Source organism: Phyllopteryx taeniolatus, chromosome 7 (assembly GCF_024500385.1).
Source record: "Phyllopteryx taeniolatus isolate TA_2022b chromosome 7, UOR_Ptae_1.2, whole genome shotgun sequence".
NCBI classification, from domain to species: Eukaryota; Metazoa; Chordata; class Actinopteri; order Syngnathiformes; family Syngnathidae; genus Phyllopteryx; species Phyllopteryx taeniolatus.
Window position 1 is genome coordinate 9,498,457 of NC_084508.1, and position 140,722 is coordinate 9,639,178.

A 140,722-nucleotide genomic window follows, 5' to 3' on the forward strand; every position below is an offset into this window, starting at 1 on the left:
GTTTCCTGCCACAGCGTCACCCTCCACTCCTCCAAAGTCCCCCTAACTCTCCCTGCTTTAGACCCTTGTTGTTTCAAAAAAACAAAAAAACATGCCGATACACAGGAGAATCAAACTCAGTTTTCTATTATATAAATGTGCAATCAAATTCTCAACCTTTTATTATTGTTTGTCAACACATTCCTGCCATATTGCCATGATCAGCAAGGCTGGGTGGAGATCAAGAGCCATTTTCAAGAAATGGTTCGGAGTCTGGGAACAATGTATCTGAAGCACTGTCAGGGCGAAAAAGACAAAAAGGCAAGCAGAGCTGCATTGAGTTTTTTTGGGATGCACAGATTAGTGTTGATCGGGGCACATGGATGTTCGGTAAAGTTGTTGATGCTGTAGTGGTGTGAGGAAAGGCGGTTGGCAGGGTTATTTGTGTTAGGCCATGGATGGATGGATGGATAAATAGATAAAGAACCCTGAATGTTTTTAAGCCAATGCTGATATGCGTCAAAATACTAATAATTGGTCTCTCTCTATTATTAAGACCCCTCGGATCTATTTCAAATTGTGAAAAATAGCTCAATATGTCACAGGCTTTGACTTTTGAGTACTTTTTCCAATTAAAATTGTTTGGGTTTAAAATTTTTTGTGTACTTAGTTGATATGCTTGTTTAACCTCCACCTCATGTTTAGACAAGTTGAGCATTTTGAATATGCACATATGAGAGATTAAATACATCATTCATTCTTAAGTGTTCAATCATCAAGTTCAATCTAAAAAACATTTATACATAGCTTCCATTTTATTATCTTAATCCCTGTAGACCTAATTACAGTTAGGGTGTTTGTGGTGCAATGTGTTGCCACCAACAAAAGTGCTTGATCATATCCTGAAAAGGAAAACGCAGCTTTTCCCCCACACCCTGCAGATATTTAGTTTGGCTGACACATTTTCAATTCCTCATTAACAACCTTTCTTAACTGAGCTCATGTGACAGAGTGCCGAAATATTGTTTTCAAAAGTGTGCACCGATGTGTCAAATTAAGTAGGTTTGGGTACATATTGAAGTAACGCTACTGCTATATAAGGGGTATAGTGGTGATAAGATACAACCCCAATTCCAATTAAATTGGGACATTGTGTTGAACAAATAAAAACAGAATACAGTGTTATGCAAATCATGTCCAACCTATATTTGATTGAATACACTCCAAAGACAAGATATTTAATATTCAATCTGATGAACTTTATTGTTTTTAGCAAATAATCATTAACTTGGAATTTCATGGCTGTAACACGTTCCAAAAATAGGTGGGAAAGGTGGCAAAAAAGACAGTTGAGGAATGCTCATCAAACACCTGTTTGGAACATCCCACAGGTTAACAGGCTAATTAGGAACAGGTGGGTGCCATGATTGGGTATAAAAGGAGCTTCCCTGAGTTGCGCAGTCATTCACAAGCAAAGATGGGACGAGGTTCACCTCTCGGTGAACAAGTGCGTGAGAAAATAGTCGAAGAGTTTAAGGACAATGTTTCTCAACGTATAATTGCAAGGAATTTAGGGATTTCATCATCTACGGTCCATATCATCATTAAAAGGTTCAGAGAATCTGGAAAAAATTAAAATAAATAATAAATCACTGCACGTAAGCGGCAAGGCCGAAAACCAACACTGAATGCCCGTGCCCTTCGATCCTTCAGAAAACCAATGTCAGTAAATACAATTCGGTACTACATCCCTAAGTGCAACTTGAAACTCTACTATGCAAAGCAAAAGCCATTTATCAACAACACCCAGAAACGCCGCCGGGTTCTCTGGGCCGGAGCTCATCTAAGATGGACTGATACAAAGTGGAAAAGTATTCTGTGGTCCGACGAGTCCACGTTTCAAATAGTTTTGGGAAATTGTGGATGTCGTGTCCTCCGGGCCAAAGAGGAAAAGAACTATCCGGACTGTTATGGACGGGAAGTTCAAAAGCCAGCATCTGTGATGGTATGGGGCTGTGTTAGTGCCAATGGCATGGGTAACTTACACGTCTGTGAAGGCACTATTAATGCTGAAACGTGCATACAGGTTTTGGAGAAACATATGCTGCCATCCAAGCAATGTCTTTTTCATGGACGCCTCTGCTTATTTCAGCAAGACAATGCCAAACCACATTCTGCACGTGTTACAACAGCGTGGCTTCGTAGTAAAAGAGTGCAGGTACTAGACTGGCCTGCCTGCAGTCCAGACCCGTCTCCCATTGGAAATGTGTGGTGCATTATGAAGCGTAAAATAAGACAACAGAGAGCCCGGACTGTTGAACAGCTGAAGCTGTACATCAAACAAGAATGGGAAAGAATTACACCTACAAAGCTTCAACAATTAGTGTCCTCAGTTCCAAAATGTTTATTGAATATTGTTAAAAGAAAAGGTGATGTAACACAGTGGTAAACATGACCCTGTCCCAGCTTTTTTGCAACGTGTTGTAGCCATAAAATTCAAAGTTAATGATTATTTACTAAAAACAATAAAGTTGATCAGTTTGAACACTAAATATCTTGTCTTTGTAGTGTATTCAATTAAACATGACATTAAACATTTCGAACATGATTTGCAAATCATTGTATTCTGTTTTTATTTATATGTTTAACACAACGTCCCAACTTGGGCTTGTACAAACTACTTCCAAATCCCCACAATATTCTGGTACTCATATGGTTAAGGCTTCATTAAGGGTTGGCACCTCGCTCAGTGGCCAACTTCAAAATAAAGGCATTGATGTCCAGTGTAGTAATAGATGAAGCTGTTCTTGGCACATTGGCAGAGACTGAGTGTGTCACAGTAAAGCTGCCTTGACTTCAACTTTTCAGCTGGCCTGCCAAGCATAACTAAATCCTATAAAACCTTTAATATTTGCATTACATATATTATTGTTTACTTGCTGTTGATGCCTGTGGAGTTGCTTGCCTGCAATTTGGGTATCTGCACATACAGATTGTTGTTCACCAAATGTAAACCCAGCAATTTCCAATGAGTGACTTTAAATGTACATGAAAAAAATTTAAATATAGCCATTAAATTGGAATGGGGCACTTGGACCTGCACTGTAAATCCACACCTGCCAAGACTAACAAAACGGGTTGTACAAGTCGCACAAACCTGAATGGAGTTTTTGGATGACACGGAGATTTGCCTAATGTAAGTGATCTGGACGAGCGGGACTGGAAGACGACGAGGAGTTAGTGTGGGATAAAAGCTTGGCTGGGTAGAGCCTTGTCTTACACAGTTTACTTAAGGCCCAAAAGGAATAAAAGTGGCCCAGACGTTGCGTTAAACTGGTGTTTGTCTCAAACGGGTCTATTGTCTTCGGTGGGAGCCAGGTCACAAGTTTCCATGACATAGGCCGAGCTGCTGCGCTCTCGCTTTAGCTCAACTCAAGATTTCAGATAGTTGAAGCTGCGTGTTACCAGCACCTGATACTACATCTGGGGTAGTGGAAGGGAGCAGCGTTTGTCTGTTTATCTACAGTAGGGCGAGTCAGTGGGCTTTACTTGTGAATGTGAGCTTGAAATTTCACCTCCAAAATTAGAGATAAAAATGGCATGAACATTTTATCATAACCCAAATTATCACCACTATTTGCCATTATATAGCTGTTTCAAAATTTTTCATCCCTCCGGCTCCAAGTCAGGGGTGGACGAAGTATGGCCAGTGGGCCACGTATGACCCACCCCGTTCTTTAATCCATCCCACCGAGCATTTACATTAAGATCCCTATAACATCTGTTGTATTAATTTGGACATTTATGCCAAAAAGTGGTTAATTAAGATGCATTTCTTTTTTATTTTATTATTATTATTTGTTTTAATCCTCAACCAAGTAGCCGAAACGTCTCCCATATGGCTGACCTAAATGAGCTTGGACGGTCCACAATTTCAGGCTTATTTGTTGTATTAGCCATGCTTCCTCCTCTCCGCTGCACCACTTTGCGTAGTTGAACTAGCATTAGCAGTAGGCACAGATTTACTCAATCTGGTCAGATGTCTATCACAGGAAAAAGTAGTGGCATCATCGCATGACATGCAGGTGGAGAAGACTTGTTCAATAGTTTTATCTTCAAACCAGGCTGACGTTTTTAAATTATCTTTAAAAAAAATTACGTTGGTGGCACTGGGAGCTCATTTTGCTATACCTGGATTGGAGGCTCAAACTCTCAGAGTTGGCATGGGCATGTCACAATTCTGTAACACCTGTTTTGTGTTTCAAGATTACTCAAGTTTTGATACCACATATGGTTTTGACACAGGCTCAAATAAAATGTAAACCATTTTTTAACATAAATTTTTTTTTTGCTTTATCCATGAATGGCGTGGCCCTTTAAACATCAAATTTAGCCATTGAGCACAAAGTTTTCCCACACATTTCAACTCATGAATATGAGTTTAGCTACATAAAAACTTTTAAAAAGGACTTTATGTCAACTCAAGCACTTCCTCCAGGTTTTAGTCATTCTAAATGCTATTCAAGGGCTGAAGTCAGGGATAACTGGGCTTCAGGGATTAGTCTCCATTTTCTCTGCACTGGTTGTGGTTTTCCTCATGGATCAAAATTCTTTGTTTACAGGTACAGACATAGCTATCGTAAAACCAGCCAGTCCCAGCTTCGTACAGGCGCCATTCACTTGCAGTCTGGACACGGAAGGGGTGAACATCTCCCGCTGTAACCTAACACCGAAAAAGTCTATAGATTTGTTACTTTTTTGTGAAAGAGTTATTCAAGTGGTCTGAAGCATCATCACTCTCCCTTGCTTCCCTTAAAAGGGTCATACACATTATGCTGAACACTCTAGTAAAATTAATACAAATTGGAAACCATAAGGTTAATTATTTGAATTGTTATCACGGTTTACCGGTAATCTGTTCCATCCCCAGCTCAAACACAATCTCCACATACATGCTGAGCAGAGATAAAACTTCCGTCTCTCCAATCATTCCAGATACGCCACATTGCTCAGCAGCTCAGAGGTGTCAAGTGGAATGGAACGCTCATAGCTGACATTCTGCTTGCCGTAAAAGGCTTACCGGGCAGAGCCCTGAATTCACCGTTCACCCTATGATCAGGACACCAAAAGCCTGTCCAACCAACAGGGAAGTTTATTTCCCTTTGCTTTTTATAACAGTGTAACGGCAATTGTTCCCGGATTTTCCGTTACAGAACAGGTACCACACATAGCATACTGTGTAAGGGACAAGGAGTGGGACTGCCCTGCGTTCTAGCTAGGCTTGCGAACGATAAACCGATGCGGCCAGATATCCGCTCGTAAAGGCGAGAGGTATGACTATATCGATACCAGACTCCGCCAGGAATTCTTAGATACATCGGTTGTAGGGCTGTGGACCGGTTATCGTGAGGCTAGGAATCGGTTGCCTAAGGCTTTATGATTTTCAACGCGCGCTGTGCTCCCCAGGTAACGTCATGTTTACAACCAAACACAGCAGTGGTGGATACTAGCGACACTACTAGTTTAACTACATTTCTCAGTAGAGTCACTATTATTTCAACATCAAATAGCTTTTCAGTAGTTAAGCTACTTTCGTGGTCACAGCGATAGCAAAGTAACATTCCCCCAGTGGCTGTAAACATTGAATGCAACGTCATGTTACGTACCTTCTCAAGTCTGCTGTCGACACCGGGGGTGAAATGTGCGCCACAGATGCAAACATACAGACAATATGTCTAGGCTATTCCCATTGATTACAACTCAGCAGACTAATGCTTCTCGAGTCCTCGCAGTCAACTTATACGTTCCAGTGTTGGTACTGTACGACCCTAAAAAGAAACTTCCGGGAGGACACGCAGCCAGGTATGTCCCAAAGCTGTCACCAGTTGAACTAAGCTAGTCATCACTACTTAAAAGTTCAAAAAGTCAGTCAGCACTCAGCAAGCAGAAAAAAGCAGTGTGTGTGTGCAGTGGTGGTCCTAGCTTGAATGGCTAGGACTGGCTGGAAGGCTTTGCGGTTAGCAACATGCTTTTGGCAAAGCCAATCTTGTTAACTCGTTTGAAATGGCACGCCAATAGTGGGTCAAACTGTTTCTGTTGCACTTGTCTGCACTCTGTTTTCTAAAAAGAAGAAAAAAATACTTACCCAAATAGAAAATGTCTAAGAAATTTTATTTTAAAGATAAGTCAGTTTAAGGTATTAATATATAATATATTCAAAATGATTTCAAACATTTAAGATGCAAAAGTTGCTGGGCTTTGCTAGATTCACATGAACCTTATGCAATAACTCAACGCAGTTGTCAATTGCCGTTGTGTCCAGACTTAAGGGATATCCTGTGTATGATTGTGTTTTTTTATTTCACAAAATACATAACTATGACTATTTGGGAAGCTTTCATTTGTTGGAGTACTTAAAGCTACAGTAGCTGTTTGCATTTTGTTTCATTTAAATGTCATTAAATGTGTTTCCTATTTACAGAAAAGCACAAAGATAAACACTGATGTTCCCCATGTTGTTCCCTTACTGTACCCAATGTGAACCTAACCATGAACGTAAAACAAAGGTATGTACAGAACCCTGATTTTTTTCTGTACCCTTAGACCGTTACAACACACTAAATTACCTGTGAAATTATTCTGCCTCGTGTCGCCGAGTTACCTTACACACATGGGCTCAAGAAAAATGTGCGAGGGAGGAAAGAGGAAAAAGACAAATGTACAGCATGCCGCACTTCATATACAACCAACTCAACTAAATTTGGCACAAGAAAAAGAAACGCTGCAGCGGATACCACATGAAAAATGCACGGCGGCGTCTTATGCGAGCAAAAAGATAGATGGTGAAACAGTGCCAGTCTCTGAGAGTCCCCTCAAGTGAAAGCTAGAGTGTACATGCTTTACATCTGACCTCCTTCCCACACATACGCAAAAAATAAAACTAAGTGTCCACGACACTAGCTTCCGGCAACAGCCTGCAAAACCTCACGTACAACCCCAATTCCAGTGAAGTTGGGACGTTGTGTTAAACATAAATAAAAACAGAATACAATGATTTGCAAATCATGTTCGACCTATATTTAATTGAATACACTACAAAGACAAGATATTTAATGTTCAAACTGATAAACTTTATTGCTTTAGCAAATAATCATTAACTTAGAATTTTATGGCTGCAACACGTTCCAAAAAAGCTGGGACAGGGTCATGTTTACCACTGTGTTACATTACCTTTTCTTTTAACAACTTTCAATAAACGTTTGGGAACTGAAGACACTAATTGTTGAAGCTTTATAGGTGGGATTCTTTCCCATTCTTGCTTGATGTACAGCTTCAGCTGTTCAACAGTCTGGGGTCTCTGTTGTCATTGTCATTTATACCCAATCATGGCACCCACTTGTTCCCAATTAGCCTGTTCACCTGTGGGATGTTCCAAACAGGTGTTTGATGAGCATTCCTCAACTTTCTCAGTCTTTTTTGCCACCTGTCCCAGCTTTTTTGGAACGTGTTGCAGCCATAAAATTCTAAGTTAATCATTATTTGCTAAAAACAATAAAGTTGATCAGTTTGAACATTAAATATATTGTCTTTGTAGTGTATCAATTAAATATAGTTCGAACATGATTTGCAAATCATTGTACTCTGTTTTTATTTATGTTTAACACAACGTCCCAACTTCATTGGAATTGGGGTTGTAAGAAAGTCATGCTCGCTTAATAGGAATATTGATACAAATACGCTGTGTGACTTTGCACCTCCGTTTATGCAGAACTGAGGTGCCAGACGCATGTTGAACGTTACCCTGGCAACTGAGCAGCCGTATTATCAGTCTGGATTGGGGGTGCAGGTAATAGGGGGTCATAATGCGGAACCAAAAACGCCTTTGGGATACGCATTGAATGGCCTCCTGAAGGATGCTCAAAGCAATCGAAGAGAACGCAAACCAGCCAGCTGCATTAAGATATGATCGTATTCTGGTCCACTTTAAGGACATTTTGTTTTGTACAACCAAAAAGGACACTCTCTGGTCTGGTCCATTTTGGAAACATTCTAACCCATTTTGAGGACATTTGTCTATTACACGTCATTCCTCAAAGAGGACTAGTGGAGCATCTCACATTTTGTTTTACTTTGCAGGAATTCTGGTCGACCTGTGGGATTGGTACACTTTGCGGATCGTCCTGTTCCATTAAAAAGGACATTCGGGTCCACTTTAAAAATATTTTAATCCACGAGGAATTAGAATGTTAGAAAGGAGTCCCTTTAAGTCACACCAGTGTTGTATATTCCATCAATACCGCGAACGCATAAAACGTATAAAAATTGTATTTATTATCACTGAAAGGAAATAAAGAAAGTCGAAATTTATGGACATTCTTGTTCACTTTCTGCTTTATTTTTATGTCATTCTGATCCACTTAGCGGACATTAGTGAAAAAGTATTTTCGCTAAGTGGACCAGAATGTCCCATTTTGTTCCAATTTTGGGGGATTCTGATCAATTTGGGGGAATGTTCCACTCTGAGGAACATTTTGGTACAGTCTGGGGACATTCTAGTTCACTTAATGAACACACTTGTCCACTTGGCGGACATTGTGATGCACATGCTAACTCAACATCACAATGCTCTCAAAGTGGTCAATATGACATTTTGTTCCACTTTGAGGACATTCTGGTCCACTGTTTCCCTGAAAGTGAACCAAATGATCCTCAAAATGTACCAGGATGTCACATTTTGCCATTTATCTTTTACTTTGGGAACATTCGGGTCCACTTTCAGGACGCTGATTCACTTTTTTTTTTTTTTCTTCTAAAAGTGAACCAAAAGGTCGTAAAAGTGGGCCAGAATGCCACAATTTGTTCACTACGACATTCTGGCACACTTTGGGAAAACCCCACTATATTCTTGTAGGACATTTAACATGAGTCAAGGCGTGTAATGATGCAATGCAGGGAATACTGTAGATAAGCTCAAGTTGAGAAACCGCAGAGGTTGAACTTGATGACGTCAAAATCCCTACTGTGTTTGATCCTTTCCTCTCATATACATACACAAGGCTCTGGTGCTGAGTTTCATTTCACACACACACACACACACACACGTAATCTCCTACTAATCACAGTTGCAGGCCTTGGGCTGAGCAGCTACGACAGCGCACAACAGATGGACCTACACGCGGCAGGCATGGCGAGGATTAGTGGAGTCCAGAAGGTGCGGGAACTTAAGGTTTGTAAAGTCGCAGGGATACCATCTTGTCTCGGTTAACCCAAGCAGGTGCAATGACAAGATGGCGGGGAAGGAGAAATCAAGGGGGATGAACTTGGTGGCTTGTAGAGTACATCTGGAACATATACATAGCGCTTCAATTTTTGCTAATTTTGTTATGTTACAGCCTTATTCCAAAATTGAATGCAGTGGTATCTGGATTTAAGTTCATTTTCGATCTGTGGTCAAGCTTGTGACTCAGTTTGTACATCAAATCAAATTCCCAGCTGAAACAGATTGAAACTCCCATTAATCCCTTCCAGCCCCGCAAAACACACCACATTTAGTTGTGTTTTTAATTTGAAAAAAAAACAGCGCTGTATTATATTACAAAAGAAATCATGATAATATAAAGAAATAAGTCTTATAACAATTACTGTACATACTGTAGGATCCGTGTATTGCAGAGCTGCCAACCTATAAAAATTCACTTCCAGAACAATTTGTCGCAATTAGTCTAAATTTCCATTGCTTCAAAATTTTGTCAAGAACATTTCCGTGCGACTGTCATAAGCATAATCGTTAATAAACGATGGCTTCAACATTTGTCATTTTAATGTTTTTATGACATCAACCTTGTAATGGTGGATGGACGGAGTTGCAGCCTGAATCAAAGTACCATTATATGAGATCTCGACGTTCCATCATCAAAAATATCTGCGCCTATGGATTAATTCACCTTTGCCAATTCGGTTTTCAACCGGGTAACAAAAAAAACCAAAAAAACCAAAAAAAGTCTATTAAAGCAGATTAATCCGACCTCAAATGTCAAAATTAAAACTCAGCAGTATTTAGCGAACAAACAAATAAACATTGCTTGTAGACTCCATTGGATAGTTTATGTATGGACAATAGTTTTGCATTCTATTTTGTGCAATGTACTTCAGAAATCTAATTACATTTTCTCTTGCATGGTTTTTATATTTACATATTTATATTTCCTATATCCACCGTTACTGCTGAAACAATGCCAATTTCCCCATTGTGGGACTAATAAAGGTTATCTTATATTACAATTATTTATTATTATATTACAATTATTAATAATTAATACTTTTAACCTGCCCACGTTCTTAAGTGGTGTGCAGTGACGTACCAATTAATTTCCAGTTAGACGCGGCGTCCTGTGTGAATGGGTATTTTATATTTATATCTCTAAACACAGAATAATTGGCCTGTTATTTTGTTGTTTAAAGTCAGTTACTCTCTGCGAAAACTCAGTTTCAGACAGACCTGTGTGACAAGTGTATTGTTTCACCAAATCACTTATTTCGATGTTTTGCAACACGTTAGGCTATCAATTAGCATGGCGTTGACGTCATCTTTACCCATCCACTGCTCGTCCTCCCTTCGTGACACTTGTAAGAAGCATCGTAAGAAGTGTAGCTTCTTCGCTACCATGGAGGCAATGATCACGGACTTAAAATGCGTTGACACCGGATGCAAAGAGAACTTTCGCATTCGCGGCTTGGAAGCATCCGCGACTAAGCCTCTCCTAGCAGTCAATGCAAGGACATTACAGTACCTTATACTTACATTTTCTTTTTATCTGAACCTTTGCTTGTACCTCGAATTTTGGCTTGTGGGCCACGGCACCACTGTAAATTCATTTTTGGCCTCAAAATTCTACACACAAGCCAGATTCTAGACTTCAACTCAATTGAACATCTCAGGAGATACCTGAAAATGGCAGTGCACAGATGCTCTCGATCCAACCTGATGGCGCTTGAGAGGTACCGGAAAGAAGATTACGCAAAACTACCCAAAGATAGGTGTGCCAAACTTGTGACAACATATTCAAAAAAACTTGAAACTGTAATTGCCGTCAAATGTGCATCAACAAAGTACCATAGTAGGCTACCTGAGATGTTGTGAGGTCCGCTGCTACCATAATCATTTGACAGCAGTTCGACTTTGGAACTCATTACTTCCGTTTTAATTATTCGCTATGGTATGAATCGTTTTGAAATTAGAACACGCAAAACTTCACCAGAAGGGACTGTAATGTTCCATTTTGAAGGACGTGCCACTGTATTACAGTATCTAAACGCTGAATCAATCAAATAGCGCCTTTTGGAAGCTGCCATGACAGAGCATCGCGCCATGAATAAATTATTATTACTCCTGTGTGGGGGTGGAGGAGGAGGAGGACGACGAGGAGGAGGACGAGGTGTGCGTGCTTAAGCTAAATAAGATTGATTTTGCCCTTTCGGCATTGCTGTGACTCACGGCAGCAACAAGCATTCCGGTCACGAGTCTGAACCCTTGACCACTCATGCCTAGAATGAAGTATACAATTCTATACATGACAACGAACAGTTTGCATATCACATTATTCAACCATGCAAGTGTTTGGCAGCAAATGAATACACCATTAAAAGACAATAACTCTCTACGCTTCCATTATTGATTGACAACGATATGCATTACATTAATGGGTGTTGAGCATTATAAAGCACTCGTACACTCAAAACAGATCGCTGCAAGTCAAGTATGGCCGCTATGCACCAACTTACAAATTTTTCAAGCTGCGTGTCGCTGCTTAGAAAATATTTTTCTTTGCGCCGCGAACCAAAATTTGATGACGAACGAGCTTTAAATAAGCCGCTGCTCGAGTGAAGTGAGGAAAAATTAGAGCAATTAAAGTACTGTAATGCCCTCACATGTGGGCAAGGAGAGCCCTCTATTTTTATGACAAAAAAAAATTATATTTATGTTTGAGTATGATACATTTCCATTAAATTACCCTCAATTCCCTATCTTAACATCATATGGAAAATTGACTGCGACCACAGTCAAAAATTTAATAAAATGGCTAATAGGAAAGAAGTAATTGTTACTTTTAAGAGTTGAAAATGGCAACACTAGCATCCCTGCACTTCCTGTGCATTTTTTCCTCAAATCCTCTTGTATCTCTATTTTTAAGGGTACATTTCGCACTGTTTTGAAATCATGGTTTGGGGGTATATGTTTAGGGTTTAAACTGTTGATATAGCCAATTCTACAAACATTTTAGGGGGTTGTTGTTGTTAGCGGCAGGTCTTGGTCATTAATCCCAGCGAATAGTGAGGGTTCACTATAAATTCACTGCTAGTTATGCCAGCATATACCATACATCAGTGATTCCCAACCACTGTACTGAAATTGTCCAATGTCACTTGAATGTCATAAATTTAAAATGTATTTACAAATAATGTATCTTTGTTCGTGTTTGTGTGTGTATATATATATATATATATATATATATATATATGCCAGTGACGTATAGTGACAGGCAGAACAATGAAATGCTTTTCCATTAGATGCCAGAAGCTACGTAATTGAGATGTGTGCCCACTTTTTGGATGGTGCGTCGTAAGATTTCACTTATGCAAAATCTGGTTGGTGGAAACTGCCTTATGTAAACTACTGATAAAAACAACAACACATTTTAGTCAATTTGCATTTTACACGGTTGAGGTCCCGACCCTCCAGCTGGGGAAACCGCCACAAAAAAAAAAAAAAAAATACAAAGGAGGTTTATATGCCCTCTTTTACACATGGTACCTCTTTTTTAAAGCCCTTTACAACTAGTCGGCCGTGTCTAGCTTAATTATGATGGAGACAATAAACCGCCTACGGCAAGTGGAGGGGGGGGCAAGACATGGGGATAGCTGTGTGTAGGGCACACGCAGCATTGTTTGTGGGTGAACCTCCGCCACACCCAAAGCACTCCCTCGGGGGTTAACCATGCAGGGGGGGTCCTCCTCCTCCTCCTCCACCACCACCACCACCACCACCACCAATCCACCCACTCACCACCGGAACAAACTGCTGTCGCCGCCGGGCTAACAACACCTAGTCTTTGCCTTTAAAGTCCACCAATGCCCTCCCCCCGCTTCCAAACAAAATCAGTCAACCAAGTGGCTCCATGAGCAGAGCACACCGGGGCGTTTTCAGCCATGATTAGCATGTGGCTAACTGGACGAGGGGGAAGCGCGCGATTTATTGTACGCGGTATCCCAAACACACTTCCTCCGTGCCACTTAATGGCGTGTGTGTTCATGTGTATGTGTGGCCTCCGTGTACTGTCTTCACCTGGATTGACATTAAAAATAGCTCCATCCAGTTATCAAAGGATTTTTTTATTTATATATTTTTTTTAAACATTACTTAGCTACAAATCAACGTCACCACACGCTTCACGCACGCTGACCGCTTTGATGGAGGAGGAGGACACCGCACGTCAAAACAAACATACCCCCTAAAAATAAAGCAGCACATAACATTGGGACTGCGCTAGCGCAGCGAAGCAAAGTCGACGGTTAGGAAGTGATTTAGCCAAAGAAGAACAAAATAACACTCACCGGAACAGCGAAGGGCGTTGATAATCTTTCCGTGTGATATTCCAGCGGGTTCATGAGACAGTTTAAGGGGGATTTTGGGCTATGCAGTGGCCGAAGATAGTCAACAGGGGAGCGAGCTGGCGGGCGGTTCGCCCTCAACAGCTGTGTTCTGTTTTGAATGAGGACCAAGGGGATGCGCGGCAGAGGGGCGGTGCTTGTGCCTCTTCTTCTTTGGTATCTATGGAGGCGCTTCTTTTTCTTCTTCTTCGGTCGTGACGTCACTTTATACGTTCTAGCAAGCCGAGAATGTCATATGAAATGGTTAAAATCTAAAAAAATAAATTTAAAAAAACAGTGGTTACATGGGCAAGGACGACTTTATTGACAGTGAACTCATTTCGGGAAAAGCGTACAAATGGCTCTGTCACTTCTTGTACGGTCAAATTAAATAAGGTCAACTCGCTTAACAGAGGATTACAAAAGCCTGCCTTTTACTCTTGCGCCATCTGGTGGTCAAATGGCTAAAACTGCACTCGTCCGCTATCATTTTTGCAGGTATTCAACGAAAACAAATGGATACCTGAATGGAGACAAATGACGAAGTTGTTAGTTTGATAATTTAATACTTTTTTCTCCTACATTACTTTTTCACATTACAGTGCAACTTTTTTCCCCATTTATATATTATTACATTTTTCTCATGTTATTCTATTAACAGTCAGACGTGCAAACACCAAAGGCATGAAAAAGGTGACCAAAAAAAAAAACATTGTGGGGGGGGGGGGGGAGTCTGGTGGGATCCCCGCAAGAGAATTTTTAATTCTTAATTAATTAAATACAATAAGGCAAAATCAAAAAATTTTCTTCACGCAGAAAAACATTTATTTACACCGCTCAAGTACCTGTTGATGTACAAATGTAAGATTAAAATTGGCCTCATTTATTTGCTTTTTTCTTTTGGCCTCCAACACCCATCTCCACCTTCACCTGATGCCAGCTTTAAGCTGTGCCACATGAATAGCATCCTCCTCTTTAAGCAATCTCATTCTGGAAAATAACTGACTCAAATGATTGTCAGCTTCACTTCATTTTTCACTATTACCAACTTGAAAGGCTAATCCCAAATGCATCCTCCAGGAAAATATGAACTACAATATTTTTCTGTTTTTATTGCCATTTTTTAATTTGAAGTTAGTTCATTCTGTGTTGTGACATAATCCTTAACAGGGCTCCATTGCTTAATACATTTAACATTAACTTATGTAAACTAATTAGATCATTGTAGCCGCGTTTCCTAATTAATACAAAATGCATTAGCAGATCAGCTCGTCGACAATGTTATGTGTGCTTCGCGGTTCCGTTAGGATCGCAACCAGGGCCACGACTCGCAACACTGCACGAGTTTCGCCGAAGGGCGACTGATTTGCATTTTTGAACATTACAAATTTGTTCTCATTAAATTGATACATTTGCACGCAATATTACAACCTTTTTCTTCTAAAATTAAAGCTTTTCTTATCGTATTTTTAACAAAATTATTACTACATACTATTTTCTTGTAATATTGTTACGTTTTAGTCATAGTAGAACTTGTCAAGTAATATTACAACTTTTATGAAAAAAATAATTGCTGCAATACTGCGGAATTTTTTTACATAATCAGACGACTTTTTTGTCATATTATTGCACTTTGTACATATTACAGTACCAGTTTTCTTTCAACTTTCCACATAATACTTTTCTTTAATAGAACCTTTTTCTCGTAATTAAAATTTTCAGTTTCCTTGTAACATTCCAACTTTTTGTTCTTCACATATAATTTTTGCGAAAACTTGGTAAAGCAATATATCATCTCTTAATACAACTTCTACAACAAGAAAAATGTGTTCCTCGTTACGTTTTCTTTCTTTGCTACATTTACATACTCTTTTCGTACAATGACTTTCACAACACCCTGAAAAGTGCTGTATAAGAAATTCACCAGATATGTTGGATTTTTTTGACACTTTCAGTTTATGATGGACACACACACACATAAAAGCACACGCATACACGTTTCTTTTGTTTTCACTCCCCAAATTTGAGCTGATTCTCCTTTTGCAAACCGTGCAGTTCCCGTGCCCGATTCTTCAGCTCCTCCGCCTTCTTGTCGTCCTTCTCAGTGCCGTCGCCCAGCCTGTACATACGGCTGGCGTTGGCGCAGCCCCACACGTGTCCGAGCTCGCAGGCCCGCTTGGCGTACTTGAGCGCCGTCGTCATGTCCGGCTTGACCCCTTTGGCGTTGCCCTCAATGTACAAGGTGCTGAGGTTGAAGCAGGATGGGGCGAAGCCACCCGCGCACGCATTCTCGTAGTAGCGGCGGGCGGCGTCCAGGTCGGGGGCGCCGCCCTCAATTGCCCGCCCATCGTGAGCCAGCAGGCCCACATTGTGGCAGGCGTCGATGGACTTCTTCCCGCCGGCATTGCACGCTCGCAGGAAGCACGAGTACGCACTTTTCAGGCACTTGCTCATGCCACCTGGTGGGAACATTTGCCTTACTTAAAAAAGTGAGCAAATTATTTTTTTCATTTATTATGTTAACTACTGTAAACAAATAAAAGTAAAAGAAAACCTCACAATTCACAAGAGTGCAGTTTTTTATTTTTTCGGGACATTATTTAGATATTACGAGAATATGAAATATATATATTTTTTTTTTTTAGAAAAAGTAGTTATAGAAGAGAAAATTTCTCAATTTAGGACTCAAATATTTTTTGGACAAATCTTGAGGAAATAAAATTAAGCAATAAAACTACATGTAAAATGTCACAATTTTTTTAAAAAGGTTAGGCTATTACAAGAATATTTTAAAAAATTGCAATTAATGAAAAAGTTGTCATATTACAAGCAAAAAAAAGCTGACAATTACAAGAATTAATAAAAACCACAATATACTAGAATAACATTTTCTTTTTAAGAATTATTTTTTAAGCACAATACTTGGGAAAAAAAATCTAATTACAAGAAAAATATCTTTTAAAATAAGTAGACAAAAAACTATATTCTTGGTTAATAAAGTTGTAAAAGTATGATACAATTTTGCAATTTAAAAGAAAAAGGTCAATGTCTCAGACATTATTAAGATATGACAATATTTTAAAAATCAGTTTATGATAATGAAGTTGTTTTTTTAATGTTGCAATATTGCAAGAAAAAAATCCCAATTCGCGAGAATACTGCTTTTTTTTTATTAAGTACTTGGGAGGATTTTTTTTTTTTTTACAAGAATAAAGTATTTTATTTTTAGATTAAAAGTTGTAATACTAAAAGAAATCAAAACACGATGTTGGAAACCTTTGTTTTAAAAAAAGTCTTCATTTACAAGAACAAAAAGTTGCATCATAACAATAATTTTATTAAAAATAATAATTATAAAAATCCCACGCACAAGCATATACTGTGTAATATAATGGTACGGCATTTTACACATACATTTTTATAACATAGTGGTTGTTTGCTGTAATATTGTGTTAATGTCCTGTAATAATTTGACTTTGATTTCCTTGGAATATTTTCTGACAGTAGAAACTTTTTGACATTTGCATTTGTATAAATAAACAGACTGATGGATAGATGGATAATTTGTACCTTTGCCTGTGACATGGTAAGCCCCCAGTTTGTAGCAGCTCTCTGCATGCGTATGTTTGTCACAGTTATGTTTGAGCACTTTGGCAGTGGCCTCGTAGTTTCGCTTCACTCCTTCCATGTAGTCTGCTAACCTCTGGCATCCTGACAAAAATATTGACTTAAGAACACATAGATATTTACCACCGGGAACAGTAAATGTATACTTTTTTTTTTTTTTTTTTTTACCTTCAGGGTCGTTATCCTTGTAACACTGGTAGCTGTACTCCACACCCAGATTGTCCAGAAACTGCTCCACTTCTTTCTCATCTTCAAAGTTGATGAGTCCCGCCATTTTGATGTCCACTATTTGTGTTTTTTTTCTTCCAATGATAAATTGAATTTATCTTGGTACTCGCCCACTTGGTCGTTGTGACCTTGCTCTATTACATATGGCCCTTGTTTCAACAGCACCACTTTTTAGCTATCCTTCGCACCAGGAGAGATTTATGTTTGACATCAAACAAATACAATAACGTATAAATACGACAATATTAAATTTTATAATAGTAAAAGGACGGAGACGTAAGTGCGCGTGTCGTTTAGCATGAGCTTTCCTGTCAGTCCCACACAGGCTTCCGTAGACGCGTTTCCGCAATTTCTATTTCCTGGTTTTGTAACAGTCTCTCACCGGCTTCCGTAGATCCTTCGTCACTTTTAACTATCACTTTAAATGACATGGGGTTTCCTCTCAATGGACAATAATAGAAACATCATTCATCAATCTTTTTCTGTAGCTATAATAAAAGTGTATAAAAGAGGACGCAATCGAAAACTAAAATGTCACCACCTCACAGGCTTTATATATATAGATATAGCTACATGAAATGAACAAACTTGAATTTTTTTGTTTGTTTGTTTTGTACTAATTTCATAATTGGAACGGTCATCTCGATTCATCTGCCTACATTTGACGTTCAATGTACTTCTGGTCTGAGTCGCTGTCCCATTGGTTGAAACACTGCTCTCAAAATTCTACTGCCCCTTAGACGGAAAGACACGCTGCGTGGTATTTTACCTTTTGTGCGACAGAAACGAGCTATTTTACCCAACGAACTGTTTTTTTTTTTTTTTTTTCAATCTTACGTATCTATTTGATTTTCATATAGCTATACATTATTATCATGTAATGGCTCCTCGCGATGTGGAGGAGCAGCGGCTCGACTCTGAGATCCTCCCGGATGACCGAGTTTCTCACCCTATCTGTAAGGGAGAGCCCAGACACCCTGCGGAGGAAACTCATTTCGGCCGCTTTTATCCGGGATCTTGTTCTTGTTCCTCCTCTTGTTCTTGATCTTGTTCCTCGTGACCATAGGTGAGTGTAGAGAGCTTCGCCTTTCGGCTTAGCTCCTTCTTTACCCCAACGGACCGATACAAAGTCCACATCACTGGAGACGCTGCACCAATCCGCCTGTCGATCTTTCGTTCCATTCTTCCCTCACTTGTGAACAAGACCCCAAGATACTTGAACTCCGGCACTTGGGGCAGCATCTAGTCCCCGACCTGGAGACGGCAAGCCACCCTTTTCCGACTGAGGACCATGGTCTCAGATTTGGAGGTGCTGATTCCAATCCCAGCCGCTTCACACTCGGTTGCAAACCGCTCCAGTGAGAGTTGGAGATCACGATTTGATGAAGCCAACAGAACCACTTCATCTGCAAAAAGCAGAGATGCAATACTGAGGCCACCAAACCGGACCCCCTCTTCGCCTCGGTTCGCCTTGAATTTCTGTCCATAAAAGTTATGAACAGAATCGGTGACAAAGGGCAGCCTTGGCGGAGTCCAACCCTCACCGGGAACGAGTCCGAATTACTGCCGGTAATGCGGTCCAAACTCTGACGCCGGCCGTACAGGGACCGAACAGCCCGTATCAGGGGATTCCTCACCCCATACTCCCAAAGCACCCCACACGGGACTCCCCGAGGGAAACGGTCGAACACCACAAAATACATGTAGACTGGTTGGGCGAACTCCAGGCTTGGCCAGCCGGTACCCATCAGCTGCCTCAGGAGTCCCACAGGCCAGAAAGGCCCGATAGGACTCCTTCTTCACATTGACGGCATCCCTCACCGTCGGTGTCCACCAACGGGTTCAGGGATTGCCGCCACGACAGGCACCGACCACCTTACGGCCGCAGCTCCGGTCGGCCGCCTTGGCAATAGAGGCGTGGAACATGGTCCACTCGGACTCAATGTCCCCCAGCTCCCCCGAGACGTGGGTGAAGTTCTGCCGGAGGTGTGAGTTGAAACTCCTTCTGACAGGGGATTGTGCCAGACGTTCCCAGCAGACCCTCACAATACGTTTGGGCCTGCCACGTCGGACCGGCATCTTCCCCCACCATCGGAGCCAACTCACCACTAAGTGGTGATCAGTTGACAGCTCCGCCCCTCTCTTCACCCGAGTGTCCAAGACATGCGGCCTCAAATCCGATGACACGACCACAAAGTCGATCATCGAACTGCGACCTGGTGCCAAGTGCACGTGTGGACACCCTTATGCTTGAACATGGTGTTCGTTATGGACAATCCGCGATGAGCACAGAAGTCCGCTCTGGTTCTGATCGGGGGGGGGGGGGGGGGGGGGGGGGGGGGAGGCCGTTACTCCCAATCACACCCTTCCAGGTCATTGCCCACGTGAGCATTGAAGTCCCCCAGCAGAACGCTGGAGTCTCCAGCGGGAGTGCTGTCCAGCACCCCCCTCTAAGGACTCCAGGGTGGGTAATCTGAATTGCTCTTTAGTGCACAGGCAAAAACAACCCGTCCCACCACCCGAAGGCGGAGAGAGGCTACCCTCTCGTCCACCGGGGTGAGCCCCAATGTACAGGCGCCGAGCCAGGGAGCAATAAGTATACCCACACCTGCTAGGCGCCTCTCACTGTGGGCAACTCCAGAGTGGAAGAGAGTCCAACCCCTCTTGAGAGGACTGGTGACAGAGCCCATGCTGTGTGTGTGGAGGCTAACCCGATTATATCGAGTCGGAACTTCTCGACCTCACACACCAGCTGGGGCTCCTTCCCTGCCAGAGAGGTGACATTCCACGTCCCGAGAGTCAGCTTCTGTAGCCAGGGATCGGCTCGCCAAGGTCCCTTCCTTCGGCCACCGCCCAGCTCACACTGAACCCGACCCCTATGGCCCCTCCCACAGGTAGGGAGCCCATGGGAAGGGGGACCCACGTTATCCTTGCGGGCTGTGCAGGCCCGGCCACCTGGCACTCGCCTTCGAGCCCCGCCTGGCTCCAGAGGGGGGCTTTTTTATACCTAATTTAAAACCTCTCAGTATTATTATCCATAAACATATGTAGATTAGATCATTTAGAATTATACATTTTCAAACGACATTGTCAACTGGTCGTAGTTCTATAATTCCTCTCAAGGTGGCGCTACGAAATTGTAACGCTGCTTTTCCGTCTGCCATTAAAACAAAAGAAGAAGCAGCACAACCAGCTTTTATGTATTTTTTGTAAACATGTCGGAGTATGACCATGTCCAGAAAAGTGCACTGAAGATTAAGGGCGTGGGGAGCGTTTCTTCTGGCAAAAAGTAAGTACAACGCACAGATTAATTACTTAACCAGCATTTTCACGTATACCCGGTAGAGCCGGTGCGTTTACGAGCTTTCAGTTCACGTCGCGATAGCTCGTGCGTTAGCCTTCCCTTCGTGCTAACAATAACATTAGCTGGGAGATTTTTGTTATTTGTTCACTATAAACTGCACATTAAAAACCCACTTGGCTTGGCGTATTCCTTAACGGAAAAAACGAGAAAAAAATGTTTTCATTACACCATTAACAACGCCAGTTTTAGCATATTAGCTAGTTCACAACGCTCGGCTCATCACAAAAAGATGATTAAAATCTTATGAATCCCTTGAGGTTTAATGTAAGCTTGAATTGTTGTGTTCAAATACGTTTACGATGTGTATTAAATGTTTTAACAAGATGTGGTAGAGAAATCTATTAAAAAAAAAAATCATATTTTATATATATATATATATATATATATATATAAATTTCTTCCCTGCTTAACTTCTACATTAAATTTTTTTATTCTTTTGTTGTATAATGTTGTAGTTTCAAGACATGGTGAAATTCGAGTTTTTGTTTGCTCGAAGCTATAATCATCCAAAATATTAATTTATATTTGAATATTTAATCATGAAATATTTCACTCTGTGTGGAGTATATCCTTAATGAGTTTCACTTTTTTTGAATTGAACTACCTAACTAAATTAAACTTTTGACACTATAAACATTTTTTATTGAGATGTACCTGTATAAACAAGTGATGCCATAATGCAGAGCATACTAAATGAATACCATCTCCCACGTTGTCAATCACAATTAAGCATTGGTGACTTTGTCTATTGTTCCAGGAAGAAGAAGAAGGACAAGGAGAGCAAGCATCGCATGGAGCAGATGGCCACCAGTCAGAACGATGAGGAGGTGAACGCCAAACGGGCGTATATTGACAAAAGGACACCGGCGCAAATGGCCTTTGACAAGATGCAAGAAAAGAGGGTACGTGTATTTTGTGTCGGTGTATTGTAGCACCTTTACTGCTTAGGGGAGGTGTTTAAAAAAAGAACTTCAACGTGAAATAAAATCGTATTTTTCAAAATAAAATGTTTTGCTTTTATCAGGAAGAGGTGTAATCCTTTTTTTAGGCGTCTGTTTTTACGCAGGCAACAAACTGCCGTTTTGATGTCTAAAAATTACAACTTGATTCTTATATATTTTTTCTTCAGGGTATATGGGTTTGTTCTGGTCGGATTATTACTTTTTTCTTGAAGAAATTATTACAAATAAATAATTAAATGTATTTTTGTCTTGAAATATACCGGTACTTAGTTTCTTTTCTTGAGAAGTGCTACTTATTTCTTTTTAGTGACTTTTCTTTAAAAAATAACTTTATACAAAAACTAACTTTATAAAAAAAATACAACTATTTTGTTTAAATAAAACACATTTGTGTGAAAACAAATTTTTCTTAAAAAAATAGGACCTTAATTCGTAAGTCATTTTGCAGAAATGTCAATCTTTATCTTGAAAGTAGTTTTTTTTCCATTGAAAAATATGACTTGAATAAATGGAAGGGTTTTGAGAAAAAGACGGAAAAGTCCTTTTCTTGAAAGATGGACTTTTTTTGTAAAAATGAAAAAATGTGAATTCTTGAATAAATGGCATGGCATGTCTTTTCTTGAAAAATATTTTTTTCTTCAAAAGTACTTTTTCTTGAGAAAAAAGTAACTTTTGCTTGGAAAAACATCATAAAAAATATTTTTGTTAAATAAAGTTTTTCTTGGCGGCACATCTGCTGGGTTCAAATCCCGCCTCGCTTGTGTGGAGTTTGCATGTTCTCGCCGTGCCTGCGTGGGTTTTCTCCGGATACTCCAGTTTCCTCCCACATCCCAAAAACATGCGTGGTTGGTTGATTGAAGACTCTGAATTATAGCTGATAGCTGGGATAGGCTCCAGCACGCCCGCGACCCTCGTGAGGATAAGCGGTACAGAAGATGAATGAATAATGAACTTTTTTCTTTTATTTCAAATTTTTTTTGTCTTGATTTATTTTTTTGTAAAAATAACTTGTTCTTTAACTAGAACTGTTGTAGGAAAAAAAAATCCAACTTGGAATTATTATTTTTTTTTTTAAAGAAATAAATCTATTTTCTAGAGAAAAATGTTCTAGCTATAAAATGCTCAAATTGTCCCTCACACTGATTTTCATTCTTTCCCGACAGCAAATGGAAAGAATTTTAAACAAAGCCTCCAAGACACACAAGCACCGAGTGGAGGTACCTCCTCACACACATTCATTTTCAAAACAAATTTAATTTATTTTCCTTTAAGCTAAACTTATGTATGTTATGAGGATAAACCAGCACTGAATAATTAACCTTTTTCTGCAGGACTTCAATCGCCACCTGGATAACCTGACAGAACATTATGATATCCCGAAAGTCAGCTGGACCAAATAAACAGCGAGACATTTTCCCACTTTTGTTTTTGGGAGGTTAAGTTATGCCAGTTTTCTGTATTAACAATTAAAGTGAATTATTATGATCACATGCTGTCATTTCCTGTTTAAGTCACAAGTGTCTTGTGTGCATAAGGAGATATGTGATAGTCTTAATTTGTAAAGTCATGCACCTTATACTGAATTAAACTATGAATCAAACTCTTCAGAAATGATTTAGGATTGCATATTTTTATTTAGAAACAAATGTATTCTTCTTGGTTTATGCCTTTTTTTTAAAAATAAAATACTATTTTCTTGGAAAAATCCAACTTTTGCATAAAAAATGACTTCTGGGGAAAATCGACATTTCAGAAAAAAATGAATTTGATTGGGGGGAAAACTATACAGCCTTTTAAAAAAGAAAATTCTCTACAAATGCTACTGTTGTTCTCCAGAAAATTACCATTTTTTTCTCCTGAAATACAAGAACAGGCATCTTTTTTTATTCCAAAAAGTTTGTCTCCAGAATGTTTTTCAGCAAAAATAGTGAAAAAAATTCTCAGGTATATTTATTTTGAAAGATGACTTTATCCCAAAATACTTCTCTCTACAAATAATTTTAAAACCTTAAAATGTCTGTCAAAGAAAAAAATTCTCAAAAAATGATTGTCTTGAAAAATCAAAAATTCAAGTTTTTTTCCCCCCCCAAAATAAAACTTTTGTCAGAGAAAAATATATTTGAAAAGGTTATAAATTAAAACCTCCAAAGACTGGTTTTGCTCTTTTTTTTTTTTCTTTAAAGAAAAACAATACTACTTTTTCCTCCCAAAATACAAATGTCTTGGATAAACTCTTATCCCCTAACTTTTTTTAAAGAAATGATTTTCTCCCCTCCAAAAAACCCACACTGTTTTTTTCCTTTAGAATTACCACTTCTTTTTTTCTGAAAAAAATACAGCTATTTTTGGGGGGGCGGGGGAGAATATATTTTTTTTCTCCTGAAAATGTTTACTTTTTCACTGTTACAAATGTGTGGTGTGTTGTGTTAAAGAAAAAAAAAGCAAAACGTGCTTCAATCTTGCTTGTTTAATTCATACATCGTGTAAACCACAGCCCATTTGGAAACAATTAGGATGGCACATGATATAAAAATCCTTTGCAACATTCGACCCCCCTCAGTCCTGACAGTTAAGCCATGACGCTGCTCCCATGATTAATGTCTATTAAATTATGTGTCTCTGATGAACTTTGACCGGCTTCACTTGGGTCCCAGCATTTCACTGGGCTTGACCCACTGGTCGAACTGATCCTCGGTCAGGTAGCCCAGCTCCACGGCCACCGCCTTGAGTGTGGAGCCCTTCTTGTGCGCCGTTTTGGCGATGGCGGCCGCCTTGTCGTAGCCGATGTGCGGGTTGAGCGCTGTCACCAGCATGAGCGACTCGTTCATCAGCTTGTCGATCCTCTGCGTGTTGGCCCGGATGCCCGCCACGCAATTGGTGCTGAAGGAGACGCTGGCATCGCCCAGCAGGCGTGCGGAGTTCAGCACGTTCTTGGCAATCATGGGCTTGAAGACGTTGAGCTCGAAGTGGCCGTTGCTGCCGCCGACTGTCACCGCCACATGGTTGCCCATCACCTGGGCGGCCACCATGGTCATGGCTTCGCACTGCGTGGGGTTAACCTTCCCGGGCATGATGCTGCTGCCCGGCTCGTTCTCGGGCAGGATGAGCTCGCCCAGGCCGGAGCGCGGGCCCGAGCCCAGGAAGCGCACGTCGTTGGCAATCTTCATCATGCTCACCGCCACTGTGTTGAGGGCGCCGCTCAGCTCCACCAGGGCGTCATGTGCAGCCAGCGCCTCAAACTTGTTGGGCGCCGTCACGAAGGGCAAGCCGGTGAGGGCGGAGACAGAGGACGCCACCTTCTCGGCAAAGCCCACGCGCGTGTTGAGGCCCGTGCCCACAGCGGTGCCCCCGGCCGCCAGCTCGTACACCCGCGGCATCGCGGCTTTCACCCGCTCTATGCTGTACTTGACCTGCTGCACGTACCCGCTGAACTCCTGGCCCAGGGACAGCGGCACAGCGTCCTGCGTGTGTGTGCGACCGATCTTGATGATATCCTTGAATTCTTCAGCCTTGGCGGGAAAAACAACAACACACATTTTATGAATTATTTTTTTTTTTTTAAACTCATTCACTGACAGCCTTCCCAGTTAACATGGATATTTTGACTTCTAAAGCCGTCAATGGCAGTGAATGTGTTTTAAAAATCTAAAATATAATTTTTTTAAATAAAAAATATACAAAACCTTTTGGGTGAAAATATACATTTTTTATCGAAAATATGTTAGCCAAGCTGGTCACTATTGTGGGTCATTGAGTGAAACACTCTTGGTTTTATTTCCGCTTGTCGACGCACACAGTTTTAGCAGTGATTGATATTTGCATTTTGTAAGGATCGTACTTGCTTGACGACCCAGTTGTCATTGTGTCCAGTCCACTGCTAGCTGTCCTGTGAATCTCGGCCACCTATGTCTTAGCGAAGTGACGATTCTGTTGTTGTAATATTGAATTCCAGCGTAGGGGGCGACAGAACTTATTTTTATTTTCCTGTATTTTTTCACAGTGTTAATGTTCAAACTGCACATGATGTTACAATGGCTTACAATAATGTTAAATAAACCTTTTGGGAGTACAACTTCATTTTTGATGAACACACTCCGCTACCGTATTTTAATGTTAGTCATCAAGGTGGTACTTGGATAGACAAGTATTTTTTTTTAAAAAGGTAGGTAAAACGTTTGCGAACCACTGCTGCAGAGTGCTACTTTTTAAAAACGTTGCAATTTAGTTGTTGTTAGTGGTGTTGTTTTATGGGCTTAGAACGGATTAATGGCTTTGTATTCATTTCAATGGAGAAAGATGATTTGATGTACTAGTGTGGTGAGAGAATGACAAACTCGTATGAGAACTTTCCCCTAAAATATACAACTATTTCTAAATATATATACATATATACAGTATATACTTATATACGTGCCTTTGTAGCCAGCGCGTCGTGCAAAGTCTGCAGGCCCGGAATCAGAACCTGGTGGACCTCCGTGGCGGCGGCGATGTGCATGGCCGTGGGGAAGGTGTCGTTGGAGCTTTGGCTCTTGTTGACGTGGTCGTTGGGGTGGACCGGGTCCTTGGAGCCCAGTTGTCCCCCCAGGATCTCGATGGCTCGGTTGCTGATCACCTCGTTGACGTTCATGTTGGTTTGGGTTCCGGAACCGGTCTGCCACACCACCAGAGGGAAATGATCGTCCAATTTCCCGGCCGCCACCTCGTCCGCCGCCTGGCAGATGGCGTCGGCTATCTTGGGGTCGAGTCCGTAGTCTTTATTGACCTCGGCCGCCGCTTTCTTCAGGATTCCGAAGGCATGGATGAGCTGCAGCGGCATTCGCTCGGACGGCCCGCCGATTTTGAAGTTCATGGTGGATCTGACGGTCTGGGCGCCGTAGTACTTGTCGGCCGGGACCTTGAGCTCGCCGAACGTGTCCTGCTCGATCCTGAAGTCCGAGCTGGCCATCCTGCACGGGTTTACGAGGAGTTTGAAGTCGGAGCGGACACTCGGCAAAGTCCGCAAGTTGCACTTTAGCTGCTGGACGCGTCGAAAAGAGCGAAACATGGCTGCGCATTCGAGGTGAATACCGAGGAGGTCACGACGCTGCCTTTCGCATGGGCGGCTGTCATTGGGCGAATGGGAACGTGAGTCCGCGACAGCCAATCGAGAGGCAGCGGAGGCGATATTTCCGGCAACGGTGGCCAATCAGAGGATGTGATCGGAGGCCAGCGGTGAAGCTATTTATAACAGGGAACGGTGATGTCCGGTTTAACGCAGATACGACACAACGTTGAAAGAATAAACGTCACTAGTGTTTTGTCATTTATTTGAACCATCTTTTAGGATTATTTTACCACATATTTGGAGTGGTTTAGGCCCGGAAACACAATAAATATACTTATTCAGGACCTTCCTTTCTGTATTTGAAAAAAGAAGAAGACTGCTCTGGATGATATGTTTAATATATTTAAGATTGTATTGTGCCATATTTAATATTGCTACTATTTTTCATATATTTAATATTATTAGTCATTTGGCATGCCTGTTTTGCCTAATCTTGTTGTCACTGGGGAGACCACTGGAACTGTAAATATCCCTTGTAGATGAATGAAAAATAAAATAAAATAAAAATTATTTAAAAAAATCTATCTATCTATCTATTGATGTTTGTCTGTCTGTTTGTCCTTTTTCTTCAAAACACCACTTTTTAAAAAATATATATTTTGAGGCGAAAATGTATATATTTTCGTGACTTTCGATACTAGTTCTTTTCTCTGAAATACATTTAATTTTTCACAAAATTATAGGGCTTCAACTAATGATTATTTTAATGACCCATTAATCTTTTGATTATTTTTTCGCTGAATTGGATTTGAAAATACATTTTAAAAATTTCATCCCTTTATTGAAACCCCCCCCCCCCCCCCCCAGGATATTATTTCAAATTGACAGTGTAGAAAATGCATAAACATGAACTGATTCTGATTTAGGTATATGTCAGAAAATAGGCCAAAATGTTGGTAATTGTTTTCCAATGTAAAAGACGATGTTTGAAAATACCTCATTTTGATGAAATACAAAGATAATCAGTTTGATTGATTATTAAAATGAATATAACTATGAATATTTGCTGCTTTATCATTAGAATAAATATAATGATTAATATTTACTGTTGAGAGGCTGAAATTCCGAGGATTTTGACAATTTTAAGTTAAGCATGGTCTCTAGAAGATTAATCGATTATCAAAAATCATAACTGATTAATTTGATAATCGATTAATTTTTGCACCTCTACAAAAAACTTTTGGGGAAATATAAAACAAAATTCTTTAAAAACATACAACTTTTTATTTAAAAAAAACTATTTCGTCATTCTAGAAAGAATATGGCTTCCCCTCTCTCAAAACTATACGACTTTTTCCTTAATATATATATATTTTTAAAGTAAAAATAGTGCATTTACCTCTAACAGGAAGTCTTTTATTCTGAAGGCGTGTCAAAAAGCTCTGAGCGGAAGTCGTTGCAGTTATCTCTTGCTTGTATGTTCTCGCGGTAACGCTTAGCTTCGTACACCATTAGCTTCCCTTAGCCAACGCCGTCGTTTTTCAGCTTTTTGTGTCGACCTGGCCACCGCGAACCGGGAGTGACACGCCGAAGGCCGAGCGGCTTTTATTCCTACATTTGTTACCAGGCCGCCGAGGGGAGCGGGACCATGCCGCACAACTTTCAGCCTGGAGACCTGGTCTTCGCCAAAATGAAGGGCTACCCCCATTGGCCAGCCAGGGTAAGTAAGCTAGCAGCAGCAGGAGGAGGAGGAGGAGGAGGAGGAGGAGGAGGAGGGAGGAGGGAGGAGGAGGAGGGAGGGAGGGAGGGGGGGGAGGCGTAGGCATCCTTGCAACCCGACGACACTGGACACACATATAATGTCACCATTATGTAGTTTTGCATTTTCCAGGTGACCTCTTTATGCACGACAGCTGTAAGAAGCCCGGTTTGCATGCTACGTTATCGGCCTCATCTTCATTTATTACGAGCGAAGCTAACGTTATTCCCCCCCCCCCCCCCCCCCCCCCCCAAAGTGACGTGCGACGTATCTTGCACAAATAACGTAACTTTTCGGCCCCAAACTCTCAAGTCCACCTCACCGCCAGAATGACTGAAATCGGCTGCAGTTAACTGTCGGAGCATCTCGCCAGTGATACGGTGTCGATATTGCAATGTTTAATATTATATTGTCGTGTTTATTTTTTTAGATTGAAGACGTGGCTGATGGTGCAGTGAAGCCTCCACCGAATAAAATACCAATTTTCTTCTTTGGGACTCACGAAACGTAAGTACACTTCTGTTGTGCATAAAATGCAGACACTGGTTCGTGTATCAAATATCGATATCGTCCAAATGAGAGAGAAGAAAGAGCATAAGAGGCAAGTGTGGTGGACCAACAAGTGGCAACGATTAGTAAGGGGGAAGTTGGTCCTGATGACATACTTGTGGAGGTGTGGAAGTATCTAGGAGAGGTGGCTGTGGAGTTTTTGACCATGTTGTTCAATAGAGTTCTAGCGGGTGAGAAGATGTCTGAGGAATCGAAGAGAAGTGTGCTGGTGCCCATTTTTAAGAACAAGGGTGATGTGCAGAGCTGTGGAAACTATAGAGGAATAAATTTGGTGAGCCACACAACGTTATGGGAAAGAGTAGTGGAGGCTAGACTCAGGACAGAAGCGAGTATTTGTGAGCAACAGTGTGGTTTCATGCCTTTAAAGAGTACCACAGATGCATTATTTGCCGTGAGGGTGTTGATGGTTGATGAAGGTCAGAATGCGCTACATTGTGTCTTTGTAGATTTAGAAAAGCGTATGACAGAGTAGACAGAGAGTGGTACTGCATGCGGAAGTCTGGATTAGCAGAGAAGTATGTTAGTATAATACAGGACATGTATTGGGGAAGCAGAACAGTGGTGAGGTGTGCTGTAGGTGTGACAGAGGAATTTTAAGGTGGAGGTGGGACTGCGTCAGGGATCAGCCCTGAGCCCCTTCCTGTGATGGATAGGCTGACAGATGAGGTTAGACTGGAATCCCCGTGGACCATGATGTTTGCAGATGACATTGTGATCTGCAGTGATAGCAGGGAGCAGGCGGAGGAACAGTTAGAAAGGTGGAGGCATGCACTGGAAAGAATAGAAATGAAGATGAGCAGAAGTAAAACAATATTTGTGCATAAATGAGAGGGGTGGAGGGGGAAGAGTGAGGCTACAGGGAGAAGAGATAGCAAGGGTGGAGGACTTTAAATACTTGGGGTCAACCGTCCAGAGCAATGGTGAGTGTGGTCAGGACGGGTCCAAGCAGGTTGGAACGGGTGGAGGAAGGTGTCAGGTGTGTTGTGTGGCAGAAGAGTCTCTGCTCGGATGAAGGGCAAAGTTTATAAAAAAGTGGTGAGGCCAGCCATGATTTACGGATTAGAGACAGTGGCACTGAAGAGACAACAGGAAGCAGAGATGGAGGTGGCGGAAATCAAGATGTTGAGGTTCTCTTTAGGAGTGACCAGGTTGGAGAGGGTTAGAAAAGAGCTCATCAGAGGGACAGCCAAGGCTAGATGTTTTGGAGACAAAGAGAGAGAACAGACGTCAAAGGTTTGGAAAGAGAGTGAGTATATTGGTAGAAGGATGATGAGGATGGAGCTGCCAGGCGAGAGCTTGAGGGAGACCAAAGAGAAGGTTGATAAGTGTAGTGAAGACATGAGGGCAGTCCGAGGAGGATGCTTACATGGAAAAGGATGACGCGCTGTGGCGACCCCTAACGGGATAAGCCGAAAGGATTTGAAGAAGAACAGAAGATTGATATCCAATCCATACGAGGGAATCAAGTATCGCTAAATATTTTTACCCTGGTGTATCGTATCAATACTAGTGGGTCAAATGTCTACCGTCGGTTGTCTGTTGTGACAAAGTTTGTGATTGTCGTTTGCCTTTCAACACATCTGTTATCATCATACTGTCTGTGAAACGTGGCTATCTAATCCAATTTCAATTTGCTTCTTTGGGACTCAGAAAACGAAAGTAAACTACTGTTTTACCACATGGTCTGTATATGCAAGAACTATTGATGCTGTGGTGTGTCGTTTTGATACGAGTCAAATCATTGTAATTTGTGTTTGTGTATATAAGGTGAGCATTTCTGGGTTAAATATATTTGGGGCTTTTTATACCTCTAAGGAAATTAATATTAATAATAAAATAAGCTGTTGGAAAAATCTCTGTTTATCAGAAAAATCAGATAGGTAACCTGCGCTATAGTAAGGGATTACTGTTTTATCATAAATGCAGTAAATGATTACACCATGAAAAACAAGCAATCTTCTGTCTCCCATTAGTTTTGTTTAAAACGTTGCTTTTCTTTTGTTTTTGTTTTTTGCATTGTCGCTGTGCAGTGCATTCCTGGCAGCCAAGGACCTTTTCGCCTATGAAAAGTACAGCGATCGCTATGGAAAGCCCAACAAAAGGAAAGGCTTCAATGAAGGCTTATGGGAGATCCAGAACAATCCACATGCCTCCTACAGTGCTCCACCTGTGGTAAGTCACCCGTACCAACCACCTTCAAGCGAGGACTGCAAATATAGGGCCCTGCTGTGAATAAAAACAATAAAAAACAGAGTAATTGACCCCCCCCCCCCTTTTTTTGTAAAAAAAAAAACAAAACAATTCTTATAGTTGCCCATAATAGTTTTAACACACCACCATCTCTTTTGATTTCAATCTCATCTTACATTACCCTTAAAAATAAATGGCTTACAGATGTTTTGATATAAAAAGAATTCACTGGAAGTGTTGTTATTTTTTTTTTTTTTTGCCTTTGTAACCCATAAAAATAGCAATTGTTAAGCAATAATGATACTTTGTCGTTTGTTAACTTGAGCTATTTGATAGAAAACACTTTCTAACTTTCAGGAACAACGCAGGCTGCACTTGGCTCCTCCCTGAGAAAGATCTTAGAACACTCCAGAAGTATCAACTTACTTCTTTGACACCAATTCCTACATTCCTATCATCCAGTGGTTTGGTTCCATCTTGTGACATCTTAAGGCGTTACAGAAAGAACACAAAAATACGAGTGCCATGCATGTGTTTTTCAGCAAATAGCTAAGGATAGGTTGCACAGGACAAATGCAAATAGGCGAATTCGCAAACGGCGTAATAGTTGGAGGTTTACTGTAGTTACATTTGAGGTTTTTACAACATTGCTGACTTTTTGTCTTCAGCCCGCCAGCTCGTCCGACAGCGAGGGCAACAATGCCGGCGGAGGAAGTGACGAAGATGAGGACGAAGATGAAGCTCCCGTACCCAGAAAGGCGGAGTCGGCAAGCGAAGTGGACTCTGATTCCGCCAGTGAAGACCGAGGAAGGGTAAGAGGGGTGAAGAGGAAGCCGCCAGCTAGTAAGGTACATCTGCAAGCTCCTTTTTAAGCCCAACAGCCTGTTCTGTGTTTTCCTTGTTGTAAACACATAAAAAACAATAATTTATTTGAAATTAAGTCTCATCCCTTGTGTCCTTGTTATCGCTTAGCGTCCACCTCCCCCCAAAAAGGCTCGTCCCTCATCCAGCGACAGAGACGAGGAAAGTGGATCTCCGTCAGAGTCAGAAGCCACCCCTTCAGAGTCGGAGTCTGGCAAAAACAGCGACCAGGTCATTAGACATAAACAGACCCCCCCCCCCCCCCCCACACACACACACACACAAAACAATGACATAGCATCATCTCAAGTTTCTTTTGTTTTACAGGATTTTACTCCAGAGAAGAAAGCAACTGGGCGAGGCGGAAAGAAAGCAGCAGCAGGCAGAGTGAAGAAAAAGGTATATGAGCCAATTTTATTTTTTCATCACTTAAGGAAGCACTTTTCACAGAGAGGACTCACAAAGTGTTTTGTGTAGTTTGAGTACTCATGCATATAAAATACAGAAACACAGCATTTCATTAGCATTTCTTAACACAAAGATGAAACAAATGAGATAAAAGAATACAACTATATTACTTTGGTTATTTTAATTTTTAAGTATTTATCCATCCATCCATCTATTTGCTATATCGCTTGTCCTCACAAGGCTTGCAGGTGAGCTGGAGCCTATCCCAGCCTACTCTGGGCGAGAGGCGGGGTACACCGTGGACTGGTTTCTAGCCAATTGCAGGGCACATACGTACAAACAACCATTGACATTCACATTCATACCTATGGACAATCTAGTCTTCAATGAAGCATGTTCTGGGAAAAACCCACACAAGCATGGGGAGAACATGCGAGCGCCACACAGGAGGGGCCCAGATTTGAACCCCGAACCTCTGAACTGTGAGGCACACATGCTTACCACTTAAATGACACAATCAAACATTTTTCATTCACAAACAGGTAAGTGCAATTATAAGAATATGATTTCCAGCTTCAATTTAAGGCTTAAATGCCTTTTTGTCAACTCAAGTGTTTCCAATGTCTTGGAAAAACTTTCCAAAACTGTGGAAACTGTCAAATAGACTTGGCCAAAAGTCAACGAACAGGGAGTTTAATATGAAGTTCTATCTAGAATGGTTAAAAAAAACCAAAAAAAAAACAACATCTTTTGTGCAACTAACTATAAACCCACGCCCTGATTTAACTACCTCTCTTTGGGCCCTTTGCAGAAAGATTCATCCAACTCTGATTCAGACTCAGAATCCGGTTCCGAGAAGAAGGCGTCAGACAGCAACTCGGAGGATGAAAAGCCCCGACCGGCTGTGTCCGGTTCAGAGTCTCAGTCTGGCTCCAAGTCTGACTCGGAATCTGACCCGCCTCCACGGAAGGCTCCACCGGCACGCAAAAAAGCTGCAGGCAAGTTTGAAAGATGTAGTCGAGTTGCTTTTTTTTTTTTTTTTTTTTTTTTTTTTTGATTTTTTTTGATATAATACTAATTTTCTATGTTCCCGTCCACAGAGAAACCCGCGCCTAAGCCTCGTGCACGGAAACCTAAAGCTCCGCCTCCAAAACCAGCAGCATCATCGTCATCAGACAGTGACAGGTCAGACTGCTTCCCAAATACATGCACAGACGTAACCCTATCTATGAACACGTTATGTTCCAGAAATCTGTTAGTATCTTGAATTTTCCATAATTTTGCGCCCTCCATATTTTATATGCAGCAAAAACCCTGTAACACGGCAGTCTGTTCATATGTCTGAAAGTTCGTAACTTCAATGTTCGTACTAAGTAGAATAGTGTCTGTATACGCTTCAGCTGTCTAAGCAGCGTTAGTCCCTCTGTCCCGACAGCGACAGCGAGCCGGACCGCATCAGCGAGTGGAAGAAACGAGATGAGGAGCGGCGGAGGGAGCTAGAGGAGCGACGGAAAAAGGAGGAGGCGGAGGAGCTTCGGCGGCTACGTGAGCGCGAAAAGGAGGAGGATGAGAAGCGGAGAAGAGAGAAAGAGGTAAAAAAGGACAGTGACAGCAGCAGCTCGGATGAAGGCGTCGACGATCACCCGCTGAAGAGGTCCAAGAAACCCCCGCCACCCCCGATCCCGGCGCCATCTGACTCGGACTCTGCATCACCAGCTGAGGTAACAAGAGCCTGATTCTTGGGCCGCACTCCCACAAGGGCAGTGTTTCCCCACCTTCATTGAGCCAAGGAACATATTTTACATTGTAAAAATCTCACCAAACAAAAGTGCCACACAAAATCTATACAGTGATGCCTTGAGTTGCAAGTTAAATATTTCTGTGACCACGTGTTTAACTTAGGTCACATATCTGAAATCATCCATCACCCTAAAAAGAATAGTAATAATAAACAGAATGTAAAGAAATAGTTTTAGCCACTTTTTTTCCCCTTTTTTTTCTTCAGTGGATATTGTGCTGTGTTCCTTCTGTTTTTTGTGTCTTGACCACCTGGGGGCAATTTAAAACATACAGATGTAATTGAAGGAGACAGTCTCAGCTCCTCAGTAAGCAGCAGGAATATTAATTGTTCTTTGCAGAGGATAAAGAATACATGCCGGTGTGTATTGTTAAATTATCTCTCTACGTGTTGCTTCATTTTTTTCCCCTTTTTGTTCAAGTAGCCGTTGTCTAACACCACGACACTTGCTGTTTGGTAGACGGTCTATGGCGCTTTGCATTGTATGTTAGCATTAAGCTAAACAGTTTTATGTTTAGTTTGACTGTCCACTTCAACTGGGGGTGGCAACAAACAGCTTGAAGAAGCCTAATTTTGGAAGACGTGTTCACTACCTGCCAAACTGCTCTGCCCAATTTTTGCTTGCAATTCAAAACAAAAATCGGACGAAAGACGGCTCACACCTTGAAAAACTTTTATCTCAAGGTACCACCGTACTGTGTACTTAAATAATGATGGATAGATACACAGGTTAATTGTACTGATACGATTGGTCATGCGCCTACACACAGGCAACAGAGATGTCATGCAATTTCTGTAATGCAGTAGTTCCTTCCTCTGTTAACAACAGATGTAAACAACAATTAGTTGTAGCTGGCAGTTAAAAACGTCCACAGCATACACTGTATCCAATGGGCATATGCATGCACAATGTACAATCATTTAATTATTGACAATGCGCCTTTGGCCAGTTATTTTTCAGAACTTGCACAATAGAAATAAACAGTATTGATAGAAATAATCCACAGTCATCCTTAACAATCATACATAAAAATCGTGTTAAAGCTGTTTTGTTTCTGTCAAAATGTGAAGAAACCAGCCAAGAAGTCAGACAACCAAAACAAAGGCCGACGAAAGAAGGCAAAGGAAAGGAAGGAGAACGAGCTCAAAGAGAAGAAAGCCAGACGGTACGAGGAGAAGTCCAGAGCCAGGTGAGGCCACGTTTGGTATCACAAGTCACATGCACGTTGGTCATAATATTCCATGTATAAAAATGATTGTTTTCTCTCCTTTTAGGTCCAAGCCAGAAAAGCCCAAACACAAATCAGAGAGGCCTCCGCAGAAGAAAGTAGAAAAGAAAAAAGGTTAGTCATGTCTCATCACTCTCATGTTAAGTTGCAATGGGGCATAATATGGTTGGGGAAGTTTTCAAGAAACTTCAGCTGAGCTGAAGAATTGTGAAAATGGAAATGAATATAAATGCTCATTGTTGTTCTGTGGATCCAATGTCAGAACTGTCACCAGAGGAAAAACTTCAGAAACTCCACACAGACATCAAGTTTGCCCTCAAAGTGGACAACCCCGTAAGTGACCCCTTTAACAAATTTCCATTCAGAAGTGTCAGTTGTGCTGAACATTGCCAAAGACGTGGTGCCCATTTACAGCACATTTAAGGTCCGTGGCAGAATGCAACTGAACTCGACAATCTCAAACTAATTACAGCCGGCTTTTCGCTCACCGGCAATTGACCCTCGCACACCTAGCCAACTCGCTGCAAGCTAGAAACTGCGACCCCTCGTGTTCTTATTGGGTAAACGTTTTGAGGCTCCACAATGCGATACTGTATTATTATTTATTCAACCAAAAACAAAATGGTGTGATTGTCAAGGAAGAAGCAGACTGCCCTGTTATATTATAAGAATACAAAGAGAGGAAGCAGGTGAGAAGAAGGGAGAGTATGCATATTTTAGGGACTTTTGGAAATAATCACTTTTTAGCCACAGGTTCATATGAAATTGCAAATGTAATTAAGTGTTATTGGAAAACACATTAGTAGGTCTTTGTGGCAGCTGGCTGGATCTTGCTTCGTACCTGGAAACTTAATTGGTTGTAAAAGCTCATGGCATTTTTCATTGGCTGTTACATCTGCGGCATTGTGACGCTCTTCACCTTCGATTAAAATTTTAAATTGCAACATAACTAGTTGGCAACTCGTGAAACTAGTTGTAGAAGCCCGCACACTGTACAACCGTTGGGCCGTGTCGCATGGTGTACGCTGAGCCTTAAATGCACATTTATTTAGGACTGTGTTTACATAAGGTTGTTTGAAGACTCTAAATTGTGAATGTGAGTGCGAATGGTTGTTTGTTTATATGTGCCCTGCGATTGGCTGGCGACCGGTTCGGGGTGTACCCCGCATCCCGCCCGAAGATAGCTGGGATAGGCTCCAGCAGCCCGTGACCCTAGTGAGGATAAGCGGTAAAGAAAATGGATGGATGGAGGGATGTGTTTACATAACTTTTTTGGCGTTATCTGTAAAGAAAAACATTTTTTATTTCTTTGAAAGCTGATGCAAGTTAATGATTGGGAAAAAAACAACTTTTGTTTGGTATCAGGAAACAAAGCAAATACCCAAAAGCAAAACTTTTTGGGAATAATGAGATTGTCGTAAGCATTTTCTATGAGAGAAGGGGAAATAATCTATTTAGATCGTAAATCAGATTTTTGTGAAAAAAAATCTGAGATTTTATATTAGGGCCATATCACCCATTGCCACTTACATATTACATTGTCAACAAGGGCAAGCCATTGACAACACTTTAGATTGGTCAATAATTTGTAAAAATAACTGAAGCACATAGGGACTGACCAATAGTATAGATTTGTGTAAAAAAATATGAAGTTGACCAAATTGGGACATAGGAGGTTTTGGCCTGTCAGTGATTGATTATATGTCACATGTATGAAAGTGTCATGCTCCGTATATCATGCAGGACATCGAGCGGTGTCTACAAGCCCTGGGAGAGCTGGAAGCTGTGCCCGTTACCAGCCAGATCCTCCACAAGAACGCAGACGTCATCGCCACGCTTAAAAAGGTGCAGCTCCTCCTCCGACTGTAACTCTTACAAAAGAAATTCAGCTCCAGGATCCTTCAATAAACTGTTGTGCAAGGTGGCAGTTATCGTTAATAACTTGCAAGGATGATCTTACCTCAAAAGTGCTTCGGAATAGGCGTATGAACCCCATGTGTTGCTCTCAGTGTGGTACAACAGCAATGTCTGTATGCCGACCATGCAGATTCGGCGGTATAAAGCCAGTTCCGCAGTCATGGAGAAGGCCAGTGAAGTGTACAACAAGTTAAAACTTCGCTTTGTGGGCAAAGCAGAAACGGCAGCTAAACTGAAAACGGACAAGGAAGGAGAGGACAATGAGAAGGAGACACAAGACATAGGTTAAAAACCAGCACATTCAATTCACAGCATAAAGGAGTATATCTGATCATAAAGCTTTGTGTGTCTCGCCAGACTCTACTGCTGTGAATGGAGAATCGCAAGAGAAAAAAGGTGAAGATGGAGAGGAAAAAACAGCCAAAGCTGACAGCAACGACCACACCAATTCAAGTCCAATCAGGTGAATGGGATTTATCATTTATCTCTCAGTGATACATTACCATCAGGGTCAATTCTCTTATACGCTCAGATGACAACGTACCAGGCAGCAGGAGCTAATAATTCTCGTAAATGCTCGAGTAGAAAAGGGCAAAAATACATATATATTTATACTGAAAACATACGCCCTTACTACTGTAAGATGATTCGTTTTTTTTCTTGTAAAAATACGACTTTACCCTTGTAAGATTCCCAATAATTTTTCTGTAAAAATGTCTTTATCCATTCATCCATCCATCCATTTTCTACCACTTATCCGAGGTCGGGTCGCGGGGGCAGTAGCTTTAGCAGGGACGCCCAGACTTCCCTCTCCCCAGCCACTTCATCCAGCTCTTCCGGGGGGGATCCCGAGGCGTTCCCAGGCCAGCCGAAGGACGTAGTCTCTCTAGCGTGTCCTGGGTCGTCCCCGGGGTCTCCTCCCGGTGGGACGGGCCCAGAACACCTCACCGGGGAGGCATCCGAATCAGATGCCCCAGCCACCTCATCCGGCTCCTCTCGATGTGAAGGAGCAGCGGCTCTACTCTGAGCTCCTTCCGGATGACCGAGCTTCTCACCCTATCTCTAAGGTAGAGCCCGGACACCCTGCGGAGGAAATTTATTTTGGCCGCTTGTATCCGGGATCTTGTTCTTTCGGTCACGACCCACAGCTTGTGACTATAAGTCAGGGTAGGAACGTAGATCGACCGGTAAATAGAGAGCTTCGCCTTTCGGCTTAGCTACTTCTTTACCACAACGGACCGATACAAAGTCCGCATCACTGCAGACGCTGCACCGATCCGCCAGTCAATCTCCCGTTCCATTCTTCCCTCACTCGTGAACAAGACCCCAAGATACTTGAACTCCTCCACTTGGGGCATGATCTCATCCCCGACCCGGAGAGGGCACACCACCCTTTTCCGACTGAGGACCATGGTCTCAGATTTGGAGGTACTGATTCTCGTCCCAGCCGCTTCACACTCTGCTGCAAACCGCTCCAGTGAGAATTGGAGATCACGGCTTGATGAAGCGAACAGAACCACATCATCTGCAAAAAGCAGTGATGCAATTCTGTGGCCACCACACTGGACCCACTCTACTCCTCGGCTGCACCGAGAAATTCTGTCCATAAAAGTTAGGAACAGAATCGGTGACAAAGGGCAGCCTTGGCGTAGTCCAACCCTCACCGGAAACGAGTCCGACTTACTGCCGGCAATGCGGACCAAGCTCTGACACCGGTCGTACAGGGACCGAACAGCCCGTATCAGGGGGTTCGGTCGAGCACCATCTCCAAGTCCACAAAACACACACACTCCTGAATCTGAGATTCGACTTCCCAACGGACCCTCCTCTCCAGCAACCCCTGAATAGACCTTACCACGGAGGCTGAGGAGTGTGATCCCCCTGTAGTTGGAACACACCCTCCGGTCCCCCTTCTTAAAAAGGGGGGCCACCACCCCAGTCTGCCAATCCAGAGGCACTGTCCCCGATGTCCACGCGATGTTGCAGAGGCATATCAACTAGGACAGCCCCACATCATCCAGAGCCTTTAGGAACTCCGGGCGAATGTCATCCACCCCCGGGCCCTTGCCACCAAGGAGCTTTTTGACCACCTCGGTGACCTCAACCCCAGAGATAGGAGAGCCTGCCTCAGAGAACCCAGACTCTGCTTCCTCATGGGAAGGCCTGTCGGTGGAGTTGAGGTGGTCTTAGAAGTATTCTCCCCACCGACTCACAACGTCCCGAGTCGAGGTCAGCAGCGCCCCATCCCCACTATACACAGTGTTGGTGGTGCACTGCTTTCTCCTCCTGAGACGCCGGATGGTGGACCAGAATTTCCTTGAAGCCGTCTGGAAGTCTTTCTCCATGGCCTCACCGAACTCCTCCCATGCCCGAGTTTTTGCCTCAGCGACCACCAAAGCTGCATTCCGCTTGGCCATCCGGTACCCATCAGCTGCCTCAGAAGTCCCACAGGCCAAAAAGGCCCGATAGGACTCCTTCTTCAGCTTGACGGCATCCCTCACCGTTGGTGTCCGTCTCGGCAATAGAGGCGCGGAACATGGTCCACTCGGACTCAATGTCCCCCGCCGGCCCCGAGACGTGGGTGAAGTTCTGCCGGAGGTGGGAGTCGAAACTCCTTCTGACAGGGGATTCTGCCAGACGTTCCCAGCAGACCCTCACAATACGTTTGTGCCTGCCACGTCGGACCGGCAATCTTCCTCCACCATCGGAGCCAACTCACCACCAGGTGGTGATCAGTTGACAGCTCCACCCGAGTGTCCAAGACATGCGGCCGCAAGTCCGATGACACGACCACAAAGTCGATCATCGAACTGCGACCTACGGTGTCCTGGTGCCAAGTGCACGTGTGGACACCCTTATGCTTGAACATAGTGTTCATTAGGGACAATCCGTGATGAGCACAGAAGTCCAATAACAGAACACCGCTCGGGTTCTGATCGGGGGGGGGATCGTTCCTCCCAATCACGCCCTTCCAGTTCTCACTGTCATTGCCCACGTAAGCATTGGAGTTCCCCAGCAGAACGATGGAGTCCCCAGTGGGAGCGCTCTCCAGCCCCCCTTCCAAGGACTCCAATGTATACAATGTATCCAATACTATTTTCTCAAAAACAATATGGCTAAGCTTGTAGGATTACAACTGTTTTCTTGGAAAAATACTACTTAATTCTCGTACGAGTACTTTTTTTGGGGGGGTGGGGGGTATGGGTAGGATTAAAGTCGTTGAGTTACTACTTTCTTGAGATGAAATACCACTTTATTAGTTATACGATTACTACATTTTTTTTCTTGGAAAAATATTACTTTATTTTTGCAAGATAACTACTTTGTTCTTGAAAAATCCCCTAACGTAAAGAAATTTGTCAGTTGATACAAAGAGCTAGAGTAACATTGAAAAAGTAGTCATAAAGTTACAGTAATGAAGTCTTGAAATTATGGGAGATAAGTCATTCAATTTGGAGGGAAAATGTTGCCCATTTAATAGCTGATATAAAACGGATGCATAGTGTAAAAAAAAAAGATAGAATTTTATTATACTTTCTGTACAGGCGGAGCCCAGACAGCCCAGAGCAGACCGATGAATACACCCAAGCAAACAACAACAATATTTCTGCAGAGATGGAGGCATCCCCTGCTGAAAGTTAAGCAAAATACCACCCTTAACAACCACTGCAGTGGACCAAGTGCTAAAGATGGAGGACAGCCAGGAGCCAACAACACTGCAACACAATCACCACCGCCTGTTATACGTTAGTGTCCATAATCTGGACATTTTCAACTATTCACACTGTCAATAGATACTTTTTTTTTTTTTTTTCCCCCCCCAGGTTTTGTAAGTGCAGAAAATAAATATTACTATTGTGATAGATTGTGCTGCACACGCCATATCTTTAAAGGGGAAATAATCCAACAATTGTTTTGGGCAGTAATACATATGTGCCACCACAAATCAAAAAATGGTATTCTGGTTTATATTGCATTCGTGGAATAAGAATTAAATAGAATATTTCATCAATCTCCAGGAACCTCAGGGTGTTGCCATTTTAGGCAATATCACCCTCTGCTGGCGACCTAAATTAGCGTCACAATTACCCCCTCGAACATTGCATACGTCACGTGACCAAACCGATAAAACAGGTTCGCAGATTCTGCGTGTATGCTGCGAGTAGCTGACATGATAGTTTGACCCTGAACTTGCTACAATGTTTTCAAACTATTATGTCAGCAACCTCCAGCATACACAGGGAATCTGCTAACAACTGGTTCGCAGACTCCCTATGTATGCTTCCGTCACTTAACGTGTGCAACCATCGCCATCGCGAGGAAATTGACCGCACACCTACCCCCTCATGTGACCAAACCCGGAATTATACACAGGGAGTCTGCAAATCTATTTTCCAGGTTTGGTCAAATGAGGTATGTAACCATCGCGGGTGTAGTTGTGATGTTAGTTTTCGGTCGCTAGCAAAGGGTGATATTTCCTAAAATGGCTACGCCCTGAGATAGCTGGAAATTGCTGAATTATTCTGTTTAATTCTTATTCCATGAACGCAATATCAAAACGAATGCCGTGTTTTGATTAGTGGTATTCTTTCGAAAAAAGAATTGTGTGTTTACTTCCCCTTTAAGTTGCAGAAATGTCTTCTCTTATATGACTTGGTCCTGTTTTGTTATTGTTCTTTTTTTACCTCTGTCATACTGTACACACATAGGATTAATACATGCACTTGTGAACTCAGAATGGGCTGCCGAAGATATGCTTTATGAATTTTGAATCTTGATGAATTTTTCACTTTGACGCCCGGATGTCTGTCGGCTTCCTTCCTTCTTTTTTTTTTTTTTTTTTTTTTTAATAATATATATATATAAATGCTACAAAACATCACAACGAGCACCTGTTGTTTGTATTTGACATTTTGAGAGTGGTGAACTTGTCTTAAGTTTCTTTTTTTTTTTTTTTTTTTTTTAAATGTGTAAGGCAAATAAATTAGTGAACAGGTCCACTGACTTCTAGCTTTGTTTTCACATATATGCTAAAAAGAATTCTGTGGCATTACACACACACGCATTGTCTCGCTGTAATGTCTGCTTCTGATAACCTGCGTGATGATGTCATAATTGCCCGCCAAAAAGTGTGGAGATCTCATGTAGCTGCCTACTGAAATTAAATCATTCAACAATAAACAGTAAACACGGCAGGTGGTATATGTAAGCATTGGATCTCCTCCTTAGTTGAGACTTTAATAAAAAGCCTCTGCATGGTTTTGCTCTTTGCTCTGTCATCATTTGTGTGAATTTGCATCACCTCTGTGTTAACGACGGGGATGCAAAGACATTCTGTTGTGATTTTTATTTATTTATTTTTTTTAAAAAGATTACATAAATATGAAGTTATAGATCGGGGTGGCCCAGGCACCACCTTTGACCTGCTTCCGCTCAGTTCTTTAATTCAGCCCACTGAGCACAAAACCAAAATTATATACAACTAGTTAAAAAGTGTCCAACTTTTGACTAGTAAGTTATATAATTACACATATAAGTAATATTAGTCAAATAACGTTTATTTAACATGTTCTAATTGGTAGTAATTTTAATTTTGTAGTTTATATAATTACACATAAGTAATATTAGTCAAATAACGTATATTTAACATGTTCTAATTGGTAGTCATTTTAATTTTAAATTATTCAAAAAGTACATTATATGATGAATAAAATAAGTAATAGTGAAATGACTTAGCATTGAAAAATATTAATTCATAAAATAAGGAAAATTATACATAATAGTAAAATTAACAATTTTACAAATACAGTTAAAAATAATTGGTTAATTCTTGTTAAGATTATTATAAAAAATAAAATTATGTATAATGTGTATATCTCACTATTGGTATTGGTACATATAAATTGGAGCATATACATTGAACGTTTTATTCTAATTAAATTGATTATAAATAAAAAGCCTTATGTTATATTAATGAAACAGAATATTTTATTAAATTAGTTAAATACGTATAATTTAATTATAACAAAATGCATGAATTGTTATTAAAATTAACTGCTTCAAAATACAAATCGAATAAACAAATTTACATTTTTTATTTTTTTTAAATAATTGGCAAATTGGTTGATTTGAATACTAGAAAATGAGTTATAAATAATAAAATGAAAAGCGCTTTTATTGTTAAAACAAGCTACATAAAATTTACAAATATTCGTAAACATATTTACAGTATATTCGTTGACTAAACTGGTGAATCATTTTTGAATAACAAACTAATTTGCATGAATTGTTAATTAAACTAAAATAATAATACAATAAACTTACGTTTCCAAAATTATATTATTTATAACTATAATTCTAATCTTAATATATTCTAAATAAAATAAAGATGAGCATTTTTCGATAAAATTTTTTTTCATCAAATACAAGCATAATAGTGAAATGTTATTTTATATGTTATTATCAAATAATTGGTGATTTATATTATTTGTAATTATAGATGATAAAATAGAAAATGAGCATGTTTATTAATGTTATTTATTTATTTATATTTGTTTTACTTTTAGCAATTACCTGTCCGGTCTTGATTTTAAACATTTGAGGTCAGCCCCTTGAGCACAAAAGTTTGCCCACTCCTGTACTAGATAGTGACCGTGTGTGTGCGTGTGCGTGTGTGTGCGTGTGTGTGTGTGTGTGTGTGTAGACCTTTAATTCCCACATCTCGCATAATACTCCAGTCAGCTGACTTGAGGACGCCATTTTGTCAGCCATTTCCTCCATTGAGCCCCTGCCAGCCAGGCGTTTGTGCGCACACAGTAGCCCAGGAGGCTCCGACTCTCTCCGGCCTTCAAGCAGCTTCATCGGCCGGCCCCCCTCCCGCCCCGGTGCTCACGAACAACCCCGGCAGCAGCAGCAGCAACAGCAGCAACAGCAGCAGCAAGAAGCTCCGGCTGGATGAGACACAGTCTCCGGGGTCGGTCGACACCCACCGGTACCAGTGACACTGTTACCGCCACCACAAAGCACCGAGCATGGCTTTGAAGATTGTCAAAGGGAGCATCGATCGGATGTTCGATAAAAACCTTCAGGATTTAGTACGTGGCATCAGGAACCACAAGGAAGATGAGGTAACTAAAACCAAATTAAAAAAAAAAAAAAAAAACCGTACCACCGTTACATCTCACACGTCATGTGTCCCCCCCCCCCCCCCTCATGGAAATGAGCGTTACGTTTGTGGACTCGAGTCGGCTAAATTATCATTAAGGCAGCCTGGATAAAATGCTAGCGTCACCGCTAACTGTCATATTAGCCGCCTAGCTCCTCTGAGTCCCCAAACAAATCCTTTTGCTTCTAGCTAAATGCTTATCACATAAGAGTACGTCATATGTATATTGAGTTACCCTCGGAGCCTGACGTTTACCCAAAGAACGTTTTTTAAAATAAAAAAATAAAAAAATAAAAAAATATATATATAATTTTTTTAATGTTTATAAAACAAAAAAAGATGCTTAAGGACTGTAACGGTAAAGTTAGCTTGCTAATTGACAGCTAGCTCGATGACGGATGATCACAGTGACTCATTGGGGCTAAACTACTCATTTAGCATTCGGATACTCTTTTGCTTGGGACAAATACTTCTCATTTCCATATTTCGCCATTGCAGCACGAAAGTTGTTTCAATGTACGATTGTCTGGATGAAAACGACAACAGGTTATAGCGTTTTACAACCTTTATTGAGCCAATGCACATATTTTACATTAGGACAACTCTCCCTGTACACCACTCAACAAAAATATCACAAAAAGTAGATGCACATTAGTTATGTACCCTCTGCAAAGTGTAAGAGTATTTTATTGTTCTGCCTGTCCCTAAATGTCGCTGTCAGTAATAGTTGATAAATTGTGTTGTTAATGAATAATTTCTCCACCAATTAAGTGAAGTTGGATAATTCCATCATGTCATTAGCCTGTGCTGCTATCAAATGCTACTTAAACTTCCCTTTAAGGTCAGAGGACAAAGATGTTAAAGATTTTCTTGATAACTCTAGAACCCCTTTACAAACCACATCTGCCATTTCGAAGTGATTATATAGCAGATATACAGCAATTGATAAAAATGAAATCGATAAATATGATGCAGAATGCACCTTCTGCTTTTTGCATCTAGCGCCTTCCAGTCTTCGGCTCGATCCAGCGCTGTGACGTCACACGAGCCAAACAGCCTGTTCATTCGGCGTTGTGTGCTGTTGTTCCACGCTGTTGTTCCCGTCGTTGTATATTTGTTGTGGTATGATTTAGTGATGTCACGATGGTTTATTGTGTGGCATTTGTAGAAATCGTTCAGGCAGTGGCAAAAGTTTTTTTTTTTGGCTTTTCAATTGAAAAAGTAATACATGGCCAGAGGCTAGGGAAATTCAATCAACAGGGGAAGAAACGTGGTCAGCTATGGGTGGCTAACAAGCATTCCAAACTGTGCTGATCACTTCGAACCGGCGTGTTTTGAGAAAGAATTATCAGAAAGCATTGGATACAGAGGTAGAGGCTGAAACCAGCTGCAGTGCCAACTATTTTTCCTACGACCATCGGGACCCCAACCGCCAGCAAGAGAACTAGATCTCACAGGTGCCGTGGCGAAGCGTCGCAGACGAGGTGAGAATTTCCTTGTATATACCTCCGACTCTATTATGGTTACTATGCACTGGGCAGTAGGGAAAAAAAGACCCACGCAGTACTTTTCATTACTATGGTCTGTACTTTTGCCTATATGACAAAGCCAACAGACACAGCAAAGTCTTTCTGTGCAGCGTGTTATAACGCTACTCGTGCCGCTGTAACATATATGAATATATAATGCATATAGTCGTGCAAAAAAATATTGGCACCCCTGGGGTGCCATTATTTCGAGCCATGACTGTATAAAAAGACACGCTTTTGGCATACCGTCACATGGACCCAGTGGCCACTCTCTTTTTCTGTTGTACAGCTGCTACTTGGCTGCTCATCGTCGTCACTGTCAGGTTCTCCTGATCGGCTCAAACTTGTAAGGTTTGGCGATCCCAAGTTCAGTTGGGTGCTCATGTACGTCAAAATCCTCCTCTTACTCCAACACGTTGCTCGCTATTGTGTATAATGTGTAGCGCGCTATGTTTGTCAATTGCAACATCACTTCCAGTAGCCCTTGCGGTGGATGGAGTCACCACACCCTGCCGTCTCGAGCTTCGGGTATGTTCGGGGAGTGCTCAATACGTGTGTGTGTGTGTATAGAAAAGAAATAAATAAATCAATTTTTTTCGCTGAACTATAGTTGAAAACTTGCTGGAAGTTACGTGCATGTATTTCACAATATATAAACAATTCAAATATGAATTTTAACAGACCCCATAATGTCTTTGTCATCTGACGTTTTAGCACTTGGAGTTGACTTCATCAGTGGTCGTCATAGCTAACTGAATACATGGTTGAGATGGGACCGTCAAATTTCATTGCATTACTAGTGAGGAGAAGCGGTACAGAAAATGGATGAATGGATTGGACTACTCATTTTGCATTCTAGACAGTTTTACAGCATATTTCATGGTCTGGAGATAATTGGCTCGTCTTAGGGGCGGATCTGTCTCATGCAGTCAAAAACAACCCCCTTGCATCCCACCCGTCTAACACGAAGCAATCAAGTGTCGTTTATAAAGCTAACACTGTTATCTCAATGAAATCGAGCGACATGAGAGTCAGTTTTCCATGATATGCCCTCTTAAGCAAGTTATTCCTATCTCTCATTGCCTTTCATTTATGGTGTGTTTAACCTTGTCGAGGCGCCCTCGAAGCTCGTATCCAAGGTTGTGTACGCACTTGTCCTGTTGTGGGTCGTGTGTGAAATTGTTAGAATTTCACACTTTTTCACACGAGCGGGTTGAAAGTGGCTGTGTTTGTCGGGTTGAAAATGGCTGTGTTTGTCTGAAGAGAAGAGTACAATTTTAGCTTTATTTGGTCTTGCTAACTGGCGCTTGACGTTGAGATCTGGCTGCTGCTCGTCTTTACTTTTGTGAATGGTAACCCAACCTTGCAGGCCCAGATAAGGTGCTGGTTTCCCAGCCAACAGGGAACAGATTGTTAAAATATTAACGTGCATGCCTTCTTCTGTCACCTTTCTTGTCATACACCAAACAATTAAACTCTGTTGTCCCATTTCTGAAAAAAAATAAGTATTAAGCTAATTTGGCGACGCTGACTGCTTTTCTTAACTAGCTCCTCCCTTCAGCCATTTTGGTGGTTAATAGTGCGCGGAAGCAGGATGTGCTTTGAACTACGGGAGCCGCAAAAAAAAAGTCATACTGACAAACTCAATTAATGGATCAAATCGATCAGTTGTACAGCCCTCCTCTGATGTGACAATTTTCATAATGTTTTTAAACATTATTTGTCACAAGTGTAAAACGATGCTAACCTGTGAGCTGGACAAAAGTATTTAGACATGTGAAGATGACTGCTTACTTACCTTGCATTTGTCTTTTCTGGACACAGTCGAGGCATCTTTTGGAATAAGCCCTACTAAAAAACAAAGAAAAAGCCTTTAATGCCTACTGAAATGAAAGTCACGTGCGGTATATGCTGTCAGTGTTCAATACGAATGTAGAAATATATTCAACTTTTTGCTTTGTTCTATCATTCCCCCTTTAGAATTGAAAGAAAAATGGAAAAAAAGTCATTATAGTAGGCTCAAGTGTGACACTCTGTCCATGTCAGCTATTTCACTTATTTCAATTGGTTCTCAATCGACCATTATGGCAGTGTGTGACTTGGAAGCGTGGTGTGGGTCTGCTGATGATGTTTGTGTGTTGAATCCACATACACACACCTCCCCCTGTCACTCTGCTGTCTCATGACCGCACACATGACCAACACACTCTCTGTCTCTTCGGAGCTTTGTTTTTGGTTGCTCTCCCTTGGGTTTCTCCCTCCTACCTTACATGGAATTCTGGGCCTGTGGTGTCACTTTTTAATTGCGAGGCTGCGGACCGTGCATTTTCTTAGTGTATTCACTGAGAATGTGCTGGAGCTGCTGAATAGCCAATTAGCTGCAATTACTGCTTCGGCTGAGGCGCTGATGTACTGTATTTGGTGGTGTAGTCGGTAAAGTAGTTTAGGAGTAATCCTTATAGCACACTTGTACTCTGTGAGTGCACCTGTGCAAAAGTTTGGGGTCACCCAGACTTATTCAATCTTTCCATGAAAACACACTATCATGTAATTATACGCTACCATTCAAAGGTTTGGGACTCACTTGGAAGTCTCCTTATTTTTGGGAGAGAAAAGCAGTATTGTTACTACATTAACAATGGCTTGACTCTATTTCTGATTCATTTCTTGTTAGTTTTATTGGGAAAAAAAAAAAAAAAGCCTTTCTTTAAAAAAAGAGAAAAAAAAAGGCATTTCTAAGTGACCTCAAGCTTTTAAACCCTATTCTACACGACTCTCACAAAAAGTTAGGGATATTGGGCTTTCTTGAGAAATTTTAGGATGAGCAGAAAATGCACTATAACCTTTACAGGTGAATGTAATTTGCCCTAGAAAAATTCCAACTGTTCATTGTTTCAGTAGTTTTTGCACAACTTGCTGTTTTCTAACAAGGAACTGAACAGCAAAATTGTCCAGGACATTTCCTGGTTTGATTAGCATAGTCTTGTTCGTCATGCTGTTCACATTTTGACATGATGAGAACGAGACGACACCTCACATTTGATTAAAAGTCGCCATTGCTCGATATCAAACAGGATGTTCTCAGAAGGAAGTGGATATTGAGCTTAGACTGTAGTGTCTCAGTGTCATCAGCAAACTGTAAGAGAGATAGGGAGAGACTGGAACTGTCACGGAAAGAAATAAAAGTGGACATCCATGGAAATATTTTGGTCGATTTATGGATGAAACACCTGGTACTTGTTAGAAATAATTTTTCCTCTTTTTTTCCCCCTCAAAACAATACAAATATGAAATTACATGCTTTTTAATGGATATTGACTAATTGGAGTATAGTTTTAATTATACATAGTTATTTGTGGAAAAATGTATAATTGACAGTGACTGATGGTGTAGTGGTACACTTGGCTGACTTTGCTGCAGGCAGCGTGGGTTCAGTTCCCACTCAGTGGCGGTGTGAATGTGAGTGCGAATGGTTGTCCGTGTCTATATGTGCCCTGCGACTGACTGGCGACCAGTTCAGGGTGTAGTGCGCCTTTCGCCCGAAGTCAGCTGGGTTAGGCTCCAGTGCCCCGTGACCCTAACCAGGATAAGCGGTGTTGAAAATGGATCGATGGATGTTTAATTGACATGACATATCATAGGACCTTTTTTATATTGTGCATGTGGAGGAAGATGTATTAACCCTTTCATCTCTCTGTCCAAAGAAAAACGTGTAACTTGAAATTTTGTGTTTTCTTATCATTTTACCTGGAAAAAAACCCCTGCTAAATATATTTTCTGTGTGTTCCGGACTAAACAAACAAACACAAACAAAATCACAGCCTATGTCAATACACTTCAGTGAACACCAACATTTTGGAAAATATTGTTTTAATGATAAACCGTTATTTGTGGAAACATGGCACTAGTATAAACGCATTGACACACAAATAAGGCTTTCCAGTTAACACCTTACCTTAGTAAACGCCTGGTACTCACTATAAATAAATGACTATTTTCCAAGCAGATCTGGGAGGGGAAAAAAAAAATCCTTAACAGGCCCCCACACAACAGGATAATTGGTAAGGATAATCTTTTCGAGACCTCCAATAATCGGGCCTTCGCTGACTATCATCAGGGGGAGGGAAAAAAAGCTAAAAATCGTCCGTATCTGTGTACCCAGCTTTAGATGGACAGCTTTGACAGTGGTGGGCTGCTTTGCTCGTGTTGCACTGTGGCATATATCACTCCGCCTGACCTAATCTGTCGTCGTCTTGTCCTGCCTGCCCTTTCTGTCTGCCCTCAGGCCAAGTACATATCCACTTGCATCGACGAGATCAAACAGGAGCTCAAACAGGACAACATCGCCGTCAAAGCCAATGCTGTATGCAAGCTCACCTACGTAAGTACACTAGCCACGACTAGGGCTGTCAGTATCGAATATTTGTTTGAATCGAATATTCTATCGATTAGTCCATCGAATGATCTGATAAAAAATTATTTTGCATTAAGTTTATTGCAAAATCGTTTTTTGCCCCAATTATTGTTTATTAACTGATTATTGTTGTTTATTTGGTATTGTTAAGTGATTAAACAAAACAACAAACAAAATGTAAGCAATATCACACAAGAGGGAGTGATGTTGTATTCGCCAACCTTCTTGAAACTGAGAGCTACTTCTTGGGTACTGATTAATGCAAAGAGCTCCTAGTTTGATTAGGATGACCTATTGTTTTTCCATAAATTGATTTTGAATCAGTTCCTGGTTTGGTTCGTAACATGTCAGAAAATGTTGCAAAAATGTTGATCATTCTTTTCCAAAGTAAAAGCAGATTTTTGCAAATGCCTTATTTTGATTAAACACAAAGACAAATCAGTCTGCTTTCATGGAACAAAAAAAAAAGTGCTGAGCGATGGCTCTTATCTTGAAAAACTTGTAGGTCAGGGCACGCGTAGGTCAACTGTATGTATTTGTACTCTGTTGGATGACAAGACTGGTCATGATGCATGGCTGAGATTCCACGTTGTACACCTGCATTATTATTATTATTATTATTATTATTGAAGAATTAACCTTTCTTCTCTTTGAAACAGCTCCAGATGCTGGGCTATGATGTCAGCTGGGCCGCGTTCAACATCGTTGAAGTCATGAGCTCCTCCAAGTTCACTTACAAGGTAAAGCGGCGGTCTGTCTGTCGCGATCATCGCGTTGTGCAGGCGACTCGGTGGAAACGCAGAAGCACAATGTGTAATTGCTGTTCCGCTCCCTCGCAGAGGATCGGCTACTTGGCAGCCTCACAGTGCTTTCATGAGAGCACTGATGTCATCATGCTGACGACTAATCAGATCCGAAAGGTAAGCTGCTGCCCTGATTCCGTGATTGCCTTCTTCTCCTCACCACTGCACATCGCCATATATCTAAAAAAAGGTTTGTGGAACGTTTTGTGTTCAGGGACCCCCGACAAGGGAGTATTTTGGTTTTTTTGTTTGTTTTTATAATCCTAATGCCAATTAAACATAGCTATCCTGAGCACCACTAAAGATGTAAATGCCATGAGAATACATTTTTCATCCTAAATAGTCACGACCAGTTTAATAGAATGGAACTAGGAATAAACTGATGCCACTTTTTTTTCCAGACGGAGCACGAGTTCAAGTACATATATTTTCGTACTTGCCAAAACCGAATACCGATATTTGACACTGCTATTACTTGCAATTGTGAGAACATGTTTTTTCAAATCAAATATTATTTAAATATGCAAGCTTTACTTGAACATGGTGTATGTTTGACTCAAATATAACACTTTTTGAGTAACAACTCATGAGAGCACCAACAGAATTACATCCCATAAAACAAGGCATGAATCGCTACAACTTTGATTGCATGGTGTGCGTTAACTTAAGCATTCCAATACAAATGTTAATTCCTCGCATAATCTTTTTTATAATACCGTACAGAAATAAATAAACTCATTCACTTTCATTTACAAGGTATACCTGAAAGCACCTCAGCAGCCATTGTGTTACTGCTATTGTAAACTAATGCAGGTTGCACGTAAAACGCAAGCCAGCATTTATTAGATGCCTAACGGGTGAAAAATAACGTGGAAGCACTCATCTACACTTTCTCTTGTTCATGCAGGATCTCAGCAGCCCCAACCAGTATGACACAGGCGTTGCCCTCACGGGCCTCTCTTGCTTCGTCACCCCTGACCTGGCTCGGGACCTGGCCAATGACATCATGACACTGGTAATCCAGAAAGAGTTTTGCCAACAAGGACTCTGCTCTGTTTTGAAATTTGTTTCCATTAATTCAGTACACATTTTATAACCCTGTACCGTTGCACTTTTCATCACTCTATTGTTTGCTTATGTGAGGCAGAGCTATGTGACTGTGTTGTTTATCTTGTTTGTGTAAATGTTGTATCTTGATATTGTATTTACATAGCTGGCGAATCTACCACCATCCTGCAAACATACAGCGTGGAAGTGTGACTTTATTTTTTATAATGTCATCCTTTCCTCTGCACTAGATGTCTCACACTAAACCCTACATCAGGAAGAAAGCAGTGCTGATCATGTATAAGGTGTTTCTCAAGTACCCAGAGTCCCTCCGCCCTGCTTTCCCCAGGCTCAAGGAGAAACTTGAAGACCCAGATCCAGGTACCACCATATTCTAGGTTGCCCCGTTGTCATGAAGAACCTAGAAAAAAAAAAAAAGTCATTCCATTGTGTTAATCTTTTCCTGTGGCGTTCCATAACGCTGATTAAAGGCGGTTCAATCACCGATTGCAGTAAGCCTAATGTGTGCTTCCCCACCCCTATAGGCGTTCAGTCGGCCGCGGTCAATGTGATCTGCGAGCTGGCCCGGAGGAATCCCAAAAACTACCTGTCGCTGGCACCACTTTTCTTCAAGCTCATGACCTCCTCCACTAACAATTGGGTTCTTATTAAGATCATTAAGTTGGTGAGTCAATGGGACACAGACATTTGCAGACACACAATCCACTGACTGATACTCCAGCTCCATAACAGCAAGGCCAACAACAAACGACAAAAATGACCTGCAGCTGTCACCCCTTCTTCCACTTTTACATCTAATATAATTTGATTAGTAGTACCAATTATTTTAATACTGCTTAGCATTATCACATTATTATTGTTAATACAATTATTGTTGTACATGCTCCTTTCTTATCCCTTCTGTTCTGAAGGACTACATTTTATTTTTAAAATGGGGAGATGGGCCAAGTCATTTGTAGATTAGGTGTATTAAAAAAAAAAAAAAAGTAAAATGGTTTTATTTTGATAAAACGATTATTCATTCTCATTTTTGTATAAGATTTTTAATTTTCTTCAACTGTGTGAGGAGCATGTGCTCTAAATATAAACTGCCTGATATCAATTGGGCCTACTGTATATAAATGTACTTGATTTGAATTTATCACATGAACAATGTATTTCTTGGCGTTGCCCATACATGACATTATTGACTCTTATTTTTACAGTTCGGTGCGCTCACTCCTCTGGAGCCCCGCTTGGGGAAGAAGCTGATTGAACCTCTTACAAACCTAATTCACAGGTGAGATTAAAAAAACAAACAAATAAATAAATAAAACTATTGCACAGTAGCCTAAAATGGTCACTCACAGATTAATAATCTGTGCTCTTTCCACATTGCAGTACATCTGCCATGTCTTTGCTGTACGAGTGTGTGAACACGGTTATTGCAGGTCAGTACTTAGAATTTCTTGGCATTATATTTGAGCGCTGCAATGTTTTAAAATACTAATACAGAGGGGGTCCTCGGTTTACGACGGCACGACACATGAGATTGCAAGTTTACGAAAACCACACAATGAGTTTGCCTTGCGGCATATAATTCATGGCACAAGTTTTTAATTTCATTGTTTTATATATTTATGGTCTGGAAGTGTTTTTAATACAACTATTTTCTCTAATTATGACTTCACTATTACATTACTATAGGTTAATGATAGATTACAGCGTTTACAAATTCAGGTTGCGCTGCTGCCAAAGGAACAGTTAAGCCGCTGTAAACCGAGGACCCTCTTGTACTGTAGCTAGCTAAATACTATAAATCTCCAGTTTTTTTTAATAAAAATTTACGTTACCTCCCCTAAATGCAGTTTTTATTTTATTTTTTTATTTTAACTGTCTGATTGTCACTTTGTCCTGTTTTGCAGTGTTGATTTCTTTGTCGTCTGGGATGCCCAACCACAGTGCTAGTATCCAGGTACGCTGCTTAGGCCCACTCCTGCTTTTATCCATCTTGCGCTGTTCCTTTCCTCTCCAGTTTTAAGCACAGTGCATGTTTTTTCTATTTTTTGTTTACCCTGTTTTTTTCCTTCCTCAGTCTGTCAGAACAGCTTTCAAGTCTATTCATATTTATCTTTTCATTCTTCTGTTTGTCCGGTTAATGTTTACTTTTAAGCTCTGAATGTATCATCACATCCCTATTGTGGTCTCACGCTCTCTTTCTCTCTGTCTTCCAGCTCTGTGTCCAGAAACTGCGAATCCTGATTGAAGACTCTGACCAGAACTGTGAGCCCTCTGTCAATGCCTGCAGTGTGTCATTTTCTCATTGTCTGCGTGTTTCTCACTCTGGACCACAAGTCCAGCCCCCTTTTTAGAGGATTCCACAGAGCCCCCCCTTACGAATCTGGATAACTCGAACGGCATAACCTTTGAACTTGTAGGGCTTCATTGAGTTAAATTACATCAACCCTAGAGAAAGGGAGTTGTTGTCATTCGTCATAGGATTAAATATACTCCATTGAGGATCGATTCGAGTTATCTTGACCGTCCCCCACTAATAGATAGCTGTGTGTAGAGTAGAATGTAAACTGACGGGTTGGGCTGAACCGGTTGGTCCTACCTAAACACTGAAAAAGTCTTGAAAAAGAAACCCATTTGTGGCACCCACCAGTCATGCTGGTCTACCGTGTCCATGTTTACAACCCCGATGTGTTGCTTCTTGTACCGTATTTCCTCAAATAAAGACGATGTGGGCCAATTAATACCCGGTTGCGTCATACGGTTAAGGCAAATAAATGCCTCCCTCAAATTCACGCTCTTGAGTTAACTGCTGACCCCGTTTTAACTTGGTTGCTAACCAAACCAGCAGCATATCGGGAGGAATATAAACAATCTTTCAGAGGAATTAAAGTGGCGACCTTACACTAATTTGTAAATGAGCTTCTAGAGCGGTATTAAATTGACTCCTTTAGAAACAGTACTTAGCAAGTAATAATAGTGTTTGTCACATCTGCTTCATACTCGAGAGGTTCTGCGTTCAAAACTCCTGAATAGAGTTTGCATGTTCTGCTTGTGTGTGGTTATCTGCGGGTACTTGGACTTCCTCCCACGTTCCAAAAACATGCATGTTAGGTTCAATCAAGAGTTTCAATTGCCGATAGGTGTGATTGCGATGGTGAATGCTTGTCTATATGTACCCTGCGATTGGCTGGCGAACAGTCCAGTCCAGGGTTGCCCAAAGTTAGCTGCGATCAGGCCTTTTCACACTGCACTTGGCAAAGCGTCTGCCGCCCTCGACTTTGCCATTCATTGTGTGTGTGCTGAGGGGGCGTCTGCGTGTTTTGACGTGATGCAAAGTGTCACGTCAAAGCAGAGGGCGTCTGACGCTCAGCGTCATCGGATAGAAAAATGTTCTATACGGTAGCTTTGACGTAGTGATGTCAAAAAGCTCCTCCAATGGCAGCGTGGCTGGCGGACTGGTTTCTGAGTGCTGTTTTGGCGGACTTGTACTTTAAACGCCAAGTGGGAAATGGAGGAAGGCATAATAATTGCGGTGTCTCCCGAGCTTTGGGCCAGTCGAAAAATTATATACCAACTTGTCTCTGCGGGAGGTTTCAAACTCCCTTTCAAAGCTCCCTGCTCACCCTGCAATATACCTCAAAGCACTCTTCCTGGAACTAGAAAGCTCACTAACGAGTAAAATTGGGGGCTGCGGTGAAATTAATATGGGATATTCCCATTTTTTTTTTTTTTTTTTTTTTGCTGCTGCAACTCCTCCTCAAAATAAGCAGTTAGGGCTTTCTTTTCCAACAATGGCAAATACATATTGCCGAGTTACGGTTCACTCGGCGGGGAAAATTCTTCTAGGCTGTTTCATCACCACCACCAAATATGCCGTCGTCGTCCTTTCACACTGAGCAAGTGCAGTGTGAAAAGGCCTATAGCTCCGCCCCATCTGTGGTCACTATTTGTTGAAATACAGTACTTCAGAAAGGTCACCTCAGGGGGTGCAACTATTGGGACCAAATATCCAATCGATCCAGCCCGGAACCCATGGTGTGAATAGAGCAGATTGTGAACCTGTGCTTGAAAGTGTTATTTGTCTATGTCTCTTAATTACTGCTAAATATCCAAAGCTAAAGACTAGTTGAAAGAGTGACCTTTTCCCACAATTTAAAGAATGCAGTGAACGGGAGTAGCCCCAGAAAGGTCATACAGGCAAACATTCTAGTGATCTTTGAGATGCCATTATAGTCTTGAACAGTGTCCCAACCTTTAATTTTGCATTAGAAAATCTCATGGCATACCACTAAAAATAATTGTCTCAAAATGTATACGGTGGACCGACCGCTAATAGTGGAAATCCCTGATTTAGTTGACGCCCCCCTAAAAGGGGTTTGTAATTGCCTTTACATTAATACAGAAACTGCTTTTTCATTTGGACTGATTCATTTAATGTGGTCTCTAACAACACTGACAAAAGAATAATCGTTAAAGCACCAACACCATGCATCTCTCACATACTCAATCATGAACCCATGTGACATAAACGACTGCATTTAGTAGTTAAATTATTCAACACAAACAAACCACCTTCACATGAGGCTCATCAATAATATGAAGTAGTTATGCTAGCCTAAATAACACAACACACTAAAGTGACGTGACATGACACGTGGGCTAACTGATATGCGCACAAGCACATCACACAATTTGAAGATGTCATTCAATGTGATGTCAAACTCGGATGATAAAAAAACAATGACAAACTAGTAACAACACCAATATTCCATGAAATAATGTGTAATAAATTATTTTAAATTTTATTTATTTTTTATTTTTTATTTTTTTTTAAAGCAAATAAAGAGAGGATAGGTTTAAAAAAAATCTGACTTCGCCAATGCCCAACTACGACTATGCGGGGGGTTCACTGTATACACAGTATACTGAAATAAAAAAATGCTCTCAAATTTACTTAATGTGTGTATGCCATGACTTATTCTGTTGCATCAATGGCAGCAGGTGGATATACACTGATTAATTGTACCTTCTGCCATCAAGTGAAAGAGCATTTAATTGTTCTGCCTGTCACTATAAGTCGCTAGCATAAATAGATGAGCATAGATACATTACTTGCAGTAAATAAATCAATCATTTTCAGACCAATTAAGTGAAATTGGATTATTGGTTTGGAATTGCTGGTCTTGAGGATTTACGGTAAAACAGTGCTTTTCCACATTTCGGTCCAAAAAACAAAGCATTTCGTCACCGCTGCTGGGCTCGTCATCTCTTTCACGGTCCAAAGTACTTTTGAAGTGGTCGGGATCTGATGCAGCTGCACCGAGGCCCTGCTCATCATGGCTGTAATGTATTCACTGCAGCCAAAGTCACTGCCACACTTAATTGATTAAAATGTGAGAGGCTTTAGCCTCTGATAGCGACAGCACCACAATTTCTGACTCGGCAGATTTCACATGCCAGATGTGTGTTTTTGTCTCGTGCATACATTTTTGTGTCCTTTCCATTTTTCTTTGTGTATTTTTATGTTCCTTTGTGATACTTGCATATAACCATCACATGGATGAACATAGCACCAGCTAACTGTGTTACCAGGAGATTACATTAATGCAATATGACCATTTTATTAAGTCAGGCATTGATAGAGGTACATTTCTGAACATGGTATGGTAGTATTCTGTCTTTAAGTACTCTCAGCAAGTGTGTGTTTGAATACGTTCCATCAGTGAAGTACCTGGGCCTTTTGGCCATGTCCAAAATCCTGAAGACCCATCCCAAGTCAGTGCAGAGCCACAAGGACCTCATCCTGCAGTGTCTGGACGACAAGGATGAGTCCATCCGTCTTAGAGCTTTGGACCTACTTTACGGCATGGTACGCGCTGCTTTGCAATGTTGTTGTTGTTCAAGTTTTTTTGTTTGTTTGTTTATTAAATTGCTTGTTTGTGTACCCATTAGTGCAGTATAGTGGGATAGTTCAGTGGTTCCCATTTAGTGAAGGCGCGTACTGTGTTTTATGTTAGGGTACAACGCCTGGGCCACCAGGTAGCAGTATAATAGGCATGAATGTACACAAAGATGACGCTCACATCTCCTCAGTAAGCTGCAGTAATAGTTGTTTTCATAGAGAAATAAGAATATATGGTTGGGAGTACAGTGAACCCCTGGATACTTGTAGTTTGGCACCCATGGGTACAGATTTTACTTTATTTTTTCAATTTTATTATTTGTATTTTTTTGTAGAGGTGTTGGGGTTTTGTGGAAAACAATTATTAGCGGTATATCCCCGCTTATTGTTTGGGTTTATTTTTTTTTCCTTCTCAGTGCAATATATATGCAATAATAGGGGTCAACTATTTACATATTTTTGCTATTTGCGGTCGGGCTTGGTCCCGAGCCCCAGTGAATAGCAGGGTTCCACTGTATCATGTCATGTCTACATGCGTTACCGCACAGTTTGTTCAAATATCCATTGCTTTAAAGGTTAGAATGTAGCAGCATTGATCCTATTTATTAAGCAGATTATGGCCTTTTGCATTGTGTTATCACTAAAATGGCAGATTTAGAAAAGTTATGTGGTTGATTTAAATACACAACGGTGTAATTCGGCCAAAGTCAGCTGGGATAGGCTTCAGTTCTTTCGCAACCTTAATGAGGATATGCGCTATAGGAGAAGGATAGTATACTGCTTCTAATAGTAAGATTTATTCCTCTGCAGGTATCCAAAAAGAACTTGATGGAGATTGTGAAGAAACTGATGCTACATGTGGACAAAGCGGAGGGAACCACGTACAGGGATGAACTGCTCACCAAGATCATTGACATCTGTAGCCAGAGCAACTACCAGTATATCACGAACTTTGAATGGTACGTTTGCCTCCACACACATGGCTGGACGTTCTATTTTTGACATGATTTTCAGCTGTATTTTTTATTTTTTTCCTCATGTGTTCTTTACAGGTACATCAGTATCCTAGTAGAGCTGACCCGATTAGAGGGCACGAGGCATGGTCACCTCATCGCCTCTCAGATGCTTGATGTTGCTATTCGGGTTAAGGCCATCCGGGTATTCGCTGTGGCCCAGATGGCCACCCTGCTGGACAACGCTCACCTGTTAACTGGCAACATGCAGAGAAATGGCATCTGTGAAGTTTTGTACGCGGCAGCATGGATCTGCGGCGAGTTCTCAGAGTATGTTGCATGCTCTTTGTCATAAGTTAAAGGTCATGTGTTTCACACACTGGCGCATGGTGTTGTAGTTTGTTTTTGGTCCACAAATACAATAGGTCGTAATGTTATCCTGGATTGCACATGGAGTGTCAGAGCCACATTGGGGGGGGGAAAAAAAACTAAACCTTAGAAATTAAGACACACTGCTCCATCATGCTCCTACTATTATTCTCAATCTTTTTCTTGCAAAATTACAATTAAATTGTTATTATTCACGTGAAATTTTTTATTTGTATTTTTTATTTTTTTTTACTTTTTACGACTTTATTCAACTAAAATGGCTTTATATTCGGGAAATAAAGTTTTTAATGTAAAATTACAACTTTGTCCATGTAATATTGCACATTTGTTTTTGCCATAGTATTCCTTTTTTCTCGCACAATTACAACTTTAGTCTTTTAATAGTGTAGCCTTATTCTTTATCCTTGTATTATTATCCCTTTTATTCGTAAAATTAAACTTTCTTCACAAATTGCATTTCTTGTAGTATTCTGCCTTCATTCCCTTGTAACTTAGATTTTTTTTGGGGGGTAAACTTGACTTTTTTCATGTAATGTCTTTATTCTCGTGAAAATACGACTTTAATCTTTTAAAATTACGACTTCATAAAACTGCACATTGGTTTTGCAATATTCTTCTGTTGTTTGCAAAATGGCCTCTTATCTCGCACAATTGCAACTTTATTCTTGTAATATTAAGACCTTATTTTTCTAAACTGACCTTATTCTTGTAAATGTACTTCATCCTTGTACTAATACCTTTTATCTACCTAAAATTATTATTTTTTTAATTCTCACAAATAATTTTTCTGATATTGTGCCTTTATTCCCTTTAAATTGTAACTTTCTTTATTTACATGACATTACCACTTTTATATTGTAAAATTCCAACTATTCTCATGAAATTGCAAATTTATTTTAGTTGAAATCTTCCTTTTGGCTTGCAATGACCCCATTTTAAATTTATTTTTGTACTGTTTTGTGTTTTATTTTCCGGGAATTATCACTTTTTTTTTTTGTAAAATTACAACTTTATCCTTCAATATTATATCTTTTGTTCTTGCAAAAGTACTACTTTATACTCGCACTATATGTTTATTCTTGTTTTTTTTCTTGCACAATTAGAACATTAATCATGTAATAATATGCCCTTTATTCTCATAAAATGACTCTATTCATCTAAATTCAAAACGTGGCCTTTGTTGTTGTAAAATTACCCCTTTTTCTCACAACATCTTAACTTGTTGACTATTATGCCTTCATTATGACTTTTATCCTTGTAAAAGTCCCCCCCCCCCGTTTTTTTTATAATAATAATATGCCATTTATTCTTAAAATTATAAATTTTTGTATTATGCCTTTTATCCTTGTCTTGTAATACACTTTGTCACAAAATGACCCCCTTTTTTCTTGCAGAATTGGAATGTTAATTCCTGTTTTGTTTTCATAGAATGACAATTTTATTTTTCTGATCTTATGCCTTCACTCTCCTTTTTTCCCTGGCTTAAATTGTACTTTTCAACCTAGCTCTAATCGCCTGATGTGACTCCGATTTGTATTGCAAACACTAACTCGAGTCATCATCTTTAGACATCTGGAGAACCCATTGCAGACGCTAGAAGCCATGCTGCGGCCAAAGGTGGCCACCTTGCCGGGCCACATCCAGGCCGTGTACGTGCAGAACGCCGCCAAGCTGTTCGCCACTGTGCTGCAGAGTCAAAACGACAACACAGACGGTACAACTGCGCAAGAAACCAGCCAGCTGATGATAGACCGCCTGCCGCTTTTTGTCCAGAGCGCCAACCTGGAGGTGCAGGAGAGGGTAAGATGATGGTAGAAACAAGTTTTAAAAACGGATTTTTTCATATGGCAAGCTGTTGACAATGCTGAGAAAAAATGTTCAATTCTGTTTCTCATCTATGCCAACTACACTCGATAGGCATCTTGCATCCTGCAGCTGGTGAAATACATCCAGAAACTGCAGCAGAAGGATGTAGAGGTCGCGGAGGAAGTGATTGCACTGTTTGCCGGAGAACTCAACCCTGTAGCTCCCAAGGCACAGAAGAAAGTGCCTGTCCCTGAGGGGTGAGTAGTAGGCTGTAATGTGTAGCGTCTGGTACATTTGACTAGTTTCAGTGCTCTGATGCAAACTCAAGAGCGCTGCACTTCTCCATTTCTGGCACAATGCAGATGTCATAAAATGATTGTAAAAATTAACTTCCAACAACTGTTTCGCTCAACCCTTCATCCCTAGGCAGACACATGTGCCCTTTTTTAATTATGGTAGGGATTATCAATTGTGTTACATGAATTGGTGATAGAGTTCTTTCAGTTCCGACTGCCTGCAAGGCCGTGAAAGTGAATGTGATGGGATCGAGTGCACCCGGGACAGCGGGGAGCGTCGGCTTACGTTTGGAGGCAGAAGCCAAACAATTGCTTGGACAGCTATTTGACAGAAAAAATATCAATGACGTTATTGATCAGTTAACGCAGACTCAACTATCATTTCCTCAGTCAATCAATCTCAATCATGATAACTGCCACCTTGCACAAGAAAAATGAAATCCACGGCATGATCGGTCACTCACACATGCTCACAATCTGTGTGTGATATAAACGACGAGATGGCTCACCTGGCCAGTTTTTCATTATAGCCGCCACCTTGTAGAATGAAAATACACAGGATGAATAAAAATAGCAATGTGGGATGGAGGAGAGCATTTATTTGCCTATATCAGCATAGCATTAAACTCTGTATGTCTGACTTATTTATTTATTTTTATTTTTTTAATTTATTTATTTTTTAAATGTGTTTAGTCTAGACCTGGATGCCTGGATCAACGAGCCTCCATCTGAGAGCGAGTCTGAGGATGAGCAACCCAAGGCTATTTTTACCAAGGAGGAGCCCAAACATTCCCGGCCCAGACACACAGAGGTGGACGAGAAGGAGCTGGCGAGGGTACAGCCATCTACTGTTCAATTACTGCCTCCGTTTTATAGACCTTTTATCAACCTCGTGTACAGCTGTGTTTGCCACTCAAGTGGGTTTCCCATGTTGCTTATTAAGATAACCGAAATACATTTTCATGTTGTTTTTTTTAACCTACACAGAGAAGAGAAGCCAGGAAACAAGAGCAAGCCAACAACCCCTTTTACATCAAGGCGTCGCCATCCTCTCAGAAGGTCTTTTTTTTTTGTTGTTGTCACATTGTTGCTTCAACATCTCTGTGTACCAGTTGAGTTATTTGAAATGTGTATGTCTACAAGTGAGCTAGATTGCTTGATGTCATGAAATAGTTTTTTTCCTTACAGGTGTACCAGGACCCCCCTGGAGTGGAGCACATCCCAGTCGTTCAGATTGACCTGAGTGTGCCTCTTAAAGTGCCAGGTAGGGCGTCCTGTTCTTCATCAAAATGCTAATTATTGTAATAATAACATTAAACCAGTTTACTTTAGGGTAGGGCAATATGGCTTTAAAATTAAAGTCCACTATTCTAAAGAATTTTGGGGTGTACCGGCAACCTCACCAAAATATATGCACTCTGGTCAAAATTTTCCAGCATTTGGCTTAATCACACTGTTTTGCAACATATAAATGGGCACCATGTCTTTGGCAGTGTTCTGCACAATTGGCTCATTGTTGACAAAATGTCCGTCTTATGCAAAACAATATAAATATGGGGTTCCACATATGTATTTTTTTTTCTTAACAGTAAATGAAATGCACTCGTTACTTTAAAAAAAAAAAAAGAATTTGGTCTAAAGAGGCTTCGGAAACGTTGCTCAATATAGTGATCAAACACTGCTTTTGTAAACTACCTCCTTTCTGTTCGCAAGGGCTGAAACAATTAAAAGAATAGCTCAAATGATTCGATTACAGGAAAAAAAGTCAAGGAAAAATCTGTCTCAAAGCTTCTCAGTGATCATTTTTCCATGCTAACTAGTGTGACTGGCTAATTGTTAGCCAGTTCACAGCCGATCGCTAACCTGAGCTCACAGCAGCTAACACTATCCTATCGCTGACTCTCACGTCACTCGCCAGGAGAGGCCCAACCTTTTAAAGCCACACACACTCATAAGTTACAGATATAGTCCGGAACATGAGAATGGAGACCCCGGTTGGACAAAATAATACCTTCACCTCAGATGCAAATTTTGTTGAATAATGATAGATAATTTTTTATCCAGTTAGTTGATTAATCAATGTGATAATTGGGAGAATAATTGATTAAAAAAATATTTTATAGCTACTGCCCAAGGTTGCAGTTATGTTGCTAGAGGAAGCAGTGCACGTCAGTGGGGACGTGATTTGAATTGGCAAAAAAATCATCCTGACAATAGAAATTCAAATTAATTGCTTAACAGCCCAGCCCTAGCTTACGCCAATGATCAGAAGCTTAATATAATATGAATGACACACAGACTCATTTTTTCCCTTGTATTTATTTATTAATTAATTTAAATCCTCCTCGTCTCCCTCAGGGCTGCCTATGTCCGACCAGTACGTGAAGCTGGAGGAGGAGCGTCGGCAGAAGGAGAGAGCCGACAAGAAAAAGAAGGAGAAGAAAAAAAAGAGAGAAAAGCGCAGTGGACGGGGGAAGAAACACGACTCTGGCCCGGAGAGCGAGGAGGACATCACACCGGCGCACATGGTCGACATCGTCACAGAGGAGATGCCAGAGGTGACAATGTCGCCATGAGATGTCGTACAAAGGGGGCCCTCGGTTTCATTCCGACGGTGGCGACGTAACCCAAATTTGTACGCAGGTCGGAATGTGCCGTGTAGTCTATCACTGACCTAGGGCGTTTTCACAAAAAGCTGATTTTCATATTTAAAGGTGCTTTTTTCTCTCCTCCTTCACTAATTGAAAAAGCAAATTATGACTCAAACAAGTTTTGCTTCTTTTATTGTTCTGGGATTGCTTTATTTCTCCTGTTTCCAAACCATCTTAAAGACATTTGTTTCCTATCATTAACCAGAATCAGATTTAGCTTTATTGATTTATTAATTATTGTATGTTAAAACACACAAGGAATTGGTAGTTGGGGCGTTTCTAGTGCTACAGCCAAAAGCCACTATAACTATAACAATATTAATTTAGGAGATAAAGACGTATAAAATACAGAGCGTCATTGAGTAATATAAAGTGCGGTAATACTGATCAACAACAAATCATTGGCAGAATATCATAGTTGCCCAAGGCATATTTGAATGTTTTTGGAAAACAAGAAAAAAACTTTATCAAGCCCATTGGTATATATATTTTTTTTATTAATGTTGTAACAATAAGTTAAAATGACTTATGTGAGCCTAACGAAAAGTAGATCAGAAAGAATATTTTTTTTCTTTAAAGATAATAAGAAAATAAGTGTTTCCTCATGGAAAATGTGAATTTTGTCAAATTATTAACATGATCATTAATAAAAATTCAATGTTCAACAATTTTACAGCATAAGATAAACCACCAAATTCTGTCTGTTGCCTGGTCTCTCATGGTCTTTTCGCACCTGCAGTTGTACAGTCGATACAAAGTGACCTCAGCAAAATACTGTGGCTTGGAAGCGCATAAGTTTCCAACATGTTGATAAATCATTGCTTTAACATGTAAATGGGCACCATGTCCAAGGGCAATGTTTGGCGTGATTGCCTTCCACCGGCCTCCTTTCTTTTCATAAGCAAAACAATATGAAAATGATTCTCCATGTTTTCTGGAATTAAAGTGACCAGTCGCTCTTTTGAAAAAGTCACTGGATGGGTCGGAAAAGTCAGTCGCTAAGTTGGCTCATTGGGCGACCGGGGACCCTACCCCTTGTGCATTTGTCCACAACATGCATCGTCTATAGGACAAAGAGTGGAAAGTTATCAGTCATCAAGGTTATCCTCCTTGTATTGATAGTGTATGTTGCCTTCAGAATGCCTTACCCAGTGATGAGGACGACAAGGATCCTAATGACCCTCACAAAGCCCTGGACATCGACCTGGACAAGTGAGTCAATACTGTCTCCAGCTTTGCTGAGGCCAAAGATAACTTAATCAATTTAATTGAATATGTTGCATGTGTTCTAAGAAATCCAGTTGTGTGTCTTGGGCTTCCTGGCCACAGTGTCACAACCGATGTGAAGTGGCCTTTCTGCCCTTCCCTCCTCTCACTGACTGTCATGGCTTTTTGCTTCCTCTCTTCTATGCTTACACACACCCCATTACTGCTCATTTTGTGTGGGCAGCTTGGTGGAAATGGCTGGGCGCAGGTGAGTAGCACCTCAGCCATGTGACCTGGTGCTCCGAATGCATCTCTTCTCCCTCTGTCTTTCCAATTAGCTGGCTTGGTAACATAGCTTTTCTCACTGCATTGTTTTCTTTCCTTATTTGATTGAATGTAGCATTTGACCGAATATGATGTTCAGCGTACCCTTCTCAAGCCCAGTGAAGTCAGCAGGATTCACTGAATTACTTATTTGACCGTTCTGCTATAGAATGTTTTTTTTTTTTTTTTGTAGAAAATTTCCCTTTCAAAGAGGAATACTACACATCAAATTACTTTAACTGGATGCTGCTGACGTTCTTGGGCTGTAGTTTGGTTTTAATTGCATCTAAAATAATCAGCCTGAATGTGCCTGTAGGAAGCTGCCCTAGTTTTCAGATACCCCTCAATAGATGACTGTATGTACTCCACAAAACTCGAATTAGTCTGTCGATGAGTGGATTCTCCCAGCTTTGCCTTGGTGGAGATAAGTGCATGCGCATATGGAGTGTTGATAGCTCGAGCTGTAGCTGAACCAAAAGCCAAACATAAGTACCATAATTTCTCATGTATAACGCGCATTATACATTTGTATAGTGGGTAAATGGAAAAGAACTTTCACATTTTATAAATGTATGCCGCACTCTAGTGGCTATGAAAAAGCTGTACACTTTCATTCCAAAATGCCACCGCCACCTAGAGGTTATGAGAGGTGTACACTTTCATTCTGATATGCCACCGCCACCTAGTGGACTGCATATGTGTACAGTTGTGCTCATAAGTTTACATACTCTGGCAGAATTTGTGAATTTTATTTATTTTATATTTTTTTAAACTATGACTGATGACTGAACAACAACCATTATTTATTTGTGGTTATGTTTTGCTTAATTATAATGCTTTTCTGAAATGCTTGGCCATTTAATTTGAATCCCATTAAAATAACAAATGTGTTTTGCCTGGTCCTTCATGTTTTTCAAGAAGAATTGTACCCATCTTACAAATTCTGCCTGGGTAATTAGGACATGAGCACAACTGTGTTTTGTAATTTACCAAGTAAAAAGTAGGGCTGGGAATTTCAAAATTAGAGCAGGTACATTAAAAACAAAAGTGCTTAACTTCAGAATAATTATTTGAAAAAAAAAAAACTACCAAAATACAGATAATACTTTTTGTGTTGTCTGTCATTCCGAGGTTACAGACGGTATACGGCGCACGGTATACGAATACATATTTTTCATTTGGTTTATATTCATGGCCTAGAAGTGTATTTGATAGAGACAGAGACCTGAGGCTTGACACCAGTGTACTACTTTCCTATTAGACAGCTCTTTGGTGCCAACTTGTGTAATCTTGGGACATTTGTGTAAGAGCACAAAATTTCATTATTTCACCAAATATCTGGGGATAAGTTCCACAAAAAAATCATTGGTGACAAGTGAACCACGAATATGTGGCTATAACTGTAATTATGACTTTACTACTATGTTAGTAATAGACTACAGCGTGTTCCGATTTATGTACAAATTTGTCGCCAGAAACCCTTAAACCGAGGACTCCTTGCAATGCACAGGTGTCAAACTCAAGGCTTGGGGGCCAGATCCGGCCCAACGAAGGCAAATCATGTGTGTCAACTTCCATGATTCTTGTTAAAATCTGCACTGATATTTCATATATAGTTATATCACAAATGATAATGTTGAGATACTTCAAGCATTTTTGTCACCAAACATGAACAACCCATGATCCTTGATTTCTGATTCCAAAATTAGTTCATAAATTTCGTGTGTAAATTTGATGAGGCGATTAAAGATTTTTATGGTTTCACAGTCATAACGGCCCTGTGAGGGAAACCGTAACTACAATATGGCCCGTGACAAAAATGAGTTTGACACCCCTGTGTAATGCTTTTATATTTTTTTCTAGAAAATAGCCACCAGGGAGCAAGTCGCCTTCATGCCCAGGCCAGCGCAGTTGTTAGCCTTTTGTCTACAGAATATCACCTTGACTCCAATAGATTGTGTTTTAGTAGTCGTACAATACTAACAGGAGATTGTAATGTCTTATATTGTTATATCCAGGCCTCTTGCAGACGGAGACAAGTTGCCAGTCAGGTCCCACCGCCTGACAGAAGGTCCGAAAAGCCCAGATAGAGATGCGGAAACCACCTCGCAGGAAGCCAAGAAGAGGAGCAGCAAAGAGAAGAAGGAGAAAAAGAAGGATAAAGAGAGGGATAGGAAGGTGAGGTTTATTCATTTTTTTCCCCTAAGATAATCATAGGACACTTCTTCTCAAGCATGATTGTGACTGATGACCTTCTATTTCTGATTGGCAGAAGAGCAAAGAAGAGAAAAAGAAGAAAAAACACAAGCATGAAGATAAGGGGGTGGATCTTCTTGGCAATCAGTCAGACGGGCCTGTCGTCCAATCAGAGGGACCCAGTGAGGCGGTGGCTCCTCCCACTGCTACCACTGCTGAAGTATGACTTTTTGGGAAACAAAGCGCATAGCGATTTTATTACCTACCAAGCAACCATGTGTTTATACTAGATTTTGCGGAAGCGTTTGGTAAGCGTTCTTGGGTCCTTTCAAGGCGCTAAGCGATAATGCGCTATAGGCGGAACGTCACATGACCAAACCCGGAAAACAGGTTCACGGACTTCCTGTGTATGCTGCGTGAATGACCATGACTATGTGGGTTGATTACATGATAGTTTGAAGCCACGTAAGATGGCTTATTTATGTATGTATTTATTTATTTATTTTTCCTCTGTCTCGAAGTTTATTAATTCCATTAATAGAGTTTGGATCATAGTGATTTACTGCCATGTCAAATTTCATTCAGCTCTGATAATCAGTTTAGTTTTCATTGGTAGTCAAATATTAGCTGTTTTCAATAATTGTTTAATTAAAGAAAAATAATCGTGTATATTGTATGTATCCTTTGTATTGATCAGTCGTAATAAGCTACATAGTGTGTTTGGCATTCCCCCTCTCACCACCTCGCCCTCCTCTCCCTCCCTTGCTCTTCTAGGTTTCGGATTTGGATTTTTGGCTCTCAAATGCTGCAGTGCCCGCTAATGCCCAGGTTGAGTCACACCCCTGTCTTCCCCCTGATAGCTTCATTTACTCACCCACCTTTCTCATAACTCCACCTTATATTTATCTTTGTTACTTCTTTTAATGAGTCCTCTCATCATCCACGTCAACTTCCTCTCTTTCACAGGTCGCACAACACATTCCCCTCTCATTCACCAGCCTTCCTGTTTGTGAGCATGAGTGACTGTACTTTGTTGTAATCTTCCTCTGTTTTCCTTTTGCTCGGTGAAAGTGGTTCTTGACATGTTTCTGGATTTTGTCGTTGTTCCTTAGTGACGGAGATAAGAGCTCAGATGTCTTTGAAAGGTTCAACAGAAATCTGGCCCTGAGTCAGTTCCTCTGCTTCCTGATGCCACTACATCGCTTTTTGTTTAGCCAGTGCTGTAAGAGAAGAATAGGGGGTATAGCATCTTTCTTATAGCCACAGATACCTACAGGTTTGAGCCAGAAAAATATACCGCTTAAAGCCTCTGGTGGCAGGAATATGTCCCACCCAGTCGTCGCAGGCTTTTCCACCGAAAACAAGGCACTCACTCTAAAATGACCATGCCAGTGTGAAGCCCCGGTCCACACGCTGGCTGTTACGTTGGACTTATTTTTTTCCCCTCGCTATTCTACCGCCTCTCTGTGACACGTGCACTCACAACCAACAGCAAGGTGCTCTAAAGCGGCCATGCCAGACTGAAGCCCAGGTCAACATACTGGCTGACAAATCTGACTTTCTTAAAATAGTTTTTTCCCTCGCTCTTCTGCCTCTCTCTTTCTCTCTCACTCTCTCTCTCTCTCTCTCTGTGCGCGTGCGTGCGTGTGTGTGTGTGTAAGCTCTGTGAGCTTATTACTGTGTGTCATGCGCGCACTGATAGCTGACAATGAGGTGCTCTAAGCGCCCACCATCCGAAGGGAAGATACATTGTTTTTTTTAGGCATTTGCATTTAGTCATATGAGCAGTCAGACTTTAGGTAACTGCTCTGACCTCGACACACTGCCTCATAAGTGCATGCCTACAGTGTCCTCTTGAGGATTTTACTTGGTCAATGTGTCATGAGAATAACGTAACTAAACCCGAGCCTGTCGATCAGGCTTTTCTTATGAAGAATCGGCAACCAGTGAACATGGTCAGACAACTTCACTCTTGACTCCGTTTCATGTTGGCTCTTTGTGGCTTCATCGTAATAGTTTTGTCTTAAAACTCATTCCGGCTGATTCCTTTCTTTGCTATGAATGAACTCGCTAACTTTACTTTCTGTTGACACAGAATTGGTAAACAAGGCAGTACATTGTGTGCCTCTTGCTAGTTTATGTTTTTGTGTTTACAGGAATCAATAACGGTAGCAGCAGAAGCAGCCACAGTAAGCGAGGCAGCTTCTGGCACGGCGCCGAACTCTGATCCCGACGAGCCCAAAGACGTGGAGACGGAGGAGTCTGTGAGTCATCACCAATGATGTCATTGTTTCCAAAAATAGAAGAGATGGTGGCCATGAATTGCTCTTTCTCTCGCTCTCTCTCTCTCTCTGTCTCTCTGTCGTGTCCTCTCAATGTTAAGAAGTCATCTAAACACAAGAAGAAGAAGCAGAGAAAGGAGAAAGATGAGAAGGACAAGAAAAAGAAGAAGCACCACCATCACCACCACAGTGATGCAGCTGGAGAGGGTTCTGTGCAGAACGGCACAGTGGAGGATGAAGAACCTCTCCCAGTTAGTCAGATTCTTATCTGCCCTAAAACAGAGTGGACATATACTGTACACACAGACATATACTGCACACATGGAGTGTGACTACATAGTGAGGGCTGCAGCTACCAAATATTTTAACAATCAATCAAACTTTATTTATAGTTCACTTTTCATACAGTGAAATGCAACTTATAGTGCTTTTCATAGTTAAAATCAATCTCCTCCCATCACACAGCCGCACACACACACACACGTGCTGTCAAAAATCAAAAGCATAGATATCACACCTAAAATCCATCCATCCATTTTTCTACCGCTCATCCGAGGTCAGGTCGCGGGAACAGTAGCTTTAGCAGGGGCGCCCGGGCTTCCCTCTCTCCTGCCACTTCATCCAGCTCTTCCGGGGGGATCCCGAGGCATTCCCAGCCCAGCTGAAAGACGTAGTCTCTCCAGCGTATCCTGGGTCGTTCCCGGGGTCTCCTCCCGGTGGGACGTGCCCGGAACACCTCACCAGGGAGGCGTCCGGGAGGCATCCAAATCAGATGCCCCAGCCACCTATGGTCACAACCCACAGCTCGTGACCATAGGTGAGTGCCGGAACATAGATTGACCGGTAAATTGAGAGCTTCGCCTTTCGGCTTAGCTCCTTCTTTACCACAATGGACCGATACAAAGTCCGCATCACTGCAGACGCTGCACCGATCTGCCTGTCGATCTCCCGTTCCATTCTTCCCTCACTCATGAACAAGACCCCAAGGTACTTGAACTCCTCCACTTGGGGCAGGATCTCATCCCCGACCTGGAGAGGGCACGCCACCCTTTTCTGACTGAGCACCATGGTCTCAGGTTTGGAGGTGCTGATTCTCATCCCAGCCGCTTCACACTCTGCTGCGAACTGCTCCATTGAGAGTTTGAGATCACTGCTTGATGAAGCCAACAGAGCCACATCATCAACATTACGACAGAGATGCAATACTGAGGCCACCAAACCGGACCCCCTCTATGCCTCGGGTGCGCCTTGAAATTCTGTCCATAAAAGTTATGAACAGAATCGGTGACAAAGGGCAGCCTTGACTGAGTCCAGCCCTCACCGGAAACGAGTCAGACTTACTTCCGGATATGCGGACCAAACTCTGACTCCGGTCGTACAGGGACCGAACAGCCTGTATCAGGGGGTTCGGTACCCCATACTCCCGAAGCACACCCCACAGGACCCCCCAAGGGACACGGTTGAACGCCTTCTCCAAGTCCACAAAACAAATTGGTTGGGCGAACTCCCATGCACCCTCGAGGACCCTGTCGAGGGTGTAGAGCTGGTCCACTGTTCCACGGCCTGGACGAAAACCACGCTGCTGCTCCTCCTGAATCTGAGATTCTACTTCCCGACGGACCCTCCTCTCCAGCACCCCTGAATACACCTTCGAAGGGAGGCTGAGGAGTGAGATTCCCCCTGTAGTTGGAACACACCCTCCGGTCCCCCTTCTTAAAAGGGGGGGCCACCACCCCAGTCTGCCAATCCAGAGGCACTGTCCCCGATGTCCACGCAATGTTGCAGAGGTGTGTCAACCAAGTCAACCCGACAACATCCAGAGCCTTTAGGAACTCCGGGCGAATCTCATCCAACCATGGGGCCTTTCCACCGAGGAGCTTTTTAACCACATCGGTGACCTCAACCCCAGAGATGGGAGAGCCCGCCTCAGAGAACCCAGACTCTGCTTCCTCATGGGAAGGCGTGTTTGTGGAATTGAGGTCGTCCAAGTATTCTCCCCACCGGCTCAGCAGCGCCCCATCCCCACTATACACAGTGTTGATGGTGCACTGCTTCCCCCTCCTGAGACGCCGGATGGTGGACCAGAATTTCCTCAAAGCCGTCCGGAAGTCTTTCTCCATGGCCTCACCGAACTCCTCCCATACCCGAGTTTTTGCTTCAGCGACCACCAGAGCTGCATTCTGCTTGGCCAGCCAGCTTGGCGGCATCCCTCACCGTTGGTGTCCACCAACGGTTTGGGGATTACCGCCACGACAGGAACCAACCACCTTACGGCCACAGCTCCGGTCGGCCGCCTCAGCAATGGAGGCGCGTAACATGGTCCACTCGAATTCGATGTCCCCCGCCTCCCGTGGATCATCGGCAAAGTTCTGTCGGCGGTGGGAGTTGAAACTCCTTCTGACGGGATTCTGCCATACGTTCCCAGCAGACCCTCACAATACGTTTGGGCCTGCCACATCGGACCGGCATCTTCCCCCACCATCTGAGCCAACTCACCACCAAGTGGTGATCAGTTGACTGCCCCGACCCTCTCTTCACCCAAGTGTCCAAAACATGCGGCTGCAAGTCCGATGACACAACCACAAAGTCGATCATAGAACTGCGACCTAGGGTGTCCTGGTGCCAAGTGCACGTGTGGACACCCTTATGCTTGAACATGGTGTTCGTTATGGGCAATCCGTCATAGCACAGAAGTCCAATAACAGAACACCGTTCTGGTTCTGATCGGGGGGGCCGTTTCTCCCAATCACGCCCTTGCAGGTCTCACTGTCATTGCCTACGTGAGCATTGAAGTCCCCCAGCAGAACGATTGAGTCCCCAGCGGGAGCGCGCTCCAGCACCCCCTCCAAGGACTCCAAAAAGGGTGGGTACTCTGAACTGCTGTTTGGTGCATAGGCACAAACAACAGTCAGGACCCGTCCCCCCACCCGAAGGTGGAGGGAGGCACCGAGCCGGGGAGCAATAAGTATACCCACACCTGCTCGGCGCCTCTCACCGTGGGCAACTCCAGAGTGGAAGAGAGTCCAATCCCTCTCGAGAGGACTGGTACCAGAGCCCAAGCTGTGTGTGGAGGCGAGTCCGACTATAACTAGTCGGAACTTCTCGACCTCACACACCAGCTCGGGCTCCTTCCCTGCCAGAGAGGTGACATTCCACGTCCCTAGAGCCAGCTCCTGTAGCCGGGAATCGGATCGCCGAGATCCTTGCCTTCGGCCGCCGCCCAGCTCACACTGCACCCGACCCCTATGGCCCCTCCCACAGGTGGTGAGCCCATGGGAACGGGGACCCACATTACCCATTCGGGCTGTGCCCGGCCGGGCCCCATGGGTGCAGGCCCGGCCACCAGGCGTTCGCCTTCGAGCCCCACCTCCAGGCCTGGCTCCAGAGGGGGCAAGGGAAACCTAGATCTATTTGTTTCTTTCTTCATAGGGGTTTTGGAGCTGTGCTTTGTCTGGTCACTCACCTAGGACCTGTTTGCTGTGGGTGACCCTAACAGGGGCGTGAAGACAAAATAGCTCCACCACGATAAGGTGACGGCTTCCATGAGGGGCACCTAAAATACACCACTAAAATATTGAATGTCTGATCTGAAGGCTACTGTTGAACCGCCAAAACCTGCTTGTTATGCATCAGCTGTGCAACGCCAGTTGCGATAACAGTGATTGCCTGAACCTGAGCTTCTCTCTTCTGTCATTTCAGCCCATGTCCAATTACTGCCTCCTAGCAGAGAACTCTTACATCAAGATGGTGAGTAATCAGGAATCAGGATGCTTCTGAATAGGGGGAGGGGATTTTTAATAGTTGTACAACATGTGCAGTTAAATAACTGATCAGTGTCCATGTCTTAAGACAACTACACCTGTCTAAATAAGTCTCATTCTCAAATCTCCCTTTCTTTAAGATGATGGAAGATGCCGATCAGGTACTCGTCAAGGTTCTGTGATGGGCAGAACATTACTACAACTACTGTCCTATATGTGTTTCTTTGCGTTTTTTTTCTGCATTGATTGGCCTCCCCGCACCACAGAGCTGCTTCTTATTCTCAGATTCTTTCTCTCCTTGCTACCTTGTTCTCGTTTTGCTTTCACGGACAGAGCCACGTGTGGTTGATGCTGTGTGCAACAAATTAAACAGTGGAACCTCCAAGGTTGATCAGAGTCTGTTATGGTTGACCCCCAATTGATTTCCAAACATTTTTCACCCCATGACATAAAGTGACTGACCATGGTGCCTTGAGATGTGAGTTTCATTCGTTGCGCGACCACACTCGTAACTCAAAACACGCCTCAAATTATTTGTCCACATTGAATGGAAATGCCATTAACCCGTTCAATCCTCCCAGATAAAACCAACAAAAATGCTCTTTTTTTGGGTAAGAAAAATATAACCATGTACAACCCCAATTCCAATGAAGGTGGGACGTTGTGTTAAACATAAATAAAAACGGAATACAATGATTTTCAAATCATGTTCGACCTATATTTAATTGAATACACTCCAACAAAATGATATTTAATGTTCAAACTGAGAAACTTGTTTTTAGCACATAATCATTAACTTAGAATTTTATGGCTGCAACATGTTCCAAAAAAGCTGGGACAGGGTCATGTTTACCACTGTGTTACATCACCTTTTCTTTTAACAACATTCAATAAACGTTTGGGAACTGAGGACACTAATTGTTGAAGCTTTGTAGGTGGAATTCTTTCCCATTCTTGCTTGATTTACAGCTTCAGCTGTTCAACAGTCTGGGGTCTCCGTTGTTGTATTTTATGCTTCATAATGCACCACACATTTTCAATGGGAGACGGTCTGGACTGCAGGCAGGCCAGTCTAGTACCCGCATTCTTTTACTACAAAGCCACGCTCCTGTAACATCTGCAGAATCAATCACGAATGGAACACAGCTGCCGTTAGATTTGTGATTGAATAAGCGAGTTGGGGTCTGGGAGCGGAGCATTTGTGTAGGCCGAACTTTATGCCAACGCACAAAACCATCTTCTGCCTTCCGCCGCAGAAGTTTGGTTGAGCTGAACACTTTTTTTTTGGCGTGGTTACAGCCAACAGTCACCGTTTGTTGTATTTTATGTTTGAATAATGTAGGCTATGATTTTGAGACATATCTGCCGTTTGACTTTGGAGGTTAAACTGTGTAACAGTTTAATTTTCCCCCAAAATAAGTCAACATAAATCGTACTTTTTTTCCCCCTTCCACAGGTGTATGATATCCAGGGGAACCTACAAGATGGGAGCCAGGTGGTGGTGTCGGTCATCTTCGAGAACAAGTGCGACAGCTTCCTAAAATCCATGGAGTTCAACGTGCTAGACTCTCTCAACTCCAAGCTGCAGAGGCCGGAGGGAGCGGGTGCGCACGACGGCCTAACCGTTCCCTTCCAGCTCCCGCCTGGTCAGTGGCTCTCTGCAAAATGAATGCTGGGAATTACCTGTTTGTAATGCGATCCCTGAGCTTTTATTGATATCAAATTGTAACAAATTGGGGGACTTTTCTATAAGCGGAAAAATGTCTTTCTCTTATAACCCGGGTCTTGACAAAGTATGGTCCAGTCTATTTTTTAACACGGCCCACCGAGCATTTACATTATCAAGAGCCTTGTAATATGTGTGGCATTAAGTCAAATTAAGTCCTGGCCCTTGTTTTAAAAATCAAATGTGGCCCCAGAGAACAAATGCCCACCCCTGTTATAACCATGCTGCGGTTTGAATTAATTTAAATTTGAGATGTTTACTTAAACAAACAAAACTGCTCTACTGTGTCACAGGGGTGTCCAATGAAGCGCGCTTTGTGTTCACCGTGCAGAGCATCGTGATGCCACAAAAACTGAAGGGAACGCTCACTTTCATTGTCAAGGTTAGAAAACAAACACAATATTGGTAAATTGTAGTCAACTCATTTGAAAACCTTGAATTGGAAAGTTATCATCCAAACCGACTGATGTGCAATAAACGGTCTTATTTCCCTGGATCAGAATGAAGACTCCTCAACTCATGAGAAACTGGACTTCAAACTGCACTTTACTTGTACCTCGTACCTAATTACCACTCCATGCTACAGGTGAGGAAGCATTACTATCTTTATAGGGGATTCGGATTTTGAGAATACCGCAAATGACAGAATGTCCCCCGGGCAAGACTAAATATACAGTATATGATTTAAAAAAATAAAATAAAATAAAAAAGTGGTGCCTTGAGCTAGTTTAATTCATTCCATGACTATGTTCGGAACTCAAATCATCTTTCCCCTTTTAAAATGAACGCAAATCCTTTCCAGCCCCCCACCCCAAAAAAAACTAAAAAACTTTGACGTGTTTTCAGTAGCACTCTATAGTATTGTACTTGAAACAACAACAAAAACTTTCCAAAGTTACAATAAACTTTTAAGCATTTCTGATTCTATGGTTGCCATCACATTTTTCATCCTTGTCATCCATTAACCCGAATCCAGAACATTTTGGTAGAATTAAATATTGTGCCACTATTGATTGCAATGGTTTTGTTTCAGACATTATGGCCATTTAAAACCCAGTGGCTACAAAAAAAATCAACTCTTTGCTTTTGCTTTGGTTTGAGCAGAAATTAAATGTTTTGCTGTTATTGTTTTGGCTAGCGATGCATTTGCAAAGCTGTTGGAATCTGGGGACCTGAAGGGCAGCTCTGTCAAATTGGAAGGCATCAACATGCCCTTCCACCACCTTCTGGCCAGGATCTGCTTCCATCACCACTTCTCTGGTACGCATGCACACAGCACGCACACACGACTATCCATTTCATAGTTCTAGTATGACAACAATGAGTGGATATTACAACAGAATAGCAACACACTCTCTTTAGCATAACATGAACAATCAAAGGTTATAACTATTAATAATTGAAATGCTGCTGTATGCTTTCAAGTAAAAAAAAATAAAAATAAATAAATTTCTCCAATATATATTTACAAACAATTTTTGGTCTTAATTACAATTGTTTGAATTGTTAATCTTGGAAGCTACAGTTGTTCAGAAATGGCTCCAAAAGACTTTGCCAACACTCCTTAAAATCTTCTTTCATGAGTTTCTTGGACTTTCCCATTTTTTCCGAGTATTGGTCGATGCAACAAGTGATTTCCAGTAAAGATTTTTTTTATGCAGAAGAGTGAATCACTTAAAAGGATTTGACCATGTCAAGTTAAGAGCCTGTCAGTTTAGCTTTGACCATGTGTGGATAAAACAAAATCCAGCATAAATAATAACACATTTTTCTTTTTATTTTTTTTTTCAAAAAATAACTTTCATTCAACTTGGGATAACATTTAAATAATGAAAAAGTCATATTACTACAGCATTCATGCACACTAAGTGTACCTAAATATTACTGCAAATGGATTATATACTAAAATGGGATTACTTTTTAGTGATGATTTGTTGTTTTCAACTAGTTGTGGAGAGGGTCGACTCCTGCGCCTCCATGTACAGCAGGTCTATCCAGGGTCACCATGTTTGTCTGCTCGTCAAAACCGTGAGTGACTCAAACATTTTACTAAATGTTATGTTCATATTTTTGTCAAGTTGAGGAATTATTTTCATATTTTAAAAATGTAAAGACAGCATGTAGCTTTGTCATTTTAGGCTAGTTTTAAGGAATATCCTTTGGCGAATCTGACCAATGTTCATTCAGCACACCAAAAATGGCTTAAAAAAACAACTGAATGGCAGAAAACATCCCTAGTGTTTTTAAGAGTTAATAAAAAAACAGGTGAGTGTTCACAAGTGACACATTCCTTCTCTCATAGTCTGACCAGACGGTGTCCATCGATGCCAAATGTGACGAGCCTGGGCTGCTTGGGAATGTGCTGGATGAGATCAAGCTGACCTTCTCTCAGTGCTGATTGTGTCCAACATCCTCCTTCCCTTCCTCCCTCGTCACTAAAATACATCATGAAAACGTTAAAAACACTGCGGCTGGCACTTCCGCCGTCGCCCTATTTATTCATCTGCCCTCCTCCTCCTCTTCTGCGCCTTTTGCTTTTCTGTCGGCAACAGTCTTGAGCACACTTGATGTTTTACAGACTCGCCATGTACTCTCCGTCTTCTACTGCAATGCACTTTTCCATTTCCTCTCTACTGAGCTCCTGGATGTCACTCTTCCTCCGCTTTCCCTCCACTGGCAATCTGACAGTCATGTGGCGTAACGTTGACAACTGGACTTTTGCTGTTGATGGTTGAATTGCGTTTTTACTGTTTTTGAACAATTTTGTCATTTGTGTGTATTTTTTCTGTCTGAACGCCTGTTTGCGCCTTCTATTTGTGTGTGTGTGTGTGTGTGTGTGTGTGTGTCTAAACATCCGGTTGCTGTTTCGGCCTTGGAACCATGTGACTGTCTCTTTCTGAAAATGAAAACAGAGGGACTCATACCCCCCTGCCTGGTCTCCTCTAACCCTAATGCCTGATCAGACACAGAAGCAACTTACACTACTCATAAAAATGAGTGCTATTGGGCTTTCGGGCGAAATTTTAGGATTAACCTCAAATGCAATATTACCTTTACTGGTGAACTTAATTTGACCTTGTTTGACCTTTTGAATGTCCCACTGATCAATGTTCATAAAATGTACCTTTTACACAATTTGCTGTTCTCTAACAAGGAGCTCAATGGCACAATTCGTAACTGAAACATTGAGCAGTTGGACGTGCATTCAAATGTTTCGAGTAGGTCGAATTCAGTTTACCTGTAAAGGTTATACATTTTGAGAGCAGCATATAAGGCACGGTTCTTGTTCCAATCACTGACACGACTCAGGATGTACAATCACTCCTGTCCTGCCTCCTTTTGCCCAATGAAAGAATCAAAGAAACTTTGTAAAAAATAAATAAATGAAAAAATAGGACCAAAATGGAGAGACACTTGAACACACGCATCCTCAAATAGTGACTGTGTGTGTGTGTTGTACACTTAAAACAACGATGCCCAAACATTTTTACCAGTAATCTTTTCAAACTCATCTTATATTACCCTTAAAAATAAAAAATGGTGCAGAACAACCACCAGAAGTGCATGTGTACATGCACATGCGGTGATGACTCTCGTAACTTCTTTCACTAACTACCCATGCTAAACTCAGCTCCTCCCTGATGAAATTTGTTTCTCGGTCGAGCTGTGTCACTTCGACATAGTTCCTTGGTACCAAAATGCCACAAGAATGGCGCCGAAGCCCCAGCTAATAGAAAAGTGGTATTACATTTCTTTTCGACAGGACTTTGCCCATCTTTGGCTGTTCAAAATAGATATTTTTTTTTTTTCAGTAAAGAACAAAATAGGCTCAAAATTAAATCTGCGATTAGCAAACAGCATATAGGCGAGGGAACAGTATAGATGCATTTGAGATTCCTAGGGTGCCAATGGTCCTTATTTGTATCTCGAGAGGCATTTTGTGATTCATCATTACTACAGGCCACCTTATTTTCCAAATGTATCACTACACAATGAATAGTATTAGGCACCACAGCCTCTGTCCTCTTGTGCGCCTGAGTTGGTTTTCCATTTATGTCACAGCAGGCCAAACTGGTCTCAGCCTAAATCTCTGAAGTAGCAAGCTGAAGACCACCCGTCTGTTGTGACGATGATGTGTGTCTGTCCACCATTCCGAAAACTTTTTCTGACTACGTGTGGTCAGCTGTAAATTGCAGGAATGTCCATAGAAAATATGTTTACCTGTTCCCGACAATGACTTATCAGTGGGGCATCTCCCTCAATTGATTGTCACCTATTTCTGATCATTATGTTGTTGGATTACAATTTGTATATTGCATGATTTAGGAATGTACACTTTTTATTAACATTTTTTTTTTCCATGGACATTTTCATCCGATTGTCATTCTGTTTTGTCCTTTTTTCTTTGTCGTCTTTATTTTATTTTTTTTAATGAAGTATACTTGGACCATTATGGTTTAGTTTTTTATGCTTTCTAAGTCTTGGGGGGTGGGGGTCGATGAAGTTGATTTCAATTATTAAAACAAGGGGCAGGGGAAGGGTGGATTTTAATAGAAATCAGGATGCTGAGGGCATTGGGGGCTCCCATTTAAGAACAGGTCATGTGATGCAGTTTACTGAGGGTCTACCCGTCTTAATTCTTTCTCGGTTCGGCCGTAGTGTTCTTTTTATAACAACATATGATTTTGGCTCGTGACATTGAAAGTATATTCTCCACACCACAGATTTCCAAAGGTACCGTCGTCTTGTTTCTCCATACTTTACAATATCATGCGTTTCAAAAGGGGGATGTGAATGATCTTCATTCCCTGTGAAGATTACCCTACTTAAAGTGAAAATAAAAGCTATAAGATGCTACTGTGTATGCCTTTTACTTGTATAAGCACTTGGAATAATTCAAAAGGGCAATGTTAAAGATACTGAACTGGTAGTAGAGATAGTGTATTTTGCTTTTTTCCACACAAAGATCATGCTGAGTTTTGATGGGGATAGTGATTTATTGGTTTATTATTGTAGTTTGAAGCGAATTTCTTCATTTAGCTACACAAAACCCAATTTCTCATGATGCTTAGGTGTACAGCATCTTTAATCAGCTTTGATAGATGATTTGTTTTTATTGTAGTTTGCAGCCAACTGTGGTTTCCTTATTTTTCTTCGCATGATTCCTTGCCTAAGTCATTGAATGCTTAAAACCCTAAATTTCAAGTAATAAATTGTTATACCGGTACATAATAAGATCAAGACAATGTTATACTTTCCGTTATTTCTACATTTAAATGAAATGTTTTCCTCATTTAGCCTACCAAAACTCCGTTTCCCATGATGCCTTGCCCAACTTGGAAGTCCTCGACGGCCGAAGCCAAATAGATTTAAAACTATACATTTTTTATACTTATAATGTAACAAGTTGGAGACACTGTTAGTTTTTAAATGTTACATTTAAATATTTAGCTACACAAAACTCCAGTTCCCATGATGCATTTCTTTGGTTAGGAAGTCCTCAAAGCTGCATACATTTAATGGATGGATGGATAATTACACACATTTTTAAGACTTACTCGTATTCATATTTTCTACATTTTAAGTAAACTGTTTCCTCATTTAGCTACGCAAAACTCGAGTTCCCATGTTGCCTTGCCCGAGTTAAGTTACTCGACGGCTAGAAGCAGAGTAAACTTTAACAGAAGGGCCGTATTTTATATAAAACGTTTTAAATAATTATAATAAATGTATCTTTTGTATTTTGTTTTGTTTTATTTTACATTTAAATGAAACGTCTTAAAAGCAATCCCGTGATTAGTGCTGTCGCATTCCAATGTGGGAGAAGACAACTTCCTTACGACTTCCAAAATAAAGGTTAGGCGTACTGATAACAGGTGGATTAAAAAGGGCGTTCATCCTACCGACGGATTGTATTTGACTGAAAAATACATCGCATCGATTCAGAAGACGATTTAAATCTAAATGTAGCACTCAACGCGTTTTACATCGCGTTACGAGTCACCCTTCGTTCGGGGGTAATAAGGACGTGACGCTTACTTTTTAACAAAGGCGGCACGCCAAACGAGGGCTCTCTTGCTCACTTTACAGCTCACAATAGTCACGTGTGTAAACTGGTTTCATATTGAAGAAGTTTTCCGACGGGATGCTGCCATGAAACGTTTACTTCGAAAACTCAGTAGCGGAAGTGTGTGGCACTGTTTTGAAATAAGTGAAGCTGCTTTGGAGTGTGTAGCGCACCGGGTCTTGTTAACCACAACACAAGGGAGACGTTTTTTTTCTTTTTTTGTCTCCCCCCCCTCCCTCCCTTCCTCCTCTCTCTCCGGCAATATAGCAGATTTAATTCCATCTCTTTCCGCACGAATGCAGAGTTGAAACCATTCTCTGGCCAGGGAGTCCCTTTTTAATATATCTTTTGAGGGGTTTTGTTGTTGCGCCGGGGCCGCTTGACACGATTTCTCCAAGTCGTTTGTTTGTTTGTTTGTTTGTTTGGAATATGGCTCAGTCCAATCCTGTCGCCAGTTCCCAGAAAGCACTCATGCTGGAGATGATGAGTCTCCAGGACGAGCCGGTGGAGGGCTTCAAAATCACTCTGGTCAACGAGTCGGACATGTACAACTGGGAAGTGGCGATATTCGGACCGCCGAACACGCACTACGAGGGCGGATATTTTAAGGTGAGTGGCTAAGTTTAACTAGCACTACAGCTGCTACCGTTCTTATATCAGCTTTAAAAATGGACTCGTTTCAATGCCTTTTTTTTTTTTGGGCTAACTTTAAATATTGCTAATATGGCGTTGTAAGCTTTCTTTAACGATAATAAAGATGTCAGTTGATAAAGTACTGTACTTTTAACAACCTAGGTATATGAATTAAAGCTGGTGGTCGGATTGCTGTTTGGGACCCAAAGTTGGTTGGGGAGCCATTTTGGGTGGGTCGCGAGCAGGTTTTAAAATGTGCACTGTACAGTATACCATAATTCAGAGGGTTAAAACTGTTAAGAGTTGCTTTGGTCTGCAGCCTATCAATGTTGCACTTTGCTAAAAAGATGAGATCAGTGCAAAGATATAAAAACAAAAAATTCTACATGCAGTCATGTTCTTCCTCACTTTAAGTTGCTCTGAAAGCTAATTTAAAAATGTAAGCATGAGTAGTTGTTTAAAAATATATTTTCAAGGGCTGTATTTTAACAATACATGTTCTTTAGTGTTCCTAACTTTTCTAAGAGTGGGTTGTGATTCAGCAATAGAAAAATTTCCATGCTGAGAACAGTTGTGAACCAATTTTCTTGTCAAAAAATAATAGGTATTTGCAGCCTTATAATAACTAACCTGCAATTGACATGTACAGTGGTTGCAGCCTAAGAAGTGTATATCAAACTAGCGTAGCCCTTTGCATTAATCAGTACCCAAGAAGTAGCTCAGTTTAAAAAAAAAAAAAAAAAAGGTGGTGTGTACATGACACTCCCTGTCAAGTGATATTGCTTATTTTTTTATCATTAAACAATATCAAATAAACAGTTAATAAACACTCAAGGAAAAAATGCTTTTGCAATGAACTTTAATGCAAAATAAATTTAATGACTATTCAATTGATTGAAAAATAGTTGTTAGTAGCAGCCCTAAAAAAATAGCTCTTTAATATTGTACTTTATAAAAAAAATAAAATAAATAAAAATTATACATTGTAATAGTTAATTGGTATGTTAAGAGAGCGGCAGGATGGACGACTGGTTAGAGCATCTGCCTCACAGTTCTGGGGACTGTGGTTCAAATCCCGTCCCCACCTGTGTGGAGTTTGCATGTTCTGGGTGGGTTTTCTCCGGGCACTGCGGTTTCTGAGGGTGCATGCCTTACGCAGGGTTCCTCTGTGAACTCCTACACGGCTGCGAAATCCACTATGTGGCTGTGACTCATTTTGCACTGGGTTTCCATCCAACCTGTTTGCCCGATTCTTCTCTTGCGGGGAAACGGAACAGAACTCAACGCCCTCGATTGAACGAGTGAGCTGTCAGGCACATGGTGTGAAACCTGCCCGTCTGACTCAGCTGTTTTGTTTTGGCATCACTCACTCACATTGACGTCTTTTTTGTAAGTGTCTCAAGCCTCACAATACATTTAAGAAGCAGGAGGGTCACCGGCACCGTGTCCTGCTGGTTCTCCTGGTTTTGTTTCCATTTCCGCAGGCTTAAGAAGTATTGACTGACTTTTTGTAAACAAATGACTCTGATTGTGGGTTTTTAATAAATGTTTTTGGTAGTTCTCTGCTTTTTGTCGACCAACTTTTTGTGGACAAATGACTGAGTTGGATCTACTGTGACTGGTATAGTTCATTACTAGTACTACCATTACCCGTTTTATTTTGGCAGTCTCTACTTCCTGTGTCTAATAACCTACTTTTTATGAACAAATTACTGATTTGACATTTTTTGTGACTGGTGTATTGCATTAATAATACTGCCATTACTGGTTTTGTTTTGTTAGTTTTCAAAAATTTTTTGACTGACTTAATGAACAAATGACATATTTTAGATGTTTTTTTTGTGTGTAACAGGTGTTGTTTTGGTAGTTTTCTAGTTCCTGTTTTTGTTGACCAGTGGGGACGGGATTTGAACCACCTCTGGGAACAAATGCCCTAATTTAACTTTTTCTGCACCTGGTGTTGTATGTTAGGAGTAACATCATAGAAACTACACCAAGGATTCTAAAACGGGTCCAGGCAACAACTTTGGGGGGTCTGCAAAATAATTATTGTATCATTTTAAGAAAATGTCTACCTACGTACAGAAACAAAACCAACTAACCAACCAAAACCAATTACCCCCTACCAATTAAAAGCTGCAAAATTATTGTGACATATCGTCAGATAAATCTAACGTCCTTGCGTGAAGTCTTTTTATTAAATGTTTTTTAGTAGTGGTAAGGGTTAACTGCTGTTAAATGGCAGTTGAGAATTCTCTTGAGCCATTTCATTGACAAATTTCCCAAGCGGAGGTTCTTCATCGCCGCTTCTTGTTAGTCGTCATCTACGCGTTGTCGTCTTCTTCGTCTTCCTTATCTTGTTAATCCTCTTTATCCTCCTTGTTGTTTTCTTGTCTTCTTTGTCTTTGTCATCGTCTTGTTTGCCTTTAATGCCTCCTTGGTCTTTATCTCCATGTTCGTGTTGTTCCTTATTTGTTCGTCTTGGTTGTCATTGTTTTCTTCGTCTTAGTCTTATTCTTGGTATTCTTCGTCTTGATGAATTTCAGCGTCTTTTTCGTCTCTCTCGTCATCTTTGTCTTGTTCGCCATTGTCTTTGTTCGCGTTCCTTTTCTTCTTTTTTGTCGTCACTGTCATCATTTTCTTCAACTTCATCTTGTTCGTTGTCTTCAGCATTTTCGTCTTGGTCATTTTTTTTTTTCTTACTCGTCGTCGCCGCCGTCATCATCCTTTTCGTCTAGTTAGTCTTTGACAGCTCTCGATGTGACTTCCAACCGCTTATAATAACACCACCACTGTGGCGTGATACGACAATTGCGGTTAAAAGTGACACCCAACTTAGTCTAATGCCGCTCAAATTTTTTGGGGGACGTCAAAGGTCTTAAAGGCAGAGGCGTCCACAAGTTAGGTGGAAGTGTCCGTCTCTGAATTTTGCACGCAGGGAAACCCCTGACAGGCTTAGCAAACACCACATACAAACTGCAATGCCGTTCAAATCTTTTGAATGGCATCAGGTCGTCACAACCTTGTTTTAATTTGGCAAAAAAGCTGCTTGCCGGGATGCTGTGTGGGCTGCAGCTATTTGTCGGTGAGGATCGTTGTAGCTTTGCGCTCACGTTTCATTGATAGCTCTGACTGCAGGAAGCGGTCACATTGTCCAAGCCACAAGTGTAGGTAGGAAATACAAAATTCAAATCCTCACTGTTCTCTTAATTCTCTTAGCTTTTTTTTCCTTCTTTACCATTTGGTTACAAGGTTAACAAGGCATGGTTTATTAGGTCACCACAATCATCAACATTCTTTGAATTGCACATGTATTTCTATCACTGTTAACTGTAAAACAGTGTAACTTCTATATGTACGGTGGTAACTTGACTTATGTGACAATAACGCCACAACTGTTACTAGTGAAGCTTAAAAAATATATATATATATTAAACACCTAAATGTAACTTTAGCCCCTTACCCACAGCTTGTTCAGAACCAGATGTATCTGGCTTTTTCCAGTTGGCTGTTCTGTACAAATGACACAGAATGGGGGATATTGTGGAACTATTCTGCCCTTTTAGATGCATTATTGGAGCGTTAGCAGACTTTTTTTGTATAAAGGCATAGACGATGTGCAGCCTGCTTTTTAGAGGTACTATCATTAACTGTGTTCACGCTGCATGCTCAATACATTGGAACGGTAGAGAGATTTATTAGCCTGTACCTTTTCAGACAGAACTTGCCAAAGCATGGCATCGCCGTGTACAAGTGTGTCTTCACCAAACTGATGTGGTTGTCTCCACATAGACGTGTCTAGGTGTGTGCCAACACAACAGTGACAATTACTTTTAACACAAATGGCCGTGGACAGTGAGCCTCGGGTGTTAAGCTTATTCGGTATGACAGAAAATTCACGTGTCAATTTGAACCCCCCGACGCAGTTCAACGCGGGTGATAAAATAAATGTACAATATTTCAGGAGGAAAATCCGTGTTAGAAACCATAACTTCTTTTATATATAGTTTTTACTCCTCCCACACACTTTAAACGAATGTAAATCTTTTAAAACACTTTTTGAAAGCAAACTTGTACAAACATAACAAATTACAAGCATAAAAAGGTATATGACGTACGAGTGCTACAGCTATTGAATATTTTTAGAATCTGTTCTCCCGAAGATCCCATTACTCAATCGAGTAATCAGATAAAAATTAATTTGTACAATACCAACTCATAATACAATACTGCAACAACTGTTCAGGTGAGGTGCAAGTATTATTATTGTCACATTCCAAATGTTCTACATTTGAGTATGTGTGACTTTGCGTGTATGTGCCCTCAATGGCGATGCCTGGCCTGGTAAGTGACACGGCCGTCAGCGAGTGAGCTGGCTGGCTGTTCACTGGCTAATCCGTTACCCGGTCTGTGTTTTCGGTGACTCCGCGTGAGTGTGTTGTGAATGATGAACCATAGTATAGCAGGCTAACGCTGTATTCCAGATCCCGTGGCTTGGTTACACTTGCCGCAGCCCAGAATGAAAGGCTTAAGAGCTTTATGTAGTGCACGAGTCTTAATATAGCCATCAGCGGCCTCATCATTCAGTGTCGAATCACCTGTCAAGGCTCCCGCTGTCACTCCTACTTGGGATCTGTGGCGATGACCAGCTGATAGTGCTGAAGCAGCAAATGTGGTCCAGTATATGTGATGGGAGCTCAGCACAGGGTTTAATTTTGTGAATGAGGTGCATGTTTATAACAAGTGTACCCCACGCTTTATCGAAGAAAATTAGGTCCCTGAGTCCCTATTGTGCCGCCTTCCATACAAAAGCACGGCATGGGTGTGAGCAGTGGATTGTCCTTGGCTGTGGTAACAGGTGGAAAGGCAAAAAAACGAGACCTCACTGCACCATTTCAGCTCTAACACACACACTGTCAGTTCCCTGCTTGTTGCACGCCACTATTTACTCCCCACTGCCAACCACATACTAGTTTCAGATTCTTTCTAATCATTGGTGACGATACGTAAATACTAGTGTATTCAATACTGACGTAGTAATGTCAATCACGTTTTTAAATTGATTCTCAATTTTCGTGCCACCACCAGTTGCGTGACAAAGCACCAGAAAAGCGTGGAAAAAGAAGCACATAGCAAAGTGATCAATATTACAACCCCACTTCCAATGAAGGTGGGACGTTGTTAAACATAAATAAAAACAGAATACAATGATTTGCAAATCATGTTTGACCTATATTTAATTGAATACACTACAAAGACAAGATATTTCATGTTCAAACTGATAAACTTTGTTTTCAGCAAATAATCATTAGAATTTTATGGCTGCGACACGTTGCAAAAAAGATGGTTACACTCGCCGCAGCCCAGAATGAAATTGAAAAAAAAAAAGATGCTGATGATTAAAATTCTAGATTTGCTTTTTTCACAAAAACTGATTGTAATACTTTGACAATATATTCACAAGAAGTTCTGAATGGGCTAATACCCACCGCTACGTTTATTTTAATTATGGAATTGTGGATTTACATTGCATGTCTTCATGCCCGATTTGATTTATCACAGGCCCTGCTCAAGTTCCCAGTAGACTACCCGTACTCTCCACCTTCTTTCCGTTTCCTCACCAAAATGTGGCACCCTAACATTTATGAGGTAAAGTCTGTTGATTGTGGTTATGTCAATCCATCTGAACCGTGCATAAGCATTTGTTTTCTTCCCATATCCGTCGGCTAGAATGGAGAAGTGTGCATTTCGATCCTGCACCCGCCAGTGGACGACCCCCATAGTGGCGAGTTGCCGTCAGAGCGGTGGAACCCCACACAGAATGTCAGGTAAGCCATCTTTAGCCACAGTTGAGTTTGGTAAATCCAAAACTCCAAATACACACTACCTGACAGCTCTGCAAATTCCCATCAAAACCTTGAGGATTGTTTTTTTTTGGGTAGGTTTATGATTGACGAGTTCCTTGCAGGCAGTCCTCATTAGCAAAGATTGATTAGGATGTCAAAGTTCAATGGACATTATGGGTTTGAGCGGATCGGTTGTTTGACACTTAACCTTCATCTCTCCATCAGGCTTTCCATCAAGTCCCGCGTCTCGATCAGTAACTCAATGCCTCTCGTCTTACCTTCACCCTGACCTTCCCCGCTCATCCTTCGCTTCTGATCTCTCTCGTTGCTCAGGACCATCCTGCTCAGCGTCATCTCCCTGCTTAACGAGCCCAACACCTTCTCCCCGGCCAACGTGGACGCCTCCGTCATGTACCGTAGGTGGAGGGAGAGCAAGGGCGAGGACCAGGAATATATTGACATCATCAGGTACCGGAGTCAAAAACAAGTTCACAGTGGGACCTCGCGATCAAACCGTCGCCATCATAAAACGTCTGTTCAACTTTAGGTGTTTTCCACACAGACAAAGAGTCAAAAATTGCACGGGTAGATGCCTGTGAATATTCTCATCCATCCAAGTTATTTTATTCTCAGGGCATTGAATCGATTGCAACTGGTCTGTGCTTGTGGTCTTAGACGTTTCGCATCTCATGCAAGCAGGCTTAGTTAGGACAGAACTAGCCTGAGCTGGTGTGGACAAACGCAACCATTTATGCTCCCAAGTTTCTACCCGACGACTCGTGTTGATAGACAAAGCATCCTAGCGACTGTTGGTTATCATTCCAAGTAAATGATACCATTCGTGGTTAGCGACGTGCCTCTAATTTAAAGCATAAATAGTTTAGTTGTATACAATTAATGGGAAAGGCCATAGACATGCTGATGGTTAGCATCGAGAGTCACAATTAGCATGAAAAGTCACGGTTGTAGAACACTTTAAGTGATGGATATTTGAACACACATGGTGGTGCAACACAGGTTGACAGATCATAATGCTCAGTGCAATATATTCTTTATCCTCTATGAAAAATGGAGTCGCTACTGAGTCACTTGTAGTAGTAGAAGCAGGGATCTCCTTTGAAGTGCGTGCCGCGTCTGAAAATGGGCAGGGATGCAGGAAGCATGTTCAATCTGCGTTCGTAGATTCACCAACATGTGTTGGTGAAGCGCTTCCACACACAGCAAATTAAAAGTACAAATGCTCTCTTGGTGCTAGCTAATCAGTTGTGTGTGTTCCTCACGTAGCGCACACATATATACAAACTCTTTTATAAAGCATAACCACAGTGGCCCATGTTATCATTATTCAGGCAGTAGTTGACTTCAGCAAACTCATTTTCAGGGTTATTTGATTGACAAGTAAAGGTCGAGGGTGGGCTTTGTTTTATTTTATATTTATTCTTTTTTTAACCAGGTAAAAGCTTATTGAGAGATTAAAGCCAAGAGGCAGCAGAAGTTACACAGGCAGCAGAAATTATACAGTGGGTAACACAACATTCTTACAATAAATACAAATAGACTAAAAAGTAAGTGATATTATTGGCATCTGATTTAAAAACTGAAAAAGTCCAAATGCTTTCGAGTACGTTTTTTTTATTCATTCAAATTTGGCAGGCTTTAAGACATTTTTGGGGCCTCTTTAGTGAGTTAATGGCTCTATACCTATGTACCAAATGATTAATATTTAAGTGCAATTTTTGCAAATGGCCTTAGTCTGATTTATTTATATTTTTTAATCCAAGATATTTTATTTATTCATTACAATGCCAATGTTCTTTAGAATTTAAAGTGAATTGTTCTTAATGATGTAATTGATTTATTATGCTCTGGTGATTATATCAGTGGCATGAAAAAAATTGTATACTATTGTTTAATGAGAGCGTTTTTGGGAAAATACACCATCCTAAAAATGTGCTATCGCGACAGGCTGAAACAATATATTGTATCTGTACTCTTAAAACTTTTTTGAATTTTTTTTATTTTTATATAAAGTATAAACCCCATCATATGAAATTAGAGTTAGGCTTTAGAGGGGTTCCTGAGAAAAACATCTTCCTTGCAAAGGGGTCTTTGGACCCTTAAAGTTTGAGAACCGTCATCTCTCTTCCCCGTTTCTTTGCAGGAAGCAGGTGCTAGCCACCAAAAGCGAAGCGGACCTCGATGGCGTCAAGGTTCCCGTCACGCTGGAAGAGTACTGCATCCGCACCAAAGTGCCGCCCACGGACGACGGCTCCAACCTGCTGTACGACGACGACTACTTTGATGAAAACGGCATGGAGTTCAAGAGCGACTCCTACCGAGACATTTGCCTTGATGACGACAACTCGGACTTTGACGACTACTACTGATCATTTACCTTTCCTGTCACGTGCACTCACCAATGTTTTCTTTTTCTTTATTTTTTGTTTATCGGTGACTCATCAACGGAGCTCCAGTTGTTTTAGCCCCCCCTAAATTTTCTTCAATCTGGCCCATCATCATCAGGGAAAATGAGAGGTGCGATGAGATTGAGCCAACTGTGCAATTGTGCGTGAGAAGCCCTGCCACGTTTTGGGGCAAAATCCCTCTCGTGCCTTCCGTGCCTCCATTTGACCCCCAGCCGTTTGCTGGGTACGCAACTCGCAAGATGGAGGAGTTTGTGTCCTGCTTTGAAGTGGCTCGTATTTGAAGCAAACGTCTGTCTGACGCCTTCATCAAAGCCAGCACTGTAATCGCAACATCCACGTTCTTCCCTGTGACTGCGATTCTCTAGCATGGCAGAGTTGATCCTCCTCCTTTCCAAACTTGCTAGGGTTTCCCAAGCTTACTAAAATAATGAACACATTGCTATGAAACAGTGTGCCTGTTTGATGGTCAATAAAGTACTGAAAGATAAAAAGACCCATTTTAGATACCGTTAGTTTGGGAAACCCTGATGCTTGGTCTCATTTTCTTTTTTTCTTTTTTTATGTAGAAGGGGGTGGCTTTTCCTGTTGTTCAAGCTTTCCTACTTGGTGTTTTGATGCAATGTTTCTTGTCGTTTCATTTGTCAAGGCCATTCAGCCCATTGTTTGAGCACAGACACCAACCAGAGATCCAATACAAGATGTTTATTGCAATAACCTAAACAAGCTGCAATTTTATTCAAAACGCCTCAGGGAAAGAAAAAAAAAAAAAAAAAAAAAAAAAAACATCCCTCTTGCTCACTTTCTGACTTCATGCACTATATACAATCTGCCTTCTGCATGTGGGTATTGTTAATGATCACTTGTTGTTTGTTTCTATGTGCCCTGCGATTGGCTGGCGACCGGTTCAGGGTGTACTCGGCCTCTCGCCCGAAGATAGCTGGGATAGGCTCCAGCAGCTCTGGCCCGTGTGAGGAGAAGCGGTACAGAAAGTGGATGGATGAATGGACTTTACTATTATTATTGTTTTTGTTTCTTCGTTTGTATATTTAAAAAATAAACCTGAAATAAAGATCTTTAGATTTGAATTATTGGTTGAAAGTAGGACTACTGCTATGGAATATTTTTAGAATCGAATCTTCTCAACTATTCCATCGATTTCATGGTATACAAATTTATTTTGCATTGTTTATTGCCCCAAGAAAATCTGTATCAACTTACGTTGTACTCGCCAACCTTTTTGAACGTGAAAGCCACTTCTTGGGTACTGATTAATGCTACTAGTTTGATAAAACACTTCTGAAGCTGCTTCCAATTCGTCATTTACAGGTTCATACTACGGTGGCAAATATTTTCCTCATAGATTAAACTGACTTATTTTTCCATGTGAATGTATTACTGGTTGGGTCGATAACGTCAGAAAATAGGCAAATGTGTTTCCCAAAGTGAAAGTCTGTTTGATTCAAAATAAAAGTAATCCGTCTGCTTTCAAGGATGACTACAGAAATCGGAATATTTACTGTTGAGAGACTGCAATTAGGATTAAACAATCGATTATCAAAATAGTTGATTAAATTGATAATCGTCGATTTAATTACTGCACCACTAGAAAGCGTTGCTGTGATTTGTATGCTGGAAGGTAAGTTTCATTTGTCTTTTTTTTGTTTTTTGTTGCATTCCATGAGCATTAAAGTGATCCACTCTTTTTTTTTCAATTTAGGTTGGTTAATTCTCGTCCTGGGTGAATTCTGCCTACGGCCTCGTGTCGGCTGCATGGGACAGCCACAGCATCATCGGCGTAGGGGGCGTTAAATGTAAGCTGAAAAATTAGGCATATTGGACTTTCAGCTGAAATTTTGGGATGAACCAAAAATGTACTATAAACTTAATTTGACATCTGTCTTAAATGCACGTGCGATGATTCAATGTTTCGGTACTTTTTGCAGAATTTGCTGTTTTGTAACAAGGAGCTGAATGGGAACATTTAGATGTCTGAGCCATACAAATTCCAAAAATGTTCACTCAACTCAGGTCTTTCTGAGTTGCATTTTGAATAAAAATGCAACCTGCTGATAACCGTGATGCGCTTAGCTCAGTTCTCGCTTTGGTGCAATGATGTCAGGATGTCAACAATGTTTGTTCTCACTTTGGTGCAATGATGTCAGAAAGTCAACTCCATGATGAGTTGAAATAAAGTTAGTTTAAATACAAGTTCTAACAACCAGGAAAGTGCAATTTAGGTTCATCCTGAAAATTAATTTGTGTGTGTGTGTGTGTGTAATGTATATGGTGAATTCTAGGAACTATATTTGTGAAATGCACATTGCGAATAGTAATTATTTCGTGGGCTATTAACACTTCGTTACAAGAATCTCTTCTAAAACTGTTGACGTGAATTTGGACATGAGAGATACTTCATTTTTTTAATACACCAACCATCAATGGCACACATTTCAGGAGCAAGGCACCTTTGCAGCAAGCTGGAATAGGTGTGAAATTTTGCTGCATGCTTTGAATGGGGAAAACGTTGTGCTCTTTGGTGTGCAAACGGCCAAATTACTCAACTTAAAGAGCACTTTAAAAAACAACCGCGGCTATTGAGATATTTTTTTTAAATGGTGCCTATCTCCTGCATTCTCCGCTCAACACCAACTGCCCTCATGTCGTCCCTCACTACATCTTCCTCGAGCTCTCGCCTGGAAGCTCCATCCTCATCATCCTTCTACCATTGTACTCGCTCTCTCTCCTCTGGCTGTGTCCAAACCATCAAAGTCCGCTCTCTCTAACTTTGTCTCTAAAGCGTCTAACCTTGGCCATCCAACTGATGAGCTCATTTCTAATCCTATCCAAGAGAGAGCTCTCTCTCTTGTCTCTAATCCGTACATCATGGCTGGCCTCAACACTGTATTATAAACTTTGCCCTTCATCCAAGCAGAGAGACTGTCCCACAACACATCTGACACCTTCCTCCACCAGTTCCAACCTGCTTGGAGTCATTTCTTCACTTCCTTCCCACACTCACCATTGCTCCGGACTGGTGACCCCAAGTATTTGAAGTTCTCCACCTTCGCTATCCCTTCTCCCTGTAGCCTCACTCTTCCCCCCTCCACCGCTCTCATTCATGCACATGCTGTATATTCTCTTACTTCAGCTAATCTTCATTCCTCTCCTTTCCAGTGCACACCACCTTTCTAACTGTTCCTCCACCTGCTCCCTACCTTCACTGCAGATCACGATGTCATCTGCGAAAATCATGGTCCATGGGATTCCAGTCTAAGCTCATCTGTCAGCCTATCCAACACCACTGCAAACAGGAAGGGGCTCAGGGCTGATCCCTGATGCAGTCCCACCTCCACCTTAAACTCCTCTGTCGCACCTACGGCACACATCACCACTGTTCTGCTGCCCTCATTGATGTCCTGTACTATTTGACCATACGTCTCTGCTGCTCCAGACTTCTGCATGCAGTACCACAGTTCCTTGTCATAGGCTTTCTCTGCTTCTGTAGATCTCCATCAACACGCATCAACAAAATATAGATTCATACGTGTACAAAAATGTAACTAATTTGTGGGTGTCCCAACAAAATGTAAATTTTCACAGGGATGAACATGCATAAAAAATATAGTGGGTTTTGGAGTATGGCAAAGTCCTTAAAATTGACAAAATCATGAGGATCTGAAGAACCGCTAAAAATGGCCAAAATGACCCTAAAATGCATGCGTTAAAGCAAATGTGAGACTCCTTATGTCTTATCAACAATAGGTCTTTGACTTTTTTGCGGGTTTACTCTCGGTAGAGAGGCTTATCAAATTTAGTACGCCAAACTAAAATAGGCTTTTAGGGGCTGAATTTGAACAGAAATGTGATTGCACAACAACGTTACATACAGTGCACTAATACAGTTTACGAAGAGAGTTGTGACCCTTGATCTTTTCTTACAGGTGCTTTTGAAAAGGAGAAAAAATACTGGTAAGATAGTCAAGGTTTTATAATACTTTCCCCCTCAAATTGGCCGAGCTGTAGAAGACACAATCTAATGAGCATACCAAATCCAATACATCCATTTTCTATCACACTCATTGATTGTGCGCTGGAGCATATCCCATCTATTAGGCGAAACCCTACTTGAGCTGTTAGGTCAGTTCCAAAAGCCCATCTGATTTCTCCATACTTGTTTACGTCCTTGGTTCGCTCACAAGCAAAACCTGGGGTGTAATTGTGCACCTATATTCAAAGTCTAGATGGTTTTTTTTTTTTAAGACAATGAGTGAAAATAGTGAGATTTGATACATTTGTGTAGGCTTGTTTTGTTGTTAGAATCGATCGCTGGAACGCCGCCTTAGGGAGAGCAGCCACTTGAGGTAAGCAATTCATTTCTGCAAGTTTTGCCAGCTGTTTGTTGGATTGATTGCGTCGCTCACCTTTGAAAAACAGTTTTGTAAGATGACCTAAAGTAGGCTTTAGCTTTTATTAACTTTTTGTTTGATCGGTGGTGTCATGTGACCGCAGACTTTGATGGGCACTGCTGACTGTCAGCAGGGGGCCACGGTCATACTATTAGGCTTGAATGCTCGAAAAAGGTTTTGGACGGTGACGTTACACAGGCATTTGATTTAGTCACATCTTAAAGGCTTTTGGGACGGCCATGAGGCTCGGATGACTGCGACTTTGATGTGCACGGCTTGAGGACTTGGATTTGCATGGCCGGACATTGAAATGCAAGACTTTACATCGTGATGTACGTATTATTTTAATCATTGACCATGTCATTTTTTTTTTAGCATATTAAATTAGCAATTGAATGTAAACTTGGGGCGCTATGGCTGTTGTGTTCATGACAGAGTGCAAAGCAACGGGGCTATGATTGATTGGGTTGACAAGGCCTTCATGTGGCATCTGCCGCCACGTTGGTATCATTTTAACCGATGATTGTGATTTTATAATCAATAACAGAAGTGTTTCACACTTTACTACAAATAAAAAAATGCATAATTTTTTTTTTTTTTTTTTTTTTTAAACAAATCTTAGCTATCACAATTGTATGTAATCTCATATGCATGCAATCATGCTCAAAAACATGGGCACCCCAGGGCTGTAGTTCTTTCATTCAACTATTTAATTTGACTGTAATAATGATGTACCACGTGTTGGGATGCGAGTGTGAGGAGTGCGTATGATGACATCAGTGCTCTGCAGTCATCCCGATGATGATGATGATGATGATGATTGGGATGGTGGAGACCTGAAAGGATTTCCTGATGCTTTCCTTACATGAACTCACCTCACATGTACGCAAAGTGTTTGTTTGACGTCATACTGCCTCCAGGGGGCAGTATCAGCTCGTATGACAAAAGTCTGTTTGAAACTCGTTATGTTTTTGTCTCCCGTTTGTTTTGGAATTGCACAGATTGAGTGTTCTACAATCAACTGGACTGGCAGGTAGGTAGATCTTTTCTTTTTGTCCTTTTATACTTTCAGGGGGGTTTTATTTGGTCTTTTTTTTTTTTTTTTAAAGCTATGCTTGACCCTCCTACAGGCAATGTTTGAGTAGTAATGAACTGCTGCTACAATTTGCATAACAGATTGTACTAGTTTTACGACGGCTGAATCAAACATGAGGTTTTGGGGGGGATTTTTACATTTATACGTGTATACATATGTGTGTTTATGTTAGTAAAATGATTGTGTGTAATTCATATTGTATTGCTTGTACTGCGCAGCCAGTCACTTCCCTATGCTGTATTAAGTTCCATTTCCTGTTCTGTAATTATCGTCACACTTTCCCTCTGATGGCCAAAGAAAAAGCAAAACACTTGCAGAGTTAATCCTCAGGGGTGGCCAAAGTAGGAGTTCTGTAATATTTGTTGCATTAATTTAGCTGTTACCCCTAAAATTGGTTAATAGATTTATTGTAAATATTAAAGTAGGGAAATAAACTATTTTATAAAACTTTTTTTCCATTCATTTCCTTTTAGTAAATAATTGGTTAATGTTTATTGTCAATATTAAAATAAACATAGAATAAATCATTTTATAAATAAGCTTACATTTATTTTAAATGTATTTTATTAAATAGTTCATGAATTACGTAGAAATGAAAAAATAATTATTAGAACATGAGAACGAGTTGTTGTATTTACAAAATAAATATAATATATATAAAGTAATGCATCATTTGAATATATAACAGTATATTAAATGTATAACTTTTTTGATTTACTTGAACCTGTTTTTTAATTGCTCTGCGAATGACCTGGTCCACCATTAAAATCAAATGTGGTTCTTGAGCACAGAAGTTTACCCGCCCCTGCTTTCGATGCTCGCTGAACTGAATGACTGTACCAAATATAACCCAGGGCTACGAGCCACACGCTGCTTCACAATGTCTAAAGCTGATGCTTTTCAGCCGCTCTTTCTTTGGTCACGTTCCATGCAGCCGTAGTCTCAGAGGTGACATACTTTTCCAAATATGACCTTGAAGCGCCACCTTAGTTTGTCTGAGATTTTGAAAAGGCTGCTCTTTTTTTCCCCAATCCACTTTTTAGAGGAAATAGCCAAGCGTCATGTCAATGCATTTATTCGAAATTAAGAAAAGTAATCAAAGTGTCATCAAATTGAATTAGTTTTATTACTTTGTAAAAGTAATTCAAATAAGTACGCTACTATTATATTTTCAACATGGTAACCTGTAATGGTAACCGAGTACATTTCCAAAATAAACTTACCAACACTGTATATTTATACACTGTTTAAAAAGTGTGTCTTAATAGCTTAAAAGAAAGTAGAAGGGGTAAAACCTTTTTTTAAAAAAAAAAAATTATTATTTTTTCTTTATATGGTCTCATATCCCAGATTTTCACCTATTGCAGGTGGGAAATAAGTCCCCTGAATATGCCTCAAGATGGCGCCAAAGCACTGTCTAGGAATGTAGTATGTTGATGTTAAACTATGTTGAAGTGATCTCGACTGAGGGACAAGCTCTGTATTTTGGGGAGGACCTATGTTTAGCCTAGGTTGTTGGTGGAAGTTAGGGGAAGTCTTTGCCGTATGGTCATTTACACATGCACTTGGTGTGCGACTTAAAACATCTATCAGCCATTTGTTTTGAACGGTCATTTTATGAAATGACCCTGAAATTAATCAAGTGTTTTGGGATTATTGATCATTGTTTTGACCAGGGCCTGCCGCGAATAGTGAAAAAGCGGTGGGTTTCCTGGATGTGGTTCAAATTTGGTAGGATTCTGACAAAATCTTAAGAAAAAGTTTGTTTTGGGAAGCTTGTTTTTAAAATGTCTGCTTCAAATCAAAATTGTGTGTTTTTGGGCCTGGCTTCTAGAGACTTTTTTTGTGGGTCTGCTTGCGATAGACATCAATCCATCCATTTTGTTTACCGCTTATCCTCACTAGGGTCGCGGGTGTGCTGGAGCCTATCCCAGCTATCTTTGGGCGGGAGGCGGGCTACACCCTAACCGATCGCCAGCCAATCGCAGGGGACATAGAAACAAACAACCATTAGCACTCACATTCACACCTACGGGCAATTTAGAGTCTTCAATCAACCTAGCACGCATGTTCTTGGAACCTTCCTGTTCATCCTGTATATGCTACCCTTGGGTCAAATTCTTCAGAACTTTAATTTTGATTATCATAGCTATGCTAGATGACACACAAGTTATATCTGGCAGTATCTTCGGATGACTACAGTTCAATTGAGCTGTTGTGTCACTGTCTAAAATCGATAAATATCTGGATGAGCCAAAATTTTCTTCAATTAAACCACAACAAAACTGAGATAATTGTTTTTGGCAATAAAAAAAAAAAAAAAAGCGAAGGGATAACATGCAAACTCCACACAGGCGGCGCCGGGATTTTAACCCAGGTCCTCAGAATTGTGAGGCAGATGTGCTAACCAGTCTCCACCATGCCGCTGTGATAGAAATGCTTACCAGATTTCATGTTGCCAAGTGAAACTTGCTTTTGGGGCTGAATTAAAAATGTCAGGGGAATTTTCAAAGAAACTTAAAGAAAAGAATAGAGGAATGTTTGCACTTGATTTGGTGATTTATTTTTTTAAGGTTTGCAGTGATGAAGTGCACTGAAGTGTACAGTCAAAATCCGCAAGTACAGCCACCCGAAAAGGTTTGTAATTCCCTATAGATGCCACAAGATGGCGACACAGCCTTTTTTTTATTAGACAAGGCTATGGCCTGACTGAATGCAGCTCCTCACCTCAGTTCAACAGTTGCTTGGCCACAAGATGGTGCCAACGCAATACTTTTTTTAATATTAGACATGGCTTTGGCCTGAGCGCAAAAATAATCAGTAGGGGAATTTTTCAGTGAATAACTGAAGATATGCTCCCCAAAATATGCGAGTATGCACAGGTTGACTGTACAACTCGGTAGAAACGTGGCACGTGACGTAGAAAGGAAGCGGTCGTGGCCCCAGATTCAACAGGAAGTGTACTAAAGTGGCTTCTCATCCAATGATTGTCATACGTCGCAGGATCCATTTATAGCCCGGGCTACCTCGCTCTCGTTCATTTCCGCGTCGATCCTGGCTCGTGCTCGCGTTGCCGTGGAGACGTCTCCGTTCCTGACATTCACGTCCAACCTGTATTCTTCTTTGTTTTGCTGCGCTCCGACCCGGATGACCCGGTTCGCTCCTCTCGACCAGGAGCTTCCACTTGCGGAACGTCTGGATTCATTGATGCTCTCTTTGTGAAATCCCGTGTACGAGTCACACTCTGCGATGATAAATACAGCGTGGCACCTTGACTTAGGAAATGCACCGTGACCGACCTCGTGACTCAATTTACACAAATATAAAAATAAGAACACCAAGAAAACTTGAATAGAAATGTGCCGGAGCATGCCGCAACGTGTGACGAGATAACGTCTGTCATTACACGTGGTGATGCAGCATGTGGCTCATTTCAAGTAACTGATGAAAGATGGCAGTAGGTACAATGAACCTGTTGAGCCACCTGTCACCATTCATACAACAGAATTCTAAGCTTTGTGTTCAACTGAACAGGCTCAGATTTGTGAGTTAGGTGAGACAAAGGGCTCTCTCTATTTTCGACGTCTGCGCCGGTGTGGGCAAGTATCTGTACCCCTACTCAGTACGGTGTGAGGAAGTTTCCCACAGCTGATATTGTATATAATTAACAATAAAAACTTCTTTCTACTTTTGTACTTCAGTGCATGTCGGTCTGTACCTTTATACTTAAGGAGTTGAATCAGTACTTTTACCAGAATGATTGTTATTATATATATATTTTATATATATATCGGTACTGCTTAAATACAGAATGTGAGTCATTTTGCCACCTCTGGTATTTTATATATCTGACAGACAAAAATCCATTTTTACTTCTGTCTTTAAGTACATTTCTAAGTCTGTACTTTTATATTTACATTAAGGAATTGAACCAGTACTTTTACCAGTCTTTATTTTACACTACAATCTGTGCTTACTATAAGTACACAGTGTGAGTGTACTCTTGCCACTTCTAGTATTATACAAGCCCAATTCCAATGAAGTTGGGACGTTGTGTTAAACATCAATAAAAACAGAATGCAATGATTTGCAAATCATCTTCAACCTATATCTAATTGAATACACTACAAAGACGAGATATTTCATGTTCAAACTGATCAACTTGATTGTTTTTAGCAAACAATCATTAACTTAGAACTTTATGGCTGCAAGACGTTCAAACACCTTCATGAAAACCTGTTTGGAACATCCCACAGGTGAACAGGCTAATTGGGAACAGGTGGGTGCCATGACTGGGTAGAAAAGGAGCTTCCCTGAATTGCGCAGTCATTCACAAGCAAAGATGGGGAGAGGTTCCCGTCTTTGTGAACAAGTGCGTGAGAAAATAGTCAAACAGTTTAAGGACAATGTTCCTCAACGTACAATTGCAAGGAATTTAGGGATTTCGTCCTCTACGGTCCATAATATCATCAAAAGGTTCAGAGAATCTGGAGAGAAATCACTGCATGTAAGCGGCAAGGCCGAAAACCAACATTGAATGCCCGTGACCTTCGTTCCCTCAGTTGGCACTGCATCAAAAACTGGCATCAATGTGTAAAGGATATCACCACATGGGCTCAGGAACACTTCAGAAAACCAATGTCAGTAAATACAGTTCGGTGCTACATCCATAAGTGCAACTTGAAACTCTACTACGCAAAGCAAAAGCCATTTATAAATAACACCCAGAAACGCCGCCGGCTTCTCTGGGCCCGAGCTCATCTAAGATGGACTGATGCAAAGTGGAAAAGTGTTCTGTGGTCCGACAAGTCCACATTTCAAATTGTTTTTTGAAATTGTGGACGTCGTGTCCTCCGGGCCAAAGAGGAAAAGAACCATCCGGACTGTTATGGACGCAAAGTTGAAAAGCCAGCATCTGTGATGGTATGGGGCTGTGTTAGTGCCAATGGCATGGCTAACTTACACATCTGTGAAGGCACCATTAATGCTGAAAGGTACATACAGGTTTTGGAGAAACATATGCTGCCATCCAAGCAACATATTTTTCATGGACGCCCCTGCTTATTTCAGCCAGACAATGCCAAACCACATTCTGCACGTGTTCCAACAGCGGGGCTTCGTAGTAAAATAGTTTGGGTACTAGATTGGCCGTAAAATACGACAACGAAGACCCCGGACTGTTGAACAGCTGAAGCTGTACATCAGGCAAGACTGGGAAAGAATTCCACCGACAAAGCTTCAACAATTAGTGTCCTCAGTTCCCAAACGTTTATTGAATGTTGTTAAATGAAAAGGTGATGTAACACAGCGGTAAACGTGACCCTGTCCCAGCTTTTTTGGAACGTGTCGCAGCCATAAAATTCTAAGGTAATGATTATTTGCTAAAATCAATCAAGTTTATCGTTTTGAACATTAAATATCTCGTCTTTGTAGTGTATTCAATTAAATATAGGTTGAACATGATGTGCAAATCATTGTATTCTGTTTTTATTGATGTTTAACACATCCCAACTTCATTGGAATTGGGGTTGTATAATTGACAGTAAAAATGCATTTTTACTTTTGTACTTAAGTACATTTCAAAATCTATACTTTTATGCTTTTATTTACAGTACAAACAGGAGTTGAAATCAGTGCTTCTACTTTTACCAGAAGTTTTAAACACATTTTTTTTAACATCGTTACCTTTACTTCTACTTAAGTACGGAGTGTAAGTACGCTTGCCGCTTCCGGAAGATTCCCAGTAGTAGTGACATGGAATGGTGACAATATATTCCTGTATGCACATCCTCGCAAAAATCTGTTGTTCCTCTGCAAAGTTGAATCGAACTCGGTTTAAAATATGTGCACTGTAGCTTTCTGCGTTTCTGCTGACTGCCGGGACTCCCAACAACAGAGCTAGTTAGTGGTGGCCCATGACCTTTGCACACGTGTGTCATCACTTGCTGCAGAATTGATGAAATAGCCTCTTGTAATTGCACAGGTGACGCCGGACAAAACGTTTCCTGCCGGCGTCAGGAGGCCGCCTCTTATTTTAGTCGCGGCACATGTACGTGTTGCCATAGAGAAGTCTCCACGGAAACTGAGCACTTTAAACCCGAGGATGGACACGCCGAATCAGAGAAGCCAAAGAGAAGAGGGGGGGGAAAAAAAAAAAAAAAAAAAGGAATAGTTGCTCAAATTGGAATTAAACCGCAAGTGCATGTGCGCTTATTCCGATGAAACGCTCATAAGACGCTTCTAATAAGATTCAATGCAAGCGCTGCAGATGCTCTGTTTTGCACGGTGGACACCTGGTAAACATTTCTGCGTCACAGTTCTGACGCTCGGGTTCGAATCCCGCCTCCGGCCGTCCTGTGTGGGGTATGCATGTTCTTTCCGTTTCCCCCCCCCCCACACTTCTGAAACTTTCTCACACACGACTGCAATCCTCTCACACGTACTGAAATGCTGTCATATAATATACTGAAAATCCTCTCATAATAGGCTGATGAGCTCTCACACTCACTCCTCTCGCACTACTGTAACACAATCACTAGTGAAATGTGTCCTACACACACTACTGAAACACTCTCTACCCATTACTGATGCTCTCACATTCCCAACTGAAATGCTCTCACATAAATTACTGAAATGTTCCCACACACACTAGCGAAACGCTCTCACACACTACTACTAAAATGCTCTCATACATACTGAAATGCTGTCATTCTATACTGATAAGCTCTCACACTCCTAAAACACTCTCATAAACACCGCAGACACACTCTCAGGCGCCACTCCTGAAACGCCCTCACACTCTCTCGGGATGATCTTGCTCACACACCAAATATGCTCTCGCATTACTGAAACGCTCTCACACGCTACTGAAATGTTCTCACACACACCACTGAAACACAGTTACACACTACTGAAGTACTCTCACACAGAATAAAATGCTCTCAACATACTGATGTCTTCTACCACACTACTGAAACGATGTCGCAAACATGACTGAAACGCTCGTACATATATTACTGGAACACTCCTCCGCACACTACTGAAATGCTTGTGCACGCTAACACTCAGACACTACTGACATGCTCTTACATCACGACTGAAACACTCACATAAACTACTGAACTATTTTCATACACTACTCAAACATTAGCATTCCCTACTGAAACACTTACACTCCTAAGATGCTCTCACACGCTACTGCAAAGCACTACACACACACACTACTGCAAGATTTTGTACATACTACTGAAACACTCTCAAAACTACTGAAATGCTCTCGCACATCATACCAAACGCTGTCATACAATAATCCATAAGGGGTTCACACACACACGTTATACGGAAATGCTGTCGTTTATAATATACTGAAAGGTTGCAGTAGTAATTACGTCCTTGACGGCCCCTCATATATTTCCATCGTGAATATTATGAAGCGTCCGTGCACGAGTCCCTTGAAAGGTGCCATATAAATGATGGAAATCACAAATATTTGTTTGATTATGCGTGTGCGTACGCGCACACATGGCTCAAGCTGATTGGTCACTCCGACTGTGGCGTTGCACATAAAAAAGCGCGCACACGGACGCTCCCCACAGCACCGCGAGAAGCGCGCACCCGCACACGGCGAGGAAACACCCGTGGCCGCGCAAACGACACCGGAACGAAAAGCCTCTCTTCTTATTTTTATTTGTTTGTATTTTTTTCCCCCTAACACCGTGAGTATAAAAAGTATATATATATATTTTTTTTTTAGGATACATCGTTTTACTTAGTCAACGCGCACTGTTGGAAAACAACTTTGAATCATGACTTAACATTCACTGGTGCCTGAAACTCTGGAGATGTTTTGAGTGCGCAAAAATCTCCCACTCAAGAGTCTCGGATGTTATTGAATTTGCGCGAACTTGAATGGAACAAACACACCGACTGTCTTTTCCTCATTCGAGCCTTCTGCTGCGAAATCATAGATCACCACATTAGGTACACCTGCATTATCTAATGACAACCAAGTGCAAGAGATGCATCCCAAATGTTGCCTTTGCGAAGGTAATGGTATATATATATTTTTTTACTTGTTAATTTAACGCCAAAAAATCAAAATAAAAAACTCAATCATTTTGATTGTAATTCATGGGGTACGTGTTGATTAAAGTAATAAGCTAAGTAGTCAAAATATTAAGAAAAATATTGTTTTAAAATTCTAATTATTTAATATAACGAAAGGATAATTTTGTTGGTTGTAGTTGTTAATAGTGGAGTTTAAAAAAAAAAATTCTATAATATAAATATGGTGGATTATATGTAGTTAACTACATACATATGTAAGTTGGAATTAAATTTAGATTTTATGTTAATTTTTAAATCACAATTTAAAACATTGTATTGGTTGAAATAGGGTTGGTTAGCATAATTATAATTATGTAGGTGAATTAAGTACACAAAATATTAGAAACAGCGCATAATTAAAAAAAACAATTATTTAGGGATTTAATTAATTGATTTTGAAATGTAAATGTTTTGAATGCGTTTTGTTGTTTGTTTTAATGAACTTGGAACTATTTTAAATTGTAAATGTATTTCCACGAAACACATTTTCAAATGATTATTAGCATGGAGTATGATGCAGTTCAGTTGTTTAACTAGAATAACAAATGAATGGCTGCGTGATTACACTTTTATTTGCTCTCGTTGGATAGTGCAATATCATTTTGATATTTACTCCCACGTTGTGTCGTTTGACTTGATTTGAGCGTGCATAATAACCGAATGTGTAAACTCCCTGCTTGCAGTAAAGTGTTGAATTGAATACAGCATCAGTGATGACGATGATGATAATTAAAGCTGCAAACAGCAAAGATGAGTGCACAGGGTGGGGGCCTCCATTGAAGTAAGCTTCCTGCATGTGTACATTTACGCCACTAGAGGGGGCATTTCTGTTTCTGATTAATCGTACCTTCTGTCCTCTCGTGGAAGAGCATTTCATTGTTGCGCCTGTCACTATGTTGATGACATAGCGAGATGACTATATGTAATTAATACATAATCATTGTCAGACCTATTCATTGAAATGAGATCATTAGTCTACTCATGCGGTGTACTTAAGTAGAAGTAGAGATTCTTTGTGTCAAAAAGAATGTCAATGTAGTGATTCCACTCCTTTATGTAAGGTCAAGTATAAACGTACAGACTGAAATGTATTTAAGCACAGATAGTTATGTAATAATATATTACAAAAATAAATAAATAATAGGGCTGGTACAAGTACTGACTCAACCTTTTTACTTAATTAAAAGCAAAACACTTCAGACTCAGAAATGTACTTAAGTACACAATTACAAATTATATTCAACATATTATATTTTGCTAACTTGACACAATGGGGCTCTAAAAAACTGCACACACAAAAGTTTCGCTGTCTTATTATGTGTGTTATTTGTGTGTCTGCTCCCAGTGGACTCATGATTTACGCCCCCCTGGCACCCCTTGTGTGTTGTTAGCTGCAGCTCCACCCGACTGCACCGTCACGTCCCGCCCACACGGCCCGCCGTCCCGCCGTCCCGGGGGCGGGTGGGCACCATGTGGGTTCTGGATAAGATCCGCGGCTCGGTGGAGACGGGCGTGCTGCGGCACGGGGAGAACGGCGACAAGAAAGGCACGGCGCCGCCCTACTCCAACGTGCTGACGCCCGACAAGATCCCGGACTTCTTCATCCCGCCCAAGCTGGTCAGCTGCCCTCCCGAAGCCGAGGCGGCGAAGCCCAAGGAGGACTTGCAGCCTTCGTCGTCGGAGCAAACCATCGGCGGCGGGAGGAAGATCAGCGTCGCCAAAAGCCCCCGCCTGGGGGCCAAGCTGGCGGGAGACACCAAGAACCTGCTGAAGGCAGCCAACCGCCACATTATTCAGATCGAGAGCGCCGACGACGTCGTGGCCGGGGACACCAACGCAGACCCCCAGTCGCAGACCGCCATGTCTCTCCCCTACGTCCCCAAGACTCAAACATCTTACGGCTTCACCACATTGAAGGAGAGCCCTCACACTCGCCGCAAGGAGTCGCTCTTCCACTGCGACATCGGCAGTCCCGTGACCTCCCCCAACAGCCAGAGGAAGACCCCGGGCAAGGGCGACGGAGGCGGAGGCGGCAACCACCTGAACCCGGCCGACTTCAACGCCTCCCACGTGAACCCGTACCGCTACTTCAGCGGCGGCGAGAGCGACACCTGCTCCTCGGCCGAGTCGTCGCCCTTCAGCTCGCCGCTGCTGTCTCGTTCCGCCTCGCTGCTCAAGATCTTCACGCACGAGACGCAGGCCAGGGTGGTGAAGGCCAAGCGCTCCTTCGCCCGCCACAGCTCCCTGTCCACCGACGAGTGCAGCTCGGCCGAGCCCAGCCCCGGCGTCCAGCGCCGGTTGCGCATCCCGTCCTTCCACTGCGGAGGCGCGCCGGCTCCGGAGCACGCCTCTCAGCGGGAGCACACGGTCAACTTGCACAAGGGCGGCAGCGTCCGCATCAGCGCCCACTACGACGCCGGCACCTCCCGCCTGCGCGTTCGCGTCCTGGTGGCCGAGAGTCTCTACGACAAACACTTTGACATCAAGAGCATCAACTGCTGCGTGTCGGTCTACCTGAACCCCGGCAAGATGCAAAAGCAACGCAGCAACATCATCAAGAACAGTCGCAACCCCGTCTTCAACGAGGACTTCTTCTTCGATGCCGTCGGCCCGCTCCAGGTCAAGAACCTGTCGCTCAAGCTCAAGGTGGTCAACAAAGGTACCAGCCTGAAAAGGAACACCCTGCTGGGGGAGCGCGAGGTCCTGCTGAGCAAGCTGCTCTCGGGGGTCTAGTCTCCAAAGAGCAACCGGAAACCCAAACCACTTCTGAACACACAGGACACGATAGCCGTGGGACTGAGGAATCAACCACTTTACCCGGCACGCGGTTTATACAGCAAGCGGCGTCTTATCTCATGTGCGCGGGCGACCACCGGCCTTGAGCCTTTTGATAATTTGTCTAACTGAGCTGAAGTCAAGAATGAGTTCTCTCTCTAATGTAATTGATTGTACCCTTTTGGGGCTCACTCAACCCCCAAACCAAATTCAAATTTCCCAATACAAGAAGACGTCAACCTTTAAGAGTTGACTTCTGCTGCGTCACCGAGCTGGACGCTACGGGTTCACGCTCAGCTCACTTGTTAGCGAGGGTTCTCATACTTTTTTTTTTTTTTTTTTTTAGTTCTAGGAAGCCCTAGGAGACATTTTCACAAGGACTTAAGAAAAAATACAAATAAAAAAGGACTTTATTCATGCAGTTACATCACAATCATTTTAGAACTTTGAATTGGCCCAAAGCTAAGTTATGGAAGTGTAATTGCTTTATCATGTTTGTTTAATCGGCTTGCGGGTCCCCATAGTGTGTGTTGGTATGGAAATGATGCCACATAATAATGTATTGCAAATTATTTTGCGGACCCCTGGGGATTCCCTGGTCCTCGGTTTGGAAACCACTTTCGGAAGCAGTGTGACATCACGGCAGACAGCGTCGCCGTCACACTATCGCCACGGAAACCGCAGCAGTTTGTTTGAAGAAATGGAAAACTTTACTTGTATCAAAGAAATGTTCATTTTGGGACCAATTAAGCGAAACTGGCGGTTGGGAATCGAGAACACGGAACAGCCGAATGAAGTGAAGCATAAGCATGCTGCGCAGTTCGAACGTTCCCGACCTGGATGAGGCTGTGACGTCTCCTGGTTTGCAAAGCCCCCAGTAACCAATGTCCCCGCAAGCCAATCGCGAGGTTGCCAGGTTTGCATTTGGATCCCCCTCCTCAGTGTACACTACATGTGTCGCGCGCTTTGATTATGATTGTAATGCGACGCCTTGGCCACAAGCCGCATGTGTCGGTGCACAAAGACGCTTTTGTGAGCCCCCCCCCCAATGCTTTTATGCGCCTCCACGTCCTGATGTGCAAATGACGCTTTGACCCCGGGGGGAGGGGAACAAACAAGAACTACAATGCAAGTGGAGATGTGTCGCATGGCTCAAAAAAGTCGCGTGAAACCCGAAAGCCTTACTGACCGTGTAACGTAATGTTAGGTACACCTGCTCCAACAGCTAGCTAAAAAGATTATTGCAAGAATGCTCCATTTTGAGGTATATATCGAACTATTAGAGTGCTCGTAGTGACATCAAACATCCATTCGTTTTCAATAGCACTCACTCAGTCTCACTCACTCTCCTAGACAGACGAATAGATTGACTTTATCTGCAAGAAAAGGCTCCTTTTTTGCCGACCTACCCCATAGTCTGGACTTGAATAATACAGAGGACCACATGTAGGACCATGCCAGTACTTGCCAGCAATTCCTGCAGATCCTTTAGTGTTGCTTTTGGCTTCGACTTCCTTTTCCGCCTCCCTGATCAATTTTCTGTCGTCGACTGACCGTGACTTTGAATGCGATTTTTTTTGGTTTGGTTGTACGGTATTCGGTATCCATCCATTTTTCCAATTTCTATAGCAAAACAAAAATAGGGGGTAAACCGGAGCATCTCCCAGCTGACTTTGGGGCGAGAGTTGGGCTACCCCCTGGACTGCTTGCCGCTCAGGTTCTGCACATAATGTAACTAAAACCAGTTAATCTTTGCCTGCTTGCTAAGGCACAATGGTGTACCTAATGCTATGGCCACTGAGTGTGTGTGTGTGTATGAGATGTGCATGACATTTCGTCAAAATGTGTTCAACTATGTGTAACGCATGCATGTTTTTTTTCTTCTTTTTTAAAAATAATAAGGTATGTCGGGATTGTACGTTTTTGTATCAGCTCGTGCAAGTGATGCATCGGCATGGCAACAACCAGCCTTAAGTCTTCAGCCTGTGGATCTGGGGCCTCACTTGCATGCGATTCCATTCTTGAGTGTTTTGGATTTAAAGAAGAAAAAAGAGGTCTCTCACAAGTTGAAATAGAAGTCCACTGCTCTGTATAGTTTATAAGCTGCTGATGTGACTCTGTCCGGCGCACAAATGTTTCCAATTCAGATGTGTCGACCAGACAATAGTAGTCGGTGGCGGTCACAATGTCGGTTGCCGTGTCCTCTGATGTGTACGTTTGCCGGCAATGTCGGGCGGGTTTACGCCACTCGCGTGATTCTTAAGTGACTCGCGTAACTGTTGTCGTAAGTGAGCCGTTTGATTCATAATAAAAAGTGGGCATGTTGTCTTCAATCAATTGCTGGAGTTTCTCTTGCAGCTACGAGATGGAATTAAAAGCAGCGAGTGGCAACAATTTGCATGGCGAATCTTTGGAATGATCATCTGGCTTTAATGGGACGTGCCGCCCGCATTTTATAGGTAAACGAGCATGGCTGCCTTTTTTGGACTTTAGTTTCATAATAGTACATCTTTTTGTTTCTTTACATTTCTAAAACAGTTTTAGAACAAGAAATTTCTTGTTATATCGCTATTCTCATATTTGCTGTTTTCATGGAAAAAAAATACGGGCAAATACAACTTTTCATGGATTTCTTTTTTTCTTCTTTTTACTTTATTCTGGTCAATACTATGACTTATTTCTTGAAAAATAAAACCGTTATTTTTTTGTATTATTATAACGCATTTCTTGTAATCTTACAACTTATTGTAATATTACTACATTATTGTTTTAGTATTAAGACTATTTCATCGAAAAATGCAACTTGTATCTTTTATCATGAAAAATGTTTTTGTTCTTATTGAAGACTTCATTCAGCAAAAGACTTACTAAAAAATTCTGTTCATATGAAAACATTTTTAGTAATATTACTTATTCCTTATAATAGTATTCTAGTAATATTCAATAGTTTTCTTACTAACGTATTACTATCTATTTCTTGTAATATCACAATTCTCATATTACATTTTTCAAAATTTTATTCTGGTAATATTACAACTTTTCTCTTGAAAAATAAAAGCATTACTTTTTTTAATATTACTACTTATTTCTTATAATAGTGCTACTTTATCATCATATTATTACAACTGTAAAAATGCAACTCCTGAAAATAAATGAACTTTTTTCTACTAATATTACCTTTATTTTTTGAAATATTACTACATATTTCTTGTAATATTATATTTGTAATTTTGTAATCTAAGAAATAGGACTTAATTCATGTATTATTACTACTTATTTTCTGTAATAGCAGTACTTTATTCCAGTGATTTTACACCTTTTATAATGATTTTCTTCTTGAAAAATGAAACTTTTTTTGTCGTAGTACTAATTGTAAAATTATTACCTTATTCTTGCAGCATTACAACTATTTTCTCAAAAAACGTGACTTAATTCTTGTAATATTGCTCATTTTCTGTAATATCACTATACTAGTGATAGTCGCACTTTTTTCTTTTTTAAAAAAGAGACTTAATTCTTGTAACATGACTACTTATTAACAATTTTTCCCCTACTTTGTTGCGATATAACACATTTTTCTTCCCCCAAATCTACCTTTTTGCATGCAGTTTTTCCCCACAACAGAAGCACATTTGAGCTGTAATTCAATGACGCGATTCACCGTGAATCATCTGGCGAGTGAGCTCAAGCCAAGCTGTCTTTTAAGTTCTACGAGCCGTGGCGGATTGCACGAGTATTACTCGCCTGGGCCACGCACACACATGCCCGCGCAAACACACTGAAAATGCACTTTTCTACGTTTGTGACAAAATCGTCGACGTGTTTCCCCCAATATGCACCATTGTTCATTTCCGCCCTCTGCTCACAGTTTGCAAATTGAATTGTAATTCTGTCATGTGGCGAGGCGGCAGAGCGGCCGTTTGAGATGTGGTGCTGACGGAATGAAAAGCGATACACCGGAGGGCAAATTTGATTGGGGGAATTTGTATCCCCGACTTTGTTGGTGACACGGAGGAAAGGTTCATGGCTGTTATTGGCTTTGGGATCTCTATGGCAACCGGGGAGCAGCGTGTCTTCTGAGTGAAGGAATGAAACGAGTGTGTGTGCGCGTTTGTGTTTAGGGGAGGTTCAGTATTGCTGTTTCAATTGCCAGCCAGGATAATTGTCCGAAAGTGTTTTACTTTCTACTTCCGACATTAACCCTGCAACACTTTACCGTGACTACTTCCAGCAGTAAAGCCACTGAACGTGACTTTGGAACCTATTTGAAATTCCTGCTTTATTCCAAAAGCCTGAAAAGGAAAGCACAGAGTAAAAGTGACATCAAGCAGCGTGCTACGCAAAATCCCCCAAAAATGAAGCATAGAGGGAGAACACGACGAAGCTTGATGAAAAAGCACAGCGTAAGAGTGTGACGATACACAACGGCAGTGTGAGTGCTGCAGAAAAGCCTGAAAAACAACAGAAAGCGCGGCCGCATCATACTTCACACAAAGCCTAAAAAGATGCGCACAGCATTATAAAAAAAAAGCCTGAAAAAGAAACGCAGAGTGAGAGTTTGATGAAGCCTGACAAAACCCTGAAAAAGAAGCACATAGTAAGAGCATAGTAGCAGTGTGCTACACGAAAACCTGAAAAGGAAATGCAGTGTCAAAGCCAAATGAAACCTGTAAAAAAGATCCTGAAAAAGAAGCACATAATGGGCGCATGATAACCGTGTGCTACAAAAAAAGCCTGAAAAGAAGTGAGAGCATGATGAAGCTTTACAACAAAATGCTTCACAAAAGCCTGGAAAAGAAGCACAGAAAGTGTGACCTCACTGTGCTATTCAAAAACCTGAAAAAGAAATGCAGTGTGAAAGCTTGAAACCTGGAAATGAAGCCTGAAAAGAAGCACACAATGAGAGCATGACAGCCGTGTGCTCAACAAAAGCCTGGAAAAGAAGCACAAAGTGAGACGTTGGTGACGGCTGGCGGTAACTACGCTGGTGCGGGTTGCCGTGGCAACACAGGGGTGAACCTTTAACACAGGTGAGGGAGGGGGACAGGCTGAAAAAGCGATTGATTGAACATGAAACTAACGAGACACTAATTGATACCATTATTCACGCTGGGCTTCTGTAACAAACTCACCGGATTGATGGAGATTAAACTGTGTGGCATTTGGGCAATGAAATCAATATTTGGTTGTTTACTCAGTCTTTTATTTGCCCAACTCTGCAACGCCCCCGTACATGGCTGATTTATTTTTTCTTTTTTTTTTTTTTTTCTTTTCTGTGGAAAAACAATAAAGGGACTCCCGGGAAATGAAAACAGGTAGATCAATGTCACGCCGACTGTTTCTCTCTCCCTGGCCTCTCATCGTATTAGGTCTGTTGTTGTCAAAATATTCACGTTTCGCAATAGGAGGAAAAACATCTTGACATGATGTTGTTTTTGACAAACAAATGTCGAAAAATGTCTTCTTTTACATCGTAGGTGTCTTTTATTCATTTTAATCACAGACTAGGATGAAGTACTGCTGTTCCTGATGTCAAAACACATTCACTGCCATTGACGGGTTTAGAAGTCAAATATCCATGTTAACTGGGGAGGCTGGCAGTGAATGAGAGTTACGGTACCAAGCCTGACCGCGAATAGTGAATTTCTGCAAATAACTGACATAAGTGATTCAAGTTGCCTATACAGTACAATCCAGTCATTTGCAGATTTTTAAATAGTGCATATCTAGTTTATATCACAGTTTTTTTGGTGATCATTTTTCCACACAGACTAAAAATACTGCAGACTCACGTAGCAAAAAGCGCAATCCAGTAGCAGAGTGCATAAAATACAGAGAATATCCTAAATTTTTCAATTCACACTTAAGAACAAGATTACCGTAATTTCTCATGTATAATGCGCACCCTTAAAATTGACCTCAAAATTCTAGAAAACCCTTCTACCTATGTATAATGCGTGTTTACAATGCATGATTTTGCTTCTACCCATATGATCAAAGCATGAAGCATTTTTTCAAAGAATTATTCTGAAGTTAAGCACTTTATTTGAACTTTTTTATTTACTTGCTCTTATTTTGAAATTCACAGCCTTACTTTTATTAAGTAAATGAGAAAACACAATTGTGCTCATATGTTTGATTACCCAGGCAGAATTTGTAAGATGGGTACAATTCTGAAACAAAACATGAAGGGCTAGGCGAAACACATTTAATTTAATTTTATTTTAATGGGATTCAAATTAAACTGTCAAGCATTTCTGAAAAGCATTATCATTAAACAAAACATAACCATAAAGAAATGAATGCTGGTTGTTGTTCAGTCATATTTAAAAAAATTATATATTGCACAAATTCTGCCAGGGTATGTAAACTTATGAGTACAACTGTACATACAGTATATGCAGTCATACGTACCCCTGTCGTATTGGAATGAAAGTGTAGGCGACACCTTTTTCATAACCTCTCGGTGGCGGCATCTTAGAATGAAAGTGTACACCTTTCTCATAACCTCTAGGTGGCAGTGACATTGGAATGAAAGTGTACAGCTTTTTCATAACCTCTCGATGGTGGCATACATTTATAAAATGTGAAAGCGGTTTCATTCCCCCCTATACCTATGTATAATGCGCACTATTGACTTTTGACAATTCTTTGGGGGAAAAAATGCGATTATACACGAGAAATTACGGTGTGATGTGTTTACTGCACAGCAGAACTACTGGAGCTTACCCAACTGCACATTTACGGTGACATAAACATCGTCAGCAAATTTCATATGGCCGAGCATTGCTAGTTAGAACGAATTGTAATCCTGCCACAGGTGGTCAAGGATAGACACAGCCCCCAGTGCACTCTTAATCGCTTTACTGAACAAACAATAAGAAAACAAACTATAAGAATAAGCACATTCATTCACGAGGTGCCGATGACCATGCGCAATTTATGCCGAGTAACTTACACACAACCGGCTAATGATTAGCCGCTTAAGAGCCAGTGCTATCCTGAGCTGACACGGCCAACTCCACACTCTCATTCACTGACTCTGATTTCACTCAACAGGCCAGACCACGCCTTTTAAAGCAACACACATTCAAAGTCACAGATACTACATTGTAGAACGTGAGTTTTCAAGGAGCGATTGCTTACCATCCTGAGCAAATTTTGAATCAATTTAACGCTAGCTTGGAACATTTAAAGCCCTTTATTGAACAAACCTTAACAGTGTGTGAACCCGCCCCCCCCCCCTTGTTGAAGTCGACTCACCTTCACGTAGCCCACGCCAAAGCGAGCAATGTTTGCTCGGATTAATCAGACCCGATAAAATAGGTGAGGGGGAATGTGTGTGCGTTATGGATTATGGAAACAGCATACCTCCAGGTTGCTATGGTGACTGGCATGGGAGCCGGCACCTGTGAATTAACATCAGCGCCCCGGCAACAGGATCTTAATTAGACGACCGCGCGAATACGTAATCGGCGGCGTGAAAATCAAAGAATTGGTGTTCAAAAGGACAGTTGTCCGTCTGTCCGTCCGTCCGTCCGTCCGTCCGTCCGTCTGTCTGCCTGCCTGCCTGCCTGCCTGCCTGCCTGCCTGCCTGCCTGTCTGTCTGTCTGATACACTCGGAGTCGGAGAGGTTTGGAACAGTTTATTGTCACACATTTACGCAACCTGTGGACGCTTGACACAAAACTCTCCCGTTGGTCTTGATTCTTTTGAACCAAAAGCAATTGTCCAAATATGAAACAAAACAAAACAATTGTTCATTTCCATTTACTTTCTGAAACACAGTTACCTATGGGAGAATTGACTTTGGTAAGATTTGACATTTGTATCAATACATTATGATGTATACATTGAGTTCCCCAACCCTATCTTCGCTATCTGCTCACCATGCATACCACCACCCGCACTGGCCTTCCCAGCAGTTTTATGAATCTCTTTGTTCTCAAAGTTTGCATTACTTTCACTCAAGTCTTCTTTTCAATTTCCTGCCCCAAATGACCGAAGCACTCTGTAGCAAATGCTAAAACTCACCTCATTCATCCTAATATCGTCGTTTCAAAAAGTTAGTCAGGGATACTGTACATGATCGCTTTACCTGCTTGTAGCCAGTTTTGAACCTTTTATTCACCATTGCAAAAGCAAATCTGTTCTAAACCAGGACAGATTTCATTAGATTAACAACCAGTGGCTGGATCTGAGGGCTTAACTTTTTGTTTTTCAGGGGGCGTCAATTAAACGCAGATTCTTTGCCATTTAGTATGTCTGGAATTAGTCTGAAACTCTTGCGAATAGCGAGGATTTACTGTATTTTACCATGAGCCCTTTTTTTTCCAAGCACCTGGCTGCCAATCCAACGTATCATTGAGAAGCAGGTACAGTGTGTGACTACCAAAAAAATGAGTCTTTCCTCATCCCTCTTACCTTGTATTCGTCCATTCATGCACATCTCACCCGAGCTGCGCTTGCATTGCTTAAATTGGAAGGATTTGACATCACAAACCTTTTCTTTTTCTTAAGTTCTAGCGAAAGAAAAAGCCTCATTAAGATCCTTTGCCTGGGGATGAAACAAGGCCGCATTCCCCGCTGAGGAGCGTTTTTGACGCATAAAGTGCTGTTTTGTCCCCCCCCCCCCCCCCCCCTCTTTCTTCTCTGCATGGACCCCTGCTGAAATTGTTGGCCGTTGTTTCTTTCAGCTCACAGTCCTGCTGATGCCTCTATTGATCCCAGCCACTCAAATGTATTTTCTTCACGCTCTCCTAAAAGGGTTAGGTTCTTTTGCAAAATCACCACATTGCGGTTGGTGCTCTCTCTCAGCACTCTATGTGCAGGAAGTCGGCATCTCCAAAATGGAGAGAGTACAAAAATATAAACGTCATGCAGTCATACGTACCCCTGTCATATTGGAATGAAAGTGTAGGCTACACCTTTTTTATAACCTCTCGGTGGAGGCATATTAGAATGAAAGTGTACACCTTTCCCATAACCTCTAGGTGGCAGTGACATTGGAATGAAAGTGTACAGCTTTTTCATAACCTCTCGATGGCGATGGTACTCTGGCACTCATGCCAGTGTAGCATCTGCTCCATTTGCACACTGACTGAGGAGTCTCTGCAACATTTGCACAATCAACATTGTCCCAGATTATCGTACTACTCGCTTGAAGTCTCGGCGCCCTTTGCACAATGATCATTGCACCGGACTATTGCAATATTAGTCATTCGAACTGCTCTAAGTGCGAGAGGACTCTGCACCTTTTTGCACAATTGTCCAAAAAAAAAATGCACCGGCATTACCAGATAACTAGCGACCCTTTATTGCTCAGTGTCAATATCTTTATGTCACAAAAGTGTTCTCTGTCAATTAACTGTCTGTTGTCGTACTAGAGCGGCTCCAATTACCGGAGACAAATTCCTCGTGTGTTTTTTGGACATACTTGGAAAATAAAGATGATTCTGATTCTGAAATAGTCTACACACCCCGGTTCAAATGTCATTTTTTGGGGGGTCGGGGGTGCATTAAAACAATAAAACAATAGGGTTTCAAATTAGAGTTTCAAGCCTGAGTTAGGCTTTCAAATGAGGGTTTCAGGCTTAATGACATCTCCAGTCAAGGCCCCGCTGTAGTTCATAATAGCACAAATCTACACCTGTCTGCATTCAGAAATAGAATCCAAAAGAAGAGCAACAAACAGGACTTTTTCTTGGCAGCAGAGTACACTCAATAACTGTGACTTTTTACTTCAACCAGTCCGCCGTTGAAGATATTGTTTGCGTTTTATGTGTTTGTGTTGTTCAAAGCATTTTCCAGACGATGCTGCCAGTTTTGTCGAGAATGTTCGACGATGACCTGGCTGACTTTGCTGCGACTGCTATGTGGCTGGCGGTGGTAACAAATTCAAGTTTTCTGTAAAGGCAGCAAAGAAGGCCAAGCGTAATTCCAAAATTGAAAAAAAAAAAAAAGAATTGAACACAATCCATTCCGTGATCATGGTTGCAAGTAGTGGCGGCCGGTAGAGAAACTGGCCCGTTAGTTTAACAGAATAGACTTCATTATTGATGTTGTTTGCGGGTTAGCTTGACCAAGGGAATAGATAGCATTTTCCAAGATTTCCAGCAGCTACCTCCCAAGCGAATATTAAATGGGCTAAACACACACACACACACACAAAATAGATATATAGTTATGCATTCTGCATTTCAAAACATTTTTCTTTTTTTTTTTTTCCCATGTCCTCAAGTCGTTCTTATTGTGTGTATACAGAGCCAGAAAGACCCTGTCGTTGTTGGAGCCGGCCTGGAAAGAACAACACCTGATGAAGTGACCAAATGCGGGCCAGTGATGGTGATGACGATAATAGGAGGCCCTGGACCCGAGTGGCGTGATTACCACAACAAAGCCGAAGAACGGAAATGGCGAATAAAGGCAACGCACGTGCACGCGCTTACGCACGGTCATTAAGCCAGCACGTTGTTTTGGTGCACATTGTTTTGGCTTCGGATTGCCGCTTGATAAAGGCTACGCGGAGATTTCCACATGAATGCGCAAGCTAAGCCCCTTGAGTGGGAACGAGTGTGATTGTGCAAACTGGGTCAACATAGGAGCATACATTTATACACCTGCCACCTGTAAAATCAGTGAGCGATTGGATACAATGTAAGCGCTTACTATTTAAACATATGAAGTGCCTTATAGGCCAAAAATAATATTCACCTCTCACACGCCCCCGCAAAAAAACTCTCACACTCACACCAAAATAACTCGGAAACTCACAAAACTACTCTCACATACATGAAAAAAAAATGGACTCAAAAACTGGCCTGGGTTAGGGTTTCAAATCAGGTTTATACTTTTCTCCGTAATCCTGCTGTCGAACGGCCTAACCTCCTTGGTGCAGGTAACGAGGCGACCAAATTGTAAGATACGGCGGGCTGCATACTTGCAGGTCCGGTCGTGCTGCGCCAGAATACCCGACCGCGATTAGAATCTTTCGGCTCCCCGAGGAATGTTTCGACAAGGTGAGCGGCTTTTGCGGTCGCTGTCAAAGGGTTTGAGAAGGCGTCCGTCTACACGCTGTGCTTTCAGTGCGTGCCGGCGGCATGCGGCGAGAGCCAATTAGTTTAGCCGGAGCCAAGATCAGGGTGGACGGCTCCTTATTGATCCGTGGCATCAAAGTAACCAAGCAGAGGTCTCTCGCTCTCACTCGGGTTTCTGCGATGAGACGCAGAATAAACAAGGTACCGATATCTCCTCCACTATTCATTCACGTTACACTGAATTATACGCTCCTTTTTTTATTTTATTTTTTCTGGCCATCATGAAATTAATCAAAATTGGTGTGATTGCGATGCGCGTCTCGCGCGAACTGCCAGGCCCCGGTAATCGATTCCTCCGAGCTATGTTTAGAAGGCAGTGCGGTGAACACTTGGAAAGCGCTTATCCCGTCATTTGAAATCCCCAAAGCGCTCCCTCATTTTAAATTGGCATTCTGCAGCGAGAAATGAGAAATCAAGCTCAAGACAAATATGAGAGTGACTTTCGGTCTCTCATTGGGAATGTGCGCTTGCAATCTAAAACATTGCGAAGAAGAAAAAAGATGATCTAAATTTAGGATTGAGGAGGCTGTATGATATTTCTTATGTACTTTGCTTGCAAAAAAGGCTTCAAGCTTTTTATTACCACTCTCAGTTGAAGGTTACTGTCAAACTAGACAATTACATGTGTTTAAAACAATCTGTCCCTGGATGGGGGGTTAGACCAAAGGATGTTGTTGACTTTTTTTTTTTTTTTGTGAACTGTTAGTCTGTGAATCCCTTTAAGACCCTTTACAGTTCCCTCCAAAAGTATTGGAACGGCAAGGTCAATTCCTTTGTTTTTGTTGCATACTGAAGACATTTGGGTTTCAGATCAAAAGATGAATATGAGACAAAAGTTCAGAATTCTAGCTTTTATTTCATTTATTTCATACATCTAGATGTGTTACACTACTCAGCTCAGAGCACCTTTTATATGAAGCCACCCACTTTTTAAGTGAGCAAAAGTATTGGACCAGACATTATGAAATTAACTTAAAGTGAATAACATTTAAAATTTGGTGGCATAACCCTCACTTGCAATTAGTGCATCAAGCCTGCGACCGACTGGCTTCACCACACTGTTGCATTCTTCATTTGAAATGCTTTTCCAGGCCTTTACTGCAGCCTCTTTCAGTTCTTGTTTGTTTCTGGGGGTTTCTTTTTCAGGAGGTAAAATGCATGCTCTATTGGGTTAAGGTCCTGTGATTTTTAAAAGATTGATATACACCTAGACAAATTACAATATATTATTGTCACAAGTAACTCAATAATAGCCCTATATCCACTATGCACATGAGCTACCCTTTATTACATGTTGGATCCTCATTTCTGCAAACATGTTGTTCCAGCACTTGCTCCTATTTTCATTATCTCTCTCTGTCTGCGCTAGCCGGGTGGGCTCAATTGGTGTCTCGCAGAAGATTTAGCAGCGCGACACTCGGTTTAGTTTCAGATTTGCTATTGTTTTTTTTGTTTTTTTTTTCCCAGCAGGCCTGAGAGCTGTGCAACTCCATAAAGCCAGTACATATATTTCTTTTGCTTGAGGGCTTAAAAAAAATCTGACAATTTAACTCTGCCTCAGTTATCGCAGGCTGACAACAAATATCCTACTTCCCAATGGACAACAAAACTACTACTTCCTAAATGTTCCTAAACAAAGTTACTCCACCCCAACTGACAACAAAGCTACTTACTTTTGAGACGACAACAAAGCAAACTACTTTCCAAAGGACAGCAAAGGTACCTACTTCCCAACTAAACCGCAACTTCCCAAATGAAAACAACGCTGCTACTTCCCAAACAACATCAAAGTTGCTACTTTCCAAATGACAACAATCTTATTTCACAAATTACGGCCAAGGTGCTAATTTCCAAACGGAAACAAAACTACCAACTTCCCAGCTGACAACTAAACCATCACTTCCCAAGCGACAACAAATCTACTTCTTCATAAATGACCAAACAAATGGCTATAAGCAACAAGTTACACAGATAATAAACTCCGCACTTTTTGGAGAGGGATTTGACTTCCCTTCTCTGTAATGAACCTCATTACAGGTGCTCGGAATATCATCTTGGAAAGGTCAAAATTTGCGACGCCCTCGGAAGCTAATTAAAGTAATCTGAAATGAAGAGTGGCAAAATGTCTCCGCATTTGAGATCAACGCCCCATTGAATAAACGAGCCTTGAGTGCAGTTATTTAATTAACATTCATTTGGCGAGCCGCAACACTTTAAATGAGAAAGAGGGGACAATTTGTGAACTCTTGAACTGGCTTGTGTCAGGTGGTAGTAGTACCACTAGTTTCCTACAGAGGCAACAATGAGTCAATTGGTTGCTCGTACAGTATCCAGTGAACACAAGTGGCAAAAGTGCTCCTGCTCTGTACTCATATAAAAGTACAGATATTTGTGTGAAATGAAGACTGGTTGAATTAGAAGTACTCATTCCACTTCGATACTTATTGAACAGACCAAAAAATACAGACTCTGAAATGTACATAATTCGAAAAGTAAAATTTGATTTTCACTCTCAATTGTATACAATAACCATTTTAACTTGGCACAACAACAAAAGACCTAGTTAGTGTTGGCACAGGCTTTGTGTTCCCATAGCTTTGGTAATGTCTTGAAACTGAACAACAAACTAAAATAAAACTACTGAAAAAATATGCCTCGCCTTCGTGTTTTTCAGATTAGACGAGAGAGTCGACTAATTAGGAAAGTAGTAGAGTAACTGCTGTCAAGGAATTTTGTTGACGTGATCAATTTAGACTGAGAGACAATCTTTACCGGTTCCAGGTCATTTGATTCCTTGGAATTGTTGATTCGCTTGCCAGACGATTCCAATTATCGAGAAAACATCATCACTGAGAAATTGAGAAAGTAATCGGATCAATAAAGGAATCGGACTCGCTAAATTCCGAACAATTTCCATCTCGAACTTCCGGTAAATGAAGCCATTTATATTCAAGGGTAATGGTGTAAGATGAGTGTGAAATGATATTATTAAAGGAGTTTGGAATCATAGTTTTGTGTATTTACGGTTTAAACTATTAATGTAGGCAACGATATAAATGTTTTTTTTGGGGGGGAGGCGGGACGTCAATTATTCGTATTTTTCGGCTGTTTGCAGCGGGGCTGGGTCTCTATTCCCATATGGCCCACTTGAATGTATTGTATGTGAAATTTTCAGCCGAAAATGCAGTTTGAAATCATATTCCCATAATTGCAGTCAAAAGTGCAGTAATGTTTGTGTATGAAGTACGGTAGTAGCTTTAGTTTTGCCAACTATTGCCTCATGACAGCCTCTCTGGAAACGTTTCATGTTACTGGGGTTATTTTTGAACAAAGTTACCTGCAACTTTCCACTCTGTTAGATAATTGGATGACTCCCTTCTTTGACCTCCCCGACCGCACGAGGAAAGCCACGCGCTCTGGCGTTCAGTCCCTTCGCTCGTTTGGGCGAATATGCCCTGACCTCACAGGAGAATCCCGCTCGCCCTTGTCACTGCATTTGAGGGCGCTCCATTGAGTCAGCACGGGGCTTCTATATCCTCTATGACGGAGGAACCAAGTGAGTTTTGCAGGCCAAGCTGTGCGCTCTCATGATTCTTTATGTTGTACTTGTTGTGATTCTAACCAGTTTGTTTAATTGTAGCAGCTTGCAGCAAACCACTGCGTCATTGTTGTTTAAACATGTCCAGCGAATACTTCTGGCAAATGCGACTGTTGCATATTTTATCCATTTAAAAAATGTATGCTGTTGGTGGAGATGTTTCTGGAGGAGTAGGTTTAACGTGACGTGGAATCTGTTCCTCATGGTGTTACATTGTAAGATGGGTATTTTATCAATTAATTCGCTAAATATTTTTAGCGGCTTCCGTAATTCAAAGTGTGTCTCCATTAACATGGCTACGAAGAGAACAAAGCTAGCACATTCAGTGATACCAACTTATATTGAACAAATCTTTGCAACACCTCGAGCCAGTTAAAAAAGATGCAGGCAAGGATGCACTTAGGCTCAATCTGAGTTTTTGTTTTAAGGCCATGTTGCCCTTCTCTACCTAAACACCAACATACTAAAAGAAACGCAACGGGACATAATTCTTGGGGTTGTTCGACCGTGGCATGTAGCAGATTTATTATATTTTTTAAATATGTTGAAAAACAACGTTGTATGTCTCCATTAAAGCTTCCACTATCGCATTGTAAGTGTGATCATAAGCTTAGTTTTAACACCATTACTCCTGAAACACCCGAAGAGATGCTCAGTTTCCCTTAATGTCTGATATCAAGCCCAGGGCTCAAATAATCTTTTTTTTTTATTTGTTTTTTTTACTATTATTATTATTATTATTATTATTGCAGCACACAGCCTTAAATTCAAGCCCCTTGGTGCCACTTCACTGGTCTCCCTGCATTTCACAGCCTTTGCTCCCCTTCTGTTGTCTTCATTGCAGACATCTTCTCTATGCTTGGCCGGCCGTCTGATAAGAGCCAGAGAGATTGGTAGAGGCAGCTGGGGGTAGATGGAGACAGAGAGAGGAGTGGAGGATGGGCTGAGGGAGACCGGTAGATGGAGGCGAATGTTTGAGTGGAGGCATTCAGGCAGGCAAGAGAGATTTAAGTCCCTCATTCCCAATTTTAGCACCTATGGAAGCTGTTTGAGCGTTTATTCGATATAGCTAGTGTAACCCCAATTCCAATGAAGTTGGGAACTTGTGTTAAACATAAATAAAAACAGAATACAATGATTTGCAAATCATGTTCGACCTATATTTAATTGAATACACAACAAAGACAAGATATTTCATGTTCAAACTGATCGACTTTATTGTTTTTAGCAAATAATCATTAAATTAGAATTTTATGGCTGCAACACGTTCCAAAAAAGCTGCGACAGGGTCATGCAGGCAGGCCAGTCTAGTACCCGCACTCTTTTACTACGGAGCCACGCTGTTGTAACACCTGCAGAATGTGGTTTGGCATTGTCTGGCTGAAATAAGCAGGGGCGTCCATGAAAAAGACGTCGCTTGGATGGCAGCATATGTTTCTCCAAAACCTGTATGTACCTTCCAGCATTAATGCTGCCTTCACAGATGCGTAAGCTACCCATACCATTGGCACTAACACAGCCCCATACCATCACAGATGCTGGCCTTTGAACTTTGCGTCCATAACAGTCCGGATGGTTCTTTCCCTCTTTGGCCCGGAGGACACGACGTCCACAAGTTCCAAAAACAATTTGAAATGTGGACTCGTCGGACCACAGAATACTTTTCCACTTTGCATCAGTCCATCTTAGATGAACTGTATTTACTGATATTGGTTTTCTGAAGTGTTCCTGAGCCCATGTGGTGATATCCTTTACACATTGATGTCGGTTTTTGTTGCAGTGCCGCCTGAGGGATCGAAGGTCACGGGCATTCAATGTTGGTTTTCGGCCTTGCCGCTTACATGCGGTGATTTCTCCAGATTCTCTGAACCTTTTGATGATATTATGGACCGTAGATGATGAACTCCTTAAATTCCTTGCAATTGTACATTGAGGAACATTGTCCTTAAACTGTTCGACTATTTTCTCACGCACCTGTTCACAAAGAGGCGAACCTCGCCCCATCTTTGCTTGTGAATGACTGAGCCATTCAGGGAAGCTCCTTTTATACCCAATCATGGCATCCACCTGTTCCCAATTAGCCTGTTCACCTGTGGGATGTTCCAAGCAGGTGTTTGATGAGCATTCCTCCACTTTCTCAGTCTTTTTTTGCCACCTGTCCCAGCTTTTTGGGAACATGATGCAGCCATAAAATTCTAAGTTAATGATTATTTGCTAAAAACAATCATGTTTATCAGTTTGAACATTAAATATCCTGTTTTTGTAGTGTATTCGATTAAATATAGGTCGAACATGTATTGCAAATCATTGTATTCTGTTTAACACGTCCCAACTTCATTGGAATTGGGGTGGTATATGAATCCATCTTGAGGCCATGTACTAGTACGCTCTTTGTCCTTAGTGACACAGTTTAGAGCACGAGTAGAGCGACTGTGTCTTACTCGTAATGTTTTTTCCACTGGTCATGACACTTTTGGACTACTAGTACACTTATATATATATATATAATAATAACACACAATTCCAATTCCTGTCACACCGAGCAAGTCTCCTTTAACTGATTGAGTCAGAAAGCCCGATAAGCTGAGGTCAAAGTCATTTTGATGAAAAGCAAAAGCCTTGCTTTTACCGGGCAGCTTTGTCCATGGATTTTTAGCACGGCAGTGAAGGCTCTTTTCGTTATTACAACCCCAATTCCAATGAAGCTGGGACATTAGAATACACCACAAGTCCTTGACTTCCATGATACCGAACATTAGATGTTAGACATTACATGTGTGGTATATCTGCCTTAATTGGCCCCTCAAGATTCTAGCTACGGTTCTGATGGTTAGACAGCACACAGAGCAGAATATCTGATGATCCTACAGCCAAAGCAGACCCAGCATGCTCCCTGCCACCATCAACGGTGGAGGGCTGAGGATGGGAGAGCGGGGTGGCACATTGATTTTTAATGTTACTACTCTAAACTCTCTCGAGGATTTCGTTTTCTGTCTCCCTGGGTGGATTTTTTTTCACATCGCCTCAGGCTGGAGCTTCTCATTTTGCTGCAGAGGGGATGTCACGGCAACAAGACCCAGAAAATCCAACGCGGTGAACCCCCACCTACTCGCGTGTTTTTTGTTTTTTTCACTTTTCAGATTTTGTGGTCTGTCTATAACGCTCTAAAATGCCACAAGTTGGTGTCACAGCCCTGGTTCATAGGAAAGCAGTAATTGGTGTCAAGGAAGTATGTCGAAGTGAAATGTCTTGACTGAGAGAGTAACAAGTTTGTATGTTGGGAAGGAGCTAAGTTTAGCCTGGGTTGTAAGGGGAAGTTACAGAGATGCACATGTGCATTTCTCATTTAGTTTTAAGGGTAGCGTTGTAAGATGAGTTTGAAATGATATTACAGTGTTCATTCATTCACCCATTCATTCATTCTGTGACCACGCTCATAACTCAAAACACTCACATCTCAAATCATCTTTCCTCAATAAAATGTATGGAATGGGATTTGTAATGTGTTTATTAGTGAGGAAAATGGCACTTTATGATATTTTCCTTGACCAAAAAAAACATAGTAATAACATAATCCAATTGAATGTAAGAAATTCAAGTTTAGTTTGCTCATCATGATTAATTCATTGGGGCTCCTTCAGGGGGAGCGTACTATGCATACACAAACGAAGAAGAATTCCACCCAACTACTGTAAGTGATTTGACTTCATAATCTGCAGCTAGCATCAATTACTTATTCTTTGTGGTAGTGCTCGTTCCCTGTCGCCCTGCAAATCGCGGGGTCGACTGTCTCCGCAGTGGCAGCCAAAACATGACCCTAGAGTTCGTTATTTATCATTCGCAAACTCAGATAGATCCCTTTGCGTCATTATTTATCACCTCAGGACCCGACCTACCCTCTCTCGTCAATTAAATTATACAGTTGGTAGCTCGGGCCACCGAGACCGAGGTGGTGTTAGTTTGTTGTGAAATTGAAATCAGCATTCAAATATGTCTCCTAGCTCACGGGTAAACGCGTAACATGGTTTATGGAAATTGTGTTAAGCTGCTGCACAGAACACTTACGCCAGTGTTTATATGTATATGCCATAACGTTATTATACAATCTAATTGAATATCAGCAACGCTTTTGCCTTAAGCTTACACGAAAACTCCAACCAGAGTCCGTGCAATGTTATTAGTGTGGTAGTTTGACACAGGGAAGTGCTCCTTAATGTTTTAAAAGGTCTCCTCTTGATTTACCAGTAATCTCATAACGTCCCAACGTCTCTTTTGCAGAGGTGGCAAAAAGATTTTTCTCATGTAAAATATTATTTGTTCCTTGGCTCAAAAAAGGTCAGCAAACACCGAATTGTAGACTGTTAAAGTAGGTGATCTGAAGAAGTACGTGCTAGTCTTCTTATTACACAGAAAGTCACACATTTAAGCTGTTCTTGGCATTGAAAAAGGTCTACATATTGTTTACATGCCTGAAGTCAGACCGTTTTCTCTACATTATCCTCATCCATCCATCCATCCATTTTCTACTGCTTATCTGAGGTCGGGTCGCGGGGGCACTAGCTTTAGCAGGGACGCCCAGACTTCCCTCTCCCCAGCCACTTCATCCAGCTCTTCTGGGGGGATTCCGAGGCGTTCCCAGGCCAGCCGAAGGACGTAGTCTCTCCAGCGTGTCCTGGGTCGTCCCCGGGGTCTCATCCCGGCAGGACGTGCCCGGACTTGTTCTTTCGGTCACGACGTAGATCAACCGGTAAATCGAGAGCTTCGCCTTTCGGCTTAGCTCCTTCTTTACCACAACGGATCGATACAAAGTCCGCATCACACCAGACGCTGCACCGATCCGCCTGTCGATCTCCCGTTCCATTCTTCCCTCACTCGTGAACAAGACCCCAAGATACTTGAACTCCACTTGGGGCAGGATCTCATCCCCGACCCGGAGAGGGCACGCCACCCTTTTCCGACTGAGGAGCATGGTCTCAGATTTGGAGGTGCTGATTATCATACCAGCCGCTTCACACTCTTCTGCAAACCGCTCCAGTGAGAGTTGGAGATCACGGCTCGATGAAGCCAACAGAACCACATCATCTGCAAAAAGCAGAGATGCAATACTGAGGCCACCAAACCGGAGCCCCTCTATGCCTCGGGTGCGCCTAGAAATTCTGTCCATAAAAGTTATGAACAGAAACGGCCTTGGCGGAGTCCAACCCTCACCGGAAACGAGTCCGACTTACTGCCGAATATGCGGACCAAACTCTGACTCAGGTCGTACAGGGACCGAACAGCCTGTATCAGGGGGTTCGGTACCCCATACTCCCGAAGCACCCCCTACAGGACCCCCCGAGAGACATGATCGAACAGCTTCTCCAAGTCCACAAAACACATGTAGACTGGTTGGGCGAACTCCCATGCACCCTCGAGGACCCTGCCGAGGGTGTGGAGCCAGCTTCTGTAGCCGGGGATCGGATCGGCAAGGTCCCTGCCTTCGGCCACCGCCCAGCTCGCACTGCACCCGACCCCTATCGCCCCTCCCACAGGTGGTGAGCCCATGGGTAGGGGGACCCACGCCCGGCCACCAGGCGCTCGCCTTCGAGCCCCACCTCCAGGCCTGGCTCCAGAGGGGGGCCCCGCTGACCTGCGTCCGGGCAAGGCAAACCTAGATCCATTAATAGTTTTCATCATAGGGGTCTTTTAGCCGTGCTGTGTCTGGTCCCTCACCTAGGACTTGTTTGGCATGGGTGACCCTACCAGGGGCGTGAAGCCCCAGACAACTTAGCTCCTTGGATCATTGGGACACACAAACCCCTCCACCACGATAAGGTGACGGCTTCCAGGAGGGGATACATATAAATAGAAAAAGGTCACACTCATCCGCCTCAGTGCAATCAAGCATCCATTATTTTGTCACCATATGCAAATAAGCCACTCGCACCCATGCACTCGGGTTACAGCCCCTCAGTCCGCCACACAAACACATGCACACACGCACACACACACACACACACACACACGCATATTTGCGTAAAAGTTGCACTTACAGTCTGATATTCATCTATTTGCGTGATTATATCCTCAGCATTCTGTCTGTGATGTACCACCAAGTGGAGAACCACTGATTAGCTAATCACATGTTGTCACTTTCCCTTCGAACCAAGAATCTGCTAATTTATATATATATATTAACTAATTATCAGAAAACATACAAGTTGCAGTTTGTAAGTGGATAACGGTCTAAAAAAAAAAAATCGGTTCATAGTCCCTGTATAAATTCCTTCTTTACATTATCAGTTAGAAATCAAAAATCCAAATGTAACTAATTATTTTGTTATTTACTTTTTCATCACACATTAAAAAATGAAATAAAAATGCCAGATTTTTTCATACTTAAATTTTCGGCTCGAATCAGAAATACAAAATGGGAAAATGGGCCAGAGGACTAAATTTGATTTCAATATTTAAGTGATTAGGTTTACATCTCCCGGTAAGGAGCATTAGATTGACACCACGACCACAATCCATCAGCCATATTATATCAAGGACAAGCTTGTAATCGGCTTTACGTGTTGTAAACTTTCCAGGACCAATCTTGGTCCTTGAATGCTGAACTCGTGGAAAAGGGGGGGGGCCTTTTGATTGTTGTTGATGATGTACTGGGCCCAACACGTCCATGACAGCTGGAAGAAAGAAAATGCTGAGGATGCCCTGATGAAAAACTGAGAAGATGGACAAGCAAGAAGAAACAAAACGTTGAAGAACAGAACTCCAGATAAAAGCGGAGAGCCAAGAAGAGAAATAATTGCAGTGAAAATGGTGCAGCTGTACCGCCGAGGCCCAATTAGAGCGCCATTATAAAATCGCCATAACGACTCATCATTTAACACGCCGTACCGCTGCTCACACCGGTGATTTCGCACGCGTCCGCCATGCCATTAATCCATAACGCCTTTCCCGCTTCTCTCTGCCGTCAGACAAAAGGGAAAAGAACAAAGACTGCGTGGGTGAAACCTATTTCGCAAGAAGCGGCGGCGAAGGTGAGGAACATTGGAAAGACCAAAAAAAAAACAAAAAAAAAAGCCACTGATAAATGTCATTTATCTCATGAGATTAACTTGAGATACCATGAGACATTCTGAATTTCCTGATTGTGCATTATACAATACATCCATTGAAAAATAGAATCGAGAGCCATGTTGCTATTTGTAAAAATCTGCGAGGTAACTGTCACACTACCAGAAAAGTAAAGAATTGCCTCTAACACAAGTCGTTGGCAAAGCACTACATGAAGCTCCGCAAGACACTTCAACCTAGTTCCTTGGTGCCAAGATGTCACAACACTTTTATTACTTGGGCCTGAGCACAAAAAAGAAGATTCATCTTTCTTGAACTGAACACGTGCATGTACACGAAATTTTGCCTCTGCTATTGAACTCCTCACAGGTAAATACACAGGTAAATTGTAACTTCTGCAATCTAGTGGAAGAGCATTACATTGTTTTACCCGTCACTCTGCATGGCCGGTGGAGATAGATGAACAAAGATATTATATTTGTAGTAAATAAATCCACATTTTTTAGACCAATTAGTGAAATTGTTGAATTTGCCGCAGCATACTTTATTTATAATCTCTCACACTACAGCGGTCGGGAATGACTGATTTGGGGTATTTAGGGTTTTAATTGTTATTATATGAAATTGTAAAAAAATAAAAATAAATTACAACTATTATTCGCTATTTTCTTATTATTTGCATCGGGTCTTGGTCCCTAACCCTCACTAACTGCAAGTGTTTACTCTAGGACCATATGCATATAGACAGGTTCCTTCTAATCAATTAGTAATGTACAACTTCATGTTAGTCCTCAGGTAATCAATTAAAGCCATAAAAAGCAATATCCACTGACTAAAAAAGTGGTGGGACTCAATTAATACAATTACACAATAGGCCAAGCCTTTCATTTGAAATAGATTTTAGATATCGATGCTGTCCCGCAAGTTTCGGTCGCGTGCTATCAGACTTGTCGACCGTCAAAACAAATCAAGAAGAAAAAGAAATTCCCTCCATCCGTGGGCGAGGGACGCTAAGGCGAAAAACAACACTAACAACAAAGCAACGTGCTTCTCCGACTGTGTATCCATCGGTGACGCCGGCGTCTGTGCCCGCTGTGACATGTTTTGTAATAAGCTCGAATGGTCTTTCATTTGCCACCAGTTTTGCGGCTCATCACCACAGCGTAATAATCAGAACGATTGAAGTTTGCACGTGGCTCTCTGCTCCTCGCAGGTGGTGAAATGTTTTGCGCTCGAAAACATAAGTGAGCGCACGGACGCCATCTGGGACGACCATCATTGTCATAATGTCCTTCTGGGAGGAAACATTCATACTGAGTCCTTCCAGCAAACACTGAGGCTGAATGAGCATGTGCACACTGGGGCTGGCTTCAATCATAGACTAAATTATAGATAAGCTCTTTTGCAATTGCCCTTCTTTTATTTATTCTCATCAAAAGCTTTTCTGATAACTTGAGGGATTCTTTTGTAGGTGCAATTTAATACTTTGATTTATGTGTCCATAGATGAGCACTAGTGTTCCGAAGGCAAAATGTCAAAATAACCTCATTCCCAAAATGGGTAATGAGTTACAGGTGCATCCTTAGATGCATCCTTAAGAGACACCTTACTGTCTTTTTTTTTCTTCTTCACAATTTAAAGCAGTTACCACATGACTTAGCAACATGTGTGTGGTATGCCTTTGTCAAAATGACCCAAAAGACAATAACATTATAGACATATTTTTCAACATATTTTATTGCCATGGTGAAATTGTCTCGGATCATTTTATTTGGCTAATTACACAGCTCGTCATTGTTGTCTGCGGTGGTTTATGCGAGTTAAAGCGCGGGGGGGAAAAAATTGAAGGAACAAACAAACAAAAAGCTCAACAGTGTTTGAATAAGGTCATTGTCATTTGCATTTTCTGTAGGATAAGAGGTGGGGGGGGGGGGGGGGGATGACTAAAATCGGACTAATTAGTGTAAATAGAAGCTGACCACTAATTTCATGTAAAATTTCACTAAAACACTAACAAATGTCAATGTGTATAATACATAGTACAGGGGTAATTTCACCTTTAATAAAAAAAAAAAAGAAAAACCTACTCAATGGAGGTCAAGATATGCTTAGCAATATACTGTATGCATATGCTTAGTATGATGATGCTCAAAAGAAAAAGCAAAGCAAATGAATCCTACAACACTGGCAGCGCGCAGCTCTTGTGAGGTCTTTCGCATTATGGCGGACCCCCGCATATTCGTGGTTGAGGTCAAATCAAAGCAATTTTATTTATATAGAAGTGATCTCAGGCAGGCACTTTACACACTGAGCAGGTCAAGAACTACACTCTTCATACACTCAAGAAAACTAACTAAACCGCACTTTAGCAAGCATTTGGCAAGGGAAGCAAGGAAAAACTCCCTCCAAGTGTGAAAACCTGGAACAGAACCCAGACTCTGTGGGGCAACAGTCTGTCTCAGCCGATTGGGTTGAGATGGAGAGACAGAGTCCAACGGACAGGGGGGTAGATAAAAAGAAAAAACAAAGAACAATGGGCACAACAACAGCTGTATCAAAAACAGTATTAGTCCCATTATGACAGCAACAGTGAGATCATTTAGTCAGGCCAGAGCCTTGGCTGATAGAAAAACTGTTCTTTTCCACCATCTGGTATCTATAGGCATTTACAAACCCTTTTGAGTGAGTGTCAATTACTTCTTCACTATTCACTGCAGTAGTAATAGTCTACTACTGCAATTGTATGTCTTTCATCACACAGGGAGCAGCAGCCTGGCTCTTAAGAGTTGAAGTGCTTCTGATGGTGAAAATCCAGCAATTTTCAGCTTCATCAGCTAAAAGCAAAATGACAATGGCTTAATTGGGCTAATTGCCTCTAATGAATATGATGGCATACAGTGTGTATGGAAGTGCCGCAATGAAAAGGAGGAGTAATGACGGTGAACATTACCCAGCTATTTAACGAGCGGGAATAACACCTTCTTTGGAGATAAAATGGCACCGCTATCCTACCGCGCCACAAGTGCTTATTTACATCGGAGCAGCTGACTCGGCGACGCGGTGACATTCGTCGCCACGTTGTAATTGTCAGCGACAGACGGGCAAAGCCGTCGCCGGAGGAGAATTGTGTCAGAGAGGCAACGTTATCTGCGTTTCCTTCATGCTTGGATGAATGCTGTAATTACTTTTACCGCAAGCCTGTGCGCCACTCGGACGTGGAGAGCTTTCGCTTCTCAACAGCTTTGCCTTTTCAGTCACACGCACACTCAAAAGTCAAAGAAAAATTGTCTGTACAGTGGAAGCTCTGGAGTCAAGCGCAATATGCTCTGCTTCTGTCATTTCGTAACAAGTCGCAAAAAAATGTAAAGAGAGATTAACCTCAACCGTCACTCATTGTGGAAACTAGGCGATCACTTCACTGATTTGCGCCAACACCACACCCGACCAAATGTAGCCTGATTTAAAAAAATAATAATAATAAAAAAAAAATAAAAATCACATAGCAATCATCACAAGGCTGAAGTGTTGATTTGGATGTCGCGAGACGATTGTTCTGTCCTGTGCTGCGCAATCAGCACACACTTACGCTGCTGTGGTGTTGGATGAAAAAAAAATGGATTCGAGCTTATCTTTTTCCCTTTTAAGTGAGCTGCCAAGAGGGCTTTAAAAAAAATAAATCCAAAGCTGATAGTCCAATCTAAGTTTCATATCTCCCCACCCGTCCAGAGCGCAGTCCCTCTGTGTGTTTACTTGGATGTTTAATTTGGACTTCAGTGATAATTGCATACGCAACATGGAGCTCGCTGAGTGTCTGGCCAGATGGAAAAATAACTTCTTTCAACTTTGTGTTGGAGGACTTCAATGGCGAGTGTGTGTGTATCTTCAAGTGTGTATTTGTAGCTCTAAAGCAGTCATGCCAGCTCAAAGCCTCGGTCCACATGCTACCTGTCATGTTGAACCTTTTAAAAAAAATTTTTTTAATTTAAACTCGCTCCTCTGCCTTCTCTCTGCGACATGCAGGCACTCACTCACGGTCGACAACGAGGCACTCTAAAGGGGCCACGCCAGCCACAAACCCCGGCCCGCACGCTAGCTGTCAAGTTGGAATTTTCCGGACTGTTCTGCATTTCTCTGCGTAATGTGTGTGTACTTACCTCCTCCTTTCACATTTCTTGACTGATACAGACTATTCCAACTGCAAGTCTCACATTCCAACAATTCACTTAATTCCACAGCATTTCAGTTCAAACTTGGCTCGTCAGAATTCACGCAGAAATGAGATATGCTCTTTCAAAAAAAACAATGTCTGACCCCAATGTGAGGCTCGTGGACCTCAGTTTGACAACCACTGCTTTAAAGAGAATGCAACACGAGTTGCATTATGCACGTCCAGCAGTAAGTGTACGTTGTTGCAAATGTTCTCTTCCCTCCTTTGTGCTTGTGGTAAACACGGTTGCTGGCAAGCTGAACTCTCACAAAAGAGGACGAGCGGCGCTGGCGTCGTTGCTTAATGACCTGTCTGCGAGGCCCCAATTTTTTAGAAACACGAGAAAGCGACACCGCCGCGACAGGGGACGCCGGCTCCCGCAATTCATCTTCATTTTAATTGGGAACATTTTGTGTTGCTCGCTCTCTCCCACGTTCATAAACCAAAGGCCCTGGAGCCATTTTTCAAAAACTCATTAATGCACAAGACGCAGTGTGAGGCTCGCAGGTGTTAAGCCAGCAGGAAGAATACCACACCATATAGTTGAGATGAATGACTTCCGCTTTATCTTTTTCTTCATCACCTATAGGGTCTTGGCTTCCTATATCTGTATTTTTATTCATATCAGTCTTATGTATTAATTACAAACTTAATTGGCCATCACACTTGGTGCACCTGCATAATCATGAAACATCTCAAAAGAATAATTAAAATCCCTATGGGGAAGGGGGTTTTCGTTGTATAATACAAAACAATATAATTTATAGATTTCATTTGTTTTCACCGTAACGAATATATTTGGTAGATACAATACTACAAAGCAAAACGTGTTTTGAATAATATCATTTGCTCTTGGTGTTTGCCAGTGTTTATTACAATAAATATAAAAAGAAAAAAATTTTTTGCACAAATTGGCTTGGCCCTATCCAAAACGGCCACTATCTACTCTGGACGAACATTAGAGGGATTGCAAAACTCTTATCAGCGACAGGCGTAGCAATGAAATGGGCAGCCCAATAGTCTGTTTTTTTTTAAAAAGCGGTCCGGCTTACCTTCTTCCCACACGTCAACTCGGCTTACTGCATGTGCCAGAGATCACGCAAGCTGGCCTTTAACAGACGCACGGCGTTTATCAGAGGAGCCGCAGCACGGGTATTTGACGGCCAAGTCGTCAAGAGAGTCCCTCAAACCAAGCGCCTCATTATCAGCAAAGGGGCAGACTCCCACCCACTGTCCACCCTTATCGTCTGGCCACAGTACACCTTATTTGCTGTCATTTTACATGACATAATGTGTGATGCCCGGTCAGCTCTTTCTTTCCATAACTCACTGAACCGCTGAGGGATTACAATTTAAAACTTGAAGGCACCAATCCAAGGTGTATGCCACCCTGCGGTGGGAAGGAACAAAGTACAAATACGGTGGTGCCTTCAGATACGAGTTTAATTTGATCCGTGAACACGGCCATTACTCACACCACTCGTATCTCAAATCATCTTGGCCCACTGAAATGAATGGATATGCAATTAATCCGTTCCAGCCTCCTTAAAAAACAACAACAAAAATATTTCGTGCCGGCCCCCAAAAATCTATTTTTTTTATACTGGCAGTAACAGGTCACTTTCATTACTATAATTACATGTGCTAAATGTACTCATATTATATTCATACTTTTATAAAAGGTATGTGCTTTTCTGACAATAAACCAGACAAATGGTCTTTTTCAAGGTCTAAAAATTTCACATTTCAGAAGGGTATACTTTCCAAAATTCAGTCATAGCCTCAGCCCACCCAAAGTAGTCAACTTCGACTCGCCCCTGAACTACAGTATATAAAAGTCTTCGTCGTCTTTATCTAGATTGTGGATTTTCCCCTATCACAACTGAATCTGGAACATGGCTATACAAGCAGGAATATTGTCATGTGTAACCACAACGAACGAACGTATGTTTTGTGGCGTTGTTGAACTGGTGAATTTGTGTGTCTCAAAACAACACGTCACACGGGTGTAAGAGATTGTGGTCAAAGCAGTTTTAACTGCATCTTGATATTCAGGTTTGTTTTAAAAACATTCACGGCGTTAAAGGCGATGATGGGTTGCAGGTCATGCACAATGGTAGACACATACCGTAAAGAGTGATACACAATCACCTGCCATTAGCATTTCATTCTGGTATTCAGGACTTAAACCGTTTCGTGATTTATAGACCAGTAGCAAAACTTTAAAATGTATTCTAAAGCTGACTGGAAGCCAGTGTAAAACTTTACAATTTGAGTAATATGCTCTGACCTGATTGGCTGGCAACCAGTTCAGGGTGTACCCCGCCCCCTGGCTATCCGATGATAGCTGGGATAGGCTCCAGCACGCCCGCGACCCGAGTGAGGAAAAGCGGCTCGGAAAATGGATGGATGGATGGATGGATGCTCTGACCTCTTTGTTGTGGTCAGAACCCGAGCCGCAGCATTCTGAATGAGCTGCAACTTTTTAATTGTCTTGTTCGGGAGTCCAGTCAGAAGACCATTACAATAGTCAAGTCGACTTGAGATAAAAGCATGGATGAGCTTCTCCTGGTCTGCTTGACAACTGTTGAAGGTCAGATCAGAATCTATCAGAACACCAAGGTTTTGGACTTGGTATTTGGTTTTTAAAGAGAGTAATTCCAGGAATTTACTAATAGCAATTCTCTTTTCTTTATTGCCAAAAACAATTATCTCAGTTTTGTTGTGGTTTAATTGAAGAAAATTTCGGCTCATCCAAATATTTATCTGTTTTAGACTGACACAACACCTCAATTGAACTGTAGTCATCTGCAGACTCTGCTAGATTTAACTGTGTGTCATCTGCATAGCTTTCATAGTCAAGATTAAAGTTCTGAAGAATTTGACCCAAGGGTAGCATATACAGGCTGAACAGGAGGGGTCCATGAACTGACCCTTGAGGGACACCATAGGTCATTGCCATTCGATGAGATTGAACATATCACACCTATCACAGGCACTTCTGATAATTTTTTTAATGCACTTTGCAGATGTCTTTACAGCAAAACGCTACTTACTAAGTGTAACATAACCAGAGAGCCCTCTGACAGTGAGGTCCTGTTTTCATCTGTATGGTTTTCTATTAGTTTTTATTTTGTGTGTGGAACAAATCTAAAAAGGGAAAAATAAAGGGAAAGTAAAGATAACGCAGCATGCAGATCCAGTTTGTGCATTCAGCCAATCAGCAATTTAAATTGAACAAAGTAAATCCCGCTCCAAATGTTCATTTATTTCTCTATGAAATCTCATCTGTCATTTTGTAATTTGGTTTTATGTGTCTGTTTTGGCACCGCTGAAAGCACACACAGTTAAGGGAAGCACATTGCTTTCTCGTTGTGGTGGAAAAGTCTTCTTGATTTGTTTTGACAGTATGCAAAATGTCCCTACCTACGTAACTGTCTTATAAACCTTGGCCTTCATCCTAGCAGAGACTTTTCTGTCACATAACACACCTGACACCTTCCTCCACCCGTTCCAACCTGCTTGGACCCATTTCTTCACTCCCTTACTACACTCACCATTGCTCTGGACTGTTGACCCCAAGTATTTAAAGTCTTCCACCCTTGCTATCTCTTCTCCCTGTAGCCTCACTCTTCCTCTCATTCATGCACATATATTCATCTTACTTCAGCTAATCTCCATTCCTCTCCTTTCCAGTGCCTGCCTCCACCTTTCTAACCGTTCCTCCACCTGCTCCCTGCTTTCACTGCAGCTCACAGTGTCATCTGCGAACATCATGGTCCACGGGGACTCCAGTCTAACCTCATCTGTCAGCCTATCCATCACCACTGCAAACAGACAGGGGCTCAGGGCTGATCCCTGACGCAGTCCCACCTCCTCCTTAAAATTCCTCTGTCACACCTACAGCACACCTCACCACTGTTCTGCTGCCCCAATACATGTCCTATATTATGCTAACATATTTCTCTGCCAATCCAGACTTCTGCATGCAGTACCAACACTATATCAGGAGTCCTACTTAAAATAAGGGTTTATCGCAACAGTTGACGCTCACGCACAAAGTCTGCTCTGATACAGATACAGTCGTAGGTTGCTGCTCGACACAGGCAGAGCTACTTTTACGGAGTTAAAAGTCTACTCTCATTGAGGAGCTACGGAACTGCAGTCTGGTCTGGGTGCCCTCAATAAGTCCGAACCCCACTCCTGCATCGCACCCACAGTGGATGCACCACGAACGGTGAAGGAGGAAGCAGCAGCGAGGCAAGCGTCTGCGTGCGTGTGTATATGCATCCACCCCTTTCCCGTACCGCTTTATCCTCACAAGGGTCGCGGGCGGGCTGGAGCCGATCGCAGCTATCTTCAGGCGAGAGGCGGGGTACACCCTCAACTGGTTTCGGTAAGTCTTGAACTGACACTCTAGAACACAGTCAAACTCAAGGAGCGAGGTCCAGATTCAGCCCGCCACATCATTTTATGCGGCCCACAAAAGCAAGTTGTTTCAACTTCCATGATTCTTGCTAAAATCTCTACTAAAATTTCAAACTGCTATATGTAATAAATAATGTTGAGATATTTGTTTTCTTACTGAACCCCCTTTATAGTAACTTGAACAATAGTTGAACAAACTATTATCTTTGACTTCTGATTTCAAAACGACTTATCCATTAAGTTGTTGTGTATACATATAATACTATTATAAGTGGATTAAACATATTTATGATTTCACAGTCATAACGGCCCTCTGAGGGAAACTACAATGTGGCCCGTGACAAAAATGAATTTTGAAAATATTTTTTGTGGATCAAAATCTTTAAAACACAAAAAGTACTTCGTACAAAGCCTAAAGAGCGACTTACAGTGCAGCAAACATTAACTTCATGTGTTTATGACTTTTTAATATTAAATCCCCACCTTCTTTCACCGAAGTCTGCCCACAAACAAGAGACTCCTCCCAATGCTGCACTGCACCATCACAGTTGATATGCAAAAAAATATGGTTGGATAAAATGATAACATCATCAAAGAGCATAACACCTAAAAAGCAATTGTGAGGTGATTAAAACAATTATAAAACATATAATTCATAAACAATATAGACAGAATTGTCAAGCTAATGAGGAGCTCACACATTAAACATTCCCCTTCACACAAATAATCTCATACATAGTACATACAATAATTAGGAGTGCACTCTTCATTCTTCTTTTAACTTTACAGTGGAACCTCGATTTAACAGACCCCGATTTAACAGACTTCGCACGTAACAGACAGAAAATAGTCCAGTTGGAACTTAAAATCACCCCTCCCATGCAAAGCCAGGTAGGTTTGGATGAATTTTAAAACTTTTCTAATATTTTAAAGCTTTTTTCTATTGATTTACAATAATCTTACACTGTACTGGGTGTTTTTAGGCCACAATAAAAAGTATAAAATGATCATTTTGTACCGTACTAGCGCTTTTGGGCCACAAAAAAAAAAGTGCTTCAATTTAACGGACAGTCGGATTTAACAGACAAGCCCCCCCCCCCCCCCCCCCCCCCCCCCCACTAGTCCATTAAATTGAGGTTCCTCTGTACTCACTTTAAAAATCATGCATCACCAGCATTGTCATTTTAGTGAAGAGTGGACTTAGGGTTTTTATGTATTACCAATAACGGTGGTTAATTATTGTTTTCCTTTATGTGGCAGATTCTTTATATACAGCGCCATAAAAAGTATTGGCCCCCTTCTCAAATTCTTATATATTTGCATATTTTCGCAAGTTTAATCTTTAAGATCATCATGTAAATATTAGACTAAAATAAACCCAAGTGAACTAAATGCTGTTTTTAAATGGTGATTTCATTTATTACGGACAAAAAAAAAACTATTCAAAGTTGCCTGGCCCTGTGTGAAAAAGTAATTACCCCCCTTGTTAAATCATGAATTAATTGTGGCTAATCACAATTTTTGGTTGATTTCCACTGATCACACCCGAGCCTGATTATCTCCAGACCTGTTCAATCAAGAAATCACTTAAACAAAATCTTTCCCGACAAAAGATTTTAAAAAGCTGCAACAAAATGACACTATCCAAAGAAATTCCAGAACAGTCAAGAAATAAAGTAATTGACATCCATCAGTCTGGAAAGAGTTATAAAAAGCCATTTCTCAAGTTTTAAGATTCCAGCGAGCCATAGGGAGAGCCATTATCCTCACATGGAGAAAACATGGAACAGTGGTGAACCTTCCCAGGAGTGGCCGGCCTACAACGATTACCCCAAGAAAACAGAACTGACTCATCCAGGGGGGCACAAAGGAACCCAGGATAACTTCTAAAGAACTGCAGGCCTACCTTGCCTCAGTTAAGGTCAGTGTTCATGACACAACAATATGGAAGAGACTGGGAAAAAATGGCATCCACGGCAGAGTTCCAAGGCGTACACATAAGGGCTTGTCTTTTGAAAACAAAAACAAAAACAAAAAAAACATCTGAATGATTCCCAAGACTTTTGGGAGAATATTATATGGACTGATGAGATGAAAGTTGAGTTTTTTAGTAGGTGTGAATTCACGTGACAGCTGGCGTAAATGTACAGCATTTCAGAAAAAGAACATCATACGAGCAGTCAAAAATGGTGGCGGTAGTGTGATTATCTTGGGTTGCACTGCTCCTTCAGGACCTGGACAACTTGCTGTGACCTGGACACCTTGCTGTGATTGAAGGAACCATGAATTCTGTTTTAACAGAAAATCCTGAAAAAGAATGTTCAGCCATCAGTTTGTGACCTCGAGCTGAAGCACACTTGGTTTCTGCTGCAGGATAACGATCCAAAACACAACAGCAAGTCAACTTTTTTTCCCCCCCAACCTATCCTGTTCAGCTGCATGGCCTTGCAGAATGGTGGATCTGTATGCCTTTTGTGCTGGAACAGTTTTGCTGTGCAACGGGGCAGTTTGAAATACTCCCTCTGCTCATTTTTTTTTTTTTTATTATTCTGATGTTTATTGAAAATGCAGCCGGACAGAAAACGGTTTTAGTAGACAGACAGCGGGATAGAGTGGACAAGGGGTGAGAACAATAGTTAGACCGTCTAGATATTTGAGCACAAGTAACGTTACAACCGTCAAAGGGCAGAAAAGGATGTGGGAAATTAGCAAGGCAGTGCTACTGACGAGTTGTGCAGTGGGATGCTTTTATAGTGTCTAAACACCTGTAAGAACCCATGAGTTGATATGTTAGTATAACCTGCGTTGTTATTCGTGGTCCCAGCACAAGCAATTCAATCCTTTAGCGTGTCTAGTGAACTTATTCGTGAATGAACACCATGTCACATGCATGTTAGTCAACTGGTGTACGGACTTGCCGAGCT

At 41.5% G+C, this 140,722-nt stretch overlaps 8 protein-coding genes and 1 long non-coding RNA gene across 18 annotated transcripts in view; 5 read left to right on the forward strand and 4 right to left on the reverse strand.

The window, feature by feature from the left end:
• ralgps2 (Ral GEF with PH domain and SH3 binding motif 2) overlaps positions 1–13,809 on the reverse strand; it is an 87,346-nt gene extending 73,537 nt beyond the window's left edge. For both annotated transcript variants that reach the window (XM_061778279.1, XM_061778278.1), the window contains exon 1: positions 13,591–13,809. The gene's annotated coding sequence lies outside the window, so the exon portion shown is untranslated. The remainder of the gene's footprint in view (positions 1–13,590) is intronic.
• Positions 13,810–13,945: 136 nt separating this feature from the next.
• LOC133480380 (cytochrome c oxidase assembly factor 7) lies at positions 13,946–17,844 on the reverse strand. 2 transcript variants are annotated; one of them, XM_061778284.1, is made up of 3 exons: positions 17,422–17,844; positions 17,197–17,353; positions 13,946–16,085 (listed from the first exon to the last, which is right to left on the reverse strand). In XM_061778284.1, the coding sequence occupies exons 1-3, from the start codon at positions 17,500–17,502 to the stop codon at positions 15,637–15,639; spliced, it is 687 nt and encodes a 228-aa protein (XP_061634268.1). In that variant the 5' UTR covers positions 17,503–17,844; the 3' UTR covers positions 13,946–15,636. The 2 variants fall into 2 exon arrangements, with proteins under 2 accessions (XP_061634268.1, XP_061634267.1); XM_061778283.1 differs by having other exon boundaries at positions 17,197–17,337; positions 17,422–17,843.
• A 2,773-nt stretch (positions 17,845–20,617) lies between these two features.
• Positions 20,618–23,295, forward strand: fam32a (family with sequence similarity 32 member A). The gene is made up of 4 exons (XM_061779237.1): positions 20,618–20,770; positions 21,603–21,747; positions 22,971–23,024; positions 23,139–23,295. The coding sequence occupies exons 1-4, from the start codon at positions 20,697–20,699 to the stop codon at positions 23,205–23,207; spliced, it is 342 nt and encodes a 113-aa protein (XP_061635221.1). The 5' UTR covers positions 20,618–20,696; the 3' UTR covers positions 23,208–23,295.
• Positions 23,296–24,259: 964 nt separating this feature from the next.
• On the reverse strand, positions 24,260–27,261 carry fh (fumarate hydratase). The gene is made up of 2 exons (XM_061779235.1): positions 26,222–27,261; positions 24,260–25,316 (listed from the first exon to the last, which is right to left on the reverse strand). The coding sequence occupies exons 1-2, from the start codon at positions 26,849–26,851 to the stop codon at positions 24,447–24,449; spliced, it is 1,500 nt and encodes a 499-aa protein (XP_061635219.1). The 5' UTR covers positions 26,852–27,261; the 3' UTR covers positions 24,260–24,446.
• Positions 27,262–28,270: 1,009 nt separating this feature from the next.
• hdgfl2 (HDGF like 2) lies at positions 28,271–42,844 on the forward strand. Its single transcript, XM_061779234.1, has 16 exons — positions 28,271–28,571; positions 29,041–29,117; positions 31,211–31,352; positions 32,039–32,218; positions 32,343–32,462; positions 32,559–32,630; positions 33,451–33,637; positions 33,740–33,824; positions 34,075–34,360; positions 35,509–35,627; positions 35,713–35,780; positions 35,929–35,999; positions 37,410–37,511; positions 37,714–37,867; positions 37,941–38,046; positions 41,129–42,844. The coding sequence occupies exons 1-16, from the start codon at positions 28,500–28,502 to the stop codon at positions 41,223–41,225; spliced, it is 1,938 nt and encodes a 645-aa protein (XP_061635218.1). The 5' UTR covers positions 28,271–28,499; the 3' UTR covers positions 41,226–42,844.
• Positions 31,972–37,763, reverse strand: LOC133480718 (uncharacterized). Its single transcript, XR_009789354.1, has 2 exons — positions 37,627–37,763; positions 31,972–32,267 (listed from the first exon to the last, which is right to left on the reverse strand). It is a non-coding gene; the product is annotated as an uncharacterized LOC133480718 (long non-coding RNA).
• Positions 42,845–44,288: 1,444 nt separating the features above from the next.
• On the forward strand, positions 44,289–80,909 carry ap3d1 (adaptor related protein complex 3 subunit delta 1). Of its 7 annotated transcripts, none has more exons than XM_061778999.1 (35): positions 44,289–44,710; positions 50,563–50,658; positions 51,351–51,431; positions 51,531–51,611; positions 52,402–52,509; positions 52,793–52,922; positions 53,087–53,226; positions 53,768–53,841; positions 53,943–53,992; positions 54,467–54,516; positions 54,776–54,824; positions 58,283–58,428; positions 59,272–59,420; positions 59,514–59,744; positions 61,373–61,604; positions 61,722–61,867; positions 62,600–62,741; positions 62,894–62,965; positions 63,095–63,170; positions 64,265–64,464; positions 65,696–65,769; positions 66,008–66,031; positions 68,106–68,265; positions 68,360–68,503; positions 69,058–69,111; positions 70,440–70,547; positions 70,670–70,816; positions 74,265–74,312; positions 74,467–74,487; positions 75,783–75,972; positions 76,346–76,434; positions 76,553–76,638; positions 77,191–77,312; positions 78,001–78,080; positions 78,355–80,909. In XM_061778999.1, the coding sequence occupies exons 1-35, from the start codon at positions 44,615–44,617 to the stop codon at positions 78,448–78,450; spliced, it is 3,792 nt and encodes a 1,263-aa protein (XP_061634983.1). In that variant the 5' UTR covers positions 44,289–44,614; the 3' UTR covers positions 78,451–80,909. The 7 variants fall into 7 exon arrangements, with proteins under 7 accessions (XP_061634983.1, XP_061634988.1, XP_061634982.1 ...); XM_061778998.1 differs by having other exon boundaries at positions 44,291–44,710; positions 70,667–70,816; XM_061779004.1 differs by lacking the exon at positions 69,058–69,111 and having other exon boundaries at positions 44,290–44,710.
• Positions 80,910–82,161: 1,252 nt separating this feature from the next.
• Positions 82,162–92,109, forward strand: LOC133480936 (ubiquitin-conjugating enzyme E2 R2-like). The gene is made up of 5 exons (XM_061779692.1): positions 82,162–82,728; positions 88,315–88,401; positions 88,483–88,580; positions 88,932–89,066; positions 90,760–92,109. Exons 1-5 carry the CDS (start codon positions 82,549–82,551, stop codon positions 90,983–90,985), a joined length of 726 nt encoding a protein of 241 aa, XP_061635676.1. The 5' UTR covers positions 82,162–82,548; the 3' UTR covers positions 90,986–92,109.
• Positions 92,110–103,955: 11,846 nt separating this feature from the next.
• Positions 103,956–108,448, forward strand: LOC133481250 (C2 calcium-dependent domain-containing protein 4C). Of its 2 annotated transcripts, none has more exons than XM_061780389.1 (2): positions 103,956–104,241; positions 106,024–108,448. In XM_061780389.1, exon 2 carries the CDS (start codon positions 106,103–106,105, stop codon positions 107,363–107,365), a length of 1,263 nt encoding a protein of 420 aa, XP_061636373.1. In that variant the 5' UTR covers positions 103,956–104,241; positions 106,024–106,102; the 3' UTR covers positions 107,366–108,448. The 2 variants fall into 2 exon arrangements, with proteins under 2 accessions (XP_061636373.1, XP_061636372.1); XM_061780388.1 differs by lacking the exon at positions 103,956–104,241 and adding an exon at positions 104,267–104,572.
• The last annotated feature ends 32,274 nt before the right edge of the window (positions 108,449–140,722 follow it).

What these genes read in the sequence shown, in the direction of transcription:
- LOC133480380 (XM_061778283.1), bottom strand. Translation starts at nt 17,527, where the DNA reads ATGGCGGGACTCATCAACTTTGAAGATGAGAAAGAAGTGGAGCAGTTT. An exon ending in CAAGGATAACGACCCTGAAG is followed by an intron (nt 17,338 to 17,421) that starts GTAAAAAAAAAA and finishes TATTTTTGTCAG; the next exon opens with GATGCCAGAGGTTAGCAGAC. An exon ending in TTACCATGTCACAGGCAAAG is followed by an intron (nt 16,086 to 17,196) that starts GTACAAATTATC and finishes TGTTCCCACCAG; the next exon opens with GTGGCATGAGCAAGTGCCTG.
- fam32a (XM_061779237.1), top strand. Translation starts at nt 20,697, where the DNA reads ATGTCGGAGTATGACCATGTCCAGAAAAGTGCACTGAAGATTAAGGGC. An exon ending in ACAAGATGCAAGAAAAGAGG is followed by an intron (nt 21,748 to 22,970) that starts GTACGTGTATTT and finishes CTTTCCCGACAG; the next exon opens with CAAATGGAAAGAATTTTAAA. An exon ending in CACACAAGCACCGAGTGGAG is followed by an intron (nt 23,025 to 23,138) that starts GTACCTCCTCAC and finishes CTTTTTCTGCAG; the next exon opens with GACTTCAATCGCCACCTGGA.
- fh (XM_061779235.1), bottom strand. Translation starts at nt 26,851, where the DNA reads ATGTTTCGCTCTTTTCGACGCGTCCAGCAGCTAAAGTGCAACTTGCGG. An exon ending in ACGACGCGCTGGCTACAAAG is followed by an intron (nt 25,317 to 26,221) that starts GCACGTATATAA and finishes TTTCCCGCCAAG; the next exon opens with GCTGAAGAATTCAAGGATAT.
- hdgfl2 (XM_061779234.1), top strand. Translation starts at nt 28,500, where the DNA reads ATGCCGCACAACTTTCAGCCTGGAGACCTGGTCTTCGCCAAAATGAAG. An exon ending in CAGGCAGAGTGAAGAAAAAG is followed by an intron (nt 32,631 to 33,450) that starts GTATATGAGCCA and finishes GGCCCTTTGCAG; the next exon opens with AAAGATTCATCCAACTCTGA. An exon ending in CCCTCAAAGTGGACAACCCC is followed by an intron (nt 36,000 to 37,409) that starts GTAAGTGACCCC and finishes TATATCATGCAG; the next exon opens with GACATCGAGCGGTGTCTACA.
- ap3d1 (XM_061778998.1), top strand. Translation starts at nt 44,615, where the DNA reads ATGGCTTTGAAGATTGTCAAAGGGAGCATCGATCGGATGTTCGATAAA. An exon ending in GGAACCACAAGGAAGATGAG is followed by an intron (nt 44,711 to 50,562) that starts GTAACTAAAACC and finishes GTCTGCCCTCAG; the next exon opens with GCCAAGTACATATCCACTTG. An exon ending in CTTCCATCACCACTTCTCTG is followed by an intron (nt 77,313 to 78,000) that starts GTACGCATGCAC and finishes GTTTTCAACTAG; the next exon opens with TTGTGGAGAGGGTCGACTCC.
- LOC133480936 (XM_061779692.1), top strand. Translation starts at nt 82,549, where the DNA reads ATGGCTCAGTCCAATCCTGTCGCCAGTTCCCAGAAAGCACTCATGCTG. An exon ending in ACGAGGGCGGATATTTTAAG is followed by an intron (nt 82,729 to 88,314) that starts GTGAGTGGCTAA and finishes GATTTATCACAG; the next exon opens with GCCCTGCTCAAGTTCCCAGT. An exon ending in AACCCCACACAGAATGTCAG is followed by an intron (nt 88,581 to 88,931) that starts GTAAGCCATCTT and finishes CTCGTTGCTCAG; the next exon opens with GACCATCCTGCTCAGCGTCA.